This window comes from Moschus berezovskii, chromosome 15 (genome assembly GCF_049115385.1).
Source record: "Moschus berezovskii isolate FMDL1 chromosome 15, NW_MosBer_1.0, whole genome shotgun sequence".
Taxonomy (NCBI): Eukaryota; Metazoa; Chordata; class Mammalia; order Artiodactyla; family Moschidae; genus Moschus; species Moschus berezovskii.
This window is the reverse complement of record NC_142474.1, coordinates 19,247,480-19,363,453: the sequence shown is the minus strand read 5'-3', so window position 1 is coordinate 19,363,453 and position 115,974 is coordinate 19,247,480. Positions and strand designations below refer to the sequence as shown.

The 115,974-nt window shown below is 45.6% G+C and overlaps 2 protein-coding genes across 4 annotated transcripts; one reads left to right on the top strand and one right to left on the bottom strand.

Annotated features, from left to right (window-relative positions):
• Positions 1–8,908: 8,908 nt before the first annotated feature.
• On the top strand, positions 8,909–32,299 carry MYH7B (myosin heavy chain 7B). 3 transcript variants are annotated; one of them, XM_055436216.2, is made up of 41 exons: positions 8,909–9,111; positions 10,361–10,467; positions 10,624–10,767; positions 11,258–11,414; positions 11,722–11,749; positions 13,025–13,121; positions 15,367–15,390; positions 15,538–15,630; positions 15,768–15,831; positions 16,017–16,115; positions 16,784–16,887; positions 16,975–17,113; positions 17,405–17,523; positions 17,616–17,765; positions 17,948–18,118; positions 19,248–19,427; positions 19,520–19,652; positions 19,735–19,811; positions 20,241–20,328; positions 20,495–20,612; positions 22,286–22,409; positions 22,511–22,647; positions 23,935–24,190; positions 25,145–25,387; positions 26,031–26,207; positions 26,300–26,445; positions 26,730–26,820; positions 26,899–27,288; positions 28,179–28,305; positions 28,396–28,514; positions 28,606–28,802; positions 28,925–29,274; positions 29,443–29,567; positions 29,667–29,782; positions 30,225–30,621; positions 30,700–30,825; positions 30,913–31,083; positions 31,183–31,287; positions 31,370–31,465; positions 31,935–32,072; positions 32,148–32,299. In XM_055436216.2, exons 1-41 carry the CDS (start codon positions 9,021–9,023, stop codon positions 32,157–32,159), a joined length of 5,826 nt encoding a protein of 1,941 aa, XP_055292191.2. In that variant the 5' UTR covers positions 8,909–9,020; the 3' UTR covers positions 32,160–32,299. The 3 variants fall into 3 exon arrangements, with proteins under 3 accessions (XP_055292191.2, XP_055292198.1, XP_055292208.1); XM_055436223.2 differs by lacking the exon at positions 10,361–10,467 and having other exon boundaries at positions 8,976–9,111; XM_055436233.2 differs by lacking the exons at positions 8,909–9,111; positions 10,361–10,467; positions 10,624–10,767; positions 13,025–13,121 and having other exon boundaries at positions 11,331–11,414.
• Positions 32,300–32,379: 80 nt separating this feature from the next.
• Positions 32,380–99,948, bottom strand: TRPC4AP (transient receptor potential cation channel subfamily C member 4 associated protein). The gene is made up of 19 exons (XM_055436243.2): positions 99,727–99,948; positions 86,226–86,354; positions 83,774–83,890; positions 77,715–77,772; positions 75,689–75,744; positions 71,517–71,645; positions 66,505–66,712; positions 59,075–59,260; positions 45,145–45,287; positions 42,810–42,941; positions 41,181–41,239; positions 39,524–39,625; positions 38,116–38,199; positions 37,003–37,093; positions 35,863–36,003; positions 35,181–35,289; positions 34,468–34,580; positions 33,431–33,637; positions 32,380–33,292 (listed from the first exon to the last, which is right to left on the bottom strand). Exons 1-19 carry the CDS (start codon positions 99,892–99,894, stop codon positions 33,155–33,157), a joined length of 2,370 nt encoding a protein of 789 aa, XP_055292218.1. The 5' UTR covers positions 99,895–99,948; the 3' UTR covers positions 32,380–33,154.
• Between the last annotated feature and the right edge of the window lie 16,026 nt (positions 99,949–115,974).

Genomic DNA, 115,974 nt, shown 5'->3' with positions numbered 1-115,974 from the left:
TTCCCCCAGGCCCTCCCCATGGGCACAGGGTAGGGGCTTGCTTTTTCAGGGACTGATGTTTTGGAGGCCACCTTTATTCACTTAGCCAACACTAAGAAACAGGTAGACACGATTCAGAATTCAAAGGTACAAGCACCATGATTAAAACGGATATCTAGTGGGAGGCTGCTGGAGAGCATAGGGAGCTCAGCTTGGCGCTCTGTGATGACCTGGAGGCGTGGGTTGGGGGCAGGTGGGAGGGAGGTCAGAGAGAGTGGGTATATGGATACACGGAGCTGATTCGCTTTGTTGTACTGCAGGAACTAACAGGATGTTACAAAGCAATTATACTTAAATAAAAAAAAAAATCCAGAGGTGTAAAAGGATACACCAGGGAAAATACCAGCCTCTCCCTTTCCTGGCCTCTAGCCAGCTAGTCCTCTCTGCTCCTCACTTTTCTCACTTAATGAAGTACCCTGAAAATAGCAACGGTAATGTAAATCACAGTAATACATTACGAGAGGAAACCCACACGTCACATTGTGAGTCTCCACTATGTGCCAGGCAGTTCTAAACACTTCAGATGTTCTAACCCGTATAGTGCTCATCAGAATCCTACGTGGTAGGTACTTTGTCTGAATCTCCATTGTTAAGAGGTCAAATATTTTTCCAAGACTTCATTGCTGGTAATTGATCAGAGCCAGGATTCAATCCCAGGAAGTCTGACATCAGACAAGGTATTCTTCATCACTGCTCCAAACTGCTGCTCACACTTACGTCCCATCACTATGCACCACACTGCTGCTCTTCCTGAGGGCCAAAGCCAGATATGCACTGCCATGGCCAGGCTCAGGCTGGGCTGCAGCAAAGAACAAGAAAGCCTAGGTCTCTGCCCTCATGGAACTGGCATCCCCGTGCCCATGAGTATCTGTCAACCAAGGTAGGAGGAGGGAAAGTCACGTGTCGCTCACATGCCCGTCTACAGTTTGCTGTTCATACACACCCGGTCCATTATCCACCGGCCCTTTACTCACTCGGCCCCTGAGCAGCAAGGCCTGAGAGCTCAGAGCTGTAGGTAGGTACATGGAGGGCCAGACAGAAGTAGACACAAGAGATCAGAGAGGCCCCTGTGAGCCTCATCTCCTGCCCCCAGGATCATTTCAGCAGGGGCGGTGGGGGGGTGTCTCTAATCCAGGGCCCAACCATTGTTTGAAGTCGGGAACAATTGAAGGGCAAGGGAGCTATAGATAGACACACAGCTGCTGTCACCTGTTCCCGCCTGGGCACTGGGCCCAAGCATTGTCTCCGGGGGGTACTCTACCAGTGAGGGGCCCTGGGGGTGGGAGGTTGGTCCAGCCTAGTTCAGCTCCACAGAGACTGAGTCAGAGGCCAAGACAGAGAAATAGAGTCTTGGCGGGCCGAGAGAAGGGTAACACAGAAAGACCAAGACCCTTGAGGGATACAGAAGACTCCCACCCAGTGTCGGAACCACTGGGAGGTCACATTCCCCAGATGCCTCCGCAGTTGCTGAAGGAAGGGAGTTGGGGAGTACTCTGGGAGAGCCCTGAGGTCTATGAAAGGGAAAGGTTGTGCTTCTGGGTCTAGCCGCAGCTTCCATTCACTTTTCATTCACCCTGTGACCTTGGCCAAGGACCTGCTTCTTCCTCCTTGCCTCCGTTTCCCAAGCTGTCCAATGAGAGAGAGGGTTTGCGTGGTCACTGAGGGGCCCCTCCAGCCTCTGATGCCTGGCTGGACGTCTTCCTCAAGTGTCTAACCTCGCTCCCTCTTGCTGCCACGGAGGCCATGGTCCCCTCCTTTGCTCGCCCTTTGTGAGGGTGGGGGAACAGCTGGTCCTGCAGTCCCTCCCCCCAGTAACCTTTTGGCCATAAATCCATGCTGAGGCGTCTCTCCACCGGATAAACAGCCCTGATGCCTTCTGGCTGCCCTCATCCTATTTTCTGCTTGAAGCATCAGAGCCAGGGTCCACTCGGGCCCTCTGCAGCTGCCCAGGGCCCCAGGAGTGGGGACAAGCCTTGGAAGAGCAGGCCCCTCCTCCCACCGTCCACCCCCGGGGTACCAGAGTGGAGGCCCCTCTCTGGGCCTCACCCCCTCGCATTTGGACCCTTATGGCAGCCGCCTCCTAAGTCAGTCTTCCTGCCCAGGTCTCGCCCCTGCAGCCAATTCTCCACACCAGCTGCCGTGGGGATCTTGTGAACACATAAATCTAGCCACACTGTCAGATGCCCTTGCTCAGAGCTCTTTGATGAAAAATATAAAATAAAAATGCCTTTGATGACTCCCCAACTCCTGCGGGATAAAGCACTGAATCCTAAACTGGCTTTTGAAGCTCTTCCTGATCCAGTCCCAACTGTTCCGTGCAGCCTCAGCTCCCTTTATGCCTGGGCGGCTGCTCTGGCCTTAGTCTGGGTTCATGCTCTCCATCCCTGGTCCTCTGTCTTTAGTACCTCTCCCCGCCCAGGCCCCTCCTCTGTCCCTGGGCGGCCCACAGCCTCCTCACTGGCCCTCCTGTGGCATCTCTCACCCTTTCCAGGCCCTTCTCCATATGGCTGCCAGAGTGATCATAATTTAAACGTCAACACTTACTCTCCTGCCCCATTTCTTCACACTTGGAATAAACTCCTCCGAGACTCCCAGTGATCCAGCCCCTGCCTACCTGTCTCACCTCACCTCATAAAACTACCCAAGTTTCCAGCGGTCCTAGCATTGAGATGGCCTCACACACACCAAGCTATGTTCTGCCTCGAGGCTTTTGTATTTACTGTTCCTCCTGGTTGGAATCTTGTCTCCTGGCTCTTCTCCTGGCTGGCTCCCCTCTTATCCTTCAGGTTTTGCCTTACACATCACCTCCTCTGAGAGGCCCTTCCTCACCAACCTGAACAGCTACACCCCCGTTACCTTCTCCACCACCATCCAGCATGGTGCCTTCAAAGCACGTGCTACAATCTTTTATCCTTCAGACTCCTCCATTCTGACATCTTTCTTCAGTGTCACTGCTTTCCTGGACAATCAGTGTTGTGTTCCCCTCCTGGCCACAGAAGAGAAGCTGTCAGATGCATACTGAGTTGAGTTCATGTGTACCCCTCTCCTTAAGGCTTCCTGGGTGGCTCAGTAGTAAAGAATCTGCCTGCTAGTGCAGGAGACCTGGGTTCAACCTCTGGTCAGGAGGTTTCCCTGGAGAAGGGACTGGCAAACCACTCCAGTATTCTTGCCTGGGAAACATCATGGACAGAGGATCCTGGTGGGCTACAGTCCACGTGGGTTGCCAAGGGTTGGACACAACTGAGGAACTAACACTCCCTCCTTAACAGAGTCCTTCAGTGTCTTTATCCAGAGAAGGACTTCCAGGCACTGGGTGGCATTGGTGCAGATATTATTGGGGCCTGGGATGGGGTCCCAAATTCATCCTCTCTGCCTACCTTCCCACCCTTGCTTTCTTCAATACTCAGATCCCACTGGTATTTTGGGCTAGAAGAGGAGAAGCCAGCATTTTTTTTTTTCTTTCCTTTTTGGGCTTTGCTCCATCAGCTCATTTCTCATTAAAATCTCCCCAAAATAGTCCTGCCTCCAGGTCTGGCCACTACTAAGCTGTGGGTCCCAGGACTCTTGGCAATTTCTGATCTGAGGCCTTTGGTGGGGAGGAACTGGGGACACCTAGTTCAGCTCAGCTGAACTCGACCCAGCTCAGCTCCAGCTCCCCTACATCCTAAGACTTTCAGTCTTTCCTTCAGCCACTTTACTCTCTTTCCTGACTCCTGCTTCTCCCCTCCCACTCTTAGCTAGGTTCAGGGTTCCCTGGTACAAATGGGAGTAGGCAGGCAGCATATCAGTTTTTGAGGGCAATGACTGGCCTGTCCAGGGCCACCTGGGTCTGGGGGCCCAGGGCCATGGGATAGAAAGCCTGACGCCCAGCTTTCCCTGACAGTCCCTTCCCAGGGCTGTTAGGAGCCTTGTGCATGCTATGCTATGTCGCTTCAGTCATGTCTGACTCTTTTTGACCCCATAGACTGTAGCCCACCAGGCTCCTCCATCCATGGGGATTCTCCAGCCAAGAATACTGGAGTGGGTTGCCGTTTCTTCCTCCAGGGGATCTTCCTGACCTAGGGATCGAAGCCATGTCTCTTATTTCTCCTGCATTGGAAGGTGGGTTCTTTACCCCTACTGCCACCTGGGAAGCCCAGAAAAGATACAGGAAAGTACAGAAAACAAGCCATTGCACATTTTGGCATATTTGCTTCAATTCTTTTGACCCAGAACTCTAGCACTTCAGGGTTCTAAAGACCCAGGGTTCTAACACCCCAGGATTCTAAACCAAGATGCATATATGTCTTTTCTCTGTACTTGTAATATTGGGAAGAGAGGCAGAACAAAAATCTTCAGGTTGTCTACACTGGCTACTCAGTGGGTGGTTTGTTGGGATGAGAGGATGGTTGTTAAGATACAAAACTTCCAGAGGGTCTAAAATTCTGGAACCCTAGAGTCCTAAGGTTGGAACAAACCTCAGAAGTTGTCCAGTCCAAGGCCTCAAGCCTGTGCAACCTCTTCTTGATTCTTTTTGCTTTTGGCAGGCTCACTTTCTTCTAAGGTAGCCTTTTTCTTTGCTGATTGGCTTCAAGTGAGAGAAAGTCCTTTTCTGTGTGGTCTCCAAACACTGCTTCCTTGTAACTGCACCATTGATCTTCTTCTTAAAGAAAGTGTTAGTTGCTCGGTTGTGTCCAATTCTTTATGATCCCATGGGGTGTAGCCCACCAGGCTTGTCTGTCCATGAAATTCTCCAGGCAAGAATACTAGAGTGGGTTGCCATTTCCTTCTCCAGGAGATCTTCTAGACCCAGGGATCAAATCTGGGTCTCCCGCATTGCAGGCAGATTCTTTACCATCTGAGCCACAAGAGAAGCCTGTTCTGCTCTTGGGGCCACACAAATCACATAGACTCCCTCTGCTCCAGGACAGCTCCTCCGGGTTTTAAAGTTGGTACCTTAAGTCCTTGCAGATTGTAGCATTTGTTGCATCTCTCAGATGCATCTTGGGTTTCCCTTGTCACTCAGCTGGTAAAGAATCCGCCTGCAATGCGGGAGACCTGCGTTTGATCCTTGGGTTGGGAAGATCCCCTGGAGAAGAGAAAGGATACCTACTCCAGTATTCTGGCCTGGAGAATTCCATGGACTGTATAGTTCATGGAGTCTCAAAGAGTTGGACACGACTGAACGACTTTCACTTCACATCAGGTGCATCTTAGGTTTCCTCATTGCTTTGTCATGTTTGTCTGTGAGCTGATCTCAGCAGGAAGGTGTACCCTGCATAGTAGAAGTGAACTTAGAAGGGCAGTTCCAGAACCATTTCTTTGGGTTGGTTTTTCAGTCCAAGGTTTCTACACCAAGAAGTTAATTCTAGAATTCAGATCCACGTTATATTTGGTACAGGCTAGGCTACCTTGATAGTATATTAAAAAGCAGAGACATTACTTTGCCAACAAAGGTCCATCTAGTCAAGGCTATGGTTTTTCCCGTGGTCATGTATGGATGTGAGAGTTGGACTGTGAAGAAAGCTGATCGCCGAAGAATTGATGCTTTTGAACTGTGGTGCTGGAGAAGACTCTTGAGAGTCCCTTGTACTGCAAGGAGATCCAACCAGTCCATTCTAAAGGAGATCAATCCTGGGTGTTCATTGGAAGGACTGATGCTAAAGCTGAAACTCCAATACTTTGGCCACCTCACACGACGAGTTGACTCACTGGAAAAGACTCTGGTGCTGGGAAAGGTTGGGGGCGGGAGGAGAAGGGGATGACAGAGAATGAGATGGCTGGATGGCATCACCGACTCTGTGGACATGAGTTTGAGTGAACTCCGGGAGTTGGTGATGGACAGGGAGGCCTGGTGTGCTGTGATTCATGGGGTCGCGGAGAGTCGGACACAACTGAGCGACTGAACTGAACTGAACTGAGGCTTGTTAGAGGTTCTGATTCTCCAGACCAATTCTATTGCTTGGGCACAAGGCCCTGCTTTCTGAGCATCTTTGAACAGGAGCATCGCTTTCCTTACCCTCTTGGCTTTTTATTAATTGCTCAAACCCAACTTCTTATCTTCTGAACCCATATGGAAATTACAACTCTATAATCTAAACTATTATTCAAGTTCATTCATTCTTGTTTCATTCTCTTGCTTTATAGGTATTTATTGACTTTCTATTACATGCATCTACTCTGCAAGGTGCTGGAGACATAGACCAAGCTCTTGTGCTTTTTAGAGTGTGGGTGTGGGTGGGAGGGAGAGGCAGGGAAGAAACAGTCTAAGTTCTATGAAAAGCATTAAAACAGAATGATGTTCTTGAACTTCTCTGGCAGTCTAGTTGTTAAGACTCCGGGCTTCCACTGCAGGGGGCGCAGGTCTGATCCCTGGTCAGGGAACTAAGATCCCATGTGATTCTGCCAATTAAATAAATATCAGGTTATTAAAAAAAAAAAGAAAAGGAAAAGGGACTTCCCTGGTGGTCCAGTGGCTAAGACCCCACCCTTCCAAAGCAGGGTTTCCTGGGTTTGAACCCTGGCCTGGGAACAAGATCCCACATGCCAAAATCAAGAGTTTGCATGTCACAACTAAAGATCACAGGTGCCTCAACAAAGATTGAAGATCCCACGTGCCACAACTAAGACCAAATACAGCCAAATTACAAAAAAAAAAAAAAAAAGATGATGTTCTCACAAATATGTGGAGAGAAAGAAGAAAGCAATACATATAAATTTCAAAGCAGTCTATGATATTTAGAAGTCAGAGTAGCAGGTGAAGTAGAAGTGAAGGGGTGAAAACTGAAAGAAGGTTGAGGGGGGTGATGGTAATTTTGGGGGGAGTGCTGGTCATTTTGGGTTTTTGAACAGGATGTGTTTATTTTTGGAAAATTCATCAGACTGCACAAGAATATTCACTGTAGCCCTGACTGTAATGGCAAAAAGAGAACAATCTAAATGTCCACCAGTATCATTTTGTAACATGGGGAAATATCTGTAGGGTAAACTACTAACAGGGTCTGGGTGATTGTAATTTTGATAGACATTGCCAAAGTTGGCCATGTTTTTTGGGTTTTTTTTGGCCACATTGTGTGGCATGTGGGACCTCAGTTCCCCAACCAGGGATCCAACCCACACCCTCTGCTTTGGAACCGCAAAGTCTTAAACACTGGCCTGCCAGGGGAGTCCTTGGCAATGCATTTTAAACTAAGTTTTCATGTAATACACATACTATAAAGTGCATATATCTTAAGCTTACAGCGTGATTAGTTTCAGAGAGAACACACCTGTGTAGCCACAGCCCAGCTCAGTTGATAGAGCATTTCCTGCATTCCAGAAGCTTCTCCCGTGCCTCCTCCCATTCTCACTTTCCCTCAAAGGACCACTCTTTCACTTTTATCATCATTAGTTAGTATTGCCTGTTTTGAACAACATACAGTTGAAAAGGATCTTTGAAACTATTTCTATATATTTTATAGACTGTAGATATGTCTATACGTTTGGTGCTGGTAGCTTGTTGGTATGGAATATTTCTCTCTGTGAGCTCAGCCCAAGACACCTGGTGAGAATCCTGGCTCTGGACCTCTTTGTGTCAAGTGTCGGAGGTTCCAGGATCCTTTGATTTTCTGACCCTAAAATTCTGTGGCCACCACCAGGGCTTGAACGGGGTGACGCACAAGGAGAGCCCCAAAGTGCTGAAGGCAGCTGAAGTGTCAGCACCCCCAACTCCTGATGACAGTAGGGTGCAAGAGAGGGCTCAGGTGGGAAGTTTGCTTCCTGTGAATCTTCAATGCCAGGATGAAGGAGGCTCCTAACTGGTCTACATTTCCTCTATTTTCTTCCTCTTCAGCCAGGTTATTCCTTTTCACCTGTGGTTTGAGACCTGACTTTCTTCTTGTGTGATTTCCCCAGGGGACCTGGGAGACCTGGGGATCGAGGGGAGCAGAAAGGGGAAACGACAGCATCCAGGTGCTTGGAGAGGGTTGTCTCATTCTCTCTGCTTCTCTTTTTTTCTTTATTTTTTTTACTCTTTTGGCTGTGCTGCATGACATGTGGGATCTTAGTTTCCCAACCAGGGATCCAACCTGCGGCCCCTGCATTGGAAGCGTGGAGTCTTAACCACTGGACCCCCGCTCCCCACCCAGGGAAGTCCCCGTTTCTCTTTTTGACTTGGTCTCGGCCACTGTTTTTTGGTGAGACTTGACCAGTGCTTTCCTTTCCCTGGGCCTCAGTTTTCTGGATGTACAGAGAAGGCTGGACCAAATAGTCCCAGAGTGCATCCTGTGGTTCCTGCTCTCTGAGTTTTCTTGCTCTTCATTCCTGGGCGTGTGGACATTTTTCTGGGTATATCAGACTCCCTGAGACTCGGTTTCTCTCCCCCAGCACCTCAGTCTTTCCAGATCTCTTCCTGCCTTGTCCCTGCCCCTGTCAGTCTGAATCTCAACCTCCCAGTCTCTGAGTGGAGCGAGTGTCTCTCTCCGCCTTTGTGATCCCTTGACAATGGGAGGTAAAAATAGCCCAGGGGCCGAGCTGGTGGAGATAAAAGGGAATTTGCCTTTTGTGTCCTGTGGCCAGGCTGGGGGGGCTGTGACACGTGGAGATTGCTGACATAGCTCTCCTCCGCTGACCTTGACGGCGGCAATAAAAGGGGGAGCCCAGCTCCCAGCCCTCACCGTGGTGCCGAGGTGGGTGATCAGGGCTGGAGTGGGAGCCCAAGGGAGGGCAGACAAGCTGGTGGGTGAGGGTGCTTGTGGGTTGGCACAAGTCTCTCCATTTCTGTGGGAGAGGATGCGCTGGTGTCTGAGAGGGTGCGTGCGTGTGTTGGGGGCTCACCAGGGAGGCTGAGGCGGGACCCCAAAGAAACACCTACTATGAGGTCTTGTGGGTTGGTTGATCACACCCTAGTTTGGGGTCCCTGCCCTCAGTCCCCTCTCCATGCCATCTTCCAGTGCCTGCTGCCTTGGACCACCTCGAACCTCCAAGATCTCTGCGGCTGCGTCCTCCGCCTCAGTGTCGCTACCATGATGGATGTGAGTGAACTTGGGGAGTCTGCTCGCTATCTCCGCCAGGGCTACCACGAGCAGATGAAGGTGCACACTGTCCTGTGGGATGGTAAGTGAGGGCAGAGGTGGGCAGAGCCACAGAGAAGCTCTTATGGACTCAGAATAGGAGTGGGGAGGGTTGGGACTCCGCTGGGGTCTGAAGGAGCCCTCTGGCCTGACAGCTTTAGCCCCAAGAAGAAAATCCCAGGGACCTAATATACCTCACTTGTGTGCCTATGAGCAAGCCTTGGTTTGCTCCTCTGTGAAATGGGACAGTATCACCTGCCTCCTGTGACTGCAGTCTGTCTCAGAGCCTGAGCCTTCTGAGATGAGAGTGACTGATACGTGTGCAGGCTGCCTCCACGTGTCCATAAAACCTGTGCTGGAGTTATTTTTAGTGTTTCCCTAGAGCCAAACCCTCTGTTTATTAGGGACAGGAATAAAGGCAACTATTTATGACCTGGTTTGCTCATAGGACAATAATAATAGGCAATGTGTATCAAGCACTTATTGTGCGCCAGGCCCAGAGCAGATGACTTTCCATGCACATTGCAACAACCTGGGGAGGTGGTGACCAGGGCCAGGGCCAGCTTCGTGGGTGTGCGACTTCTGCAGCTGCACTGGGGGTCTTTAACTCTTTGCTATCACCATCTTGAAATTTTAAATGATTTCTTAACAAGAGGACTTGCATTTTAACACCGGAGCCTGCAAGTTATGTAGTTGGTCTTAAGGTACTTGGCTAGTAGGTGACAGGATACCTGAGTCATTAACTGTCATGATGCCTTTAACTACCATGAAATACGGGCTCCCTGGAGCTCTGGAACCAGCTGCCCAGGCAGGAAGGAGCATAAGACAGACTTACAAGACGCAGGGCTTGAGTCTTGGGTGAAATAGGGGAGACAGAACCCACTAATATTAAGTGCCTGATACTGAGGGTTGCTCCAGAGAAGAACTAAGGAGATGCTCACAATGTTTTGCCTTTGAGGGACAGGCCCAGAGAGAATGAGGGATTTTCTACAGGTCGCAGGGCAAATACAAGAGAAGCGTGAATCTGAACCAAAGTGTGTAATCTACGGCTGTGGGGGACCCTTACTTCAGTCAGGGGATCCTTTGAGGAAATCTCTAGGGAAACCTCCCAGTGCTGCCTTTCCAGGAAACAGGGTCTGGAGGGATCTTTCCTGGGTACTCCTGTGTCCTGATAGAGGGGCTCCTGGGAGGCACACAGCTCTAGGGACACGACAGGGGAACCCAGTTGGGCTCCCAACCCCTGGATGTGCATCAGCCTCTTTCAAAGCCCCAATGCTCTCCCGGAAACCCAGGGAAGAAGCGGGTCTGGGTACCTGATGAACAGGATGCTTACGTGGAGGCTGAGGTCAAGTCGGAAGCCACTGGGGGCAGAGTCAACGTGGAGACCAAAGACCAGAAGGTTTGGCTCCCCCCTTTTCCTGGAATTAGCTCCTCTGCCTCCCCGAGGTGTAGCTCCTGGAAGGCATGCTCTGGATGAAAGGGGGTCTGGGGGCGTACAGGGGTGAGAGGCTGAGGTCACTTGGTTCCTGCCCCGACGATATGGCCTTCCTGGCAGGTGCTGACGGTTCGCGAGGCTGAGCTGCAGCCCATGAACCCGCCCCGCTTCGACTTGCTGGAGGACATGGCCATGATGACGCACCTCAACGAGGCATCCGTGCTGCACAATCTGCGCCAGCGTTATGCTCGCTGGATGATCTATGTGAGCCCGGGACCGAGAAGGGGCCACGGGTGGGATGGGGCCATGCGTGTGGGGGCGGGGCCGTAGCACCAGGGGCGGGGCTAGAGCGAGAGCCACGCTCGGCGGGGTCGGGACCGTGGGGAGGGGGCGGGGCTGTGTGCGGTTGGGGAGCAGAGCTAGAGGTAGGGTAGGGTGATGTCATGGGGCTGAGGGGGCGGGGCCACTGGCTGGTGGGCGGAGCTGGAGGTGGGGCTGGAGGTTTGGCTACGGGATTGTAGGGGCGGAGCGGCAGCCGCAGAGTCGCTGGGCAATGAATGGGCTGTGGAGGTGGGGCCACGGGCTGAGGGCGGGAGTGAGGGCAAGGGCGGGGCCAGGGCGGCCACAGAGGTGTGGCGTCGCACCTTAGGCAGCTCCTTTGGGGAATTTTTGCAAAGATCATAGTTTTGTGAGGGCTAGAGCTTGAGGATGGGAACTTGGCCTCCAATAACCCATCTATACTCTCTCTCCCCAGACATACTCGGGCCTCTTCTGTGTCACCATCAACCCCTACAAATGGCTCCCGGTCTATACAGCCTCCGTGGTAGCCGCTTACAAGGGAAAGCGCCGCTCGGAGGCCCCGCCCCACATATACGCGGTAGCGGATAACGCCTACAATGACATGCTGCGCAGTAAGGGCTGCTTTGGCTCCTTTCCCCCTCCTGAGTCCTCTCTCCCTCCTGAGACCCCTTCCCCGGCTCCCGGCTCCCCTTCCCTCCACTTGCACTGTCCTCTTTTCGATCCCGCTGGACACTGAAGCATAGTCGTTCTGTCTCAAGTGGGAGCTGGCCTGCAGTCTGAAGGTTCCCACCTGGTCCTTCCCATTTCTGGCCCTGGGTGGCGGAGGGGCTGTCCCAGCGCCAAGGATACCCCAGGTATTCCACCTGTGGCTGGTCCCTCACTTTGGTTAACTTCTCTGTCTCCTCCCCTTTCTTCCAGACCGAGAGAACCAGTCCATGCTGATCACGTGAGTGTGGGGCTCTGGGGATGGGGTGGGAAATGCTGGCCATCTGGCAGGGAGGGAGTGGAACTAAAATCATTTCCTGAGATTGAATAATTGAATACAAAGTGCTAAGGGCAGGGGTTTTACCACCTAGAGCCAGTGTCCCAGGTGAAGCTAAATTGTAGTGTCTTCTCTGCCCCTGTTCTGAGCAGATAAGTAGAAAAGGGATGCCAGACTGATCACCAGCCCTCATATCCCCCTGTTCCTAGGGCCTGGAATTTCTCTCACCTTGATCTTTTGGGGGTTCTGATTCTGGCTCAAGGAGGGGGGAGGAGATCCCCTTCCCGTTCCTCTTTATTGTTGTTATGGTTTAGCCGCTTGGTCACGTCTGACTCTGCAACCCCATGGACGGTAGCCCACCGCATTCCTCAGTCCATGGGATTTCCCAGGCAAGAACTTTAGAGTGGGTTGCCATTTCCTCCTGCAGGAGATGTTCCTGACCCAGGGATTGAACCCATATCTCTTGCATTGCAGGAGTCTTCTTTACCACTGAACCCCCAAGGAAGCCTTTCCTCTTTATTACCAGCTTCTTATTTCTGAATCTTATTTATAACCCTTTGTTTGCCTCCTTGGGAAAGTGGTAGAATTTCTTACACACCAAGTTTAGGTCCAGTCAAGCCAATATGGACATGGTTGTGCATAAGTGTGTGTGTGTGTGAGTGTGCAGCCTGCTGGTTAAGAGTAAGGCCTTTGAAACCAGAAAGACCTGGATTCAAGTTCTCATGGGTCCACTTCCTGCTGGTGCCCTTGGTCCTCTGAATCTCATCAGTAAAAACAGGACAGTCCTACTTACCTACTGCAGAGCTATAGAAGTCAGCCGGTGAATGTTTGCATCTGGCACGAAGCAGAAACAGCTACATGACTTCTCTGAGCTGTATCCCCTTATCTATCAAAAGAGGGTGATGATGGTGCCTGCCTTACAGGATTTCTGAGACTTCAATGAACCAGTTCAGGGGAAGCACTTGGCTCAGGGCCTGGCAGTAAGTTAGCGCTCAGTAAACAGTGGCATCATGTGTTTTCTCATCTCACTGGGATGATCTGTGCTGGTTTGTTTTGTGAACAATTCAACACCTCTGGAAGTTGACCCATCTCTGAGGAGTTTTGGATTGGGGGGCTCCTGAGTTGGGAGCTGGGTGTGGGGAGGGCAGAGGCACCCTGCTGGAGGAGTAGGGTGCTGGGCAGTGGGAGGAATTAGAGTAGCCAGATGGACATTTGTGACTCATGTTTGTGTCGTCCAAGGGGAGAATCGGGGGCCGGTAAGACCGTTAACACCAAGCGGGTCATTCAGTACTTTGCCATCGTCGCTGCCCTAGGAGACGGGCCGGGCAAGAAGGCCGTAAGACTTGCCCACGCGGGCATTGCTCCCTGCTGCTTCTCAATGTTTTTCTTTTCTTTTTTTTCTCCTTTTCTTCTTCTTCTTTTTTTAAAAGTTGATTCCCCAGAGCCTCTAGCCCTGCCTGAGCCTCCCACCCTGGTGGCAGACTCTGGCCCGAGCAAGGCTTGACCAGAGAGGCTGCGACCATTCTTTGTCACGTGATGCAGTTCCAGGCTTGCCTCACTGTTCCCACCTGTAACGCAGAGGGGCGGGACCACATTGCTAGTCCTCAACATTTCGTGTAATTTTTCCCTTTCATATTTGCACGACCTTCATATTTTAAAAGTTTACCAGGCAGGCTGCTTTTACCAAGAAGTAATAATCAGTTTCTTGGTTTTCATGCTCCAGTTCCCTGCTGTCAATCAAACAAGGCAGATTCAGCCAGAGTCAAGGGCACTTGGCCTTCTCAACAGTCAAGATTAAGGGGCAGTTTTGCACCCTATGATTTCTTTATGGTTTTTGAAATTTTCTGAAACAATGAGGGGCCAGTATTTTGGGGTTTTTTGTTTTTGAGGTGCAGTTTTCCTTCCTAGCCCTATGGCCAGCTGTTTAGAGATGTTTGGGCACTCCACACCCACCCCCAAAATGGGTTGACTTTTCTTTCCGAAGCCTAAGGCCTCCACCCACCCAGCCCTCACTCCTGGTCTTGTTGAGCCTTGCTTTTATTCTGGGGCATTTTTCTTTCTTCTTTTTCTTATCTTTTTTTCCATTTAAAGTTCTTTTTTTTTCCATTTTCTTTTTGCCTTTTCCTGTTTTCCCATTTGATTTTCTTGTTTTTTTTTTAATTTCAGTTTTGGTTTTTTGTTGTGGTGGTGGTTGTTTTTCTTGTTTGGTTTTGTTTTTGCTGTTGACCTTTTTTGGTATCTTTCCTCCCTCCCCTCCACCTCATTTTCCCAACTGCCAAAATGTCTCTGAGGATGCTACAGGAAGTTGGGGCTTGATCCAGGAACAGGAATGGAGGGTGGGAGCTGACGGGGATGTAGCCAGAATGGGTGAGGCTAGGGGGCACCTGGGCAGAAAGGAGTCCTGCATCGTGGATTTGAGGTTTGGGGGAGCTGTCAGGCAAGGGAGGTAGAGAGAAAGGCTGGCCCACAGGGGCCATGGGTGTTGTAGCTTAAAAACCTTATCAACCTGCCTCCCCTCTGGCCCAAATTTGACCACATCTATCAGAAGGAGCCCTGTTCAAAAGCCCGGGAGCTGAGTGTGTGGGTCAGAGCTCAGGGGAGGGCTCTTGCCATCTCTCTCCTGCCTCTGTCTCCCCAGCAACAGCTCAGGGGGATTTTTAAGTCTTGGGCTCCCTGGAGGTGAGTGAATCACCAAAGTCTCGTGGGATGGGACAGGTGGCATGGCACCTGTCACTCCAGAATACATTCTTTCCTTTCCTCCTCTTTTTTTTTTTTCCAGGCTGCTGGGATCCAGGGCAGAGAAGAGATAGAAGGGGAGATGGAGGGAAGATGAGGCTAGGAGAGCAAGTGCGTGGGCGGGGTCCTTTGGTTCAGCAAGTTCCTCTAGATGAGAGACAGGTGGCTTTGGGTGTCATGGGAAGCAGGATGCCTGGAATCAGTGTCTGCCCCTGACTTACTGTGTCATCTTGAGCAGATCACTTTCCAGCTCTGAGTCTTAGTTTCCTCATTTGCAAATTAGGGCTAATAATATGCACCTGGTGGGGCTATTTTGAATAATACTGGATATACAGTTGTACAGTGAAAATGCACCCAGTCATAATAGAAGAAGTATGAAGAAGGGCCATCACAGAGGGAGGTGAAGAGTCAGAAGGTTTGGGCAGGAAGAGTCTCTTCCAGCCTCAGAGAATCAGGGAAGACTTCCTAGAGGATGGGGCTTTTGAGTTGGGCTCTAAAGGGGAGTAGATTGTAGTCAGGAACCTCAGGAGCTTGGAACAGGGTCAATTCTGCGGGTGTGGGAAATGAAGGGATATGGAAGAGGCCAGAGACAGAGCTTTGGGGTGCTGTGGGTAGGGGACACCAGACGCAGCTCCTGCCTCAAGCCCCTCCCTTACTAGAGCCCTCCCTGCTCCATTTCTTGCATTCGTCCATCTAACAGCCCCTGGAGGGTCAGGCATAGGGAGTGGGGTGACATTTGGGTGACTAACGTTCACTGTCCTGCTAACCCACCCCACTCCCCCAATGCCACACTCCCGCCTGGTGAGACCTCACACCCTCTAACTTTGTCTTCCTTCTCCTCCCAGCAATTTCTGGCCACGAAGACTGGGGTAGGTATGGGGCTGGTATGAGTGGGGCAGGCAATAATTATGAAGTCCTGGGGACCCTCCCTCCCCTTCCCCTTCCCAAGCAGAGGTGGTCTGGGATGGGCTAAGACCCAGGACCATGGGGTGAGAGACCCCTCATCCTGCCACCAGGGCACCCTCGAGGATCAGATCATCGAGGCTAACCCTGCCATGGAGGCTTTCGGCAATGCCAAGACCCTGCGCAATGACAACTCATCCCGCTTTGTGAGTGGCTGCGGTGGGAGACTGGCTGGGGTTGGGGCAGGAGAGTGGGGAGGCGGGGAGACACAAGGTCTGGGAGTCCTAGGTGGATGGAGCAGCACTGCCTGGGCCCCCGACTGAGACTGCTCTTCTGCCCACAGGGCAAGTTCATCCGCATTCACTTTGGTCCCTCTGGGAAGCTGGCATCTGCGGATATTGACAGCTGTGAGTTCAGGAGAGGGTGGGGAAGGAGGAGGATGGGAGAGACCCAGGCCTGCACCTTCCGACTCAGATTGAGCAACTTTCATCAAGTCCTTGGGGCTCTACCCGGCCGGCCCCTCCCCACTGCTCCTCAGCCCTAGTGGGGTGACCCACTTGGGGCAGTAGGCCAGCTCCTCCCTTTCCCCCAGATCTCCTGGAGAAGTCACGGGTGATTTTCCAGCTGCCCGGTGAGCGAGGCTACCACGTCTACTACCAGATCCTTTCGGGGAAGAAACCAGAGCTGCAGGGTGAGGGCCAGTAGCCTGATGGGGTGGGAGTCAGAGCCCGCAGATCTGGGTGGCAGTGGGGCTACCCAGCCCTGTCCCAGGCCCCCTCAGACCAGGCCCTGGGCTGCCTGTTCCCTGCTGTTCTGGGGTCTGTGACATCCCTTCTTCCCTAGAGACCCAGCACTCCTTCTGTCCACCCACCCGCTTCCTGTGATTTCTGGTTCCTGCCAAGCGCTCTCCTCCTCGCTCTGGGGAACAGGCCCCTCAGCACCACTGCCCTGGCCAGGTTGTCTCTCCTGCTGTCCTGAGACTAGAGAGGGTCCCCCAGCACCAAACGGGGAGCACGGGCTCCATCTGGGCCTGGCTCACCTCTCTTGCAAGCCCCTTGAGGGCAGAATCTGATCCTCCCTGTACCCGAGCACCCAGCACAGGGTCTGGGCCAGAGGGGTGGCCGTGAGCAAGGGTCAAAAGGTGAGTGAGAGGTAGGCACCGTGGCTCTTTCCCCAGACTCATAAAGAAAGAGAAGCCTTGGGCATTGGAGTGGAGGAGAGAAACTCCAGGTACAAAATCTAGAGAGGGCCCTGGAGTCTCCTGCCGGGAGAGCCCCCAGGACCCACCACGCTCAAGTCAGGGAACGGAGGAGAGCTGGTGAACCCAGCCAACCCCCTTTTCGGCCCCGTGTCCCCCAGACATGCTGCTCCTGTCTATGAACCCCTACGACTACCACTTCTGCAGCCAGGGCGTCATCACCGTGGACAACATGGATGACGGGGAGGAGCTCATGGCCACTGACGTACGTCTGGTGCGAGGGGAGCAGGTCCCTTGGCTCTGCTGGACCCTGAGGAGCCCAGAGTTCTCTGAGTCTTCCCCTCCTCTACAGCACGCCATGGACATCCTGGGCTTCAGCGTGGAGGAGAAGTGTGCCTGCTATAAGATCGTGGGGGCCCTCCTGCACTTTGGCAACATGAAATTCAAGCAGAAGCAGCGGGAGGAGCAGGCTGAGGCCGACGGCACTGAGAGTGAGGCGCCCTGACCCTGACCTCACCTGGTCATTCTCTTGACCCTGATCCCAACCTCCAGTCCATGACTGTTATCCCTGAGCCTTGTCCACAACCTTTGACCTCAGTCTGGCCCTGACTATAAACCGTGACTTCTCAATTCCAGCCCCTCACCCTTCTGAGCTGTACAGTTTGCTGACCCTGAACTTGAACTCTCCCAACCTCCCTCTCCTAACCCTGAGTTGAGACCAGTAGAGCCCCCAGAACCTGTGTTCTTGGCCTCCTCCTCATCTCACCTGCGTGTCCTGCCAGGTGCTGACAAGGCTGCCTACCTGATGGGGGTCAGCAGCGGGGACCTCCTCAAAGGCCTTCTGCATCCCCGAGTGCGTGTGGGGAATGAGTACGTGACCAAGGGGCAGAGTGTGGAGCAGGTGAGCTGCTGACAGGCCGGGGCCCACCCTGGGATGACCGGGGCAGGGTCTGCTTCTTGCCGGGTCCCAGCCCATCCTCCCCACAACTCCAGGTGGTGTTTGCTGTGGGGGCTCTGGCCAAGGCCACTTACGACCGGCTGTTCCGATGGCTGGTGTCTCGGATCAACCAGACGCTGGACACCAAGCTGCCCCGTCAGTTCTTCATCGGCGTCCTGGACATTGCGGGTTTTGAGATCTTTGAGGTGCGGGCAGGCCCGTGCCCCCAGGCTCTGTTCTCTCTGGGGTGGAGGACCATGGGGGTGGGGGCAGGAGCCCTGGGGGTCTGCCTGGAGGCGGGGTGAAGTCCCGCACATCCCTGTTCTCTGTGGGCCTCCATGTCCCCATCTACAAGGAGGCCGGCTGAGCCGGGTGCTGCCCTCTACAGTTTAACAGCTTCGAACAGCTGTGTATCAACTTCACCAACGAGAAGCTGCAGCAGTTCTTCAACCAGCACATGTTCGTGCTGGAGCAGGAGGAGTACAAGCGGGAGGGCATTGACTGGGTCTTCATCGACTTCGGCCTGGACCTGCAGCCCTGCATCGACCTCATCGAGAAGGTGTGGCCTGGGGCCAGGTCACTCTGGGAAGGGAGTGCCTGTGTGCTTGTGTGTGAACGAGCATGTGCAGGCATGCATGTGTGTGTGCCTTGAAGTGAGTGTGTGTATATGAGCATGGCTGTGAGCATGTGTGTGTGATGTGTATATGAACGTAAATGTGTGCGGGCGTGTGACTAGGTGTGTTGGAGATTGAGTGCAATCGTGTGTTGGTGAGCAGGGTGTGTGTGTGAGCATGCATCCCTGTTGCACTGCTGAAAATAAGCCCTATTGCAGCCACAGTTTCATTGGACCCTCAAAACTGTCCAGAACTACAGGGCAGGGTAGGGTGTGTTTGTTTATTTGTTTATAAAACATTACACATATTTGCCTATGGTACAAAGACTAGAAGTAAAGAAAAATCAAAGAAAAATGGAAAAATCAGAAATAAAGGGGAAAAAATATTTCCCCCAATCCTACCACAATGAGCGTCCTCTCCATCCATCCTTTATCCTCAGCATCTCTTTTCTCTAGTGGACACAGACTCACTTCTCATCCTACCTTTTCTCTGAAAGTGTACTCTGGGCATGGTGCTCTGCCGAAGAAGGCACAGTGGTTCACACAGCAGATGACGTCCACGCATTTCTGTCATCTCCTACCTATGCACATTCAGATGGTCAACAATTCTTTGCTGTTATGGCAGCAACGAAAGTATTCGTGTCCCCATTTTGCAGGTTAGGAAACTGAGGCTTAGAGAGGTCTAAGCGCCCCTTAACCACTAAATGAGGAAGCCAGAGTTTGACATCAGCTGTATTTTTTGACTGCACCCTTTGGGAGACTGTGAGACTGCAGATGTCAGGGGTGTGTGGGTGCAGGGGTGCTGGTTTGAATTTGCACACTTCTTATAAGCAAAGAGAACAACTCAGAGCTGCGAATTGGTCAGAAGTGGGTTGAAAGCCAAGCCACAAACTTTCTTTCTTAGAAGACAGGGCTCCTGGGTGCAGATCCATTCTGCCTCCCTCTGGGCAGATGGTGGCTGAGGTTGGGGGGTCTGGGGAAAGTCCCAGAGAGAGGGGCTCCAGGAAGTGGGGGTCCAGCCCAGCCTGTATGGACTGCTTGATGGAGACCCTTCATGCTTGCGCCCTGTCCCCAGCCGCTGGGCATCCTGTCCATCCTGGAGGAGGAGTGCATGTTCCCCAAGGCCTCAGATGCCAGCTTCCGGGCCAAGCTCTATGATAACCACGCGGGGAAGTCACCCAATTTCCAGCAGCCACGGCCTGACAAGAAGCGCAAGTACCAGGCCCACTTTGAGGTGGTCCACTATGCAGGCGTGGTAAGTGCCTGTGAAACCCCAGCTCTTGACCTCTCTCCTCCCTTCCTGGGGCTCCCCGCCCCTTGGGTCAGCACCTGTCTGGTCTCTGGCAGGTGCCTTACAGCATCGTGGGCTGGCTGGAGAAAAACAAGGATCCACTGAATGAGACGGTGGTCCCCATCTTCCAGAAGTCGCAGAACAAGCTCTTGGCTACTCTCTACGAGAACTACGCTGGCTCCTGCTCTAGTGAGTACCAAGTGGTGCAAGTCTGCAGGGGCCTCAGAGGGATGTTCTCTGCAGTGAGTGACTGGCCCCATGTCTGTCCTAGCCGAGCCCCCCAAGTCCGGGGTGAAAGAGAAGCGTAAGAAGGCAGCATCATTCCAGACGGTGTCCCAGCTTCACAAGGTGAGGCCCCATCTAGGCCCCGTGCAGACCCCCACTCTGCCACCCCGACTCGGTCCTGGCTCCCTGCTCTGTCCCCTGCACCCGGGGCGGGCGGCCGTTAAGACTTGCAGTGATGTTTAACTCCTCTCCACGTGAACATCACAGCAAGTCTGTGCTGCTTCCCGTCCCCACGCTGCCTGGGCAGGGTTTAGCGGGGATGGGGTGGGAGCCACGGGGCCTGTGGGAGGGCTGAGAATCGGTTGAGGGACCCGCTTGGTCAAATGGAAGAGGGCCAAGGGTCACAAGAGAGTCAAAGGGTGGCGCTGCAGAGACCCAGCACTGAGGCGCCCAGTCCTTAGCGGGCTGGTCCATCCTTGGCGGGCTGGTCCACTGCGGCTTCCAATCCTGCTTCTCTGCCCTCTTGTGCTTTCTCCCCTCTCCCTCCCCCAGGAGAACCTCAACAAGCTGATGACCAATCTGCGGGCCACGCAGCCCCACTTTGTCCGTTGCATTGTCCCCAATGAGAACAAGACCCCAGGTAGTCACCCCAGTGGGGCTGGCTCCCCATGGGGGCACACGGGAAGGAGGGGATGGGGTGGACCAGAAGCTGGGTCATCCCTCTCCACAGGCCCTGTGCAGCCTCTAATTCACGAAGGTGTGTCCCCTGACCACTAGTCTTTTCCTTTAACCCCCACCATGCCCAGGGGTCATGGACGCCTTCCTGGTGCTGCACCAGCTGCGCTGCAATGGGGTGCTGGAGGGGATCCGGATCTGCCGACAGGGGTTCCCCAACAGGCTGCTCTACACTGACTTCCGGCAGCGGTAGGTGTCTCCCGGCCCCAGTCCTGGCTCCTCCCCAGCTGCCCCCCCAGCCACCTTCCCTCTTACATCCCTCCCAGGTGGAGGCAGAAGGCTGGGTGGGGGTGGGAAGGGCATCGAGGAGGATGCAGGAGGGTTGGGGACGGGGCTGGGGGGCATGCCAGTGTGAAATGCTAGTCGGTGAGACCTGAGGGAGTGGGTTTGGGAGAAGTGAACAGGCTCTGGGTAAATATTGCAGGTTCAGCCAGCAGGGTTTGCTCTTGAACTGGAAGCGGAAAGAGAATGAAAAAGACAGGGGTGACTTCCAGGTGTTTGGCCTGTCAACTGGGGAGTTGGTGGTAGATTTACTAAGAAACCAAGATAGATTTTTAAACTTCTGGCGGCGGGAGGTAGGTAGACAGTGGATTGAACTCTCCTTGGAACATGTCAGATTTGAAATGTCTCCGGCAGGAAGCCCAGGAGGGAAGTCGGGCAGGCAGAGCCAGGTGTGGATTTGGGAGTTGAATGAGGTTCATGTGGACTAGACTTTATATAATGCCTGGCAACGCGCACTCGGCCAGCACTGTAGCCTCTCTGCCTTCCCTTTATAGGTTTGACTTTTGTCTGGCTGCAATTGTCCATGGATGGGGCCCTCCCCCTTCAGAAGTAATTGGGGCCATCCACGCTGACCATTATACATGTGTGTCTGTAGAAATACTTTGCACATGGGTGCACACACACACATGATCACACACAAAGGTGAGCACACACATGCATGAGCACACACACACGTGAGCACGCACCTATGAGAACACACACACATGTATTCTCTGTTTTTTCCCTGTAACCATATGTCTTGGGGATTGTTCCTTACTAAGAGACATAGGCCTGCATCATCACCCTTTTTAAAAAAATTAAGACTTTTTTTTTACAGCAGTTTAAGGTTTGCAGCAGAACCGAGGGGAAGGTACAGAAAGTCCCCACAGGCCCGCGGCCCGCACACGCACAGCCTCCCCCATTACCAGTGGACCCCACCAGAGGGGGCATCTGTTGCCGTGGCATCATAATCACTCAATGTCTGTCGTCACCATCACAGCCCACTCTCGTATTGTGCCCTCTATGACTCTGGATAAATGTCATGACAAGTAGCATCATCCATTTTGTTATGGAGTGAAGTAGTCTGTAATCTAGTGACCTGGGCTTTGTTAATCAGTCCCTTAGTGACGGGCCTTTTGTGTTTCCAGGGTTTTGCCTTCACAGTGTGGTCACTGCAACCTGATCAACACGGCCCTGTACACACGTGCAGGAGTGTCCCTTCAGAAGTGGGCATGCCGGAACCCTTGCTCTTGCTGATCACAATTCTCTCCCAATGTTTCTTCAGTTTGTGATACACTGTAACACATCACCTTCTTTTCTTTTTTATTGCCTTCTCAAAAAACTGATAAATTATTAAAAATTATAACAGTGCCATAGGCCTTCTGTAAATACTGCCGCCTCTTAAAGAAGTACTGAAGCTGTTTAAATATTACCTGAGCTTTTAAAGCAGAGTATGCCCACTCCCCCAGTATCACGAGGCTGTCAAGTGTCACCCGCCAGCTTATTCAGTGGAGCCTGAACAAGCCTCCAAGAGGCCAGCCTCTCCAGTCCTCTGCTCCCCGCCCAGCACCCTCCTCACCAACCCTTCCCTACCCCCTCAGGTACCGCATCCTGAACCCCAGCGCCATCCCAGACGACACCTTCATGGACAGCAGGAAGGCTACAGAGAAGCTGCTGGGCTCTCTGGACATCGACCACACCCAGTACCAGTTTGGCCACACCAAGGTCGGGGCACAAGGGAGTTGGGGTCCTGACCCGGTGTGGGCAGGCACTCTGTAGAGGGTCATGCAGACGATTGAGGGTTATACCTACCGCGCCCACCCCAGGTGTTCTTCAAGGCTGGGCTCCTAGGCGTCTTGGAGGAGCTTCGCGACCAGCGTCTGGCCAAGGTCCTGACGCTGCTGCAGGCGCGGAGCCGGGGCCGCCTGATGCGCCTGGAATACCAGCGCCTACTTGGAGGCAGGTGGGTGGGGGCAGGGGTGTGGGACAAAGGGTCGGGGTAGCCACTGTCCCCCAGCTCACAGAACCTCTAGGCTTCCTGAACCTGGTCGTACTGTCGTGTGGGTCAGGTTTTGCGTATGGCTGGTTGTCCCCGAAGGGGCAAGGCTCTGCCCTGTGCCCCTCAGCACCCCGCTACCTGCCACTTCCTGCCCTCAGAAGGTGGGGAAAGAGAGTCCATCTCTATTCCAGGCCATCCCAGAGTGTGGTCCAGAGTGGGAATAAGGGGATCTAGTGTTTTCTAAGTGTCTTATGTGCCAAGCCCTGGGCGAGATATTTTGTTTGAATTTATCTTGGTTAAGGTACAGGATCGGAGAAGGCAATGGCAAGCCACTCCAGTATTCTTGCCTAGAAAATCCCATGGATGGAGGAGCCTGGTAGGCTGCAGTCTGTGGGGTCGCTAAGGGTCGGACACGACTGAGCGACTTCACTTTCACTTTTCACTTTCACACACTGGAGAAGGAAATGGCAACCCACTCCAGTGTTCTTGCCTGGAGAATCCCAGGGAAGGGGGAGCCTGGTGGGCTTCCGTCTATGGGGTCACAGAGAGTCGGACACGACTGAAGTGACTTAGCAGCAGCAGCAGCAGCAAGGTACAGGATGGACTTCTCAGGTGTCTCTGGTAAAGAACCTACCTGCCAATACAGGAGATGCAGGAGACATGGGTTTGGTCCCTGGATTGGGAAGATCCCCTGGAGAAGGAAATGGCAACCCACTCCAGTATTCTTGCCTGGAGAATCCCCTGGACAGAGGAGCCTGGTGGGCCACAGTCCATGGGGTCACAAAGAGTTGGAATAGACTGAGCACACATGTAAAGTACAGGGCAGTCCTAAGAGGCAGACGACCATCTCTGCTCACCAGAGGGGGTGTCTGAGCAGAGAGAGAGCTGCCAGCTGGCTCACAGAGGGAGGCGGGAGGCTGGGATGGGAGCCCAGGCTGTCCGACCTTATGTGACAGTCAGTGGCTTAACCACCCCTGGTGTCCTGTCTTCAGGACACTTGCCACCAGGCCATTCAGGGTTTGTGAGCTCCAGCCCTGGAGGCAGACCTGCATGCCCTGGGCCTCTCCCTCAACCTAGGCTGTAAAACAGAGGATTAGGACCTATTTGAGAGGCTACTGGGAAGGTTAATGTGATTGACCACACACTGTTAGTGCAATGTCCGGCCCAGGTGAGGTACTCAGGAGCATTGGGGTTATTGCTCTGAAGGGGCAGCTGTGAACTTGCTGACCACCTGTGGTCACCCCTCCCCAGGGATGCCCTGTTCACCATCCAGTGGAACATCCGTGCCTTCAATGCTGTCAAGAATTGGTCATGGATGAAGCTCTTTTTCAAGATGAAGCCGCTGCTCCGCTCGGCACAGGCTGAGGAGGAGCTGGCGGCCCTGCGGGCAGAGCTGCGGGGACTGCGGGGGGCCCTGGCCACCGCCGAGGCCAAGCGCCAGGAGCTGGAGGAGACGCACGTCAGCGTCACCCAGGAGAAGAACGACCTGGCCCTGCAGCTGCAGGCGGTGAGGGGGGAGGGGCGGGCTTTCTTTCTGCGACCTGCTGCCCCTACCCCTGGGCATCCTCAGGGAACCCCAGGCTGCTCCGAGGAAATAGCACAAGCAGACCCCCCCACCCCCACCCAGCCAAGGCCGACCTGGCATGTGCTGGGTGCTCAGGCTTTACCTGGGTCCTTCTTGCTATTCTGGAGGCTCACAGGCTCATACCTGCAGGCGGTCTCCTTGTACCCAACCTCCCCACCCAGTCTGTGCACGTGCCCCAGTACTCCCACACCCTGGGCCCCCATGGCTTCTTGCTAAAGCCTCCGTGGAGCCCCATCTCCCCAGCTCTCTCCTCCTCTCCTTCCCTGAGACAGTGCCAGGCTCTCTTCTCTGGTTAAGGGCCATGGGAACCCAGGCAGCAGGTAATAGTGGCAACCAGAGGGCAGAGATCAAGGGTCCAGATCCTCCCTCAAGTCCATAGAGCCGTTCCTTCCTTCGGCAAACACCTTGAGTGTCAGGCCCCACAGAAGCTCTGGAGATACATTGGTGGGAAGACAGATGGGCCTGGGCTCACAAACCCACCCGCTAGAGCAGGAGATGGTTATCCAGTCAGGTGGTAAGGAAACAGCATTATGGTCAAGAATCTGAACCCTTCAAGGGCCCTCCCCACCCCAACTTCAGTGAGGGTGGACCTGGCCGTTGGCTTCTCTCCTTGAGCCCTAGTTTGGGCCTTTCTCTGGGTCACCCCCAGCCTAAGGTTCCCCTCTTGTCCCCCGGTCCATCCCTCCACTTGAGTCCTCATCCCACCACACCTGATTGCCTTCAGGGCCAAGAACAGGTCATTGGCATGGCATTCCTTGGTCCCAGAACCCAACCAAGCCTGTGTCAGGCCTTGGCACAGACAAATGAGCTTTCTGTCCAGGACCTGGCCTGGGGTCTCTCGGTTGTCCTGACTCTGATTCCTGTGTCCCCCTCCAGGAGCAGGAAAACCTGGCGGATGCCGAGGAGCGCTGCCACTTGCTCATCAAGTCCAAGGTGCAGCTGGAGGCGAAGGTGAAGGAGCTGAGTGAGCGGCTGGAGGACGAGGAGGAAGTGAACGCAGACCTGGCTGCCCGCCGCCGCAAGCTGGAGGACGAGTGCACGGAGCTCAAGAAGGACATTGATGACCTGGAGCTGACGCTGGCCAAGGCCGAGAAGGAGAAGCAAGCCACGGAGAATAAGGTGTGGGTGGGGGCTGGGGTGGGGTGGGGCAGACCTGTGGGGCCAGGCACCTGCAAGGCCCTGGGCAGGTCTCCTCTCTGTGAGCCTCAGTTTCCTCCTCTGTCAAATGGGGCTAATAGCAGCACTTCCCTAACTAGGGCGGGTGAGGATTCAGTGTGTAACTAGTCTGTGCGAGCACTCGCCACCTAGCCTCGCATGTAGTAGGTGCTTAGTAGATGCTAGTGATCGTCATCCACCAGCTCCATGTGCCCCAGGTGCCTTCCCTCATTGAACTCTCCCGAGAGCCTGTGTGGTTCACACTCTGGGGGGACTGACTCCATTATACAGCAGGGGAAAGTGAGACTCTGGGGGAGGGTGAATTGCTTATTCAGGTTCTCACAGGTGCTCCCCAAGCCAGGACTAGGGAACAGCTGCTTAAACACCCATGAATCCCCAAAGAGCTGGCATCTGTTGATCTCTCAGTGCTGGCCAGACACTGGGGAAGGGCTCAGTAATCCCTCGAGGAAGCTACAACCATCCCTGAAGGATGAAGAAATTGAGGCTCGGGATGTACTGACTGGCCTGAGGTTCCCTGGCTGGAAGGGGCAGCTGCTCAGGGCAGAGTTGGGGGAGGCAGCCCGTGGTGACCTTGGCCCCGACACAGGTGAAGAATCTGACAGAGGAGATGGCGGCACTGGACGAGTCTGTGGTCCGGCTGACCAAGGAGAAGAAGGCCTTGCAAGAGGCCCACCAGCAGGCCCTAGGCGACCTGCAGGCTGAGGAGGACCGTGTGAGCGCACTGGCCAAGGCCAAGGTCCGGCTGGAGCAGCAGGTGGAAGACGTGAGTTGGGGCCACAGCAGGGGGCTGCATGGAGGGGCCGGGCTGGCCAGGACAGAGGGGAGCCCACCCACCCACCCTGTCGTGCCCTGCAGCTGGAGTGCTCCCTGGAGCAAGAGAAGAAGTTGCGCATGGACACAGAGCGGGCCAAACGCAAGCTCGAGGGGGACCTGAAGCTGACGCAGGAGTCGGTGGCAGACGCTGCCCAGGACAAGCAACAGATGGAGGAGAAGCTCAAGAAGTAAGTGTGGGGAGGGCCCAGCCCCGACCTCCTGGCCCCGGGAGCCTCCTGAGCCTGCAGGCCGCTTCTCGTCGCCCCCAGGACTCTAGTCAGTATTGCATCACAGCGGAGCTTGAACCATAGAGTGAAGGGGGCTCACCTAGGGCCGGGGCTTGAGAGGGAACACCGGGGAGGTCTTGAGGGCTACTCTGGGCACAGTGCCTCAGGACAGCGTGTGTGCTCGGGGCGGTACCCAGGGGCTCCCGGCAGGTTGGCGGCAGTTAGGACCTGGGCCTCTCCTCCAGGAAGGACTCTGAGCTGAGTCAGCTGAACCTGCGGGTGGAGGATGAGCAGCTCCTTGGAGCCCAGCTGCAGAAGAAGATCAAGGAGCTGCAGGTGCGTGAGGGACGGGAGCTGGCGAGGACCCGGGTCAGGGGGCCCACGGAGGTGACCCTGCCGCCTGCCCGTCCCCAGGCTCGGGCTGAGGAGCTGGAAGAGGAGCTGGAGGCCGAGCGGGCGGCCCGGGCCCGCGTGGAGAAGCAGCGGGCGGAGGCGGCCCGGGAGCTGGAGGAGCTGAGCGAGCGGCTGGAGGAGGCAGGCGGCGTGTCGGCCGGGCAGCGCGAGGGCTGCCGGAAGCGCGAGGCTGAGCTGGGCCGGCTACGGCGGGAGCTGGAGGAGGCGGCCCTGCGGCACGAGGCCACGGTGGCGGCCCTGCGGCGCAAGCAAGCGGATGGCGCGGCCGAGCTGGGTGAGCAGGTGGACAGCCTGCAGCGGGTGCGGCAGAAGCTGGAAAAGGAGAAGAGCGAGCTCCGCATGGAGGTGGACGACCTGAGCGCCAACGTGGAGACCCTGGCCCGCGGCAAGGTGTCGGCCTCCTTCCTGACCCCAACCTCTGACCCGCGGCAAGCAGCCCGCCCTCACTGAACCCCTCCTGACTGCAGCAGCTGACCCCACCCTCTGAGCCCCGAGCACCCCCTGCCTATCTGACACCACACTAGTGCTGACCCTGCACCTGATCCTGATCCCCATCCCATTCACCTGGCACCCAGCCCGAAAACCCCACCAGTTCTGACCTCAAACCCTACCTCCTAAACTCTGTGCCCTGATGCCAGAGGATTTTGACCCAGTGTCCAATTCCAACTTCTCAGTCTTTGACCTCTGAATTCTGACCTCATCCCTATCCTGTTTGGGCTTCCCTGGTGGCTCAGATGGTAAATAATCTACCTGCAATGCAGGAGACCTGGGTTTGATCCCTGGGTCGGGAAGATTCCCCTGGAGGAGGGAATGGCAACCCAGTCCAGTATTCTTGCCTGAAGAATTCCATGGACAGAGGAGCCTGGTGGGCTATAGTCCATCGGGTCGCAAAGAATCGGACATGACTGAGCAAGTAACACAGACTTGTCCTGACTGTTCTTGTCCTGAATCCCTGACCCCTGACCTTTGTACCACCTAATCTTAACAGCTGACCTGTGACCGCTGTCCCCAGCTGACTTCAGATTCTGGTAGCCTAACCTCACCTTGACCCAACTGGCCTTAGGACTGGTTCAGCCCGCTCACTTCTGACACCCATGTTTTAAGCCATTGTCCAGCACTGGAATCTCTGACCCTGAACTTGGGGTTCTGTTCTCCCTTTGATTCCTGGGCATACGTCTAGCCTTCCAGTTGCTGACTCCAGGCTCCAGTCTCTGATTGGCAGCCCTAGATCCTGCCTTGTGGGTCTCTGACTTGTTCTGATCCCTGACCCCGGCTTCCAGGCCAGTGCAGAGAAGCTGTGCCGGGCATATGAGGATCAGCTGAGCGAGGCCAAGATCAAGGTGGAGGAGCTACAGCGGCAGCTGGCAGATGCGAGCACCCAGCGTGGGCGGCTGCAAACTGAGAGTGGTGAGGCGCGGGGCTCAGCCGGGCCACGGCAGGGCCTCCGGGCTGCCCACCTGCCTTCACCTGACCTGCTGGCTCCCCTTTGGCCTGCAGGGGAGCTGAGCCGCCTGCTGGAGGAGAAGGAGTCTCTGATTAGCCAGCTGAGCCGCGGGAAGGCCTTGGCCACCCAGAGCCTGGAGGAACTGCGGCGGCAGCTGGAGGAAGAGAGCAAGGTGGGCCGGCTGTGGGCAGCCACAGAATGGAGGGGGCGGGGGCACAGGGCCACAGGCCGGCCCCACGCTGAGGTCACCGGGCTCTCTGCAGGCCAAGAGCGCCCTGGCTCACGCCGTGCAGGCTCTGCGGCATGACTGTGATCTCCTGCGGGAGCAGCACGAGGAGGAGGCCGAGGCCCAGGCCGAGCTGCAGAGGCTGCTGTCCAAGGCCAACGCTGAGGTGGCCCAGTGGAGGAGCAAGTATGAGGCAGATGCCATCCAGAGGACCGAGGAACTGGAGGAGGCCAAGTGAGTGCCCTGCCAGCCTGGCCAGCACCACCTTGGGGCGGGGGGCGGCGGGGGGGGGGTTAGGGTGGGGGAGGACGCGGGGCTCAGCTACGCGCCCACATCCCATCGGCTCCCGGGCCCAGAAAGAAGCTGGCGCTGCGACTGCAGGAGGCAGAGGAGGGGGTTGAGGCCGCTCACGCCAAGTGCTCATCACTGGAGAAGGCCAAGCTGCGGCTGCAGACCGAGTCAGAGGACGTGACCCTGGAGCTGGAGCGGGCGACCTCGGCGGCTGCGGCGCTGGACAAGAAGCAGCGGCACTTGGAGCGGGCGCTGGAGGAGCGGCGGCGGCAGGAGGAGGAGATGCAGCGGGAGCTGGAGGGGGCCCAGAGGGAGGCCCGCAGCCTGGGCACCGAGCTCTTCCGGCTGCGGCACAGCCACGAGGAGGCCCTGGAGGCCCTGGAGACGCTCAGGCGGGAGAACAAGAACCTGCAGGGTACGGCCCGCCACGGGGTCAGAGCCGCCCTGGGGGTCACTGGGAGTTCCCTCTGAGTCACACAGGCAGGGTGCCCTGGCGGGGCGCCCTGGAATTATGGGGGGTTGAAGTGATGCGGCTGCAGCATGAGTGGTGGGGTGGCCCCTCAGTGCCCTGTCCTCTCTGCAGAGGAGATCAGTGACCTCACAGACCAGGTTGGCCTCAGTGGGAAGAGCGTCCAGGAGCTGGAAAAAGCCAAGAAGGCGCTGGAAGGGGAGAAGAGCGAGCTCCAGGCAGCGCTGGAGGAGGCCGAGGTCAGGGGTGGGGTGATGCTGACCCGCTGGCTCCACTGGCCTCCCCTCTCAACATACATTCGTGGACCTCCTGGCTCAATGGTTTGCTCTGTACCCCAGGGGGCCCTGGAGCTGGAGGAGACCAAAACCCTGCGGATCCAGCTGGAGCTTTCCCAGGTCAAGGCTGAGGTGGACCGGAAGCTGGCGGAGAAAGACGAGGAGTGTACTAACCTGAGGTGCGGGGGGCTGGCCCTCCTCGCCAGCCCAACCGCCTCAGGGCAGAGGGCAGGAAGTGTTGGCTGAGCCCCAGTGTGCACGCGGACTGGCATGACACCTAGTCCCCCCTCCCCGGGACTTTCTTGAGGGGAGGAGTGGATTATTGTCCACAGTTCAGAGGTGAACCTAGCAGAGGCCAGAGGACTTGCCCAAGGTTATATAGTAGAGGTAGAGCCAGGGTTCAGTCCATGTCTGTCTGCTCTGGAGCCTCACTCTTGCCTGTGAAGTTGCTCTGATGGGCAACAGGCAGTCACGAGGGGCTTGAACCAGGGAGAAACCAGTCACTTAGTCCGCAACGGGTTTACATCTCCAGCGTTCCTTTTGCGTCTGTCAGCAGGTGTGGTGCCCGGGCCCCTGCTCCTCGCAGGTCACCACGCCTCCTTCCCTCCCTCCTGACCATAGGCGCAACCACCAGCGGGCAGTGGAGTCCCTGCAGGCCTCCCTGGATGCGGAGACTCGGGCCCGCAACGAGGCACTGCGGCTCAAGAAGAAGATGGAGGGCGACCTCAATGACCTGGAGCTGCAGCTGGGCCACGCCACCCGCCAGGCCACAGAGGCGCAGGCCGCCACACGGCTGCTGCAGGCCCAGCTCAAGGAGGAGCAGGCGGGGCGGGACGAGGAGCAGAGGCTGGCGGCTGAGCTCCGCGAGCAGGCACAGGCCCTGGAGCGGCGGGCCGCCCTGCTGGCCGCGGAGCTGGAAGAGCTGCGGGCTGCCCTGGAGCAGGGCGAGCGCAGCCGGCGGCTGGCGGAGCAAGAGCTGCTGGAAGCCACCGAGCGTCTCAACCTCCTGCATTCACAGGTGGGCACAGAGGAGGTCACCAGACTGTGTGGGGCGGGGGCCTGCAAGGCCCGACTCTAAAGCTCTGCTTCCCTGCAGAACACAGGTCTCCTGAACCAGAAAAAGAAGCTGGAGGTGGATTTGGCCCAGCTGAGTGGGGAGGTGGAGGAGGCCGCCCAGGAAAGGCGGGAAGCCGAGGAGAAGGCCAAAAAGGCCATCACTGATGTGAGCCTGGCCCGGGGCTGGGGGTGCCAGAGAAGAGTCCAAAGGGACCGTCACCTCCTGACCAGACCACCACCACCTCCCCTGCAGGCGGCCATGATGGCAGAGGAGCTGAAGAAGGAGCAGGACACGAGCACTCACCTGGAACGGATGAAGAAGACTCTGGAGCAGACGGTGCGGGAGCTGCAGGCCCGGCTGGAGGAGGCAGAACAAGCCGCCCTCCGGGGCGGGAAGAAGCAGGTGCAGAAGCTGGAGGCCAAGGTGTGTGCGGCCTGCTTCCCAGTCTGCTGCCCTGGCGGGCAGGTCAGCCCCGGGGAGGGCAGGCCAGGGGCACCAGGCCCACCAGCTGGTGGCTTGCAGGTGCGGGAGCTGGAGGCCGAGCTGGACGCGGAGCAGAAGAAGCACGCGGAGGCCCTCAAAGGGGTGCGGAAGCACGAACGCCGGGTCAAGGAGCTCGCGTACCAGGTGGGTAACCAGGACCAGCTCGAGGGGCGGCCCTAGAGCTGGCCTACTTCAGGCAAGACCTGAATCCCCTTTGCCTGCCCAGGCCGAGGAGGACAGGAAGAACCTGGCTCGCATGCAGGACCTGGTGGACAAGCTGCAGAGCAAGGTCAAGAGCTACAAACGTCAGTTTGAAGAGGCGGTGAGTGCACGGGGGTCTGGGTCTTTGGAGTCTAGTACCAGTCAGAATGCCGGTGGTCACCCCACTTCTACAGCTGGCCCCAGTCAGTGGGGATGCTAGCAATGGACAGGTCTGTTCATCTCTGGGCTGTGATTTCCCTCGTGGTGGCTTTGTGTGTTGGCTGGGATAGTGACCCCACTGCCCAGTGGGAAGAGAGACAAGTTTCTAACAGCTCCAGCAAGACATAAGACCTAGCTCTGTCTCTGAGGGGACCCCTCTGCTTTCCCCTTCCAGGCATGTCTGGCACCTGGGCACCTCTGGAACGAGTGGCTCCATGCCCTTCCTTCCTGCCATGGGGACTGGGGAGGGGTGGGGAGGGCCGTGGGCAGCGGTGGTGAAGCAGACTGGAGGACCAGGAGAACCTGGCCCCTTCTGGGGCAGCTGACCATCTCGGTGACCAGAGAGTGAGCAGGCCTTCCTGTGCCCACAGGAGCAGCAGGCCAGCACTAACCTAGCCAAGTACCGAAAGGCCCAACATGAGCTGGACGACGCAGAGGAGCGGGCAGACATGGCGGAAACCCAGGCCAACAAGCTGCGGGCACGCACCCGCGACGCCCTGGGCCCCAAGGTGAGGGGTGGTGTGGGGCAGCCTCCCTGCCCTCTGCTCCGGGAGCCGCTCACTCAGGCACCCCTCTCCCTTTAGCACAAGGAGTGACGCTGGAGCCCTGGGCTCTGAAGAGGGACACCCGCTCTCTGCCGCACCCTGATCCTGGCCTCTCTTCATTCACACCTGCTGCAGCCTCGCCACCCCAAGCCCTGCTCCACCCTGAATAAACCTCGTGGTTGCAGCTCTGACTGAGTTTCTGCTCATTCTTTGGGGTTCAGGAGGGGAGAGGAGCACATGGTCTCACAGACAAAAGTCAGGTCCACATCAGTCATTTAAAATAAATTCTTTAATAGTCTCCATTTAATTTGTTTATTTGTTGTTAATAAATTGGCAACACAAGAAGGGGCCGGGGGTGTGCTCCCAGGCAGGCTCCCGTGCAGGCAGGCTCAGGCAGGAGATGCTGCCTGGGGGTGGGGGGCGCACAGCCATCCTGTGCCCCAGGGGATTGAAGGAGAACGCCCTCCCACTTCTGGGGGAAACCCCTGGGATGAACACAGTGGCCAATGAGCAAACAGAGGAGCTAAAGGAAAACGAGGGAGGGTAGGCGGGACAGCTGGGCAGGCCTGGGGGAAAGAAGCATTCTCCGGTATCCCCCACCCCTGCCGGGGGGCTCAGAAGCCTGTGCCTGGGTCCAAAGGCCAGGGCAAGGTCGGCTCACAGACTGGGGGAGGGGGCCCACACCTCCCTCCCCACGCCAGGACTGACAGTCAAGAGACCGGGTGGGAGCTCAGACAGAGCTGTTTTTAAAAGTCCCCTTAGCTCGAGGTGGGCCAGGACCCCCGGGTTCTGAACGAAGGGTGGGCACAGTGCCCCGCCCTCATCATGGCGATCTTGAGGGAACTGAGGTGCCCCAATGACCCGGAGCCTCAGAACCCAGGGGCCAAGGGCTTCTAGATGCTCCCTCCCACCCGGCCTGTACCTGAAGACCCGGGGCAGGGGGAGCGGCAGGGAGGCGGGGGCAGGGTGGGGGCGGGGCAGGGCGTGAGGCACGTGCGCCCCGCTCCCCCGCGCTGGCCCAGCAGCCACCGAGGCCTGGCCCAGGGTCACTCCTCGGTGAAGTCCCTGTCTATGTCCATGTAGGGCTCCTCAATGTAGCTGACAAGGGCAGAGGGCGACTGGCGGTCCGGGTTCAACAGGATGGACACGGTCTCTTTCCAGTATGAGAAGCTGATGCAGGAGCTCTGCGCACAGAGAGAGGGGCCACGGGAGGTGCCCTGGTAAGGGGTGGGAATCAGGCGCCCCGGACACCTGCCCCTGCGGGGAGCCTGGGCCGGCGTGCCCACGGCCGGCCGGCCAGCGCTCGGGGGCGGGGCACTCACGTTCTCCAGGCAGGTGCTGTCCTTGTCCTTGTGCAGGTAGTGCTGCTGCCAGAAGCGCAGCAGGTTGTGGAAATTGTTGAGCAGGAAGCCGGGGTACTTCTTGCTGTGCTCCATCCGCTGCAGCAGCCGCAGGTAGAGGGGCAGCCGCTCTTTCCGTCGGGCCAGCATCAGGATCACCAGGCTGGTGTTGAGGCAGCTGACGTTCTCCTACAAGGATTGGGCTGTGCGGGTCAGGCGTGTGCAGGCAGCCCAGGGGCCCTGGCGGACCGGGGCGGGGGGTGAGGGGGTAGTGGGCAGGGCGGAGCTGTCCACGGGCCTCACACGGTGCTGTCCTGCATAAAGCCAACGAGGACTGCGGAGGGGAACGATGCGGCTCCTGCCCCCAGTGCCTTCCTGGCCCTCACTGCCCCCCTCTCCCACCCCAGAGTTGGCAGGAACGGCATTATTAGACTAGTCAGTCCATGCCTCCTCCAGAATCAGCTCAGGCACGGCTTCTTCCGGGGAGCCTTGGTCCCCGGGGCGGCTGGGCGCACCCATCTCTCGCTCAGCACTAGACTGGCACAGCTTTGCAAAGGAAGCATCTTGGTCTGTTTATTCACTGTGCATCCCCAGCCCAGGGTCTTGCCTTAATGTTTGTTAGATGAAGGAACAAAAGAAAACCTCTGAGTAAACCCCCATTTTAGAAAAGAGGGTGTGAAGCTTGGAGGAGGGCAGCTGCACAATTATTTGTGGAAGGAGATGGGTGCCAACATCAGGTCCAACCCCAGGCCTGTGCTGCAGGCGGGGCCTGGATTCACTGCCCACCCAGACTCTGCCCAAACCACTTGTGACCTCAGAGCCTTGCTCCTTCCCCAGGCCCCTTCTGTAAAATGGGGAGCTGATCCCTTATTGGAACAAGTCCTCAGAATAGCTGGGAGGGTCTCCTAGGAATGAAGGGGTGGGTGACAGGAGAGGTACTTCTAGGGTGAAGGTGGCCCGGGATGAGGGTGACTGTTTCCAATCCCCCTTTCCCTGGGGCAGGCCTGCAGGTCTCTTACCTGGGTCAGTGTCTGCACGTGAATGATGTTGATGAGGCGGAAGAGGAAGGACATCTGTGTGGGCACCTGGGATATGTATGCGAGCAGGCGGCACTCGGACAGGACCTCTGCGACTGCACACAGACAGCAGAGGCGTGAGCAGCAGGGGCAGAAGCTGCTCTGTGGCCTCGGGGCCGGACCCCCAGGCTTCTAGTCAAGCCCCCCGCAGGTCCCGCCTGAAGCTGGGAGCCCCCACTGTCAAAACGACTACAGAAAAGCTGGGCTGCAGCAGGAAACAAAGCTGCAGCTGCTTTGCCACCATGGCCAAGACCGCGTTCCCAGAGAGAGCCCCAGCCGGGAGCGTGCCTTCACCTTGGCCTTCAGTCCCATTCTGGGGCTGTGCCTCCCTGAGGCCCTCCCCAGGCTTGACTCCTTCTCACCCAGGCAGTTCCAGGCCAGGAGAGGAAGGGTATGTGTTGCTTTTTGCATTTTGCTGGCAACAATGTTTTGTTTTTTTTAACCTTTGTTAAAATGTCACACATGCCCATCAGAGGAAGCATGGACAATAGAGAAAAATCACGAAAATAGCCAGAGAGCCACTGCCCTGACCCCAACCATGTGGGTGTTTGGTGCAGTGACTTTCAAAAGTTTCTGTCTCCTTGCGAGAGGCTGGGGGTTTGACACCAGTGCAGCCACAATGGCCTGACTCCCTTCAGCAGTTAGCCTTTTCTTACCTTTCATGTCCACTTGGTTTTCGAACCGGTCCAGTGACAGAGTGACACAGCGCACCAGCATGTTGGAGTCCACCAGCGAGCTGTTGATCTGCTTCAGGAACACCTGGAACTGGAGTGGAGGCCAGGTTGATAGGGGTGGTGGGCTCTTGGCTAAAGATGGCCAAGGCCCAGGGCGTGCGGTCACTGCAGGGGGCACCCACCTACCCTGGCCCAGCTGTTTCCAACAGGAAGACCAAAGCTGAGGAACTCGGTGCCCTGCCCTCCCTACCTAATAAGGAGCCCCAGCAAGAGCTGAACCAGATCTTCAGACACCATGTCCAGTGTTTTCTGCACCGAAGGGACTGCTGTCATTTTTACTTCAATTAGTCTGGGCTGGGTTTCTACCACATATACCCTGAAAGCTTAACACATCAGGCCCTGTCCTGCCCTTCCAGGGCCCATCATGGCACCTGGCACACTGTGTCAGAATCATTTCCAAGCTCACCTGCTCCCGCCTGCCCACAAGCAGGCAAGACTTTCATCCCCGCATATCCAGGGTCGAGCGCAGAGCAAGGGCTAATGAACGCTTGCTGACATCTGCCCGATGACCCCAGGACTCTCCAGTATAAAACCAGCACCTGAAGACTGGCAAGGACCAGGGCTCTGACATAACTTCTGCACAAAACAGTGAACTTAGATTTACCTTTGCGTCAGTGTTGATGTACTTATTGAACCTCTTGAATGCATCAACATTAAACTTCATCAGCTCCCCAAGGAGGTCAAAGTAACTCTGCAGCACATCCCGTGACTTGCACTCACTGTCCACGATGCAGTAGAGGATGTGCTGGGGGTGGGAGAGGACAGAATGAAGGCAGGAAAAGGTGGCTGGTCCCCGGAGGCCCAAGGCCGTGCTCATCTGAGCTGCCAACCGCCTGCCTCCCCCAGCCCTGGTACGTAGCTCAGCCCATGTGGTGTTAGCCTCGAGCAAGCATCCATGTTGATAGAACCTGCTCCCCTGTCTAGATTCTCATCAGAGGACGCTGGTGGCTCCAAGGGCAGGGCCAGGCCTGACACACCTAACCAGAAGTAGGGAGGGTAGGGGTGAGGGCAGGTTGGGGTATGTAGCCACAACCTCTCTGGCTTGCCCAAGTCTGAGCTAAAGTCTTTTCACGATGGCCAAGCTCTCCAGCTCACAGGGAGGGAGCTGTCTCCAGAGGTAATACGACCCCGGCCTGAGCACTGAGGCCATTCAAGTGAAGCATGGGGTTTAAGGACAGGAAACATATTTTGACCCCATGGTTCATGTTAATAAATGGAAAAGTTTACAATGAGTGAATTTTTACAAGACAGTTAAAGTGTTTCCTTTTCATGTTCTTGAGGTTGTATATACTGATTTAGATGAGTTCTTTACCTTATGGATTTTATTAGAATTCATGGGTCAATTTCTTATTTGAATCTTTTTTTTTTTTTTAACCAACTGTAGCTTTGGATATTTTGCTCTACCCCTTTTTGTCAATTTTGCTTTTTCTGGAGGCCTTTTTTCAATAAAGGGAAATTAAATAGTCAGCAGCAAAGTATCCTTGGGGTCAGAAGGCCTTGCTGAGCAACTTCACAGACTCCTATAATCCTCCATGGCCACCCCTCAGATCCCTCAGTCAGCTGGTAAGCACCCATGGGGAGCCCAGAGCTGAAAGCTCAGGGGAAATACCAGGGAGATGTGCACTGGCATTTGAAGGGAGCCTGGTCTGCTTCTGCCAGCTGTCTGGGTCTCAGGGCAGGAAAGCAATGTATGGGGCTGGGGGAGAAGGGGACACCCAACACCCTGGCTCCTCCAGGCCATTACCTCTAGAAGGCCTCGCTTCAGCAGGAACATCTGGTCTGCATAGGAGGTGGTCCCTCGGAGGAAACTCTCCACAGCCCGGGCTTGCCAAAACCTGCGACCCAAATGTTGACCCCTGGCCCAGGTGGCTAAGGCTGCCCTCTTCTGGCCCACGTTCCATTCACCGAGGGGCTGGGAGATGCCTATTACCCTTTTCACTGATCCCACACACTGAACACTGGTAGATGTTTACCGAACATCTACCAGGCCCTGGGCGAGTCCCCATCCTTAGGGAGCTGACGGCTCAGTGGGGGACAGCCCTCTGTGTGGTTCGTCTGGAAGGAGCATGTGGGCTCAGGGGACTGCCCCCGAGCCACGTGTGAAAACATACTCTAGGCTCCGCTCCTTCAGAGGAACAGGAGGACATGAAATGCAGGAGAGGGGTCAGAAACGCATGAGGGACCAGGCAGGCCGGTGTACGGGTCACTGAACTCTTCTGAAGGGCTGTCCTAGAGAAGAGGAGGCTGATACTGACTGAGTGGCCCCAAAGGGCAGAGCCTGGATCCGTGAAGGGACAAAGGGACAAGGTAGGCTGAGCTGACAGGGGACCCCTGGGCGTGGAGCCTGCTGACAGCTCACACCCACCCTGATGGAATGCCTCCCTCAGCCGCTGTCCTGTCCACAGCCTCTAATACAATAGCCTCCAAGAAACCGGGACACCCTCTCTGTCTGCACCACTCCCCCAAGCCCTTCCTTCGCTCCCACAGTCCCCAGGGCAGGTCCTGGTTCTAAGCCCTTCCACACTGCATCCCCCACACAGGGGTCTTTCCATGCTTATTTTCTGCAACCCAGGGACCTCCATATGGGTAGGGATTGTAGCTCCCATTTCTCCCCACCTGTCCAGCATCAGCACAGAATAGGTGCTTGCTGACTGCTGGCTCAATTCCTGAAACACACTGCCAGCCTACAGCAGAAGCAAGTACGTGCTGAGTCAACACCAGGGAGCCAGCAGATTCCTTCTCCCTGACAGTAACCAGCTATGCAGGGTGGGAGCTGGTGACGACAGAAGGCATTTCTAACAGCTTAAACACTTGGTTTCTGCACCCTCAGGAGTGGGAGATGCGTGTCCAGACCTACCTGAAAGATGACTCAGCTGGCTCCTTCTTCATAACCTGCAGCAGACGTGTTAACAAGCCCCTCTTCCCATCACATACCAAACTCCTGAAAGAAAACAGACAAAAATCTTGATGGCAGATTTGAGAGGCTGACAGAGGCCAAATTCCATATGGCAGAAGAACTATGTCTTGAGACCCTGGGGCTGGGTGTCTTTGCTGACATACGTGGGTAAAAAGCAAAACAAAACAAAACATGAGGACATTTCTAAACGTACAGGATGTCTTCCTGCTCCACCTGGGTCCAGAGCACCCTAAGGACTCCTGCAGTCTCCAAACTAAAGAGCCAGATGCATTCTCACATCTCAGGGCAGCCTTCCCTGCTCAGGCTTGCTGACAAGTGACCAGAGGCTAAAAATGTATCGAATCATATGGGGCTTGGAACTGCTGGAGGGAGGGCTGCTTGTGACCAAAGTGGGTTTGAACCACCATGACAGAGTCTAAGAGATGGGGCAAAGTCCGTGCCACTGACAGGGTAAGTAAGGCAGGGAGTACCCTGGGCCCCAGGTTTAGCTTCAGGTGGCCATGGACACATACCCAAGTTTCTGGGCCTCTGCTTCCTGGTCTAGGAAGCAAACTATGGAGAAGAAAGGACAAAGCAGGCAGCAACTCTAGGCCCTTAAACTTTCCCTTCAAATAGAGCAGTTCTACTATTCACCTACTACAGGCCTTGTGCTGTGTGCTTGATCACTCAGCCATGTCTGACTCTTTGCGACCCCATGGACTGTAGCCCACCAGGCTCCTCTGTCCATGGGGATTCTCCAGGCAAGAATACTGGAGGGAGTTGCCGTGCTCTCCTCCAGGGGATCTTCCCAACCCAAGGAACGAGCCCGGGTCTCCTGCACTGCAGACAGATGTGGGGCTGCATTCAATTTCATTTGAACAAAGAATTCTGCTGCTTTTAAACCAAAAACAACAAAAGACCAGAGAATTATGACTCCTGTTGCTGCACACAGTCCTCCCTGCCCTGACCCCTGTGAGCCTGAGACCTCCCTGCTCTGCTCCAGAAAGTGAGGCATTACTTGGCTAATGGGTTTTGGCAGGGAGCAGGAAAGGAGGAGGTCAACAAAGCTGAGTGACCAGGGAGTGCGCAGAGCATTTATGACCTCTGGCAGGTGACCCTGCTGAGCCCTTGCTCCCCAGTCTGTAAAGTGGGTGACAATGGCACTTCCCTCCGAGGCTGCGAAGGGGCTCCAATGAGACAATGCAGGTGAGGGGAGGACAGAGCCTGGTACACGGGAGCCCTCGGCACACCAGTTACACGTGGGTGAGAAAGGACAAGTATGCAGACTTGTGCACCTGTCTGGGCCCTGGGACACGCAGGCAGCCAGGCGGGCTGTGCGCCCCAGCTGCACTCCCCGCCCCATGCTCACCTGTCAGTGTTGAGGACGGCTTCCACCTCAGGGATGTTGGCCTTGAGAGAGATGGCGCTGAGTTCATTCAGCTCCTGGTTGTTGAGCAGTAGATATTTGTTCCTGCAACACATGTGTTGGAGGTGGTAATGGACAGGAACTGGTGCTGCCGCGTCCACACTGGGCCAGTCTCTTGCTGCCCACTTCCATTAAGAAGCTCCCTGTAGCCACCCTGAAAATCACTCACCCCAAGGCAGCATTCTGGGGGAGGGCATGGAGCCCACTGCTGTTTGGCTGAGGGAGTCTCCCTGGCCCCAACGCCCACCCTCTGCCTGCATGTTCACTAACAAGGTCCCTTTCCTTAGTATGTCTAAGGCCTTTCTTTTGCCACTGAACATTTCTATTTAATTTCTCAAAGGCACTTCCAACTCCATGATGCCCAGACGCTCATCACTTTACTCAAGCCTGGCCCTATTCCAGCTCTCCCACCAGGAGGCCCGAGTGTGATACCCTTCCTTCCCCCTTCACACCCAGGCCTCTCATCACCCAAGTCATGTGGACAGAACCGGCTTCCTAAACGGTCTCCCACAGGAATCAGTCCCACACACAGCACCAGAATGATCTTTGGAAAACTGGAACCTGATCCTGACACTCCCATGAAAAGCACCCCCGTATTCCTACTGCTTTAGAATATACACAATCCAAGCCTGCGAATGTGACCCATCAAATGATGAAAGTGAAGGACCCAGTTCCTCAGGAAAAAAGGACACATTCAGGACATACTGGTGCCATTTTTCAGAGAGTTGACATACTTCCTGGGGCTTAAGGCCTTCAAACAGAGAAACTCTCAGAGAGGATGAACCACACCACCCACACAAAAGTTTCAAAGTGAAGGCCCCTGAGGCCACATGGGTCCTCAGGTATGTTCTATTAGCTTACACAAAGAATCTAAACCAGCACCTAAAAACCAGGACCTTGCACATAAATCTTCATTTCTGGCTTCTCTTGGGGGAAAAACTCAGAAACTATACAACAGTGGGCCCTGTTTCCTGTACCCAACAGGTGGTAAGAGCTGAGTAGCACCTGCTTCTGTTTGCCAGCTCACCAACGTCTTCCCAGTGTCAAGGTCAAGGGTCAGCTGCCATTTACTCCTCCCCTGCCTGCACTGTTTCCTCATAGCAGAGAATCATTCTCCTACACATCCTCCATTCAAAGGCTGGAGAGTAAAAAATGAAAGGGCAGAATGTGTTCCAAGGAAAATGGGAGAAAGTACATCTCCTCATACAAAGAATATCCCATCTGTTCAACATATAAATACTCAGCCCACTCTGGCCATCTGAGGTTCCTACAGGGCCCTGCGAATAGCCAAGCTGTCTACTCCTGGCTCAGAGGAACAGACGGCCGAGAGCTGCGTTGACTCCAGGGGTATTAAGGGGCTAGCAACTTCCGCACTCACTTCCAAGGTGGCTGTGGGGGTCAAGGGGAAGCTCAGGTAGTGCCTGGCGTAAAGGAAGGGCCGGACAAACGGCAGCTCTTATGGCAGTGCAGCCTCATGGTCACACTGAGGTGACAGCGGCTCTCATGGTTCCCGGGTCCTGCTCAGCTGAGGTCAGTGGTGAGACAGAGGGAGAATAGAGACAGCAAGCCGAGTCTCCTCTCGGGGACAGCTTGTACTTACTCGTGGTGGTCGCTGAAACTCTGGAGGAGCCTCAGAAACTGGATCTTCAAGGTGATGTCCTAAAATACACGTGCATCCTCGATGTTAAGACCACAGTCACAATGTTCCAAAAGAAAACAATAGGCTCTGCTGAGAGCCTGGGCATCCCGCTGCTTCTCTGAGTCCCTGTCCTGGCGCACAGGGAGGACTCCTCTTTAGACAGAAAACCTTTTGTTCACATCTGGCCAACAGTGGATTAAGCTAAGGCAGAACCTTTCTGTTAAAAACACTCCAAGATACTGGATACAAAATAACTGAAATTATTTTCAATGTGAGGCTAAGTACATAGAAAAGAAAGGAAATTCCACTAGAATTAGAAACGAAGGAAGGACTGAGTTCAGAGCAGTGAGCACAAGAGCTGATCACTGGCAGAGAAGGGCAAATGAGACTTCTCTGGGCCAGGGCTTGGGTTTCAATGCTCTGCAGGGGCCAGACAGGGCCTATGTAAAGCCTGTGGAGCTGATACATTTAGTGAAAAAAGGGTTAGAAAATCCCCACCTACCAGCCCCGGGAGCTGGCAAAGAACCCTGTCTCTACTGCTGGAGGGGAGTCCCCAGGTCCACAGGACCCTGGGCTCATACTTCCACAGGGGGAGGGCAAGTACTCAATGTGAAAACTTGCCCTGGGACACCGCTCCCTAAAGCACCTGGCAGACAAAAGCCAAATGTTCTATGGGACTACTTCCAGTATCCCAAGGAAAACAAGCCCCCTGAAGGTGACCTTCTATAAACAGAACAGAACACAGGGCAACACTCCACCCCAAGCTGAGTCTGAAGACGCAGACACAAGCATTAGCCCTCTGTGAACAATCCAAGACAGACCATAAAAAAGGGTGCTATGAATAATTAAAGAGATGAAATTAAAGACAGAAAATGCAACAGAAGAAGAAAATATTTAACATAATGAAAAAAAGACCAAATACTTTTTGACAAAGATCCAGACAAACTGTCTAGAAACGCAAAATATATGAACTCAAATGGATCTGTTGAAAGGTAAATCTGACAAAGCCAAGGAGAAAAAGAGCAACTGGAAGACACAGCACTGAGGAAAGTCCCCAGAACGCAGCGGAGAGACCAGGTGGGACCCACGGCACTGGGCCCTGACAGCCGCGTGGCACTGATGTGGTGCTGAGGGCCATGATTTAGACTCCCGGTTCAGGGCTCTTTAGGGCACTGTGAGGGAAACCAGGTAGACGTGAGCCCTTGACCCTTAAAAAAACCAAAACTTTCTAGAGTCCTTTTTGGAGGCCAACCACTGGCGTGGTTCTGGGAGGCAAACCTAATATTAGGGATGTCAATTAGAACGGGGTAGAGAACAGAACGAGGAAAAACCTGCTGCTCTGGAGTGGAGTGCGTGGCCCTGCCCGGAGGTGAATGAACAATGGGAGGCTGGTGGAGGGCCTCCAAAGGGATTCCTGGGTAGGTGGAGGGTGGGGGTCAGATCCTTCCCCAAGGCGGCTTCCAGCTATGGGAGTACACAGTCTGTGACTTTTGGTTTCTGCTCTACTCTCAAAGAAGGAGATCTCAAAGGGCCAACGGCAGGCCTTGAAAACAGCCACTCCTGGCCTCTGCCGCCAGGGCCCCTGCTCACCGGGCTACAGTCACAGTTCTGGTTGTGGCCGTGGAGCACGAGGGCAGACGCTGAATGCTTCCTCCAGATCAGTTTGTCAAACAAATTATTCAGCCCAGGGATCAGCTTGAACTCCGCAATCATTCGGTGAACCTGGAGGGGTAGGAAGGCAAAAGCATGAAGACAGATGTGCACTGAAGGCCTACCAAAAGCCCAGGCATATATGGACAGGAAGCCTTCAGGATGAAGAAAGCAATGCTGAGCTCTAAAGAAAACACCTACACTTATTCTCACTATGCACCAATACACTTTCACACTCTCTAGGGACATTAATAATTGGTAAAATTAGATGCCTCATGGAAGAACCTTGAATGTTCAGGATCAGAGGGGAGAAAGGCTTCATTGATACTTATCTATACCTCAATACAGAACTATATGAATTACTGACCTATTAAAATAATCCACGTCCCTGTAGTACCTGGCACACAGTAAGAACTCAGCAAATGCTGACTGTGCAAATGAGGACACACCAACATCACACTGGCTCTCAGGAAGGCAGGGTTGAGGCCAGCTGGAAAGGGAGGCTGTGATCAATTTAACCAAAGACCACAAAGATTCATAGAAACTTGGTACCAGGGAGACTAAGGGAGCTGGGGAACTATCACGGTGAAGGGACAGAAAGAAAAGTCAAAGCAGCAGGATTTAAGTCCTGCTCTGACGATGCCTGGAGACTGAGAACATGGCCCTTATGTGGGTCGTGGTTTTCACAAACATCAAGTGGGATGGAGGCCACCATCTGCTGTGTAACTTACCAAGTACCCGCAAATTCAAATATGATTACAGAAGTGTCTTGAAAAAGAAAAAGCACTCAACACAGGTAAGACGTCGTGACTAATGTTTTTTATATGAAATATATACCACATGGAAGGAAGGAGCCCCAGTGCTGTGGATGTCATGGAAGGATCTCATCCAGTGTCCTGGTTTTAAATGCCAACCACAGGTTGACAATCCCCAAAGTCACACCTCCAGGCCCCATCTCACCCCTAACTCAGGTGCAGGTAACCCCAGTGCCAATTCTAATAGACACCTAAACTTAACCTGTTCAAACTGAACCCTGCCCCTTCCTCCCTAGAGACGTCTGCCCCTTTACTCCTTACCCACTAGTCTTAACCATCTCAATAAACGGCAAACCATTCCTCCCACCTGCTTGGAAAGAGGTAAGGAAGTCATCTTTACTTCCTCTCTCCACTTAAGTCCATACCTAACTTCTCAGCAAATCTTACCTGTTCTGCCTTCAAAACAGATCCAGAACAAAAGCACTGCTCACCACCCCTGCCATCAACATGTGGGTCCTAGCTATGGTCAGCTCTTGCACACAGCAGCCGGAGGATGGTTTTCTGTTTCACTCAGGGTGAATGCCAGAGTCCTTAAATGGCCTATGAAAGCCAGAGGCAACCTGGCCCCCTGCAACCCCTCAGCCTGCCTCTCCTGACTGCTGGCTCCAGTCCACCCCAGCTTTCCACGGTTCCACTAAACCACCAGGCCGGTGCCCACCAGGGCCTGCTTCCTTGACCTGGTAGGCCACCTTGGGCGAAGCAGTCAGCATGCCTGGCTCCCTCACTTTCTTCAGGACACTGCCAGGCCAGATGTCATCTTTTCAGCCAGTCTTTCCCCTTCCACCTTCTCTAAAATTGTTCCTCTCTCGCAAACTTGTGATAACCGCATCCATCTCAGAGAGCTGTGTGAGAGAACAGTCTCTGACTCAAAAAGGTGCTCAGGGACGGCCGAGCTCCCAACTCCCCTCAGGCCTCGTCACCTCCCTAGGAGGTAGAAGGAACGGAAGGAAGCCACTTGTCCACCCTGGGGAGAAGCAGGGTGTACTTCCAGAGCACCTCCCGATCCCTCCTTCCCGGAACTGCTTCAAGACTCGGGGAACCTCTGACAGCTGGACCCCTGGTAGCTGCCCAGCTGTCATAACTTGACTTAGTTCTGGCCCACCACCCCAAGCCCCCATATCAGACTGGCAACTCCTCCAGTGCATCTGCAGGGCAGACCCCCACCCTTTACTCCGTGTATTAACAAGGTCGGTTAACATGGCTAAACCACCCACTTCTGCCTGGGGCACTGGAGCTCTGCCTAGAAATGTTGCCCCAGTAAGGTACGATGGAAAGACTATGGGCTCTGGAATCAGACTGGCTTCCTGACTGGTGAAACAGGGCTAAGGAACCCAACTCCTTGCTTTGCTGGGCTAGGGACATTGTGAGACGCAGCCGAGCAGGACACCCGGCATGCCACAAGCGCCCGGGCAGCGTTTGCTCCTGGCGCCTGCTGCTCTGAGGGGTGCGGAGGGGCTCACCTGGTTTCGCTGGCGCCCCATCAGCAGCACGCAGAGCACATACAGCACCTCCAGCTTGTACATGATCTCATGCATGATCTTCATCGACTGCGGCAGCTGGGTCCTAGTTGAAGTGTGAGGCAGGCCATTCTCCTCAGAAGCCCCTGGAGGGGGGAACACAATGGAGGCTGAGACAGCCACCAGGAGAGAGGCTTCAGTCACTGCTCATGAGGAAACATGCCCCTCAAACCTGCCCTGAACAGACTTGAGGTGACAGCCATTAGACTGGGCCCCAAGTCTGTGACAGAGACTCTGAAAGTCAGGCCACCAGGGGTCAGGGAAGCTTAGACATGTATGAAATACGGACTCTGCAATTCTACCCCATCGGCTTTTAACACACAGTAAAAATACTCTGTGACACAGCCCGCGCAGTACCCTAACCCATTCTCTGACCTCATCTGAACCCCTCACCCCACCTCCGCCCCCAGAAGGCACCCAGACAGATGTCCAGCAGGAAATTGTGTCAAATTCTCTTCAGGTCACAAATGACTCTGAATATTTGGTCATTCTGCCGAGATTCCACAAGGGGGCACCGCTGAAGGACTAAAAGGGATCTCTTTAAAAGACTTTTTTCCTCCTATTGCTCAAACAACAGCCATGGGAAGTTTCCTAAGGGAGACGAGGCATCACAATTGATACTGGAGATGGAGATGAACATATTACCTACTAGCAGATCTTCATTTCCCCCGCTTTCATTATTAGCAATGACAGCAACAGCTATGTAGTACCTATGGGACACGATGTGTGTCAAGCACTGTGTTCTGGGCTTTAGATAAACCATTTACCCCACTACCCCGTTAACAAAATAGTCTCGGTGAGTCACACAGTGGAGGGTACTCTCAGGAGCGTGGCAGAGCAAAGGGATGAAGACTGAGGGCTGTGGAACGACAGCCTCCTGGCTGTGGGACCCTGGGTGTGTCACCTCTCCATCAGGCTTTCAAGGGTTCTGTAAACGGGGAGAACAGGAGTGCTGCAGCAGTCAGCCAGAGATCCTGTGCAGAGTGGAGGAGGACACAAAAAGCCCAGAACCTGATTCTTGGGAAGCCTCACTCTTACTGTGCCGTGCTCCAAGTCTTCACAAGCTCTAAGACTATAGCCCTCCAGGCTCTCTGTCCATGGAACTTCCCAGGCAAGAATACTGAAGTGGGTTGCCATTTCCTTCTCCAGGGCATCTTCCAGACCCAGGGATCTAACCTACATTTCTTGCATTGGCATGTGGATTCTTTACCACTGAGTCACCTGGGAAGCCCCAGTCTCACTCTTCAGTCCCTATTATTTTAAATGCTCAGAGTCTGGAGACCTTAGGATTTACTTCCTCTTAGTTTAGCTAGGGACTATATCGGAGAAGGCAATGGCAAGCCACTCTAGTACTCTTGCCTAGAAAATCCCATGGATGAAGGAGCCTGGTAGGTTGCAGTCCGTGGGGTCGCTAAGGGTCAGGCACGACTGAGCGACTTTACTTTCACTTTTCACTTTCACACATTGGAGAAGGAAATGGCAACCCACTCCAGTGTTCTTGCCTGGAGAATCCCAGGGAAGGGGGAGCCTAGTGGGCTTCCGTCTATGGGGTCACAGAGTCGGACACGACTGAAGTGACTTAGCAGCAGCAGCAGCAGTTTTTCTCATCTTTAAGGTGAAAGGATAAATTAGTAACTACTGAGGTCCTTTCATACTCCTACTGGACTGCTGCCCTGGAGGCCTTTTGAAAAGGCCAGAAAATCTGTCTGCTACAGAGCAGTGGTGATAAGATATACCCAGGTGAGACACTCAATTATGAATTCTGTATGGTGATATCATGCCACAAGAACCTAACTTACTCCACCCCATGGACTTGGAACTATTTTTCCAGCCATGTTAAACATCACTAATTTATAAGCTGGAAGACGACCAGTTGCTGAAAGAAGCATGACTGCAGCACAGGGGCTAAAGACTTGGAGCCAGACTGTTAGGTGGCTTTGGGGAAATATGCTGCCATGTCTATGCTTCAGTATCCATCCTCATCTATAAAACAGTGTGTGTGCTGCTGCTCAGTCGCATCCAACTCTTTGCAACCCCCTGGACTGTAGCCTGCCAGGCTCCTCTGTCCATGGAATTTTCCAGGCAAGAATACTGGAGTGGGTTGTCATTTCCTGCTCCAAGGGATCTTCCTGTCCCAGGGATTGAACCCAGGGCTCCTGCATCTTGTCTCTTTGTGTCTCTTGCACTGGCAGGAGGATTCTTTAATATTGTGACACCAGGGAAGCCCAAAACCAACAGTATCTACCTATTACCAATGCTGCAAAGGCTAAATGGCTTAAAATGGCAACAGTATCTATTACCAATGTTGCAAAGATTAAATGACTTAATGTGTTGCTGCTGCTGCTGCTAAGTCACTTCAGTCGTGTCCGACTCTGTGTGACCCCATAGACGGAAGCCCACCAGGCTCCCCCGTCCCTGGGATTCTCCAGGCAAGAACACTGGAGTGGGTTGCCATTTCCTTCTCCAATGTGTGAAAGGGAAAAGTGAAAGTGAAGTCGCTCGGTCGTGTCTGACCCTTAGCGACCCCACGGACTGCAGCCCACCAGGCTCCTCCGTCCATGGGATTTTCCAGGCAAGAGTACTGGAGTGGGGTGCCATTGCGCTGTTAAAAGCACTTAAATTGCCAAGAACATGTACCCTACATACAAGTGTGTGTCAAAAAGAAGTAAAAAACTCTGGGATTTTCAGTTAATGCTCCCTTGCTACTTGTTTTCTTTCTTGTAATCTGCAAGCTCTTAATGGCAACTAAAGTGGCAGTGGGCAAAGACTAAGAAACATTTACTCAAAATCTACTTGAGAAAATGCTATTTATTGACATATATTTTCTTGTATGTTGGGAGAAAAACCATTATTACTCAATTTTATGCCTTGGAACTCCTTGGCCCAGCTCCCAGAACAGTTTCATAGTCAACTGATTGGTAAAAAGAATCTGATGAGTTATCACACAGAACCACACCTCTGCTGCACACCCGCAGGGTACCGTGAAGCCTCTGGTGCCTCAGTATCCTTATCACCTAGACCAGGGGTCAGGGGATGGGGGGGCACTGCGGGAGAGGATCTGTGTGGAAGGAGCAGGGGTGGTGGATGGCACACGAGTCCTCCTCAGTAATGAACCTCTGTGAAGAGATGCAGGCAGCTTGGACTCTTCTGAGTCACTGCCAACTTTTGCTGCCTGGTTTGCAAAGGCCTCATAAGAAACTCTCTGGGATAAATATTTTCAACAAACACAGGCCTCAAAACAATAGCCAGCATGCAGGAACAAGACAATTCCCAAGGATGAGGATAGGAAAACTAGTTTAAGAGGCCTGGCCTTCCCTCCAAATCTCTTCGGTTCCACAATACTGATTAAAGTGGTTATGACCCTCCATACATCTGTACTGTACCTTGGAGCACACTAACTTAAAAAAAACAGCTTTGAGCTATAATTCACATACCATACAATTCATCCCTTTCAAGGATATAACTCACTGGTCTTTAATATATTCACAGAATAGTGCAGCTATCATCACAATCAACATTAGAGCACTTTTATCACCCCACAAAGAAACCGGTTCTATTTGCTTTAGCAGCCACTCCCCATTTCTCACCAAGCCCCTAGAAACCCTGGCATCCATTAGACTATGTTCTGTCTCTTTCTACAAATGCAATCATACAACTTGTCATTTTTTGTTTCCAGCACAATGTTTTCAAGGTTTATTCAGGCTGCAGTATGTATCAGTACTGAATAATATTCTACTACATAAAATACATAAATTTTGTTATCTATTCATCAGTTGATAGATATCTGAGTTGTTTCTGTATTTTGGTTATAATAAATCTGCTACTATGAACATCCATGTGAAAGTTTTTCTGTAAACATATATTTTCATGTATCCTGGGTGTATACCTAGAAGTGGAATTTCCAGGTCATACAAAAACTATGTTTAACTTTTTGAGTAACTGCCAGACTGTTTTCCACAATGGCTGCACCAGTTTGCATGCCTACCAACAGAGAATGAGGGTTCTGATTTTTCCATCTCCTTAAGGACACCTGTTGCTTGTCTTTTTGATGACAGTCATTCCAGTGGGTGTGAAGGGATATCTGATTGTTGGACTGATTTGCATTTCCCTGATAGCTAATGATGTTGAGAATATTTTCATGTGCTTGCTGGTTACTCTTGTATCATCTCTGGAGAAAGTCTATTCAGATCTTTTGCCCATAATTTGAAATGGATGTCTTTTCATTATTGAGCTGTAGGAGTTCTTTATATCTTCTAGATACAAGTCCCTTATTAGATATATGGTTTGCAAAAATGTTCTCTTCTACCCTCCACAAGTGTTCACCCATTCTGGCTTTTCCCTTTCTTGATGTTGCTTTCTGAAATACCAAATATTTTCATTTTAATGAAGTTCAATTTACCTAGTTCTCATCTGGTTGCCTGTGTTAGGCATCATCTAAGAAACCACTAGGGTTTCCCTGGTGGCTCAGTGGTAAAGAATCCACCTGCCACTGCAGGAGATGTAGGTTCAATCTCTGGGTCAGGAGGATCCCCTGTAGAAGGAAATGGCAACCCACTCCAGTATTCTGGCCATGAAAATTCCACTGACAGAGGAGCCTGGTGGGCTACAGTCCACAGGGTCACAAGGGGCCGGACATGACTGAACAACAAAGAAACCACGACCAAATCCAAAGTCCTAAAGAGTTATCCTTGTTTTCTTCTAAGTGTTCTCAAGGATTAGTTCTTAAATTTAGGTCTTTGATCTTTTTGAGCTCATTTTTATACATGATGTGAGGTAGCAAGGGAGGGAAGTCCAACTTCATTCTTTTGCATGTGGATATCTAATGGTCCCAGTACCATCTGCTGAAAAGACTACTGTTTCCCCAACCAAATGGTGTTGGCATTCTTGTTGAAAATCAACTGACCATATAAGTGAGCATTTATTTCTGAATTCTCAATTCTATTTCATTGGGTATATCTCTCGACATCAGTAGCACAATGTCTTGAATATTATAGCTTTGTACTAAGTTGAAAAATTAGGCAATGTAGTCCTCCACTTTATTCAAGACTGCCATAGCTATTTGAGGCCTCTTGCATTTCCAAATGAATCTGAGGGCCTATTAGTTCATTTCTGCAAAGAAGTCAGTCGGGATTGTGACAAGGACTGTGTTGAATCTTTAGACAGACCTGGAGATCAAGGTGCGAATTACTGTTACTTTAATAATATCAATTCTTCTGATTCATGAACAAATGCTTTCTTTACAGTTTTTCAGGTTTTCTTTCAGTAACAACTATGTTTTGTAATTTTCAGAGTGTAAGTTTTCTATTTCTTTGTTAAATATGTCATAGTATTTTATTCTTTTCTGATGCTCTTTTAAATGAAATTGTTTTAATTTCATTCTTGGTTTGTTCATTGCTGCTGTACAGAAATACAACTGATTTCTGTATACTTATCTTGTATGCAGAGTACATCATGAGGAACGATGGGCTGGAAGAAGCACAAGCTGGAATCAAGACTGCTGGGAGAAATATCAATAACCTCAGATATGCAGATGACACTACCCTGATGGCAGAAAGTGAAGAGGAACTCAAAAGCCTCTTGATGAAAGTGAAAGAGGAGAGTGAAAAGGTTGGCTTGAAGCTCAACATTCAGAAAACAAAGATCATGGCATCTGGTCCCATCACTTCATGGGAAATAGATGGAAAAACAGTGGAAACAGTGTCAGACTTTATTTTTTTGGGCTCCAAAATCACTGCAGATGCTGATTGCAGCCATGAAATTAAAAGACGCTTACTCCTTGGAAGGAAAGTTATGACCAACCTTGATAATATATTAAAAAGCAGAGACATTACTTTGCCAACAAAGGTCCATCTAGTCAAGGCTATGGTTTTTCCAGTGGTCATGTATGGATGTAAGAGTTGGACTGTGAAGAAGCTGATCGCCAAAGAATTGATGCTTTTGAACTGTGGTGTTGGAGAAGACTCTTGAGAGTCCCTTGTACCGCAAGGAGATCCAACCAGTCCATTCTAAGGGAGACTGATCCTGGGTGTTCATTGGAAGGACTGATGCTAAAGCTGAAACTGCAATACTTTGGCCACCTCATGCGGCGAGTTGACTCACTGGAAAAGACTCTGATGCTAGGAAAGGTTGGGGGCGGGAGGAGAAGGGGACGACCGAGAATGAGATGGCTGGATGGCATCACCGACTCTGTGGACATGAGTTTGAGTGAACTCCGGGAGTTGGTGATGGACAGGGAGGCCTGGCGTGCTGTGATTCATGGGGTCGCGGAGAGTCGGACACGACTGAGTGACTGAACTGAACTGACTGATCTTGTATGCTTAAGCTGTTGAATGAACTTGTTTATTGGTTTAGCAGTTTTTTAGTGGATCCTTAGGTTTTTCTATACAAGAGATCATGTCATCTGTGACTAAAGACAGTTTTACCTCTTCCTTTTATTTCTTTTTCTTGCCTAACCACACTAGCCAGAACTTCCAGTACAGTGAACACAAGAGCAGGTATCTTTGTCTTGTTCTGATCTTAGTGAGGGAAAAGTTATCAGCCTTTGGCCATTAAGTGTTATGATATTGGCTGTGGGTTTTCTTAGATGCCTTTAAACAAGTTGAGGAATTCTTTTCCATTCCCACTAGAAATGTTATCTTAAAATGGTTTTTGTCAAATGCTTTTACTGCATCTACTGAAATAATCATGTAGTCCTTGTCCGTTTTCCATCAATATGGTATATTAAATTGAGTTTCATATACTGAGTCAACCTTGCATAAATTCCATTTAGTCATGTATACATACTTGATCAGGTATATAATCTTTGTTGCTGTATTTGGTTTGCTAGTATTTTTGTTGAGGCGTTTTGCACATATGTTTGTAAGTTACGTTAGTCTATAATTTCCTTGTGATGTCTCTGGTTTTGATATCAGGGTAATACAGTTTCACAGAATGAATTAAGAATGCTCTTTCCTCTTCTACTTTATGGAAGACTCTGTGATGTACAGGCCTTACTTCTTCTTTAAATGGCTGGTAGAATTAACCAGTGAAGCCTTTTGAGTCAGGACTTGTTTTGGGGATAGTTTTTCATCACTAATTCAATCTCTTGTTATAGGTCTGTTCAGATTTTCTATTTCTTCTTGAGTCAGTTGCAGGAGTTTGTGTCTTTCTTATGATTTTTCCATTTCAGCTGGGTTATCTAATTTATTAGCATATAGTTGTTTATAGTATTCTCTTTTAGTCCTTTTATCTTTGTAAGGTTGGTTATAATATATCCTCTTTCACTCCTGATTTTAGTAATTTGAATCTTGTCTCTTTTTTTGGCTTGATCAGTGCAGCTAAAGATTTGTCAATTTTGCTGATATTTTCAAAGAATCAACTCTTGGTTTTGTGGATTTTCTCTATTGTTTTTCTATTCTCTATTAATTTCCAATTCAATCCTATTATTTCTTCCCATCTGTCTGCTTTGGGAATGTGGTTTGCTCTTCTTTGTTCAATGACTTAAAGCAGAACGTTAGGTTTTTTTTGAGATCTTATTAACTGTAGGCATTTACAGCTATAAATTTCTAAGCATGCTTTAGCTGAAATTCTGTAAATTTTGGTATGCTGTGTCATCATTTTCATTTCATCTCATTCATCTCAAACTATCTTCTAGTTTTCTTCATGATTTTATCTTTGAACCATCAATTATTTAGAAGTGGACTGCTTAACTTCCACACATTTGTGAATTTCCCAAATTTCTTTCTATAATTAATTTTAATATCACTCCATTGTGATTGAAGTATATACTCTACAATTTTAATTCTTTTTTAAGTTTTCTGAATTTTTTTTAGGGCTTAATACATATATATATATATATTTAGTCTAGTTGGCTTACTGTGTTGCTCAAGTCTTCTATTTCCCTGTTGATCTTCTATATACTTATCCATTATTGAAACTGGGTTATTAAAGTTTCCAACTATTATGTTGAACTATTTCCTCTCTTCGAATCTGTTAAGTTTTTGCTTTATTTACTTATTTTTGGCTCTGTTGTTAGATACATATGTGGTTTTAACTGCTAAATCTCAATAGATTTACTATAAAATCTACTTATAAATCTGATAACTTTTTTGTTTGTTTTAAAAGTCTCTCTTATAGTACAGCCATTACAGTTTTTTATGGTTATCTTCTGCATGATATACTTCTATCGTTTACTTTCAATCTATTTCTCTCTGAATAGAAAGTGTGTATCCTGTAGGATGTATATAATGGATCGTTTTAAAAAACCCAACACGGCAATCTGTTTTTTGAATGAATTGTTTAATCTATTCACATTTAATGTTATTACTGACAAAATTGAATGTACTTCTGTCTTTTACTTTTTGTCTTGTTAAAGCTCACTTGTATTCCCCTAGTTCTTTAACACTTTTTGTATTAAGTAAATATTTTCTAGTGTAACAGTGTAATTCCTTTAACTATATTTCTAAAGTTACTATGTCAGCAGTCACTATGTCAGCAGTCACTACAGGGCTTGCTTGCCATATACATCTTGACAGACTCTTTTTTAAACTAACTCCAGGGCTCTTACAGGTCCCTCTTCTCCCTTTTTGTGCTATTATTATGCATACTACATCTACATATGCTGAAAATGAAACAATACAATGTACTATACAAAACACTGTTACACAACATTGTGTAATTATTTCATAAAATTGTATGTCCATTAAAGAAGCTAAGAAAAGAAAGGAGAATAAATATTTATAATTTTCTATAATGACCCTCTTTATTTACCATTTTGATTTTCTTCAGATTCCTGTCAATTTCTGAGTTACTATCTTGTAACAATTTCCTTACGCCAACACAACTTTGGTCCCACCCACTTTCTTTGATCTGTTATTGTCAAATATATTACTCTTCTATTGTTATAGGTTCAACAATATAATTATAAACACAGTTTTACACAACTGCTTTTGAAATTAGTTAAGGAAAAATATGCACTTATATTGTCATTTATAATTATATATAATTACCTTTACTGATGCTGCATTTTTTTGGTATGTGAATCTGAATTACTGGCTGAGGTCACTTGGTTTTAGCCAGTATTTCTCATAAGGGAGATCTGCTAGCAGCAAATTCCCTAAGTTCTTCTTTGTCTAGGCAGTTTATCTAGGTGTTTATTTCACCTTCATTAAAAGACAATTTTTTTAATTGAAGCATAGTTCATTTACATTGTTGTGACAATGTCTGCTATACAGCAAAGTGACTCAGTTATACGTGTATAGACATTCTGTTTTAAAATATTCTTTTCCATTATGGTTTTTCACAGGATATTAAATATACAATATACAATACAATACATTGTTGCACAACACTGTATAATTACTTCATAAAATTGTATGTCCATTAAAAAAGCTAATTAAAGAAAGGAGAATAAATATTTATAATTTTCTATAATGACCCTCTTTATTTACCACTTTGATTTTCTATATAGTATATAGTGCTATATAGTAGGACCTTTTTGTTTATTCATCCTGTATATAATATTTTACATCTGTTAATCCCAAACTCCCAGTCCTTCTTCCCCCCAACGCTGGCAACCACAAGTCTGTTCTCTGTGTCTGTGAGTCTGTTTCTGTTTTGGAGATAGGTTCATGTGTGCCATATTTTAGATTTCACATATTAAGGGATATCATATGGTATTTGTCTTTCTCTTTTTGCCTTACTGCACTCAGTATGATAATCTCTAGTTGCATCCATGTTGCTGCAAATGGTATTGTTTGCTCCTTTTTATGAATGCTCAAACTACCGCACAATTGCACTCATCTCACACGCTAGTAAAGTCATGCTCAAAATTCTCCAAGCCAGGCTTCAGCAATATGTGAACCGTGAACTTCCAGATGTTCAAGCAGGTTTTAGAAAAGGCAGAGGAACCAGAGATCAAATTGCCAACATCCGCTGGATCAGGAGAAAGCAAGAGATTTCCAGAAAAACATCTATTTCTGCTTCATTGACTATGCCAAAGCCTTTGACTGTGTGGATCACAATAAACTGTGGAACATTCTGAAAGAGATGGGAATACCAGACCACCTGACCTGCCTCTTGAGAAATCTGTATGCAGGTCAGGAAGCAACAGTTAGAACTGTACATGGAACAACAGATTGGTTCCAAATAGGAAAAGGAGTACGTCAAGGTTGTATATTGTCACCCTGTTTATTTAACTTATATGCAGAGTACATCATGAGGAACGCTGGGCTGGAAGAAGCACAAGCTGGAATCAAGATTGCTGGGAGAAATATCAATAACCTGAGATATGCAGATGACACCACCCTTATGGCAGAAAGTGAAGAGGAACTCAAAACGTCTCTTGATGAAAGTGAAAGAGGAGAGTGAAAAGTTTGGCTTGAAGCTCAACATTCAGAAAACAAAGATCATGGCATCTGGTCCCATCACTTCATGGGAAATAGATGGGGAAACAGTGGAAACAGTGTCAGACTTTATTTTTGGGGGCTCCAAAATCACTGCAGATGCTGATTGCAGCCATGAAATTAAAAGATGCTTACTCCTTGGAAGGAAAGTTATGACCAACCCAGATAGCATATTAAAAAGCAGAGACATTACTTTGCCAACCAAGGTCTGTCTAGTCAAGGCTATGCTTTTTCCTGTGGTCATGTATGGATGTGAGAGTTGGACTGGGAAGAAAGCTGAGTGCCGAAGAACTGATGCTTTTGAACTGTGGTGCTGGAGAAGACTCCTGAGAGTCCCTTGCACTGCAAGGAGGTCCAACCAGTCCATTCTGGGGGAGATCAATCCTGGGTGTTCATTGGAAGGACTGATGCTGAAGCTGAAACTGCAATACTTTGGCCACCTCATGCGACGAGTTGACTCACTGGAAAAGACTCTGATGCTGGGAGGGATTGGGGGTGGGAGGAGACGGGGACGACAGAGAATGAGATGGCTGGATGGCATCACCGACTCGATGGACATGAGTTTGAGTGAACTCCAGGAGTTGGTGATGGACAGGGAGGCCTGGCATGCTGTGATTCATGGGGTTGCAAAGAGTCGGACACGACTGAGCGACTGAACTGAACTTGCTATGCAAAAGCTTGTAAGTTTGATTAGGTCTCTTTTGTTTATTTTTGTTTTTATTGCCTTGAGGGAATCACCTTCATCTGAAAAAAAGGTTTTACTGGATATAACTCTTGGCTGAGTTTTTTCCCCAGCACTTTGAGTATGTCATTTCACTCCCTCTGGCTGCTATCATTTCTGATGATCTGAGATAATCTTGGGCATGATGATTCATTTCTTTCTTGCTATTTTCAAGACTTTCTCTGTCTTCCAGCATTTTCATTATGATGTGCCTGGGTGTAAATCTTTTGAGTTTATTGTAGTTCTTTGAACTTCTTGGATGTGTACACACTGATCAAATTTGGGGAGTTTTCAGCAATTACTTTTTAAATTTTTTTTTCTGTTCCTTTCTCTCAGTAAACTTTTCATTCCAGGTACTGTATTTTTCATCTCTGGAACTTCCTTTTGACTTTTTATAGCTTTTATCTGGTTATTAATATTCTCTATATGATGACTCTTTGTGCTTCTTTGAGCATAGTTACCTTTAGCTCTTTGACCATAATTATGATGTCTCTGTTAATTCTAACATCTGAGCTCTTTCACAGGCAACTTCTTTTGCCTGCTTTCTCCTATGTATGGGTCATATTTTCCTGTTTCTTTGTACGCCTCAATTTTGTTAAACACTGGAAATTTTAGGTAAATATTATAGCAACTCTTGATTCTGATTCCCCTTCCTCCTTTCAGGGCATGTTGTTATTTTCTTGTTTGTTCAGTGACCTGCCTAGCTACTTGTGGTAAAGTCTATTTCTCTGAGGACTAATTTGTTGTTTTCTTGTTTCTTTGTTTAGTGACCTGCCTAGCTACTTGGGGGTAAAGTCTATTTCTCTGAGGACTGATTTGTTGTTTTCTTGTTTAGTGACCTACCAAGTCACTTGTGGTCAAGTCTACTTCCCTGAGGACTGATGGGCCCCTCCGCCAGCCTTGGGCATGTGTCCCTGGATGACAGTGTTTTTAGCAGGGCTCTCTTTGTCTGGATCTTACCCTCATCTCTCTGTTAAACTTTCTGCCTCATCTGATACGAAACCCAGCTGTCAGGCTCCACTAATTGCTAGCTGACTGCTCTACTGTTTTTGACAAAGCCTTGAGGCATAAATTGCTCCAGAGTCTGATTCAATTAAATTCAGGCAGGGGTAGTTTTTGAGACTGAGGTTTCTTGTGACCTCAGCTTTAAGCTCTTCTCAGCCACCTCTTTCCCTGGTTCTCTGCGGAACTAGCTGGCACATGGTTTGACTTTTAATTCTCAATGAAAAATAAGTCCTTTTATTTTCTTAAAAAATCTACACTGTTTCTGAGAATGACCTTGAACTCAAACTTCCCAACATTCTGTTCTTACCTATTACCTCTCTGCCTGGCAAAATCTCAGTGCTACTACTCTGAGCAGGATTGATAGCCTCCACTGTCTTCTCAGCTTGCCTCTCTCTACATGGTGGAACCTCTGTTCCACAAGTGAACTGCGGCAAGGTGATAAGGGCCACAGAATTCTTGGCCTACTGGGCCAAGCTTCTGAGCTATGAGTACGGTATGGAGGTGGATGGAAGGAAGGAGCCCCTGGCATCACGCTAAGTAAAATAAGTCAGAGAAAGACAAATACTGTGTAATACCAATTATATGTAGAATCTAAAAAAAGCTGAATTCAGAGAAACAGAGTGGTGGTTACTAGCAGTTAGGAGTTGGGAAAATGAGAAGTTATTGGTTAAAGAACACAAACTTCCAGTTATAAGATTAATAAGTTCTGGGTGTCCAATAGAGAAGATGGTGATTATAGCTAATAATACCATTATCATATACCTGAATGTTGCTAATACAGTAGATCTTAAATATTCTCACCAGAAAAAAAGAAATGTTAATTATCTGATGAGATAGAGGTGTCAGTTAAGGCTACAGAGGTAATCACTTTATGATACATAAACATATGAAATCAACACATTGTACAATGGGAAGGGAAAGGAAGGGAGAAGGAAAGGAGCCCCTGCCCTCGTGGCTATATTCATCAAGAATTCAGCCTCTTCCACTTGGAGCTAGAAGGAATGAGAGCCTGTCCCTCCCAGTGAGATTCTGTATCCTTATCTGGGAACTGAGAGAGCCCTGTCTTTCTGGCCACACTTGCCCAGAGTGGAACTTGCATCAAGCAGAAATTCCAGCGTCACAAGCTCTCAACGTTCGCAATTTTAGTAGATTTTTCTGGAAGAAATGTTTCCCTACTTGCTGTATGCTCTGAGAACAACTTCCACAGACTTTACATCAATGTCTGCTGCTGCTGCTGTTGCGTATCCCAGGAATGAAACTCCTCCCTTCACTTTTATCTGAATGATTCCAGTGGGAATTCCTGTGTTTGTACAATTTGACCCTAGAGTCAAATGCTTTGGGTTGAGTACCTCACCCAAAACAGAGCAGTTCACCGAAAAGCTGAAGCTGAGACTAGGAGTCCACACATTTCCAGGCAGCATACTCATCAGAATGGAGAACGGAGAAGACTAAAGCAATGTGTAGAAAGAAGCAGGGACAGAGAAAGATCATCTGGGTTGCTAAGAATGTTCTGGTAATGGTTTTCCAGTTGGTCCTTTGGGTTCTGTAATAAAGATCCTGTCCCTGAAATCAGGTCTGCTTTGAGGGAGCTCCAAGAAATTCTGTCATTTGCTATTAAAATCTGAACAATCATGATTCAGGACTGCCCTGAGGGAGATTCTGTTTTGAGTCAATTTCAACTTATTCTCCTTGGAAAAGAGGTCAAGAATGGCTCTAGGAACCCACAGGAACACTCCCCACCTCTCAGGAGACCTGCCCCGGGTACCTTGATTGTGCTCAGATTCTTCATTAGCCACTCGCATCAGGGCATCTAGCACCAAAGCATTGTCCAGCCACGTGTACCACTCCTCCAACTCCTGCAGGAAGCTGGCTGTGCCCGTTGATTCTGACACCTTTCGAGTTGCCAGCTTGCAAAGCCGCTCGACAAAGCCAGGGATGCTGAGGAGGGCCGCTGCCGAGGAAAAACAAGAGAGAAAACAGAGACCAGTGCTACAGCTCTCAACAGACAACCAGATCCTCACCTGCATGAGAGGAATGATCTTTTTAAGTGAAAATTGGTTTTCTTTTATTTTTTAATTGGAATATAATTACTTTACAATGTTGTGTTAGTTTCTGCTGTACAACAACCTGAATCAGCTCTATGTATACATACATCCCCTCCCTCTTGAGCCTCCCTCCCACTCCCTGCATCCCACCCAGAGGAATGACTCTTAAGCTGACAGCAGTTAGAACTTCCTTTAAAAATGAAATGCCCACCCAAGGTAAAATAGTAATAAAGGGAGAGAAATAAGAGCAATTTTAGCAGGTGCAGGGAGTCAGGCTCTCTCCTATCAATTGGTGGGAATATAAATCGGAATAACCTTTAGGCCTTGTATCTCTCTCTTTGAGCTAGAGGTCCATTTCTGTGAATTCACCATAAAGAAATAATTAATTACATATAGATAGATAGGTATCTGTATAGAGAGGTTCACTGGTGTTTCTATAACAGCGAAAGTCACAGATGACTATAAGTTCATTAATAGCATACCGATTAAATACAATACATCCATGCAGAGGAACAAAATACACAGATACTAAAAACAATGACACATATGTCTTTATTCAGCAACTCTAAAGAGGTGTTTAATTTACTTCTTAAAGAAGTAAATTATTAAACAGTATAGGCTTAAGCCCATTTGCTTTAAATTTTAAAGTTTTCTTCTTTAAAATATGCACATAATATATATACATACACATACATGAAGAATGGAAGGATATATACCAAAGTATTTATTGTGGCTGTTCCTGAGTAGGAGAGGATACAAACACTTCTTTTAAAATTACTTAACTATCTGATTTTCCTATAACACACACACCAGGAAGAAAAAAAAGATAGTCCTTTTTTTTTTTTTTTAAAGGTAAAGAAAGAAACTTAAACACCCAACTACTATTTCCACCAGTTCCATTGTACTCAATGATGAGTAAGACACACACTCTGGTCAGCATAAACAACATAATAAACGTTGAAGGAAGGGAATTCAGGTTCAAATCTTGGCTCCAAAATTTAACCCTCTTTAAAATAAAGCTAATGTCTGTGCCTATTTGCTTGTGGATATACTAAATCTTGGAAGGATAGAAAAGAGTGGTTGCCAAAGAAAAAGAGAATATGGCCATTGAGAATAGTGTGAAGGGAAGTTTTCAGTGAACACCTCTCTGAATTTGTAATTTTCTGAACCATGAAAATGTAACATCTAGTAAAAAATTAACAAATAGATATTTCAAAATATCAAGATATTAATATTACTTGGGAGAGTATAATACTGTATAAAGAGTTATGTTTCAAGAATCACCATCTTACAGAATCACTGAAATATATGCAGGTGAAATCTTGTAACGTCTGGGATCTGCTTCAAAATATCCAAAGTGAGGAAGGGAGGAGTAATGGAGGGTAGAAACAGGCCATCCATCAGTTGATAACTGCTGAAGGTCGGTAATACGTAAACAGGGATCATTGTACTGTTATATACATGTCTCTACTTTTATATGTGTGAAGATTCCCGTAACAAAAAATTCTAAAATAAATCCTAAAAGAATACAACTTTAAAGAAAATTCTTTAAAAACAGAATAAATAAAAACAAAGTAACTAGTTAGGAGGATTATAAGATGTCATATGAATTTAGTCCCAGCAGAAATTGGCAAATCACCTTAGCCCCCTTTCTACCCTCACTATAAAATAATGTATGACCTCATTAATAAAGATGAAATAAAACTACATTTAAACTTTTCCTCAAAAAGTTAAACATAGAATTATTATACCATATGACTGAGCAATTCCATCCTAAGTATTCATTCTGTAAGATCTTACAGAAAAATCTGAATGAACTTTTAGGCCAACCCAATACATACCCAAAAGAAATGAAAGTAGGTGCTCGAACAAATACATGTGTTCAGAGAAGCACTATTCACAGCAGACTACTGTGTAACTAACCCAAATGTCCATCAATAGATACACAAATTTTGTTCAGTTCAGTTCAGTTCAGTCGCTCAGTCGTGTCCGACTCTCCGCGACCCCATGAATCACAGCACGCCAGGCCTCCCTGTCCATCACCAACTCCCGGAGTTCACTCAAACTCATGTCCACAGAGTCGGTGATGCCATCCAGCCATCTCATTCTCTGTCGTCCCCTTCTCCTCCCGCCCCCAACCTCTCCCAGCATCAGAGTCTTTTCCAGGGAGTCAATGAGGCACATGAGGTGGCCAAAGTATTGCAGTTTCAGTACATACACACAAAAAAGAATGAAAAAAGAATGAAACACTGACATTCAACAGCACTGATGAACCTCAAAAACATCATGATAAGTGAAAAAGGTATGAGATGTGATACAAAAGGCCACACATCTTTTTAATCCATTAATATGAAAAACCCAGAATAGGTGAATCCACAGACAGAAAGCCAGTGGTTGGGGGGAACAGAGCTTCCCAGGCAGCGCTAGTGGTAAAGAACCTGCCTGCCAATGCAGGAGACCTAAGAGATGCAGGGGTCTGATCCCTGGGTTGAGAAGATCCCTTGGAGGAAGGCGATGACAACCCACTCCAGTATTCTTGCCTGGAGAATCCCATGGGACAGAGAAGCCTGGTAGGGTCACAAAGAGCTGGACACAACTAAGGCCACTTAGCATGGGGGTGCTGGGAGAGGGGTTGGGGAATAACTGCTCAGTGTGTTCAGGGTTTTCTGTTGGGATGAGGAAAACGTTTTGGAACTAGATGGAGGTGGTGGCCGCACAAACTGCAAATGTACTATAAGTCACTGAATTAAGTGGTTAGTTTTTTAATGTGACTTTCACCTCAAGTAACAAAAATATACTGGGATAGAATTTTTTGGTTTTGTTTTTACACTTTTTTTTTTGAGATACCATTTCTTACTTATCAAGTTTGACAAATATCAAGAAATGTAAAATATCCCTATACTGGGAAGGGTACACAGGGTGGGAAGATGAACTAGTAATTTCTATGAAGGTAAATCTGTTAACATCTATCAGCATTTAAAAGGCAAATATCCAGCACATTAAACTCTATACATGAGGGATGTTATTTGTAGGAACAAAGACAAGGGAAACCAAATTTCCATCAACAGTGGACTAATTAAAGAGACTGTGGTATGCCCATACACTGGCTATCCACTTGTAAAAAGGAATCAGGTAATGCTACACGTACTGGAATGGGATGCTTTGTAAGATTAAGTTATCTGAAAAGAGTCAGAGGCAGAATGGTGCTTATGTACATCATCATCAGTACAAACAGAGAGGAGCCAGTCTTCTCTCATCCCCTCCTCCACCCCCGTGACTGGGCATGTACAGATTATCTCTGGAGGGACGGACGAGGAACTGGTAATGCGTCACCACTGGGAGGAGAGCGAACTTTCTGCGGTACACCTGCTTCATCTTGTAGTTTGTGTGGATTTCCCTCCACAAAAAATAAAATAAATGAAGAGTTTGAATTCTAAAAGTTTCTACTTTTGAAAAATTTCAAAAACATGGATTTTTAGTCACACCTTCTTTCTCCAGGTAAACAGCTCCAGTTTTCCTAACTGTTCCTCAGAGGGCAGTTCCTAAGACCTAGTCTACACACCCTGAACACTAAACACAGCCATTCAGATGTGACCTGCCCAGTATTTAGGATTCTGAGACTGATTCCCACCCCACAGGGTCCTGAGCGTTTGCTGGTCACTCATCTCTGATGAATGTTATGGATTCTCTGATGATGAAAGCTGATCAAAGTTATGGATTCTCTTCTCAGAAAAAACTCACTGGCCTAATTTTACTCACCAACTTATGCACAATCCCAGGGGACTGGCACCCCAGCATTGTATAATCTTTGTACTTCTCACAGCTTTACCAGTAGCTACCACACACACTGTTGGCTAATGTGAAACCAGCTGAAAATTAAATCATCCACAACTTCCAATAATTTCTGCAAAAGCAGACCTCATCTCTCCTATTTGTTAAAGCATCAGTATTTCCCAAATATTCCTGTAAATTTTTCTGCTGCAGTTGAGGCCCTGCTTTCCAGATCTCTGAGAGGATTCTGAGTTCCATTCGAGCTCGTATGCTGTGTAAATTAGCCCGTCTCATCTTGGTGTCACCTACAAATTGATAATTGCCAGGCAGGCCTGAGGCTTTATTTACATCTCTGACTAAAATTTGAAAGACTTTTCCCCCACAGATGGATCCACTTGTTCCCAACTGAATCGACAGAGGAGATAACTGGTAGTTTCTGAGCAGCCTATTAAGTGATCTAACATTTTTATTAACTGAGGGGCAGGAAGATAGTATAAATCATCATTTTGCTGGTCAAGAACATGATTTCACAGTCGCAGTTTATTAGAAACAAAACAAAAACTTTTTGGCAACAGCCTACACACTTTAGCCTTCCATACTATAATGGAATGGATTGTGTCCCCCCAAAAATTCTTATGTTGAAGCCTAATCCACAACATGACTGTATCTGGAGACAGAGTCTTTAGGGAGGTAATTAAATGAGGTCATAAAATGAGGTCCTAATCTGACAGGAATGGTATCCTTATTTAAGAGGATGAGACACCAGAGCTCTCTGTGCATGTGCAGAGAGAAGGTCACACTGAGGACACAGTGAGAAGGTGGCCATCTGCAAGTCAGGAAGAGAGGCCTCACCAAAACCGCTGCTGATGGCACTGGCTTCTTGGACCTGTAGCCTCCAAAACTGTGAGAAACTAATTTCTGTTGTTTAAGCCACTCAGTCTGTGCTATCCTGTTATGGTAGCCAAAGCTGACTATTATGTATACCTTTATTTCCTTAAGCAACTAAAAACAGAGCTACCAGTCAGATCCTGCAATCCCACTCCTGGGCATATATCTGGTGGTTTAGTCATTAAGTCGTGTCCAACTCTTGCTACCCCACAGACTGTAGCCCGCCAGGCTCCTCTGTCCATGGGATTAATACTGGAAAGGGTTGCCATTTTCTTCCCCAGGGTATCTTCCCAACCCAGGAATCGAACCCAGGTCTCCTGCCCTGCAGGCAGATTCTTTACTGACTGAGCTATAAGGGAAGCCCTGCATATACCTGGAGAATACCCATCCTTCAAAAAGATACATACACCACAACATTCATCGCAGCACTATTTATAACAGCCAGAACATGGAGGCAACCCAAATGTCCATTGACAGATGAATGGATAAAGATGTGGTACATATACACAATGGAGTATTACTCAGCCATAAAAATGAATAACGCCACTCGCAGCAACATGGAATGACCTACAGATTGTCATACTGAGTGAAGTAAGCCAGAGAAAGATAAATACCATGTAATACTCCTTAAATGTGGAATCTAAAAGAAAAAAAAAAGGTACAAATAAACTTATTCACAAAACAGAAATAGAGTCATATATGGAGAAAACAAACTTACTAAGGGGGAAGGGGGGAGGGATAAACTGGAAGACTGGAATTGATATACACACACTGCTACACATAAAATAGAAAACTAGTAAGAAACTTCTGTATAGCACAGGGGACTCTACTCAGCATTCTGTGATGACCTCTGTGGGAAAAAAATTTCTTAAAAAAGTGGATGCATGTATATGCATAACTGATTCATGTTGCTGTACAGCTGAAACACATTGTATATCAACTATACTTCAATAAAAAAAGAGACTGCTGAAATGACAAAGGATTTAAGAATATTACATAAATTTAGTTGATAAAGCAACAGCAGGGTTTGAGAAGATTGACTCCAATTTTGAAGTAAGTTCTACTATGAGTAAAATGCTAACAAACAGTATTGCCTGCTACAGAGAAATCATTCATGAAAGAGTCAATCCATGTGGCAAACTGCTGTCTTATTTTAAGAAACTGCCACAGCTACCCAAGCTTCAGCAACCACCACCCTGATCAGTTAGCAGCCCTCAACACTGAGGCAAAGAGATTATAACTCTCTGAAGGCTCAGATAATGGCTAGCACTTTAAGCAATATTTTTAATTAAAGTATGTACTTTTTTTCAGATATAGTGCTATTATTACACAATAGACTAAGTATAGTGTAAACATAACCTTTTTATGCACTGGGAAACCAAAAAGTTTGTGTGACTCTATTGCAGTATTTGTTTTTTAATCACAGTGCTGCAGATACCGAAACCGAACTTCCAGTCTCTCTAATGTATGACTGTATATATCTTTCTCTCTGTTTGTGTGTGTGTGTTTGTGTATGTGTGTGTGTGTACGTGCTAAGTCGCTTCAGTCGTGTCCGACTGTTCACATCCCCATGGACTGTAGCTTGCCAGGCTCCTCTGTCCATGGGGAATCTCCAGGCAAGAATACTGGAGTGGGCTGCCGTGCCCTCCTCCAGGGGATCTTCCCCATACATAGACACATACACACACAGAGCATACAGCATCAGTCAGTATCAGTTCAGTCGCTCAGTCATGTCTGACTCTTTGTGACCCCATGGACTGTAGCATGCCAGGCTGCCCTGTCCATCACCAACTCCCAGAGCTTGCTCAAACTCATGTCCATCGAGTCAGTGATGCCATCCAACCACCTCATCCTCTGTCGTCCCCTTCTCCTCCTGCTTTCAGTCTTTCCCAGCATCAGGGTCTTTTCCAATGAGTCAGTTCTTTGCATCAGGTGGCTGAAGTACTGGAGTTTCAGCTTTAGCATCAGCCCTTCCAATGAATAGTCAGGACAGATTTTCTTTCGGATGGACTGGTTTGATCTCCTTGCAGTCCAAGAGACTCTCAAGAGTCTTCTCCAACACCACAGTTCAAAAGCATCAATTCTTTGGTGCTCAGCTTTCTTTATACTCCAACTCTCATATGCATACATGACTACTGGAAAAACCATAGCTTTGACTAGACGGACCTTTGTCAGCAAAGTAATGACCAAAGATTTTTTGCAGATAGCATAAAGACCCAGAAAAGGTGTAGTGGAACAAAAGATATATATACTTTTAATTTTGATAAATAATGGTGCTTCACTTTTAAAAATTCTGGATCTAGTAAAACATCTGATGGCTATGGACTTGGTCCCCCAAAATAATGAACAGATACACACAAATTTTACATACTGTAAGTGGACCCAAGGAGCCCTCACATGGGAGTCAAATCTCTAGAAATACTGAAAGAGAAGATTTAGGAAGGGATCTCAGTGCTACAATGTCAAAATTCTGACAACTTAGAGAGTTTACCTTGGTTAATTTCAGCTGCAGAAGGCCCCAAGCTCAAGCTCTTCTTCTGCTGAGCATTTTTGGCAAGAAGCGTATGCTTGTCATCATTCCCTGTATCCATCTCTGAAATGGTGACAGCCAGAATCCGGCAGAAATTAGCAAGCTGTTGCTGATCGAAATTGGATACTAAGGAACTCAGATTGGGGACTTCATCTAGTCGGATCATTTCCTACAAAAGACACAAACAGAACAATTCCCGTGCTCAGTTCATTTGAGATTGAATGTGCTGCTCTACTTCATTCCCCTAAGAATGGAGCTTGGTATCTAGACCACTTAGGTTCAAATCCCAGCTCTGCAATTTGCAGCTGTGCAACCTTAAGTAAGTCATGGAACTTAAGTCTTTGTTTTCTCATTTGTCAAATGGAACTAATTTACCTCACAGGCTTGGTTTGATTAAACCCTTTGAGCGCCGCTATTTGTATTCTCTACCTTTGCTCATATGTCCCATTTTGGCTTAAAAAAAAAAGACTACCATTCAAGTTTTATGAATGAGAAATTGCCACAGATGTTCTCTTTTTAAGACATAAAATATTTTAAATATAGCTGAAGGCCCCTGTGTGTCCCTATCCAGTTGCCTTCACTTCTTTCCTCTCAGAGGTAACCATTACTTTGAACTCTATTTATTATTTCTACACATGTTCACACTTATAAATATTTCCACAAAAATACATGTTATTGTTCACAACCTACTATGTATAAAAAAAAGATATATCGTATAGTACAGGGAATGAAGCTAGTATTTTATAACTTTAAATGGAGTATAACCTAGGAACTTTCCTGGTGGTCCATTGTTTAAAAATCCTCCTTGCAATGTTGGGGATGAGGGTTTGATCCCTGGTCAGGGAACAAATGCCTGATGCATGCTCCACATGCCTAGGAGCCACGAAGTCTGCATGCTGCCAACTACTGAGCCTGCACGCCACGGCTAGAGAGTCCATGTGCCACAACAAAAGATCCCATGTGCCAAAACTAAGGCCGGATGCAGCCAAATAAATCATCAAAATAAATTTTAACAGAGTATAATTTTTTAAAATTTTGAATCACTAAGCTGTATACCTGAAACTAATTATACCTCAATAAACAAAAATATATGGTTCTGTTCTGCATGCAGTATGACTGACATATTATACCCTATTTTTCACAGTCAACAATGTAATTTAACTTTATTGACAAGTCAGTCTGGTTTATTCATTTCTCACGGTTTTACCCTATAATTTATTTAATCTTTCTCCTTTTAAAATATGTGTATGTTAAGGTGGACTACAATTTTTTACTATTAAACAAATTTGCAATGAACATTCCCACAGGTGTCTCCTTGTATACCTGCCTATGTAACCAATTATCAAGAGTAAATGATAGTAGACATTCTCCCCTTTTCTTGTAATAGAAGTATTCCCAAAGTTTCAGGTTCAGTTTGATGTCTGCTGTAAATTTTAGCAGATAGTCAACATCACCTTAAGGATAGGTGATATCTTTCTATTGCTAGCTTTTATCATGAGTACTGAGTTTAATGAAATGCTTTTTGTTATTTGGTTATATTCTCATTTCCTTTCCTTCTTATAGCCACAAATGTTGCACATACATCACATGAGTTTCTCTTCTTGAAGCATCCTGACATTCCTCAGATAACACCTGCTACCCCTCATCCCATAAATTTACTCAACTTTCACTGGATTGGGTATTTCTCTATCACTGCACGTATCACATGAACTTGAAGTTTTCTATTCTTGCATCTAACTTCCCAAATAAACTGACACTGTCTTGAGGGCGAGGTGTGCCTTACCTTCTCTCCAGAGCTTCCGTGCATAGAACCTGGTAGTGAGGGTCTCAACAAATATGTACTGAACAAGTGGATGATTCCTAGAAGACCTCCTGAATCCTACTCCCACTTCTGGTTGTCTGTGGAGGGGTATTTGAGAACAACTTCTTCCACCTTTGCTTCTCAGTAACAATAGTAACAATAAATGTTGGCTCTTGTTATTATTGAAAACTGGGACTTTCAGCTCATCAGTTCCTCCAGCCCTGGCTAACTTAAGTGTGGGGTTACAACCCAGGCCCTCCCACTCTTCAGGTGCACTTCTTTGGGTTACATTTTAATTTTTATTTAATACTTGGTATAATATATGCTACAAAGTAAAACAAAGTGAATAGCTATGTGTGCCTTTTCTATCACCTTTCCCTGTCTCTCTACCAGAGGTAACCACTATCCTGAATTTTATTATTGTTTTTTCATTGAAAAAAGTTTTGTATAATTTGAGTTTGCCTATTTTTGAGCTTTGTAAAAATGATATACTATAGACAATCTTCTTTGACTGACTTCTATCAATAATTTCTATGATTTGGCTATGTTGCTGCTTAAAGCAACATTCACTGTATAATATCCCACTGTGGGAATAGAGGACATTTATCCATTTTCCTGTTGATGGATCAGCGAGACCTGATTTCAGGCTCTTAATCAATAATGCTATAAACGTTCTTATGTGTTCCTTGATGCACAAGTGCAGAAGTTTTTCTGGGGCAGTGGCTTCAAAACCATTCTGACAATATTCAAAAGTAAAAAATAAATTTTCCATCACAACCTAGCAAACATACATAGGTGAATGCATAAATATGTGCATAAACATGAAACAAAAATTGAGTACCCTTACACAACACATTTTGATCTTTTCTATTAGCTGGTAGATCCACTGAATTGATTTCACACCCTCGTGGCTTCAATTTAGTGTTTTTATTTCTAAGAGTCACTGTTCTGGGGACTTCCCTAGTGGTCCAGTGGTTAAGAATCCCCCTGCCAATGTAAGGGATACAGGTTTGATCCCTGGTCCAGGAAGATTCCACATGCCATGAAGCAACTAAGCCCTTGTGCCACAACTACTGAGCTTGTGCTCTAGTGGCCGCGAGCACTACCACTGAGCCCACGTGCTGCAACTACTGAAGCCTGTGCACCCTAGAGCCCGTGCTCCAAAAACGAGAGAAGCCAATGCAATGAGAAGCCTGTGCACTGCAAGCAGAGGGAGCCCCTGCTCGCTGCAACTAGAGAAAGCCTGCACAGCAATGAAGACCTAGCATAGCCAAAAATAAATAAAAGAATCACTGTCCTGGAACTGAGCTTCCCCACAAGCGTGCCTGGGCACAGGTTACAGGTGACCTAGGCCACGATACTAATGCCTCAGTCCTCAAGGAAATGCTTCTGTGGGTGTTGGGTCACAGGGAAGGCACATATTTAACTTGGACATAGGTTTACTCCACCGATACAAAAAGGTGTCCACAGTAATGTGTTTGCAGTGATACACATTCTCATGGAAGTTAAGCACCTTCTCTTATATTTATGGATCATTTGTCTCTCTTCTGTAAAATGCTTGCTCCTATCACTGCCCATTTTTCTACTGGGCCATTTGTCTCTTCCCTGCTGATGTGTGAGAATTCACGATAAATTCTATTGTTGCTTTTGGTCTTTTTGGTTGGTTGTTTGGCCATGCCACGAGGCATGCGGGATCTTTGTTCCCTGACCAGGTATTGAACTCGTGCCCCCTGCAGTGGAAGCTCAGTCTCCAACCACTGGAGTGCCAGGGAATTCCTCACGATAAATTCTGAGTACCATCTTATGTGAGTTGAATGAGTTGCAAGTATTTTCCCAATTTGTAGCTCGTGTTCCCACTCTCTTGACAGTGTCTATTCTTTCCAACTGCACTAACACACCCGTAACATCTAGCAGAACTCATCACTATTTGTGGCAACACAGAAAAGCATGAGAGGGGACAGAGCACATGAGGGACAAGGGGGCAAAGTTATGAAGGAGCAATCCTAGAGTCTCATGCTGAGATTGTCAGGGAGTTTGGAGTTTCCGCCTTGGAAGCCCCTTCTCACAAACTGGAACACACACTTATTGGAAAAATAACAAAGCCCTTTCATCAAAGGGCACAAAGGGTCTGTCTGGGACCTGCACACATCTCCAGTGTGTTCCTACAGACAATGGGTCACTTGTGCATCTTTGGCCTGGGCAATGAAAAGCAGAGCCTGGGGAAAGTGCAGCAGGATGACAGATGTGAAAGCGGGGATCTCCACAATGCACACGGTGCTCTTTTCACTGCAACAGCAACTCTAAGAGCAATGCTAACTCCCACCTCCTCAGTAGTAAAATAAAGAAATCTGCCAACTGTAACTGACATGGACTCGGGGAAGAAAACCAGGTCCTAACAAGCATTATGCCAAGAATCAAACACAGAGCTTCTCTAACATGTCTACAGACGTGTTCTGGGGAGGTCTGTGAGTGCTTGATGACAAGTTTTTAATTTAGTGCTTTCAATTACAGTTTGCCTTTTTTTTAAAAGCATATTCTGGATCATTTGAAAGTCCATCTTAAGATCAAGCAGCAGGAGCTCAGTGCTCATATTTGTTACTTCCTATGTTGGTGTCAATTAAAAATAACTGCTGAAGATTAATGAGAAAAAACACAGGTGAATGTAACAAGTGAAAGTCAAACATCACCACAAGAAAGCTTCACAACAGTTCAAATATAGAGAAGTGGTAGCAAAACGGAGTCCCGGCACAGCACACAGCAGAAGAGCTATGCTAAAAAGATCCTGCATTGTAATAATTAATGAGGGACAATTTGATTTCAGCACAGTAACATTAGCTAACACATTAAATTGACGTCAATTTGTCCTCTGAGTTTTATAATTAGTTCGATTTCAATCTGTCTTAAGTTTTATAGTCACTTAAGACCTTATAAGGAGCATAACCTAGTAAATATGTTTTAAAATATCTTTAAGTATTTATATGTTTATGTATAAATATTCTGTTTGCATATATTATAACAAATATTATATATTTATAAACATATTTAAGTATTTATAAGGAATATGGTAAAAATTCTTCTTTAAAAGAGCTCTTGTATATTACCGTTTAAAAATACAATTGTCTGAGACATTCTGCTCCACCTGGTCATGCACCAGCTAGAGGGCCCAGCTCACCTTTTTAACACCCAAAATATCTTCAATGAGGGTTGCTGTTTGTAAGAATGTCTTCTTACTCGTCATCAGTGTAAACAGGAAGATCACAAAGTCATTTTTTTCTGCCAAACGCTTTGTAACCCCTTCCGTCTATCAAGGGAGAAGAAAAGACCAAACAGGTTAAAATCACAAAATAAAATATGAAGGGCAAAATATCCCCTCCAGACACTGGAAAAGCAATTCCATGCTATACCCAGGAATTGTGGCTGAGACCTTAAATTCCTACAACTATATATAAGACACTGTGTACGAATGCATTTTTTTCTGGGGAAGAGTTTTTAAAGAATCTCCATCATAGGTTCTTAACCTAGTATCTGCCTAGTATTTAAATCAAGTGCTATAAACCAGCACCCAGTAGGCCAAGTTTTATTTGGCCAGCAGCACCTTTTAAATTTTGAATTTAGGTCTTTAGACAGGACAATCTTACTCCAGGTTAGTCACAAGTTCCCACTCCAAAACAGGCAAACCTTCCTTGTTTTCTACCTGATCCCTGGAGGCACTGGTGTTTGCAACTTTGAAAGCCCTAGCTTTCCATCTAACCTGGATGTAAATCAGATCAGCACAAGGTTGGACCATATCATACTATCTTCTTTATATTTTTGTTTCTTCTTCTTTCTTCTTTTTCCTTTCTTTGTTTCATTTTCTTTCTTTCTCGTTCCTTTTCTTTTTTTCTTCCTTCTTTCCCTGTCTTTCCTTCCTCTTTATTAAAACTGAACTGTGTTCTACCGGAGTATTATTAACATTAGGTATCATTATCAATGCTCTCGTAAGACTGCCCCATAAGACTATTAACAGCATGGAAGCTGTGAATGATGGAGTCTTTACATCATACATCCATCATCTTTTTTTAATAGAACAATTTCTTACTGGCTTTAGTCATAAGAATAATTGTGCACTACCGGAACAATTAGCTTATTTTTATCTCATGGGTCTGTTTGTATCTACCTGTGCCACCAGCTACATGTGACTACCGAGGACTTGAAATGTGGCTAGTCTGAACTGTGATGTGCTGTAAGAGGAAAAAATACACTAGATTTTGAAAGTTTAAAACAAAAAAAGAATGAATCATTATTAATTACTTACACTGATTACATGTTATCTCACTAATCATTACTCATGTTGATTACATGTTGGAATAGTATTCTTGACATACTCTGTATTAAATAAAATACACTGTTAAAATTAACTTCAACTATTTCTTCCTACTTCTTTTCTTACTTTCAAAAAAACTGGCTACGAGGACATTTAAAACAACCTAGTATGCTGGAGTGATGGGTTATTTCATCTGTTTTTGGAGTATTTTTATATTATACTCTAATATTCTTGAGAGACCAGTATAATACATTTTTATACTTTTTAAAATGTGGTACACAGAAGCAAACACAAAATATACATAGCCTATTCAGTGAATAAAAATGCAGATTAGATGCAGGTTTATTACATAACTCCTTTTTTTTTTTTTTAAAGAAGAAACAGGTCCGAATCTTCATGGTTTTAAAATTCCACATGTCTTTTACAATACATTTGTTATTTAAATGACCTCTAAATGGTTAATGTACAATGAATACTTTTTTTCTGAAACTGAACCATGAATTCTGACCTCATCAATATGATTATTCTAAACAGAATAAGAGAGTGTTGGGAAGGGCTGTGTGCTGCGTGGAGACCACCACCAGCACATGCCTTCTTGTAGAATCCAGGCGACCAATCTGTGCAAAATGCTTTTGAAGACTAATCATTATGGCTGATTTTAAAGTTAGTCAATGGAATTAGAATTTCTTTTTGTTTTGAAATATCAAAGGGCATTTTAAAAAATAAATGAAACAATTTGCTTTCGCAGTCTACAGAGGCAAACTCAAAATTATGAATATCTGCATGCAGTAACATTCAAATATTTGTGAAGAATTTATACATTTTATAAAGAATGTCTTAAAGGGTATAAGTTTTCTGATACTGGTTTCACAAAAGGACAAATGCTGCTAACAATAACTAACAGTGAATATCTAAGTTCAAGCTAATGTATATGTAATAACAGGCAAATAAGGTGGCTAATCATAAACCACAATGCACATTTTCCCTTTGAAAAAGTGAACTAGCTTGATCCACATTTCTAGAGTTACTTGGGCAGAAAAACAAAAACCACTTTAATTTAGCTGAGAGTTTTGATGAATTTATTGTTCCTAAAATGTAACCAGGTAAACAGTAAAAGATATGTACCACTGAACTATACTATTATTTTAACTTTTCTATAAAAAGATGGCCTGTTGTGTTGGAAGGGATGAATGAGCACTGTTGGACAAATGAGAAAAATATCACAAAATGTCTCAGTTTCTTCCATAAATTATACTTTCTTCTTCCATGACACAGGTTTCACTCTATAAAACTTTGTCCCCAGAGGAACTTCAAATCTGTTTTGGGCCTTTTTGGCCTGACAGTACTCCTTCTCCATCACTTCCAAGGACCCATGGTCTTTAAGATGCACCCGAAGCCTGGACTGGGACGCAGGTCCGCCAGTGGGCACGGTGGCCGGGAGCTGGAGAGTGGGGACTGGAGAGCAGTCCCGGGGCCAGGACCCAAGGACCACGGCCTACCACAGAGAGATGGCCCAAGGGAACAGGAGGGAGGAAATTTCTGGCAAGGAGTGCCCCCAGAGGAAAGCTGCACAGCCATGGAAGCAGGGCACCACTGCTGAGTCACACACAGGGGTGCAACTTCTTTTAAACATTTTATTTTGACTGATCAGTAGACTAGGTTTGCTTTAGCCTTTTTTTTGGTGACAATAGTCTTTGATGAATCCTTTTGAACTCTGAACTTACTGACAGTTTAGGCCCCTAAACTATTTTTCATTTGTATGTCCCTAAGACATACCTCTCTTGCTCAGGACCTGTTTTTATTTCCTGTATGTTTATAATTATATCCAAAACTTATCCCTTTTTAATTCTTTTTTTCAAATGGTCTATCATGTATGTTGTCAAGATCTTTGTGGATGCTGATTTTTACCTTAGGATATCTACCCTGAACTAATAAACACGTTATTCCTAAAGGTAAAATAAAAAGAACATGAGTGTTTTGTGTTATATTTCTATTGCAGAGCACTGTTATAATAGATGCTTAACTGTGTTAAGCATTGAAACAAATTTCCCTATTTGTGTTGGCTGCTAAGACGCTTAAACCCAAACTTGTACCCCATCCATTGTACAGGTGATTTTATGTTCAGCCCAATTCCTGGATACCTGATTCTGAATTAACGATCTTGGAAGATTTTACATGCTCCTAACAAGGTGCCTGAAATCTTTCTTTGAATGAGGCAAGCAGTGAAATGAAATTAATATTCCTTTGTGCTTTCACTGCATATAGGTTTCACTTCTACAACAGCATCGGTTTCCTTCTGTTGTATATGATTCACTCTTTACGGTTTACCACATAAGCTCCCAAAAGACAGGTACTGTGTCTTACAAAAATTAACACTGTACATTGCTTTACAAACTGCATTCACATCTATCGTCTCATTTAATCCTCACAATAACCCTACGGTATTATTAGTATGATTACTAACCACACTCTACTAAGAAATGAAACTGAAGTACAGGGAGAATGAATAAGCATGAAGATAGGAGCCAGAACCCCAAGTCACCTTCCAGCACTAAGTGCTCTGCTCTCTCTACCAAACTGCTTCTTCTGTTTACCATTCTTTCTCACTCAGTGATCACCCTAGATGAGTGTCCTGCTCAATGCAAGGTGGGCCTTCTGGTTCTTGTTCTGTTTTCTAACAATAAAAATGAAGGAGCAGGCACAGTAGAGTTTAAAGAAATACTAAAAGGTAACAGACACTCTTCCAGTGCTTGCATCCATTTAACAAGCATTTGTTCAGTCTCTGCTTGGACTCCTCCAGGGCTAGAGGAGTTCAGTAGCTGTTGAATCAGCCATGGTTCTTAACAATTACTATGAAATTTTGCCATCCCACAATTTCTACCTGTTGGTTCTGGTTCTCAGGCACACATAAGTCCATAAGTCCAATTCTCCAATGTGTGAAGATAGCTGTCATGTCTACCACCCCCATTCAAATCTTCCTTCCTCAAGCACTGCAGATCTGGTAGGGAGATAAATGAGGTCCCAGTGGCAGGGGTACTTACACAGACACAGGTATTATACAAGATGCTCAAACAGTCCTTGGACATTTCATCACTTACTGAAAGTGAAAGGGGGAACAACTCGTTATTTTTCTCATTGGAAAGACAGTACAATAGAATCAAATTTTTGAACATAAGAATTGTTCCTCATAATCCCAAAATGATTATTTTCCTTTCAGCATACCTCCTTCCAGTCCTTATTTACCCGAGTTTCAGGATGCCTATCAGAGCTTATTAACCAATTTGTATATAGCTTTTTGGTCTGATATACTATTATGCTTATTAGGCTCCACAGTCTTCATAATTTCAACCTGTTGTGGTGTTATCACTTAATAAGCCATGTTCTCTTTGTAGTTTGCTTAAAATCATATCTAGCTTTTCTTTTTTTTTTTTACTCTTGCTATTTAAATAGGCTAGAAATAAATAACGTAACATATAGCCTTAATTTTATGCTTGTGTTGAACTGGTTCCCTAAAACACATTTCCAAAAACAGAACTGGAAGAATCCACTAAACCTAAAGTATCAGCACCATGACTGTTGTTATAAATCTCCACTGAAAATTCTATTAGCAGCAAACAAGGAAGCCATTTTTACTCCAGACTCAAAGAGTTCTGTTTTATTATTTGTGCTAAATAAAAGGTTTTTAATCCCTAACCTACTGACTCTAATAAAGAACTAGTTACTTCTCTGTGAGCAAGAACAGAAGAGTATGACAAAAAGGAAAATAAATTTTCACGACCTCAAGAGCAGGAGATAATAAAGCTGAGTATGAACCATGGATAAAGTGTTTTGTTTGGCATCATTTTTTATTTTTAAAAACTGTTTACATTCACTCCCATGCTGCCACAAACTCTAAAATGTTAGGCTTCCCTTCACAATCCCAATGGGCAGCCCTGCCAAGCTAGAGTGACCAGAGGGCTAACTGACATAATCTTGAGACGATGGAGATGTCCTAAATCTCTCACCACTGCTTTTCAACCTAAGGGGGCTTTCTGGTTTACTTCATGACTTCAGAGCAGGCTGGAACACCAAATCAATGTATTTCAGTACTTCTAGACCTTCATTTTCAAAGGGAATTGGAATTCACTCATTCATCAAATATTTATTCAGCATCCACTCTAGAGCAGATACAGAATATACAGAGGTTAGCAGGGATAAAAAAAGACAAAGCCTCATGGAACTTATAAATTTAGAGGGGAAGAGAGAATAAATAAGTACATCAACAGGTAATTACAAGATGCTACTTGCTACAAGGACCAAGGACATGAAGAATCAATTTAGATAGGATACAAAGGTATGGCATCAAAGATAAATATAAATCCTCTTAACTGCTACTTCACATATAAACAAGGCCTTCCTTATACACTATGTCACATTGTTTAGAAAAATTTTTAATTAAAAAAAAACAACAACTGATGTTTGCAGTAAACATTCATCAAATGTTAACTGATCTCTGGCTTTTAATGTCAAAGTAAGTGTACTTACAGTTTTTTAAAAAATTATAAAAGGACTACCTAAAAACAGTATTTGCAACATGTGTAAATTACAAAGACTAATAATAGGACAATACCCATATACCCAAGAAATTATGTGCTACTTTAACGCTCTGATTTTTCTCTATACGCATTCTGGTAGTAATGAAACTTTTTACAAAGAGCATGAATAACCTCATAACAAAAACAAGATAATAATTAAAAAAAATAAATGATCTTGCCAGTTTTTTCCTTACTCTCTCAATTAGTGGTATGAGAAATAAGAATTTGCAAAGAAACATAAAAGCTGAACCCAAAGACTGTTAGAAACTACAAAGATGCAATTCTTTTAGTCCAGTAGTTTTCACACTTTTTGTTTTAAAGCACTAGATTTGTATTTTCTACAGAGTATAAAATAGAGAGCAGTTAGGCAGAGAATGTTCTACAGCTGAATGTAAGGCATGTCCTCAGTGTGAAGGGAAAGAAGAGACACTCCTGGGAATCACCACAATAGCAGGTTGGGAAATGAGCACCGGTAGCTGCTGAGTATACTTACTTTTCAGTTTCTGTCCCCGAATAGAAATTGTAGGCCTCATAAGAATTTCTACAAGGAGCTATTTAAAAAAAAAAAAAAGGATAAAATCTTCAAAATTCAAAGCACAACCTATAAAACAATCTTTGCTATGATAACTCATGGTCCAAATATCTGTCATGGTACTGCAAGATGCTTTTGTTCCCAACACAGGGAGAAGGCAGTGAAGTTCAGGGAAATGAGCACTGTACCAAGAGTCAGGAAACCTGAGTTCTAGTCACAGTTCAGCCATCTATTCTCCATGTAAACATGCAAGTCAGGGTCCCACCGTGGTCTCAACTCTCATTTCAAAAAGGTAAGAATGTTAGATTAGTTAACCTCTGGGATCCAATATGGCTTCAATTTTTTAAAAGCTGCAGAACATTATAACAATGATTACTCTTGCTTTAGAATATTGATGTTCTTTTATAAACACAAGTTTATAAAAAGAATCATAAAAGATAAACCATAAACTGCTAATACTGATTTCCACAGGGGGCTGGAGAGGATATGCATTCATTTACCACTTTACATACTTTTAATACAACATATAACTGTTTAAGGGCTTCCCTGGTGGCTCAGACAGTAAAGAATCTGCCTGCAATGTGGGAGAACCAGGTTCGATCCCTCGGTCAGGAAGATCCCCTGAAAAGGGAATGGCAACCCACTCCAGTATTCTTGCCTAGAGAGTCCCATGGACAGAGGAGACTGGTGGGCTATAGTTCATGAGGTTGCAAAGAGTCAGACATGACTGAGTGACTAACACTTTCACTTCATAACTGTTTAAACTGTTTATAATAAATATGCATTTAAAAGTTCACTCTGGGAAAAAAACCCTACACATTTTGTTGAAAGAAACAGTTTATAATGATAAAAGGGTCAATCCATTGTAAAAGATATAACAATAATAAACATATATGCATCTAACAACAGAGCCTCAAAATACATGATGCAAAAGCTGACAGAACTGAAGGAAACAGACAAGTCAAAAACAGTAGTTGGACAATACAATACTCCACTTTCAATAATGGATAGAAAATGAGGGATCACCAAATAGAAGACTTGAACATGATAAACCAATAAGCTCTAACAGATAGCTATAAAATTCTGCCCAGCAAGCGCAAAACATGTGTTCTACTAAAGCACACATGGAATACACACACACACGCGAGGAATACTGCTCAGCTATAAAAAAGAATGCAATTTTGCCACTTGCAGCAATATGAACAGATTTGGAGGACATTATGCTAAATGAAATAAAACAGAGAAAAAGACAAACACTATATGAATATCACTTGTATGTGGAATCTAAAAAATAAAACAATAGTGACTATAGCAAAAAAAGAAGCAAACTCACAGATCCAGAGAACAAACTAGTAGTTTCCAGTTGTGGGGAGGAGCAACATAAAAGTGGGGGAAGTACAAACGACTGAGTGTAACACAGGCTACATGAATGTTTTATACAACATGGGGAAGACAGTCAATATTTTACAATAACTATAAATGGAGCACAACCTTTAAAAACTGTGAATCACTATACTGTACATTTGTAACGTATATAACATTGTATAGCAACTGTACTTCAGTAAAAATGCAAAAAATTTCTCTTAAAAGAAAAAAAAAAGGAATGATCTCAAACCAATAGCCTAATCTTTTACTTCAATTCACTGGAAAAAAAGAGGTGTAAGCCAAACCCAAAGCAAGCAAAAGAAAAGAAATAATTAGGCTTAGAATGGAAACTAATTTAGCAGAGAATAGAAAATAACAAAGAATATCAACGATATCACCACTGACCTTACGGAAAACAAAAACTACCTTCCTCCTGATGAATATTTTTAACTATTATATGTAATGCCACACTAAGCATTTTTGTATACAAAGCTTTATCTCATTTTGACTTATGTCCTCAGAAGAGATTCACATAAACACAAACAGCAAAATCAGCAACAATCTTTAAGATTTTGAGATGTACCACACAAAATCTTTTCCAAGAGATGTCCTGCTTTTCGTCATCCCAGGAAAGTATGAGGAGCTCATCCTGCATAGGTTATTATATTTAAGATAAACTGTCTTCAAATACATGATGTACTATGTCAATGAACAAATTAAAATCCTTGAATGTCAAGTATGGATTATACCTGGCCCACAGACATGATTCATGTGGTCCATATCTACTGAAAAGCTGTGATACTACTTAAGAATCTAGATTTCCTACATCCCTGAGGGCAAAGGTCAACAGAAATGGAAGTCATTTCCCCATAAAAGCAGGCATGCACTCTCCAGTTCATCTCAGTCCCTGCAGTCATTTAATTTATGTAGATCATCTTACTCTGGGCCTGCTTCACTATATGCCTACTTGATCCTACAGGCATCTAACTTCACAAACTCTAGCATACAACTGAGCGACTTCACTTTCACTTTTCGCTTTCACACATTGGAGAAGGAAATGGCAACCCACTCCAGTGTTCTTGCCTGGAGAATCCCAGGGACAGGGCAGCCTGGTGGGCTGCTGTCTATGGGGTCACACAGAGTCGGACACGACTGAAGTGACTTAGCAGCAGCAGCAGGATACACTTTCCAGTGTTACATTAGGGGTTTGTTGAAGTTGACAAGGAATGGTCTAGCCACCATTCCACTTCAGCTAAGCATTAGGCAGCATGTTGAAAAGGGAATTACTTTGGAGCCTTTCTGGGGATTGGCAGGGGAAGAAATAAAGAACTTTGAAAGGTACTTTTAGAAGCAAGATGACAAAAGAATTCATCAAGAAGAAAGGCACCCAAATAATGGTTAGTGAAGAACAAAATGATCCAAGCAAAAGCCTCTATCTGTAAACAGACTGAGATTCTTGGAGAAACTAACCTAACTCAAAGCAGGGAAGAAAAACTCCACAAAACCAAGAACTAATGATCCTAAGATGTCCTAAGATGGGACATGTACCTGCAACAGAAAAGCTTCATTCCCACTGCAAATAAGACACCAGGCTAAAGACTCCTATCTTCTTTTTCCTCCCAGGAACATACTGGTTTCTATTAAGCAAATTCTTTGACAAACAATTCAGAAGTAAAGGCCCTTCAAACTGGCCAGTAAGTAAATGTGACAGGACCGCTGGGATTGCTGAAGAGGGAAAGCTGAGCAACAGTTAAAGGAATACAATCTATGGCTCATGCTATAGATATAAATGTTCAACACTCAATTTTTGCTTTGGGGAAAAATGCATCTTTAAGGAAAGGAAATGTTTTTTCAAACTGAAGTAATAATATGATAGCAAACACCCTCTTCCAACAACACAAGAGAAGACTCTACACATGGACATCACCAGATGGTCAATACCGAAATCAGACTGATGATATTCTTTGCAGCCAAAGATGGAGAAGTTCTATACAGTCATCAAAAACAAGACCAGGAGCTTACTGTGCCTCAGACATGAACAAAGTCAAAATTCAATTTTCAAACTAGGGAAAAAAATAGAACACTTATGACAAAGGGGCTTTAAAAACTGAGTACTTACAAGTCACTATAATCTGCATGTTAGTGTCTCCTGAAAATCATGCTCAATCCTGATGCCCAATGTGATGGCATTAGGAGGTGGGGCCTTTGGGTGGTGATTAGGTTATGAGGGCAGAGCACCCATGAATGGTATTACACCTTATGAAAGAGGCTCCAGAGAGATTCCCTAGCTGCTTCATCGTGTGTGGACACAGGGAGAAGCTGGCAGTTTGTAACCCAGAAGAGGATCTTCACGAGACACCAAAATCTGCCAGTGCCATGAATTTGGACTTCCCAGTCTCTGGAACTTTGAGAAATAAATCTGTTGTTCATAAACTACTCATTCTGTGGATTTTGCTATAGCAGCCTGAACTAGGACAAAAATTCAATAAGAGAAGGGCCTAATAAACAAGTAGGAAAAAAAAACTTATAAACACATGAAAAGATATTCAGTTCCACTCATAGAAAGATATAAATTTCTAAAACTATGCAGAGATTATATAAAGAGCTCTCTGCTGCTGCTGCTAAGTCACTTTAGTCGTGTCCGACTCTGTGTGACCCCATAGACGGAAACCCACCAGGCTCCCCCGTCCCTGGGATTCTCCAGGCAAGAACAGTGGAGTGGGTTGCCATTTAGAATTTATAATAATGATATTTTCCAAAGAAGACAAACAAATGACCTAGAAGCACATAAAATAATGTTCAACAGCATTAGGCAACAGGAAAATGCAAATCAAAACCACAATGAAGTAACACTTCACACCCAGTAGGATGGCTATAATCAAAAGCAGAGAGAATAGACAGTGCTGAAGAGGATGTGGAAAAATTAGAACCTTGTGCATTGCTGGTGGGTATGTAAAATGGTGCAGCTGCTTTGGGAAACAGTCTGACAAATCCTCAAAGAGTTAAATACAAAAGCTACTATATGATCCATCAATCCCAATTCTAGGTATATACCCAAGATTAATGAAAAGATATTTCCACACACAAACTTGTACACAAATGTTAAGAGCAGCATTATTTGTAACAGTCAAAAGGTAGAAAGAGCCCAAGTGTCCACTCACTGACAAATGAACATACAAAATGTGGTATAACCACACAGTAGGGTATTATTCAACCATAAAATAAAGTGCTGAAACATGCTATAATGGGGATGAACCTTGAAAACATTAAACTAAGTGAAACACACCAATGACGAAAGATCACATATCACGTGACTCTGTTCCTATGAGTCTCTATTCATATGTTCTCTATTGGAGCAGGAAATGGCAACCCACTCCAGTGTTCTTGCCTGGAGAATCCCAGGGACGGGGGAGCCTGGTGGGCTTCCATCTATGGGGTCACACAGAGTCAGACACGACTCAAGTGACTTAGCAGTAGCAGCAGTTCATATGAAATGTCCAAGACAAGGTTATCCATAAAGACAAAGTGGAGTAACAGTTGCCTATGATGGGGCTGGTGGCTGGAGGAGTGGGAGAGTGATAGCTTAAACACACGGAGTTTCTTTTCTAGGTGATAAAAATGTTCTAGAGTGACTGGTGGTGATTTCACGTATCTACAAATACACTAAAAACTACTGAATTGTACACTTTAAATGGGTGAATTATATGATGTGAACTATATCTCAATAAAACTTAAAAAAACTATGAAGAAATATCATTTTTTCTCATATCTGCTTAGCAAATATTTAAATTACTTAAAACATATTGTTTGGTGAAGAAGGCTACTATGTATCGGTAACGTTCTGTTTCATGGTTTGCGTGGCAAAGGTGAATTTATCTTCTCATAGTTACTGACATACTTCACTGTATGCAAGTTATACCTCAATAACAAAGTCCATAAAAATACACATATACACACTGTGTTGGTGATGGAGTGGATAAAAAGACACTCTTCTTCTTTGTTGCTGGGGATGTAAGTTGATAAAAGTCTTTTAGGTACATAAATTGGTAAGTTTATAAACAATAAAAGACATATGCTTTCATCCTAAAAGTATACAGTACTCACATGTACAAAAACTTTCACTGCAACCTTGTTTGTTATAGGAAAGGTGCTGAGAAAGCTAAATGTCCATCAACTAAGGCCTCGGTAAATAATGGTATAATCATACCAGGGAATACTATATAGCTATTAATAATAATGAGGCAAATTTACACATATTAAAATGAATCTACCCCCAAGTTACAGAATTACATGAAAAAAGCAAGCAAGGTACCTGTATATATGATATGCTACTCCTATATTGGGAGAATATAAACCTGAGGTGGGGGCAGTCAGGGTAACTATTTACACACACATATATATATATTACATCTCTGGAAGGACAAAGAAGAAACTAGTAATCACAGCTGAACTAGGAAACTTTAACTGTGCCTTAAAAAAGCTGATATTATTATCAATTCACATAAATCAACTCTTTCAATGTAAAAGCTATGGTACTTCAACACATGTGAATACCATGGAGCCTCTAAAGGATAAATTCTAAAATGCTTCCTAGTTCCCATTTTGAAAGTTCCCAAGCCATTAAATAGCAGTAGTAATAATAAACAATGACTTACATCAACACCTCCAAACAAGTCAAAAATATAAGTATTTGGATAAGTGGTTTCTTGGGTAAGTTTCCTCTCTTCAGTAACAAATGCCATAGCCTCCATGGAGAGAAGAGGAGAAATTTCCTAGTGAAAAAGGATACCAAGAGACACTGAGTTTTACTATCCAACACAAACCAGACACCAAAAGAACAGTTTTCATTTTAGTCACAACTTGAATTCCCATGAGGTCAAAGACAGCCTCCACAATGAACAATTAAAAAAAAAAAGCCAACTTACAGAAAAGCTGATATGATAAAAGTTGTAATCATAGTAGAAGCTAACTTATTAAATGCTTATTATGTACCAGGCATGGTTCTTCATATGTTACCTCTTTTAATCCTCCCAACTCTATGATGTAACAGTGATGTATTGGCCCAATTTTACAGATAAGGAAACTAAGACACAAAGAAGTTGTCAATGTCAAACAGGGTATGTGACAGAGTCAGGATTTAAACCTAGGATGTCTGGCTCCTGAGTCTGTGCTTACAAAAGAAAACATACCTATTGTGGGTCAAACAGGAGAAAGAGTTGGAAGAACACAGGGTCCTACTCATTATGCTCTCTTCTTAGGAACCTTAAGGGAAGACGGAACACACTGGACTAAAGCAGTAGTTTTCATGCAGTGGTGAGCATCGAATCACTTGAAGGACATGTTAAAACCCAGAATACTGGGTCCCACCTGCAGTTTCTGATTTAATAGGCCTGGGCTGGGGCCTGAGAATGTGCATTTATCTTAAGGACCCAAGTGATGTTGATGTTGGTCCAAGTACCACTCATCAAGAAAAAGCAGAACTCTCTCTTACAGATAACCTACTACATGACAAGCACCAGATTTCTATACTTAAGTCCATTTAATCCTTAAAATAATTCAATGAAGTGAGTATAGTTTGACCCATTTTACAGGTTAAAAAACAAAAATCATGAAGTTGTACCAGGTCACGTAATTAGTGGGAGTACTACCTCCTCTGGGTTTCATTTCTCTCACTTATAAAACTAGAATGTAATTCTGCTGGCAACACAGTACAACTGAAGCTGGTTTCAGGAGTAGGACAAATCTAGGCTCATCATAATGATAACCACATGATGGGTGGATTATGCTGAGTCTGTTTTCTCAAGTGAGAAAGGAAATGGAGAAGACATCTGGATTTTCCTGCTCAGTATCTCCTTCTCTCTTCTTCAGGTAACAGCCCTACTTCTCTGGGAGAATACAAGGCCACACACAGATGTCAAGATAAGAAATAGACTGCCTAACTCTATTTGGCCCCTGAATTCACATCTGTGCTTTCTGAAGATGTGAGACAATAAAGAATCTTTTTCGCTAATCTGAGTGGGTTACTGTTACATGCAATCAAAGTATTTTGGACTAACCCACTAATACCATCCATCTCACAGAGTTATCATAAAAATTAAATATGCCTGGTACATAGTAAATTTCAAGTATTTGTTGAATGCATAAAGAAATGATGATCACATAGCAGCACTCACAAATATTAAGTTCCCTCTTTCATCTACCTCATATCTCGAGATTTTGCAGGAATCAAATGAAAAATGTATAATTCTTCACAAAATGTTTTCAAGCAAGCATAAGACACTATAATTATTTCAATCCTAAATCAAACTGTGAGAAGACTAAAACACAAACGTGTTTTTATAAATTTTTACTTGGGAATGATTTTTAATTTACAAAAAAGTTGTGTAGACAAAACATCTCTTCTGAAAGGTAAAGATTAAACTTATCTGGCCCTATTAATATTTAAGAATGATTTATGTGAAATAATAAACAGAACTTCACATCTGAAAAACATATTTTATTATGATCAAATATAACTTGAATAGATTTTAACTACATTAGAGCCGGTAATCTAAATTCAAAGTTGGACCTGCTTTCCCAATATGAAGTTTGACCTACTAAATCAGAAATTCGACTGGCAGGGCCCACCATTAACAAGGCTTCCAGGTGCTCTGATACACACTCCAGATTGAGAACAACTGCCCTGGATGTCTCTGTACTCTTTCCAAGTCCCTTCACCTTCAGATGCTGGTCATACTTATCAACAACCACAAGACCACTTCCTTGAAGTCTCACCAAAATGGGATCTTTTAAATCCCATTGAAAAAGAATGTATCCCAATCCCAGGGCAAGGCTTCCTTAATTAGGCAAGTACTAGGACAAAACAAGTGTGAATAAAACCCAGAAGTATATACACCGGGAACTTAATGGTGATTATCTCTGGGTGGTGGGATTATAGGTGATTTTTATTTTCTTCTTTGCACTTTTTCTGAACTTCCCAAATTTTCTACAGCTTACTCAATAAATACAGGCTATTTTAAAAAACAGACTGAAGAAGAGGAATAACCCAGATGTCTAATATCACTTGGAGGCCCTGAATGCAGCCCCTCCAACGCCCCCAACAGTTACCTTGAGGATGTTCTGGCATTCAACGAAGTCACTGTGGAGGTGGCTGGTCGCATACAGCTTAAGGAGCAGCTGCGGAATTCCACTCCATTTGGATTGTTTGTCCCTTTCAGTCAAAAAAGTTTCAGTGAACTGTAAGTCCAAAGGGGAAAAAAAAAGAGGAAACTATTACTGGTGAGGAAAGAAATACTAGCACATACAGCAAGAGAGAGCAGGTGGCTCCCAAACCTACCCAGGACAAGTAAGTCAAAGGTCTTTCTAGAAACCTTCACAAGTTCCCCGACAGCCTGCAAGGTCAAAGTCCAGCTCCCTGTTTATGATACACCCCCTTCCTATTCTATCACCTACTCCTCTGTTAACTTCTCTTTGCCCAATGCACACTCTAGGCTCCAAAAGTATGTGTTCTCTCTATGCTTTGCAAGTGGTCTTCCCCCATAGAGCCATGTACCTGTATATAGGTATGCCACCTGTATGGGGAGAAAATAAACCTAAGGTGGGAGCAAGAGGGGTAATTATTTACACACACACATATGCAGGTTTGAACTGCATGGGTTCACTTACATGAGAAATTTTTTTCAATAGTAAATACTACAGTACTACACAATCCATGGCTGGTTGAATCCACAGATGCAGGGAAACCGTGGGTACGGGAGGGCTAACTCTTAAGTTATTCAAGAATTTTGACTGCGAAGGGTCAGCGCCCCTAAGCCCCTGTGTTGTTCAAGGGTGAACTCTATGCCACAGAACATTTTTGGACGTCTTTTCTACCTGGAAAGCTCCTTCTCCTCCCTGTCTTGTCTACCTAGAAAGTTCCTTCTCCTTCAAAATGCAAGCCTAAAAACCAGAAACTTTCCTTGATAGGACTTCCTCTCTCTCCTTTCTAAGAGGGTCTGGGACCTTATCTAACATTTACCATACTGTATCATAATTACTGGTTCATTTGTCCTAACCATCACCCCCACCCCCCCGCCACGCTGCTATAGAGTAGGTGCCAGGCTGTACTTATCATGCACACCTTCTTTCTCTCAAAGAACACCAGGCACAGAGCAGGGGCTCAGTAAGCGTTTGAAGGCATGAGCAACAGCCTAGTCTAATGACAGGTTCATTAATCATGGCAGGGTCTATTTTGGGGATGTGGCATTATCGGTGCCAGAGGTGAATTGTTTTCATGTAGACTTGTCCCTCAATTAGATCAAAAGCTCACTGCTGCTTACAAAGGACATGCAGGTCTCCAGTAGCAGCTTGGCCTATCCTGATGCACATCAGTACTCTGATCTTGGACAAGTCCCATTACTTTTTCTGAGCCTGTTTTCTTAGATTGTAAAAATAAAATAATTCAAGGGTCATGAAAGACAATGAATGTTTCTGAGTATTTGTATTAGGGTGAACCGCAGGAAATTACCATTTCTGTAGGTCTAAATGATTATCAGAAGTGTTATATTCTTCAAGCAAACTCAAATTAAGGCAAACTCCAAAACAATGTAAAAAAAATCCAACACCTTTCCCTTCCTTGAAAGGAAAAAGACAGAAAACAACAATGGTTTCATGGGACTCAGCAAAAGCAGTGCTTACAAGTTTATAGCTATAAACACTTATATTAAAAAGGAGAGCAATCTCAGATTATCTTATCTGCCATCATGAGAAACTAGGGGGAAAACGGAGTAAACCCAACCCAAAGCAAGCATGAGGAAATTAAAAAGATCCTTGCAAAAATAAGTGATATAGAGAAAAGAAAAATAACAGAAAAAAAATCAACAAAATCAAATTTGGTTCTTTGAAAAGAATATTGAAAATAGTTATACTGACTAACTTACATTGACTCAAATTGTTATATATTCAGGAATGAAAGAGGAAACAACTACCAATTTTAAGGAGATAAAAAGGTTTACATGGAAATATTAGGAGCAACTGTATGGCAACAAACTATATAAATTAGATGAAACGTACAAATTCTCAGAAGGACACAAATAACAGAAACTAACTTAAGAAGAAATAGAAAATCTGATATACTTAAAATAATTAAAGAGATCAAATTAGTGATTTAATACAAAAGGAAGAAAGAGGGAGGGATGAAGGAAGGAAATGACCCATAAAGAAAAGCCCAAGTCCAGATGCTTCACTAGTAAATTCTATTGAACATTTAAAGAGAAATTGGCAAATACTTCACAAATTCTTCCATAAAACAGAAGAAGGAACACTTCCCAATTCATTCTATGAGGCTAGTATTACCCTGATACCAAAACCAAAGACATTAAAAGAATACCTAGAAATAAACTTAATCAAGGAGGTGAAAGACCTATACTCTGAAAACTATAAAACAATGATGAAGCAAATTAAGGATGATACATAGAAATGGAAAGATACCCTGTGTCCTTGGATTAGAAGACTAGTTAAAACGTCCATACACTCAAAGCAATCTACAGATTTAATGCAATCCCTATCAAAATATCCATGGCATTTTTCACAGAACTAGAACAAATTCCTAAAATGAATATGGAACCACAAAAGATCCAGAACTGCCACAACCATCCTGAAAAAAAAAAAAAAGAACAAAGCTGGTGGTATCACGCTCCCTGATTCAGACTAAACTACAAAACTATAGGAACCAAAACTGCACAGTACTGGCACATGGATGCAGACACATAGATCAATGGAACGAAATAGAAAGCCCAGAAATAAACCCACCACTTATGGTCAATTAATTTACAACAAAACCAACAAGAACATACAACAGTGAAAAGACAGCCTCTTTAATAAGCAGTGTTGGGAAAACTATAGTTATATGTAAAACAATAAAATGCCTAACAACAGTGCAAATCAACTATACTTCAATAAATTTTTTTAAAAAGAAATTTGAACATTTTTTCACACAATATAAAAAATAAACTCAAAATAGATTGAAGACCTAAATGTAAGACCAGAAACCATAAAACTCTTAGAAGAGAACAGAGGCAGAACACTCTTACATAAATCATAGCAGTATGTTTTTTGTATCTGTCTCCTCAGGCAAAAGAAACAAAAACAAATAAATGGGACCTGATTAAACTTAAAAGCCTTTACAACAATATAAAAACCAATCTTGTTTTTATATTACAGCTACAGTTAGAAAACGTGATTTTGAAAATGCTATTTATGATACCATCAAAACATGTCAAATGCCAAGGAATGAATCTAACAAAAACCACTACATAGAAAACTATAAAATATCATCAAGAGATTAAGGAAGATTAAATCAGAGAAAAAGAGATGTAAGGGAAAGAGAGAATGAGTGTGCTGTATTGAATAGACAGAAAGCAATCCCAATCAAAATTCTGTTGTAAAAATGTACACACTCATTCAAAAATGTATATGGAAATGGCAAAGGACCAAGAAGAGTCAAGGAGTTCTTGAAGAAAAGTAGGAGAAGCTACTCTTCTGATTCAATATTCTATAACCAAAATCAACACATAAAATCACAGAAAATAAGACAATGTGATATTAGCATAAGGGTAAATGGACAAATCAGAGGAACAGAACGGACATGAAACAGATGTGAAAACAAACACCGCAGAGCACTGGAGGGACAAAAAAGACTTCAATAAATAAATGGTCAAGTTGCTACCTCTCTGGAAAAGCTCACACCACACCCAAAAATAAATTCCAAGCAGAACATATATTTCAATGGCAAAGGCAAAACAGCAAAGCTTCTAGAAGATAAGCAAAGTATCTTCATGACCTTACAGTAGGTAATGATTTATTAAACACAATAAAAAAAGCACTAACCATAAGGGAAAACAGTGGTGTTAAAATTAAGCACTTCTGTTTACCAAAAGATCTTTTGAGAGACTAAAAAGGCAAGACACCAAATAAGAGAAGATATCTGCCAAAGATAACTACAAAGGGCTCATATCCAGCAAATAAAAAGAACTTCATTTTAAATGAAAAACCCCACCAGAAAAACATGTAAAAGATTTAGACAGATAATCCACAAGACAGAAAGTCCAAATAGCCAATAAACTCCTGAAAAGATGCTTAACTTCACTAGTCATGAGGGAAACACAAACTAAAATCATGAGCTGCCACTTCTCACACACTAGAATGACTAAAATTAAAAAGACTGGCAACACCACAAGTTAGTCAGAACATGGAACAGGAACTCACATACACTGCTGGTGGAACTGTAAATTAGTACAACCATTTGGGAAACTGTTTAGCTGCTGATGCTAAACCTATGTATATTCTATAACCTAACAATTCTACGTCTAAGTATACACCCCAAAGAAATTACACAGATACCCTTCAAGAGACAAGTACAAGAATGTTCACATAAGCATTATTCAAAACCGCCAAAAACTGGAAAGATCCCAAATACTCATCAAAATTATGAATTAACTGTGGTTTAATACTATATAGCAATGAAAATGAATGAACTACAGCTTTACCTGTCATCACGGATTAATCTCACAATGTGGACTGAAAGAAGGCAGAAGGCAGACTTAGTGCACACTGTTTGATTCTATGTATGGATGTATGGATGTATGGATGTATGGATGGATGGATGGATGCATGCATGCATGCATGTGTGTGCTCAGGCATGTCCAACTCTTTGAGACCCCATGGAATATAGCCTACCAGGCTCCTCTGGCCATGGGATTTTCCAGGCAAGAATACTGGAGTGGGTTGCCATTTCCTCCACCAGGGAATCTTCCCAACCCAGGGATTGAACCCGCGTCGCCTGGATTGGCAGGCAGAGTCTTTACCACTGTGCCACCTGGGAAGCCCTGATGCTATTTGTATAAAGTAAAAAAACTAGTATGACTAATGCAAAGTTAGAAGTTAGACTAGTGAGTTCATTTGAGGAGAAGAAGAGTAGAGAGAGAGGTTAGTATGGAGTACAGAGGTGATGCGGTATTTGCAAAGTAGTAGATAATTTCCCATGGACGGAGGAGCCTGGTAGGCTGCAGTCCATGGGGTCACTGCGAGTCAGACACGACTGAGCGACTTCACTTTCACACATTGGAGAAGGAAATGGCAACCTACTCCAGTGTTCTTGCCTGGAGAATCCCAGGGACGGGGGAGCCTGGTGGACTGCCGTCTATGGGGTCACACAGAGTCGGACACGACTGAAGTGACTTAGCAGCAGCAGCAGCAAATTTCTGCTTCATTGACTATGCCAAAGCCTTTGACTGTGTGGATCACAATAAACTGTGGAACATTCTGAAAGAGATGGGAATCCCAGACCACCTGACCTGCCTCTTGAGAAACCTGTATGCAGGTCAGGAAGCAACAGTTAGAACTGGACGTGGAACAACAGACTGGTTCCAAATAGGAAAAGGAGTACGTCAAGGCTGTATATTGTCACCCTGCTTATTTAACTTATATGCAGAGTACATCATGAGGAACGCTGGGCTGGAAGAAGCACAAGCTGGAATCAAGATTGCCGGGAGAAATACCAATAACCTCAGATATGCAGATGACACCACCCTTATGGCAGAAAGTAAAGAGGAACTAAAAAGCCTCCTGATGAAAGTGAAAGAGGAGAGTGAAAAGGTTGGCTTAAAGCTCAACATTCAGAAAACGAAGATCATGGCATCTGGTCCCATCACTTCATGGGAAACAGATGGGGAAACAGTGGCTGACTTTATTTTTTTGGGCTCCAAAATCACTGCAGATGCTGATTGCAGCCATGAAATTAAAAGATGCTTACTCCTTGGAAGGAAAGTTATGACCAACCTAGATAGCATATTAAAAAGCAGAGACATTACTTTGCCAACCAAGGTCCGTCTAGTCAAGGCTATGGTTTTTCCAGTGGTCATGTATGGATGTGAGAGTTGGACTGTGAAGAAAGCTGAGTGCCGAAGAATTGATGCTTTTGAACTGTGGTGCTGGAGAAGACTCTTGAGAGTCCCTTGGACTGCAAGGAGATCCAACCAGTCTATCCTAAAGGAGATCGATCCTGGGTGTTCATTGGAAGGACTGATGCTAAAGCTGAAACTCCAATACTTTGGCCACCTCATGCGACGAGTTGACTCAATGGAAAAGAGTCTAATGCTGGGAGGGATTGGGGGTGGGAGGAGATGGGGACAACAGAGAATGAGATGGCTGGATGGCATCACCGACTCGATGGACATGAGTTTGAGTGAACTCCGGGAGTTGGTGATGGACAGGGAGGCCTGGTGTGCTGTGATTCATGGGGTCGCAAAGAGTCAGACACGACTGAGCGACTGAACTGAACTGAAGCTTAGACAGGGGGATCCACAAGAAATCAACAACCAGAGCTGCATCTGGGAGTAGAACTGGAGGGTGACAGCAGAGATGGTAGTAGGCCATCTGTAAGGCAGACTCACTTTTCTCCCTTTTGTACATGTGTATATGTTACGTACTCAAAACAAATGTTACCTCTGGCAGGGAGGGACTGACATGAAAGGGGCATTAAATATACTAATAACTTCTGAAATTTGGCCATGGGTACATGTCTACTGTGGTAATACACTCGTATTACTTATTACAGCTTTTTAAAGGTCAAATATTTAACAATAAACTTAAAAAAAAAAGCCAACTATATGCACAGTGGCACACTGTGGACGTTCAATAAATGTTAGTTACGTTCCCCACCCACACCCTAATGCCAAATACCTAAAATGATCACCCACTGATCTCCCACAGGAGCACTTCACTTTCTCTTCTGTCTTCTAATGGCCAGTTATGAGGACTTTCTCAATGATGTTCCTGAGAAATATCTATGCTACTGTTAAAAGTCTACTCATTCTTCAGAACCAACTCACGTCTCACTTATTCCATGAAGTTCTCCAAAACAATCATAGCCCTAACTTCAAAGGAGAGAAAATGTCTTTTAAAAATAGGAAGATCCTAAGAGAACACTCAGTGCAATCATTTTGTAGAGGGGTTAGTCAGGTGATAGACATGACTTCATTATAGTTGTTGCATATTTTAATGTACCTCTACCAAAGTGTACCCACAATGAATAAGAAGACTTTCATCAATGCATATTATAGCTAAAATTACAGAAGACCAGAAAGAGAGATGACCCTAAAAGCTCTTAGGAGGTAAGGAGTGGGAATATTGGTCATGCACAAAGGATGGGGAATGAGAACAGAACCTTTCGACAGTTAACACCAAGTGCTTAAAGATAATGGAATAATATGCCATTAAAACTTTAAGGGAAAATAACTTCTTAGAATTATATACCTAGCTAAACTAAATACTCAAGTATAAGGAAAAAAAGACATTTTCAGACATACAAACTTAAAAGAAAGTTACCTCCCATGTAAGCTTTCTTAGGTGGCTACTAGAGAATGTACTCCAAGAAAAACGGACACAGGATTCAGAAAACAGAGATCCAAAACATGGGAAAAAGAAATAAAATGTCCTGAATTTGGTGAAGGGAAACCCCAAAAATTCAGCTATACAGCTATTCTAGCAAGTAACTACTCCAAGCTGAACCGGGCCAGAGGGTTCCAAGAAGAATTTCTTTTTAAAAGAAAACAGTAGGAGTTTTAGAATTTGGTAGTAAAATGTAATAAAAAGTAAAGCAAATGTTATAAGGATGATTATAGTGAAAGAAGCCAGACTCAAAAGTCTACATATGGAATGATTCCATTTCTGTGACAGTCAGTAAAACAGCATAATAGGATAGACAACAGATTAGCAGTTGCCAAGGGATGGTGGTGGGGAAGAGGGAGACTACTACAGGGGAACTTTCTGAATCTTAACCACAGTGGTGGTCACACAACTATATGTGTTTGTCAAAACTTATAGAACTATACACTGAAAGGGTGAATTCTACTATACCTAGGTCTCAACTTAAAAAATAGGGGAAGAAAAGGCAGCTTTTAACTAAGAAAAACACATTATACAGAATATAATTGTTGCATACTATATGGCTCTGCCGTAAACAATTATATCTTATCACTATCATCATAATGAAAATACCAATGGCCAAAACTGACACAACCACATTAGGAGACTCACGGAGACCAAATATGTGGCACAGGGTGCTGTGAATTAAACCCTAATCCTCTACAAGAGGAAGAGAATAGATAACCTTTAAAACCGTACAGTCAAGTATTAGCCTTATGTCATTTAGAATATTGGCTTTCCTGTTTCCTGGACTCTTCACCTGCAAAAGAAAACAGCCACAGTGTGGATAGTGACTGCCTGGGGAGGGTGGAACTTGGGGTGAAAAGTGGGGGCACTGCTGTTATTTTTTACAAGGTTCATGATACTCAGAGATTCTCCAAATCATATTCAAAATATTCAACTTCACATGGAATTTCTTTTACTACTACCAGTTTGTCTTTCAAGGTTTTTACTCTCATTTAAAAATAATCATCTGGATTTTGTTTTCATTGTGAACATCTGAGTAGTATGATGGAAAGAGCCACCATCCAGGCATCTTCAAAGCTGAATTTCTGGCAGGTTTGTATGGGTTTTTTTCTCTTGGAGTACTTGTGGTTTGACAGTTTATAAGAGTGATAATCTCTTACATCATGCTGCCTAAGCTGTCAATCTATTTAGTAAATGTGACACTTCCAGACATTTACATTTTTGTTGACTTATTTTTGTCTTTAGTGGTTTTCTTTTTAAATAATTAAATGCTGAATTCCATAAACATAAAATGCATATTTTATTTGTTTAGTTCTAAGTGTAAGATATCAAATGCCTCAAAATAAATTAAGTGCAAGAAAATAGCCTTCTTAAAGATTAATGAAGATTAAATACCTTTAATTAATGAAGATAAAACACATTGTTAGATTATTCCGGTAATACTAACCAATGAATGCTTGTGTCCACTTTAATGGGATCTGTTATGTTTTAATATAATTAAAAGTGAATTTTATGGTTTGTGAATATAAAAACCTATTTAAATATTATCCATATTTTTAATTAAAAGAATTTATCTTACTGGGGGTCTTTCAATATCAAATTATCCTTGACAGGCAAAGAAGACAATATTTGATTTGAACCTCTAGGTTTCAAAAGTTAATGCTTAGAGTGAGGCTGAAAGAGGCAGTACCAACTGAAAATTTAAAAAAAAAAAGGGTCAATCTAAAAAGATACATATAAAGTAAATGATACTCAAGTAGAATTTAGATATACCAATAATCACGAAGGAAGTGATGACTGGAATTTGGGAAACAGAACAGGATGCCATAACCCAGCCTGTCATTAGATTTCCAAACTGAAGTAGTATCTCTAGGTGTGGTGGGTCATGACCTGTTGAGTTGCCTTGCTTAGTCTATCCCTTTCCCGCAATTCCCATGGACCATTCAGGGTTCTGTGCACCCCAGGGAAGGAAACTGGATTTGATACCAACTGCCATGGGATGCCACTGGAGGGTTTTAGGCAAGGGATTATAAGATCTGATTTGTTTTAGGGATCAAATGTGTTGATAAATCTGGACAGGCTCTGTAAACACTAAAGCATCATACCAGCATATTTTATTACCTTGACAGAGGACAAACTGAAAAGGAGAGATGAAAATAAGGCACACGAAAATCCAAGTAGGATAGGACCATTTTAAATCACTCAGCCTGGAGTCTTCTCCCAGGCTCCTCTCAAGTTTCATTGGGGACTTGAGGAAGATCAGGTTTGGTGGGCTGTATTTGCCATATTAAGTTTTTGAGGTGCCCACTAGATGTCTGTGTGGAGATGCTGAGAAAGTATTTGGATATATCCAACTAGAAGGACTGATGCTAAAGCTGAAACTCCAATACTTTGGCCACCTCATGCGACGAGTTGACTCACTGGAAAAGACTCTGATGCTGGGGGGGATTGGGGGTGGGAGGAGAAGGGGACAACAGAGAATGAGATGGCTAGATGGCATCACCGACTCGATGGACATGAATTTGAGTGAACTCCGGGAGTTGCTGATGGACAGGGAGGCCTAGCGTGCTGTGGTTCATGGGGTCGCAAAGAGTCGGACACGACTGAGCGACTGGACTGAACTGAACTGAACTGGAGCTAAAGGGGGAAACCAGGATGGAAACATAGATTTAGGTTCTATCAGAATATAGTTTTGCTAAAAACAATACTTGCTAATCTTTATAGCATGCCTACTATATTTTAGACACCATTTTAAGTGCTTTACATGTATAAATGCTCTTGGTCCTTACCACAGCCTTACCAAGCTAGATCCCATGATTATCTCTATTTTATAAATGAAAAAACTGAGGCAAAAAGAGATTAAACTAGTTGTTCAAAGACACACAGCAAGCATGTACCAGAGCTGGGATTCAAATCTAAGTAATCCGACTCCAGAACTCTTTAAAGCCATGGGACTGTGTGGAATATACAAAGAGACAGCACTGAGAAAGACAAAGCCCTCAGATACAGTATTTCAAGTCAAATAATTTCCTGAGTCCTGAGATCAAATGACTGGTGCTGTTTCAGGCTCTGCAGATACATAAAAAAATAAAACCCAGTCTTTGAAGAGGCCCAGTCTCAGATCTATGAGCTGATGACAACTATTTACTGAGCATCCACTATATGCCATACACTGGGCAAGCTTTTTAGATATATTATTCTACTTACTCCTCCCCCAACAGCAGTAAGAAGTAGATGTTACCACTGCCATTTTAGAAATAACGAAACTAAGGTTAGGAAAGGTTATATAATATAACCTAGCAATAACATCGGAGAAGGCAATGGCAAGCCACTCCAGTAGTATTGCCTAGAAAATCCCATGGATGGAGGAGCCTGGTAGGCTGCAGTCCATGGGGTCGCTAAGGGTCAGACATGACTGAGCGACTTCACTTTCACTTTTCACTTTCACACATTGGAGAAGGAAATGGCAACCCACTCCAGTGTTCTTGCCTGGAGAATCCCAGGGATGGGGGAGCCTGGTGGGCTTCCGTCTATGGGGTCACACAGAGTCGGACACTACTGAAGTGACTTAGCAGCAGCAGCAGGGTTCAATACAGGTCCATCTTACTTCAAAATCTGTTTTTTCCCAAGGAATTCCTGTTACATGCTACAACACAGATGAACCTTGAAGACATTGTGCTAAGTTAAATAAGCCAGGCACAAAAAGACAAACAATGCATGATTCCACTTATATGAGGCATTTAAAGTAATCAAATTCATGGAAACAGAAAGTAGTAGAACGGTGGTAACCAGGGGCTGTGAGAAGGGGAAAAGAGAGTTTAATGGCTCAAGTTTCAGATTTACAAGATGAAAAAATTCTGGAGATCTGCTTCACAACAATGTGAATACTTACTGACTGCACACTTAAAAATGAATAAGATGGTAAACTTTACATCATGTGTTTAAAATGCAAAGAAGAAAATTTTAACCTGGTCTTTCCAAGTATTCCACAGGCCATAACAGAATATACTCACTGTGTCATGGAAATACCTCTGAGAAAATAATTTACTCTGCAATGTGGGGGAGGAAAAAGAGTGAAGCAAGGAAGAGATCAAAGAAAGTTACTAAGAAGCGACACATTTGAAAGATGAAGATCCCACTTTATCTTCACTATAGTTTTGGGAAGGAACCTCGGTCTCAACCTCTGAAATAGCTCCCACACCTGTCTGTAAACAACTTGATTACCATACTAATGGTGGTAATTAATGTGGTAATCAATTACTACCACAGACTATAAATGGGGCTCAAGAACATTCCAGTACCTTCTCTCCGATGAGTTTCTCCAATCTCCTTCCATTCCAAGTCATCCAGCATTGGGTACAAATTAAATGTAAAGAACTTAACTTTCTTTCATTCATTAAGTTAAAGAACTTTGGTGGCTCTCTATTGCTCTCAGAACACAGAAGATTATCAAGACGAGTGCTTAGGAGCAAATTACCTAATCTTTCTGAGCCTCAGTTTCTTCATTGGTGTTAAGAGATGAGTCCTGACACTTGATTCAAAAGACTTGAGAATGAAATAAAGATACTGTGTAACTTGCACAATGCTTGATCCAAAGTATATACTCAATAAAGGTGAGTTGAGTTCCCTTTCTGCCTGTTCCTACCTACCCAGGTCAGTAAGAGTCTTTGGGTTAAAGGACAGAGCAAGTATTTCCAGGATCTTAAGGCAGATAGAGAAGAATGCAAAGGGAAAAAAGTTGCTCATCTATGGTTATCTTATGACAAGGAAAATACTGCTCACCCAGAACTGCTTCTTCATCTGTAACCCTATACAAACACACACATATATGTCCTCTTAACCATATAATATTAAAATGGCTCAAAACTAAGTTACTATGAAAAATCTCACTCTCATTCTCTACCTCATCTACCCAATTCCCACTCCACCAGTCACTTTATTAGTTTCCTGTACATACTTAAAAGTTTCTTTATGCAAAAGCTGTCCTTAAGTTAAGCTAATGTTTTACAGGGGTGTTTACAAGGTAAGTTCTGGGAACAAGGTGAGGGGGAAGGGGAGGAGTGAGCAATCTTGGTCTTATTCTTCCTGATTTACCCTAAAGCAGTGTCCTTCATTCATTAAAAAAAAAAAAAAAAAACTAATCATATAATAGGCACCTACAAGTGCTGCATTAATATTAACTGATTGCTGCTGCTGCTGCTGCTAAGTCTCTTCAGTCGTGTCCGACTCTGTGCGACCCCACAGACGGCAGCCCACCAGGCTCCACCATCCCTGGGATTCTCCAGGCAAGAACACTGGAGTGGGTTGCCATTTCCTTCTCCATATTAACTCATTACCCTTCAACTTTTTACTATGCACCAGAAAAGCATTTAACGCTTTACACAATGGTCTTTGATCCTCACAACACCTTAACAGGTTGGTTACTAATTATCATCTCCATTTTACAAATGAGGAAACTGAGGCACAGAAAGGTAAACTTGCCCGACCAAGAGACAGCAGGGTTCTGAATCCAGGCCCGACTCCGGAACCCTAGCTGTTAACCATGACGCTTTACACACGCAACAGATACAGTCCCTGCACCCGTTGGAGCTCAGCCTAATGTAAGATACAGGCGAGAAAAAGAGTAGACAACAAAGAAATATGTAATTAGAGGCTAAGAAAGTAATGTGAACGAAACGAATTCTGGTCTGTAACTGAGTAACAATAGGGACCTACTTTAGAAGGGGGGGAGGGGTTATGTCAAGGAAAGGCCTCTCCGAGAGAATGACATTTATGATGACTTGGGATCCGTTTGGTGGCTGCAGTGATGACCCACCACCCAGCTCATCGCGGAGAAACTCGCGGCCTGTAGAGGCTGAAGCAAACTCGCCCAGGGTCCCCCAGACGTGCAGACGTGGCGCAAGCAAGGGAGGATCCAGGAGCTGGGCCCAGGACTCGTACACGCCATCAGTGCCCGATGCAGCCCAGCCCGGCTCGGCCCCTAACCCGGAGGCTCTAGCCTGCCGCTGCCCACTGCCCCGCCGCGGCTGACAGCGTCGGGACAGCCTACAGAGAGGCCCTGCGACCGGCCAAGAGGGGTCAGGCCCGTACTGCGGCGGCCTGGAAAGGCCTCTTCCCCGGCCCCCCGCCAGCTCCCGCCCGGTCCACCCCGCCCCGCCCCTCCGGGCCGGCTCCATACCTGCACGGCCCGGGCCAGGCCCCGGCCGGTCAGCTGGCCCTGCCGCAGCTGCAGCAGAATGTTACCCGGCCGCGGCCGGCCGCCCCATCCGCCCCAAGCCGCCACCGTTGCAGCCGCCCGTCGCCCTCGGCCGGCCCCAGACCCAGCAGCCGCCGGCGCCGCCGCCATGTCTCCTCGTCCAACAAACAGGAAGCAAGCGGCCCCGGGGCCGCGGTGATTTCTACGGGGCGGCAGAGGGGTCGCCGCAGCGCCCCCAGTGGGCCGACGGCGGAGGCGCAGGCCGCGTGGCAGGGGCTGTGCGTGCCGCGGGGCCTGCTGGGAAATGTAGTCTTGCTCTCAAGCGGGCAGAAGGGAGACAGCGATGAGGCGTTTCTTGCGCCACTTGTCTTTCTGGCCCTTCGGTCCAGCATTTCACTGACGTCCCTCGAGGTCGAAGACAAGTCCCTGCGTGCGCAGTCTCCCATTTCTTGCCAATTTTGGGAGGTTACAGTCAAATGACAAGGAAAAGATCTTGGGTTCCAGACCAGGAATCGGGCCGCCTGTTCTGATTCCCACCTGCTTCTTTCGGCTGAGACTCGCCACGGACCTCCCTGAGTCTCATTTTCCCGAGTTCATTCAATCGGTAGTTCCTGGGAGCCTATTCAGCCAATACATAGTTCCTTGGAGCCAGCTCTGCGCCCAGCACCAAGCGGTCCCTGGAAAAGCAGTGGTGAGCAGAGAAGATAACTAGGTCACTGTTTTGGAATGCGAGTTACAGGGGAAGACAGCACATCCCTACTCAGACGCACAGTAGGGTAAGTTGTGTAACTTGGTAGGTTGCTGTGAAGTTAAATGAAATAATGGAAGGGAAAATGGTTGGTAAATTGTGACATCATATTCACTGTCAGAGGAAACTTGACCTGATTTCTCCCCACCAGTATGTTCTTACTCCGCTCTGAGCCCACATAATCATGCTTTTGGCAAACTTCTGTGGTAGTATCGTGGCGTCTCCTTGCCTTTTTTTATTCCTGGGAGGAGGGGTCTTGTATTAATAACATAAATGAAAGAGGAATGCTGGGTGTGGTGCAATAAGGAATGGTGGAGATTGTAACTCATAATTTATTGCCCAAACCAGAATATTTTTAAGAATGAAAGGGTGCTATTAATTATAACAGGACAGTAGGCATATAAAGAGCTGTTTCTGGTAAACTGGGATTGTGGTCACCATCCTCATTCCCATCTGCAGGGAGTGGGCTCTACTCGCCTCCAGCAGGTTGTTGCTAAATTGTCTGTTTTTTTCCAGAAAGGCCAAAAGTCTGAATTTTTATGTGAAATTACCCAGTTTTGAAAACTCCATGGGCCAAATAAAACCCTATTTGTGACCCCTGAAACAAGGAGATCAAGATCAGATTCAGGTATACATGGAAGTTTAATGTGGTAAGGGAGACATTTCAAATCAATGGGGAAAGAAAATTTTAAAAAAGTTAGGTGTTGAACTTTACACCAAAAGCTAAAATGAATCTCAGACATACTAAAAGCTGTATGTAACAAAATCAAAGTACAGTTTTAATGCTGGATTTTGCTAATGGTTATATACAAAGATCATGGCATCTGGTCCCATCACTTCATGGGAAATAGATGGGGTAACAGTGGAAACAGTGTCAGACTTTTTTGGGGGCTCCAAAATCACTGCGGATGCTGATTGCAGCCATGAAATTAAAAGACGCTTACTCCTTGGAAGGAAAATTATGACCAACCTAGATAGCATATTAAAAAGCAGAGACATTACTTTGCCAACCAAGGTCCGTCTAGTCAAGGCTATGGTTTTTCCCATGGTCATGTATGGATGTGAGAGTTGGACTGTGAAGAAAGCTGAGCACCAAAGAATTGATGCTTTTGAACTGTGGTGCTGGAGAAGACTCTTGAGAGTCCCTTGGACTGCAAGGAGATCCAACCAGTCCATCCTAAAGGAAATCAATCCTGGGTGTTCATTGGAAGGACTGATGCTAAAGATGAAACTCCAATACTTTGGCCACCTCACACAAAGAGTTGACTCACTGGAAAAGACTCTAATGCTGGGAAGGATTGGGGGCGGGAGGAGAAGGGGACGACAGAGAATGAGATGGCTGGATGGCATCACCAACTCGATGGACATGAGTTTGAGTGAACTCCGGGAGTTGGTGATGGATAGGGAGGCCTGGCGTGCTGTTATTCATGGGGTCGCAAAGAGTTGGACACGACTGAGCGACTGAACTGAACTGAACTGATACAACCACAAGTTGGCTACAAATCTTTAGACTCAAACTGGGTGAGTTTTATTGTATGTAAATTATACCTCATAAATTTATGATATGTAAATTATATATGTTAAAAAGCAAAGTATAAAAACAGTAGAAGTGAATCTATGGGACTACTTTTATGATTTGGGGGTAGGAAAGTTCTTCTCAATCATAAAACCCAGAAGTCATGAAGAGGAAAAGATTGACAAGTTTGACCATAACAACATTAAAGCGTTCTGTAAAAGACACTATAGTGTTAGTTGCTCATTCGTGTTCAACTCTTTTCGACCCTTTGGACTGTAGCCTACCAGGCTCCTCTGTCCATGGGATTCTCCAGGTAAGAATACTGGAGTGGGTTGCCATTTCCTTCTCCAGGGGATCTTCCCAACCCGGGGATTGAACTCAGGTCTCCCGCATTGCAGGCAGATTCTTTACTGTCTGAGCCACCAGGGAAGCCCCATAAAAGGCAAGGAATATTCTGGGAATACAGTCAGTATCCAGAATGTGTGAGGAACTTACAGTGTGCTCTCAGCCAAAACTTCTCATCCCCAGGAAGCTTTCTGAATGGCTTGCTTTCTCATGTACTCCAGGTTTCTATTCAAGGAGAGACCTTCCCTACCATCCATATAAAAACAGCACTCGCACTCCTTACTTACACTGTTCATCTTATTACCTGCTTTGTTTGACCTAACATGGTTTTTCACTTTTTGCACCCCTCCCCCTGCCTAGCGGATAATCCGGGTCTTTGCTCATTGTTGCATTTATATCCCCAGCACATAAAGTAGAACCTGACACATAGTAGGTAATCAAATATGTTTATTGGCTCAGCAATTTAATGAACAGATGCGTTATTCAGTTCAGTTCAGTTGCTCAGTCGTGTCCGACTCTTGGCGACCCCATGAACCGCAGCACTCCAGGCCTCCCTGTCCATCACCAACTCCGGAGTCCACCCATGTCCATCAAGTCGATGATGCCATCCAACCATCTCATCCTCTGTCGTCCCCTTTTCCTCCTGCCCTCAATCTTTCCCAGCATCAGGGTCTTTTCCAATGAGTCAGCTCTTTGCATCAGGTGGCCAAAGTATTGGAGTTTCAGCTTCAACATCAGTCCTTCCAATGAACACCCAGAACTGATCTCCTTTAGGATGGACTGGTTGGATCTCCTTGCAGTCCAAGGGACTCTCAAGAGTCTTCTCCAGCACCACAGTTCAAAAGCATCAATTCTTTGGCGCTCAGCTTTCTTCCCAGTCCAACTGTCACATCCATACATGACCACTGGAAAAACCATCGCCTTGACTAGACAGGCCTTTGTTGGCAAAGTAATGTCTCTGCTTTTTAATACGCTGTCTAGGTTGGTCATAACTTTCCTTCCAATGAGTAAGCGTCTTTTAATTTCCTGGCTGCAATCAGCATCTGCAGTGATTTTGGAACCCAAAAAAATAAAGTCAGCCACTGTTTCACTGTTTCCCCATCTATTTGCCATGAAGTGATGGGACTGGATGCCATGATCTTAGTTTTCTGAATGTTGAGCTTTAAGCCAACTTTTTCACTCTCCTCTTTCACTTTCATCAAGAGGCTCTTTAGTTCTTCACTTTCTGCCATAAGGGTGGTGTCATCTGCATATTTGAGGTTATTGATATTTCTCCCAGCAATCCTGATTCCAGCTTGTGCTTCCTCTAGCCCAGCTTTTCCCATGATGTACTCTACATATAAGTTAAATAAGTAGGGTGACAATATACAACCTTGATGTTCTCCTTTTCCTATTTGGAACCACTCTGTTGTTCCATGTCCAGTTCTAACTGTTGCTTCCTGAATTATTGGCTCAGTAAATTAATGAACAGATGCGTTAACACCTACAAAAATCAACGAAAACCAAACAACCCAATAGGTATGGTGGACTGTACCCTCTTATCTTTGTCACAACTGGGAGACAGGATCCTGACAGATCTTACAGTTCAAATGGCCCTTCAGGTTTCCCTTGGCACTCATCATGCTGGAGGCAAATCTTCCCACCTCAGCTGTGACTCAACCACAAATGTCACTGTCCATTCCTAAATTTGTACGTTTTCAGCCCAGCCTGGCCCAGGCATTCCCCAAATCTGTCTATTCACTGAGTCAAAAATTATCACTTCAAGTTCAGTCCCAAGGTCACTACCAACTAGGAAATAAGGAGATAGGTTTCCAAAAAGTGAAAGTGAAGTCGCTCAGTCCTGTCCAACTCTTTGTGAACCCTGTGAACTGTAGCCTACAGGCTCCTTGTGAAGTGAAAGTCACTCAGTCGTGTCCGACTCTTGCGACCCCATGGACTATACAGTCCATGGAATTCTCCAGGCCAGAATACTGGAGTGGGTAGCCTTTCCCTTCTCCAGGGGATCTTCCCAACCCTGGGATAGAACCCAGGTCTCCTGCATTGCAGGCAGAGTCTTTACCAGTTAAGCCACAAGGGAAGCCCTTAGTCAATGGAAATTTTCCAAGCAAGAGTACTGGAGTGTGTTGTCATTTCCTCCTCCAGGGGAATCTTCCCAACCCAGGGATTGAATCCTCAGGTTTCCAGAAGCCTCGGGTAAAGGCACTCCTTCCACTTCACCTCTTTTCTGCCAGCCTTTTCCATAGAAACCAGATGAGTGTCTTTCACCACCAGAGGGCGCAGGACCCCTCCCAAAAGAGCCCAGCTGATGTCAATTTGGGTCAGGGTTAGAAAAACTGAAGCTTCTTAATAGGCTAATTTCCACCCCCACATTAACCCCAAATGGTTTAACCAAACACGCTGATACTACTCAGAGACTATCACTTCTTGTAAATGAGTTACTCAACTGGGCAGATGGATTTTCTGGGGCAATTTAAAAAATTTTTCAACAAAGAAAAGTCATTTTAATCAAAGCAACTGGCACAGTTATATTCAGATCATAGAAACAGCTGTTCATATATTGTCCTTTGCTGTTATTTCCAATGATTATATTTTACACATTACATTTCTAATGTACAACTCTTCAAGGATCTGTTTCAAAAATGTTTGTTGGGTACAGTTTCACTTGCCAGGCGCTTGGGATACAGTGCTAAATAAAAGAAACAAAGTCTCTGCCCTCATGGAGTTTATATGTTTATGTAAAACCTACTCTTTTCTTTTTCAGGGGCGGGGGCGGGCATTTACCATTGGCCAAGCAGTTTATTTGCAATATTTTATTTTCCCTCCAGTTTTTGGGGGGAAATTTCAAATCTTCAGAAAAGTTGAAAGAATACTACTATGAATACTCAGACATCCTTGCTTAAACTCATCAATTGTTAACGTTATTTTATCTTTTTTTCTCTATCTGCATATATATATATATATACACACACACACATACACATCAGATTTGTTCCCAAACCATTTGAAAGTAAATTACAGATAGCATGATATTACACCTCAATACTTTAGCATATTATCTCCCAAGAATACTGACCTGCTTCTAATAACTATGACACCATCACATCTAAGAAATTTAATGTTACATAATATCACCTTCTATTCAATTGTCTGCAATTGCCCCCAAGATGTCCTATAGGGTCTTCCCCCCACCCCACCCCCCCAACAGGATTCAGTCATGCCTTGTTTTTGAATATCATGTCTCTTTAGTGTCTTTTCATGTCTAAGAGTCCTCTCATCTGTTCTGTCTTCATGACACTGACAGTTTTTAAGGGTCTGGGCCAATTTTGCTGAATGCCCTATTCTCTGGATTTCTTGATTAGATTAGGGTTCAGATTTTCTAGCAAGAATACTATATAGTTGATGGTATCTTTCCCACTGCTTCACATCAGGATGAAATAATATAAACTTATCCCATTATTAATGATGCCAAGGTTGATCTCTTGGCCTAAGTGGTATTTGCCAAGTGTCTTATTGGAAAGGTACATTTTTTCCTTTGTAATTAATAAGTAATATGTGGCCTCAAGACTGAAGATATCTTGTTTTCCCCACCAACTTGTTTTAATTGCTAAGTCATGTCCGACTCTTCTGAGACCCCGTGGATTGTAGCCTGCCAGATTCCTCTGTCCATGGGATTTCCCAGGCAAGAATACTGGAGTGGGTTGCCATTTTCTTCCCCAGGGATCTTTGCAACCTAGGGTTCGAACCCACATCTCCTGCATTGGCAGGTGGATTCTTTACCACTGAGCCACCTGGGAAACCCAACCTTTTCCCTAGGATGATAGTAATTAACCTTTCCTCTGTTGTCAAAAGGGCTTCCCTTGTGGCTCAGCTGGTAAAGAATCTGCCTGCAATGCGGGAGACCTGGGTTCTATCCCTGGGTTGGGAAGATAAGGAAATGGCAACCCACTCCATTATTCTTGCTTGGAGAGTTCCATGGACAGGGGAGCCTGGTGGGCTGCAGTCCATGGGGTTGCCAAGAGTCAGACACAACTGAGCGAGTAACAAACACATACACACACACCCCTGATTCCCATCATTCTTCCAAAGAGTCTGATGCAACTGAGTAACACACACACACACACACACACACACCCTACCCTGATTCCCACCATTCTTCCACATCCCCTCCATGTTCCAGGAAGACTCAGATCCTTAGAGACCTCCTGTCCTACTAAGGATGAGAAGACCCAACTCCTGCAAATCCCACATTTTCTTTAAGACTAAGTTCCTACTCTTTTCAGAACTCCGGAAGCATTTCTGGTCAGACTCTCACAACCTAACCCTTGCTCACCAACATTTTTAGTATTGTTCTATACTTAGTTCTCGTGGTTTCTTTCAACTTCCTGGTAGACTGCATCTGACAGAAGGATAAAGTAACAAGATTACTTCCCCTCCTCCTAACATACATATAGTTCAAAAGACATTCAAAACCTTATTTCCTGTAATTGTATAATTATCCCTTTTTGAAACTCCTTTTTGGAAAGAATAAAAAAAAAGGTCTCTTTTGAAAAGAAAGAAAATAATCTAAATAAAAGCCACTGCCTCTGAGTCTTTTCTATAATTCTTGGGAACTTGACAGGCGACAAATTTGACTTCTCTGGTTAATTCGAGTCTCAAAAATAGCCCAAAGTCCTTGAGTGAAACGATGAATAGTGGATGATTAATACCATTTTTTTCTGTTCTTTAAAAAAAATGTTGTAATTTGGAATAAGTTTAGATTTACAAAAGAGTTGCAAGAATAGTACAAACAGTTCCCTTACAACCATATCTCATCTTTCTCCAATATTTACATCTTACATAACCATCATTTTTCTGTTTGTTTTTTTTAAAGCTTCAGTACAAGGAAAAGAAGTCCCAGATTGACTGTTGTGCTGCAATCCTAGAAAGCAATCAATCAAATTAGAAGAGCCCCTATGAAGAAAACAGAATAGATTCCCACTAGGAATTAGTGTCAAAAATTGAAAGATTCTTCAGCATTCAGAAACTTGTAAGAGGATATAATTACAATTTTATGCCTAGACATTTGAAAATTTAGATGGAATAAAGTTTCTAGGAAAAAATCTATACCTAAGTGGACACAAGAAGTAATAGAAAATTGGAATAATCCCATAACTATTAAAGAAATTGAATCTATGATTTAAAAACCTTCCCCCCCACGCCCACACAAAAACTTCAGTCCCAGATGGCTATGAAATCTAGCCATGATGGCTTTTGCACCTACCTAATATATTGAAATTTTGCTTGCCATTGCAGTAATATCATTTGAAATGCTTGGATAGGCTTGAAATGTTGGACTGGGTTTCCTAAGAACTTTCTAACTTAATTCACTAATATATCGGTCAAATAGGCCAACATTGTTATTCCAAAAAACAACTTTGAAAAGATTTTCCAAATGAGATTGCTTTTTGGCTAGAAAAATAGGAATTTTATTCTTGTATTCTTGTAATATACTTTGGACTTTCCCTTAGGACCACCAACTAACTCTGATATGATAAAATAAATGGTTCAGTTCAGTCACTCAGTCGTGTCCGACTCTCCGCAACCCCATGAATCACAGCACGCCAGGCCTCCCTGTCCATCACCAACTCCCGGAGTTCACTCAAACTCATGTCCACAGAGTCGGTGATGCCATCCAGCCATCTCATTGGTCACCTCTAATCCCTGAAGAATTTTTTTCCAAAAACTGGCTATTTTGTTGACTTCCTTTAATAAAATGAACAACTCCCACTGTTTCTGCCCAACATACACATGAATTTCACAAAATTTGTTTTCCAAAGATTTACAACCTATAAGAGTATGCCAAATAACATTGTTTTCAGATGCTGCTAACATTTTTTAAATGCCTTTGTCATATTTTAATTTTTCCAGACTAATTTATATTGACCAAAATTGCACTTGTCAATTTTGTAAACATTTTTAATCCAGTTTTGTGTGAGGAGAATAGCTAAATACATAACAAGACCCTCCTTAAAATGGCCTTACCACTCATCTCAGGCATAAACTAAGTATTGTGCAATATCCAACCTGTCTTTCTCAAGTTAGATCACAAAATCGATACCATAAGTAACACTACTTCTAAAATTCTGCAAAGATTCAAGGAGAAATCATATTATTGCTAAGACGTATGTTTATTGATTTACCATAAAAACAGTACACACCAAAAACTATACCAGAAGACTAAAAACCTTTAGCACAGGGAAGGAAACCATCAACAAAATGAAAAGGCTACCTACTGAGTGGGAGAAGTTATTTGCAAATTTCATATCCAATAAGGGATTAATATCTAAAAGAGACAAAGAATTCATACAACTGAACATCAAAAACAAAACCTAAGTAACCCAATTAAAAAACGGGCAGAGGATCCAAATAGACATTTTTCCAAAGAAGACGTATAGATGGCCAAAGGCGCAGGAGAAGAGGCTCAACATTACTGATCAACAGGGAAACGCAAATCAAAACCACAATGAGATATCACCTCTCACCTGTCAGTCAGTCAGTCAGTTCAGTCACTCAGTCGTGTCCGACTCTCCGTGACCCCGTGAATCACAGCATGCCAGGCCTCCCTGTCCATCACCAACTCCCGGAGTTCACTCAAACTCACGTCCACAGAGTCGGTGATGCCATCCTATTATCAAAAAGACGACAGATAACAAACGTAGGCAAGGATGTGGAGAAAAGAGAATCCCTGTACTACTGGTGGAAATGTGAGTTGGTACAGCCACTATGGAAAACAGTATAGAGATTCCTCAAAGAAGTTAAAAATAGAACTACTATACAGTTCAGCAGTTTCACTCCTGGGTATTCAAAGAAAATAAAAACACTAATTAAAAAAGATATGCACTTCTGTGGTCACTGCAGCATTATTTACAACAGCCAAGATATGGAAGCAACCTAAGTGCCCATCAATAGCTGAATGGATATGTGGTATAAATATATATAAATATATATTCAGTTCAGTTCAGTTCAGTTCAGTCGCTCAGTCGTGTCCGACTCTCCGCGACCCCATGAATCACAGCACGCCAGGCCTCCCTGTCCATCACCAACTCCCGGAGTACACTCAAACTCATGTCCACAGAGTCGGTGATGCCATCCAGCCATCTCATTCTCTGTCGTCCCCTTCTCCTCCCGCCCCCAACCTTTCCCAGCATCAGAGTCTTTTCCAGTGAGTCAACTCGTCACATGAGGTGGCCAAAGTATTGCAGCTTCAGCTTTAGCATCAGTCCCTCCAATGAACATCCAGGATTGATCTCCTCTAGAATGGACTGGTTGGATCTCCTTGCAGTATAAGGGACTCTCAAGAGTCTTCTCCAACACCACAGTTCAAAAGCATTGATTCTTCGGCGATCAGCTTTCTTCACAGTCCAACTCTCACATCCATACATGACCACGGGAAAAACCATAGCCTTGACTAGACGGACCTTGGTTGGCAAAGTAATGTCTCTGCTTTTTAAAATACTATCAAGGTTGGTCATAACTTTCCTTCCAAGGAGCAAGCGTCTTTTAATTTCATGGCTGTAATCAGCATCTGCAGTGATTTTGGAGCCCCAAAAAATAAAGTCTGACACTGTTTCCACTGTTTTCCCATCTATTTCCCATGAAGTGATGGGACCAGATGCCATGATCTTTGTTTTCTGAATGTTGAGCTTCAAGCCAACCTTTTCACTCTCTTTCACTTTCATCAAGAGGCTTTTGAGTTCCTCTTCACTTTCTGCCATAAGGGTAGTGTCATCTGCATATCTGAGGTTATTGATATTTCTCCCAGCAATCTTGATTCCAGCTTGTGCTTCTTCCAGCCCAGCGTTCCTCATGATGTACTCTGCATATAAGTTAAATAAGCAAGGTGACAATATACAACCTTGACGTACACCTTTTCCTATTTGGAACCAGTCTGTTGTTCCATGTCCAGTTCTAACTGTTGCTTCCTGACCTGCATACAGGTTTCTCAAGAGGCAGGTCAGGTGGTCTGGGATTCCCATCTCCTTCAGAATGTTCCACAGTTTATTGTGATCCACACAGCCAATATATTACTCAGCCACAAAAAAGAATGAAATATTGCCATTTGTGACAACTTGGATGAACCTAGAAGGTATTATGCTAAGTGAAGTAAGTCAAAGAAAAATGCTCTATGATTTTATTTATATGTGGAATCTAAAAACCAAAACAAAGGAACATAACACCAGAAACAGAGTGATAGATACAAACAGGTGGTTGCAGAGGGGAAGGGAGTCAGGGGTGGGGGAGGAAAGAGATGAAGGAGATAAAAAGTTACAGAATTCAAGTTACAAAAGAAATGAGTCAGGGTATGAAATTTCCAGTGTGGGGAATATAGTCAATAATTATGGGGACTTCCCGAGCAGTCCAGTGGTTAAGATCTTGTGCTTCAAATGCAGGAGATGTGGGTTCAATCCCTGGTCCAGGAACTAAGAGCCTGTATGCTGTGCAGCAAGGCCAAAATAAGTTTTTTAATAAAATAAATAATTATGTAATGTCTTTTACAGGGACAGATTGTAACTAGACTTATTGAGGTAATCATTTTGCAATGTCTAAAAATATCGAATTACTATGTTGTGTAACAGGAACTAACACAGTGTACACAGGTCAGTTGTACTTCAAAAAGAAACTCAGAAAAAGATCAGATTTATGGTTACTAGAGGCAGGGGAGGGGGCTGGGAATTGGATGAAGGTAGACAAGAGGTATAAATTTTCAGTTATAAATAGATACTACGGATGTAATGTATAACATAATATAATTAACACTGCTGTATATATGAAAGTTAAGAGAATAAATCATAAGAGTTCTCATCACGAGGAAGTATTTTTTTCTATATCTTCAATTTTGTATCTATATGAGATGATGGATGTTCACTAAACTTACTGTGAAAATCATTTCATAATGTTATGTAAATCAAATCATTATACAAGTGCTGTGTGTCAATTTATATCTCAATAAAACTGGAAGAAAAACAAAAGCAAAATATATATATGCCAGAAGAACAGTTTCTTATTTTTTCCTGAGTCTTGTGAGCAGTTTTCCCTTTTGGCACCAAATATACAATCCAATACAATAATAAGAAGGATTTCTCATTGACAGCTACATCATGGCTCAGAAAAATCTATCCCAATACATTATATATACTTTTCTTTTTTTGAAAATATTCAAGGGACTGATTCAGCATGTCATGTTTCCAAGTATCTTTTTAATATTGCTGGCTTATTGATGCTTTCATTGGCAAGAGTATCATTTTGTAAATAATACATTAGTATATGTCACTTTTGGTTTTGTACATTTGATAAAGTCATATTTTTAAAATGCTGTCTTACTAAACTTACCCTTGTTTTTGGTTGTGCTGGGTCTTCCCTGATGTGTGGGCTTTTCTCTAGCTGCAGAGAGTGGGGGCTACTCTCTAGATGTGGTGCAAGGGCTTCTTATTGCAGTGGCTTCTCTTGTGCAGCACCGGCTCTAGGGCATGCGGGCTTCAGTGGTTGTGGCGCGAGGACTCAGTAGTTGCAGTTTCCGGGCTTCAGAACCCAGGATCAATAGTTGTGGCACACAGGTTTAGTTGCTCCAAGGCATGTGGGATCTTCTCAGACCAGGGATCCAACCCGCGTCTCCTGCACTGGCAAGTGGATTGTTTACCACTGAGCCACCACGGAAGTCCCTACCCTTTCTTCTTAATGAGGCACAAATAAAGCCATTGTCTGCTAACTAATCCCAATATCACTATTCATCCTTCCTATATTTTCACCTTCTCATTCTCAATTTTTGTAGCATGAAAACCGTCCATTTAAGGACAATTTGAACTATTTCAATAAAAATGCTACATTTTTCACACGTTCAAGATATTCCTGATTATGAACAGTCTGAAAAAAACACACTGCAAATTCCTAACCAAAACTCAGTTGAATGTTATGGCAATGTTGCCAAAAATGAATAAAATTCTCCCACACTTTCATTCATAACTAACTTCAAATTCGTTTGTGGTATCTTGTCATAGCAGCTCAAATAGACGAAGACACCATGTCCTAGTGGGCATGAAGTGGTATCTAATTGTGGTTTTGATTTGCATTTCCTTAACGATTAATGATGTTAAGTATCTTTTCATGTGCTTGTTGGCCATCTGTATACTTCTTTGGAGAAATGTCTATCTCCTTTGCCCATCTTTTGATTGCATTGTCTTTACTGTTGAGTTGTAAAAGTTCTTTGTATATTCCAGATATGAAACCCTCACCAGCTATTCGATTTGCAAATATTTTCTCCCATTCTGTAGGCTGTCTTTTCATTTTACTTATAGTGTCCTTTGAAGCACAGAGTTTTTAATTTTTAGAAAATCCAATTTATCTGTTTTTCTTTGTTTACATGTGCTTTAAGGTGTCTTTTAAGAAGCCACTGCCTAATCCAAGGTCACAAAACTTGTTTTCTCCACAAAAACTTGTTTTCTCCAAAGAATTTTATAGTTTTAGCTCCTATTTTGGTCTTTGATCTACAGAGTTAGTTTTTTACATGATGTTAAATAGTGGTACAAAATCTTTCTTATGCAAGTAGATATCCAGTCGTACCAGCATAATTTGTTAAAAGTGTTCCCCACTGGACTGCTTTGGCACCTTTTTCAAAAATCAATTGACCATGAAGGTTTATTTCTGCATTCTCAGTTCTGTTCCATTAATTTATATGTCTACCATTATGCCAGCACCACACTTTCTTGATTATTGTATCTTTGTAGTAAGTTTTAAAATCATTATGAGTGAATCCTCCAGCTTTGTTCTTTTTTAAGATTGTACTGACTATTCCTGGTCCCTTGACTTTCTATATGACTTTTAAGATCAGCTTGTCCAATTCTCTAAAAAAGGCAACTGAGTTTTGATAGAGATTCCATTGAATCTGTAGACTAATTTTGGTACAAATGCCATCTTAAGAATATTATGTCTTTTAACCCATGAAGATGGAAATATTTTCCCATTTACTTAGGTCTTTAAACTTTTAACAATGTTTTATAGTTTTCAGTGTACAAATCTTCTTGTATTTTTGTTAAATTTACTCCCAAATAATTTATTTTCTTTTATGCTGTTATAAGTGGAAATGCTTAATTTCATTTCTATATTGTTAATTGCAAATGTATAGAAGTAAATCGATTTTTGTATATTGATCTTATATCCTGCAACCTTGTTAATCTAATGTTTTTCTCTTATTTGGGAGAGGTATAAAAAGAATGATTAACTTCAGACTTTAAATTAAAAACATGTACCAGTCAGAATGGTCTCTAGATATAACAGTTAGGCACCTGACAGGAATTTATCCCAGAAATGGCTCAACAGCCATAAATCAGTGTGATACACATATTAACAAATTGAAAAATAGAACCATATGATGATCTCAATAGATGCAGGAAAAGTGTTTGACAAAATTCAACACCTATCTGGCTGCTCTCACTTTCTAAGACTGCCCACAATCTGTCTGTGGGGTGTGTTTCTCCCAGGGCTTCTCTTGTCTTTTGAGATGGACTGTATCCTGTCTCGAGAGTGTGTATCTCTTTCACTTTACTATGGCTCGCTCTTGAATTCTTTCCTGTGTGAAGCCAAGGACCTCACTTGGTGACCTGTCCCAGGAACTCACCTGAGACCTAGGACATGACCACCCTCTTGTGCATCATTTTCCTGAAACATCTTTACAAAGAAAGAGGAGTAAGGTGGTCCTCTCCCTCTCCCCACTTCTCCTTCAATTATAAAAATGTGGCCCATTAGTTCTTGGGGTAGAGCCCTCTTGCCTGCCTATTTGTATCCTTCATAGGGTCCTATATTAATAAGTCTGTTTCTTGCCTATCAAAAAAAATTCAACATCCACTTATGACAAAGACTCTTAAAGTGGGTATAGATAGAACATATCTCAACATAATAAAGCCCATATATGACAAATCTACCGTCAATATCATACTCAATGATGAAAAGCTGAAAGCATTTCCTCTAAGATAAGGAAAAAGGCAAGGATGCCCACTCTCGCCACTTTTATTCAACATAGTATCAGAAGTTCTAACCACAGCAATCAGATAACCAGACAAAAGGAATACAAGTTGGAAAAGAAGTAAAACTGTCACTGTTCATTGATGACATGATAGAGAATCTATTTATAGAAAATTATAAAGACACCACCAAAAAACTATTAGAAATAATAAATGAACTTTATCATACCATATAAACATAGAACTAGAAACCATAAAACTCCTAGAAGAAAACATAGTATGCTCTTTGATATTGGTTTTAACAATATTTTTTTGGATATGTCTCAGGTAAGGGAAACAAAAGCAAAAAAAAAAAAAATGGGATTACATCAAACTAAAAAGCTTTTATACAGAGAAGGAAACTATCAACAAAATGAAAAGGCTGTCTACTGAATGGGAGAAGATATTTGCAAACAATATATCTGATAAGGGATTAATTATCCAACATCAACTCAACATCAAGAAAACAACCCAATTAAAAGATGGACAAAAGACATGAATAGGTATTTTTCTAAAGAAGACATATAGATAACACACACACAAAAAAAGATGCTCAGCATCACTAATCATCAGGAAATGCAAATTAAAACACAATGAGATATTCCCTCATACCTGTCAGAATGGCTATCATCAAAAAGACAACAAATAAATGTGGGTGAGGATGTGAAGAAAAGGAAACCCCTGTGTACTATTGGTGGGAATGTAAATTGATGTAGCCACTGTGGAGAACAGTATGAAAGATTTCTCAAAAATTTTAAAATAAAACTCCCTTGCTGCTGCTGCTGCTGCTAAGTCACTTCAGTTGTGTCCGACTCTGTGTGTCCCCACAGACGGAAGCGCACCAGGCTCCCCCATCCCTGGGATTCTCCAGGCAAGAACACTGGAGTGGGTTGCCTTAAGATCTAGCAATTCCATTTCTGGGTATTTATTTGAAGAAAACAAAAAATGGTAATTTGAAAAGATATACACATGCTGATATGCATGCCTATATTCAATGCAGCATTACTAGTCAAGATATGGAAGCAACCTAAATGTCCATCAACAGACGAATGGATAAAGAAGATGTGGTGTGTGTGTGTATGTGTATATATATATGAATATTAGTCACACAAAAGAATGAAATCTTGCCCTTTGTAAAAATATGAATGGACCTAGACAGTATTATGCTAAATGAAATAAGTCAGAAAAAGACAAATGCCGTATGATTTCACTTATATGTGGAACCTAAAAACAAAACAAATGAACAATATAACAAAACAGAAACAGACTCATCAACACAGAGAACAAACTGGTGGTTGCCATGGGGGAGGTGGGGTGGGGCAGAAGACTAAAATAGATGACGGAAATTAAGAGGTACAAGAGTCCAGTTATAAGACATGTAAGTCATGGGGATGTAACATACAGCACAAGGAATATAGTCAATAATACTGTAATAACTTAGTATGGTGACAGATGCTAACTAGGCTTTTCGTGGTGATCATTTTGTAATGTATAAAAGTATCTATTTACTATATTCTACATACAGTATAGTTCTTATATAGTTCTATATTATATAAGCCCTATGGAATTTATAGAATATTGTAAGTCAA

Excerpts from the sequence above, each read along its gene's own strand:
- TRPC4AP (XM_055436243.2), bottom strand. The coding sequence starts at position 99,894 with ATGGCGGCGGCGCCGGCGGCTGCTGGGTCTGGGGCCGGCCGAGGGCGA. Across the intron at positions 77,773-83,773 it reads ACTTGTTTGGAGGTGTTGAT|CTCCTTGTAGAAATTCTTAT; the intron begins GTAAGTCATTGT and ends TTTTTTAAATAG. Across the intron at positions 36,004-37,002 it reads TGAAGCGAGGCCTTCTAGAG|CACATCCTCTACTGCATCGT; the intron begins GTAATGGCCTGG and ends TCCCACCCCCAG.
- MYH7B (XM_055436216.2), top strand. The coding sequence starts at position 9,021 with ATGATGGATGTGAGTGAACTTGGGGAGTCTGCTCGCTATCTCCGCCAG. Across the intron at positions 11,750-13,024 it reads AACCAGTCCATGCTGATCAC|GGGAGAATCGGGGGCCGGTA; the intron begins GTGAGTGTGGGG and ends GTGTCGTCCAAG. Across the intron at positions 15,832-16,016 it reads ATCTGCGGATATTGACAGCT|ATCTCCTGGAGAAGTCACGG; the intron begins GTGAGTTCAGGA and ends CCTTTCCCCCAG.